Here is a 114,724-nt window from a genome sequence, read left to right on the forward strand (position 1 = left end):
ATCAGATCCATCCCTGATCCCTGGGGAACTTCTGCAGGTCTCAGACCCAGCCAATGTGGGTCTGTTCCCAGCTTCTGGGTTGGACTCCATCTTAGGAGGTATTTTCCAACCTTAATGATTCTATGATTCTCTGTTTCTTCCTGAGCCAGTGTCTGTGGGGAATGCTGTTTCCCTCCTGTCTGCATGTGAAGGAAAGCTTTGACATCAGGTCATTGGCCACAGCGATGTGGCTTTGGAGGTGGCATTAATGCCCCAGATCTTCCTTGGAGCCTGACACAGGCACTGGTGCGCCTTCTGAGCCCACAGCCATGCAGTGAAAGGACTCAAGGAAGCTTTTCCCTTTTCTCTCTCCTCTCATACATTTTATATAAACTAAATACTAGCATTTCCTTCCAGCTTTCTGACAGCCTGAGAGAAAGACCCCACAGAGCGAGATGGAACCTGAGCTCATGAGCAACACAAAAGGGACTTCCTGGTGAGGAGCCACATGCACATGCCCATTAATCCTGAAAGGTGGGCCAAGATCCTTGCACTGGGCAGGAGCATCCCCAGGCTGCTGGACTGGTCAGGCTTGAATTTTAGGCTTCTTAAGGGTTTAATAAGAGGCTGAACTAAAATTCTAGCTTTGAATGGAGAGCTGAATTCTTCAAGGTCAGAAGGTGGAGAGGCTTGGGGTTGGGGTCAGTCCCATGCCATGGGGAGGTGTGGTGCTCCCAGCACTGCTAGGAACAGAATTTTTTCCTGGTGAGCAGGTGAGGGATGCCTGTGGCACTGCTCCTTCTGCCTCAGGGCACCTGTGATGGTTCTGTGCAGTGGGGCACAGCCAGGGGCACTCCGAGGGGCTCACAGGATCATGTCTGGAGGTTTGGGCAGGAGCTACACGAGAGTGGTTAGGGAGTTGGGCTGGTCTGTTCAGTGTCCATCTCACCCCACCACATTGGAAAACTGACCCAGAGTGTCCCCCAGGATCTCCTGTGCAGGAAAACCCTTGCACACCAGGCCCACGTGTCCCAAGGAGGCTGGCAGACACTCCTTGCACAGCCCTGGCTCTCAGTGCCTCAGAGCACTTGCATGCTGCATGTTTTAAGTGCCTGATGCCTTCCCAGGGCATCACCAGGGCTTCACCAGGAGGGAAAGCCAATAAAGCACTTTTGAGCCAAGGCTTCAGCAATGCACTGTGCTGGCTAGAGCAGCAATGAATCCTCTGCTTTCTCTCCCAGCTATGTTTGCATCCCAGCTCTTCTGAACAATCAGCTCCAGGTCTCCCAAGACATTCCAACACTCCCGAGTCACTTCAGCACTCCCACACTTACAAAATCCCCTAACTTTAGGAAAAAAAAGGAGCCATACAAACCCTGTCTTTATTAAACCTTCATCCTCCAAAACCCTTGTGTCAGTATGGCAAGAACATTCCACTTCCTACAGGTTGCTCAAAGAATGGCAGATGAGCCATGGGTCAGGGGTGGCTGCCACAGCCAGGGATGATCTTGTGGACATGCTGGCTGCTTCAGAGGGCAGCAGGGCTAGCATCTCCCATCTACAGAAAATGGTCTCCACAAGAATATACACAAACATTATGGGCTTTTGATTGGATTTTTTTTTTCACATACACTTAGGAAAAGTACAACAAAAAACCCAGCAGGTATTTTCTTGGTCAGCAAAGCCTAGTCCAGACTCCTCTCTCTCCCTCCCACATATCTTCTTGTGAAATTACCCAAATAACTGGAGATTTACATCTGTTCCTGTTGCAGGAACATTTCAGAGATAAACCAAGCCCAAACCACTGGGGGAGGAGCCCAGTTCTCCATCCTGCAGTGGTCTCTACCCATGGCTTGGCTGCTGGTGCAGAGCATGGAATTAGGGGAAGCAGAGCTGAGCTCACATCCTATGCTGTTTCTCTCGCTGTGAGTTTTCCTCCCTGCAACAACCAAACACTCAACGTGCACAGGCTTTGGGGGGTGCAGATGTCCAACATCTGCCTGTTTAATCTCCTTCCCCAGCCTTGCCATGCCTAGTCCCAACACAGGCCTGCAGCAGTGAACCCGCTGCCAGCCTCAGCCACCCTGCAGTGAGCCCGTTAGATGGCACCATGGGGCAGCACTGGCTGCACATTCCTGCCTCTCTTCCTCCCTTCCTTCTTTTCACCCAGACATGTCTTGACACTTCTACAGCCCTGAGAAGTGTAGGGCAGAAAGCTCTAAGCCCTGCTACAGTCGCTTGGCTGAGCCCACAGAGCAAGGAGCAGGGACAAGGCTCACTATGCCATGTTTGTCCCTCTTCCCTGCAATCACAGTCCTCAGCAAGGCGGGATGTTTCCATGATCAGCCTTTTCTTTATTTAAGGATTTTGTATAGGCAAATGTTACATTTTTTGGACACACAAATGTTAAAATGATTGATCCTATGCATACTCACCTGCTCCCACCCACAGCCTGTGCTGGCTGTCTTAGGGAATTCATTCATACACCTGTATACTGTGGCCTGGTGGAAAGCGTATTCTGAGGTTTGAAAGACTCTAAAAAGGCTCCAAAAGGGCGACATTGATAAAAGCCTTTAAATTGTCTGCTTTGTCTGCTTATGTTTGTGCAGTTCAGATTCAGGAGTTTTGTGTCTGCCTAATGCAGTTGGCAGACTATGTATCACATTTTCCTAGGTTGAATTTTGTTCTGACTCCTCTTACTTTGCTCTCTCATCCATAAAGGCAGAATTGTTACTGAAAACAAGCAATAAATTGCTGTGTATGCTCAGGTGTAAAGGCTTTTCAAAAGCAAGACAGCTGGCAGCACACTGCTGACTTGGCTTGGATTTTTTGTGATAGACAATATATTGATTGAAACTTAAATAGGGACGAGGGTGTTTGCTGACCTTGTTCTGGTGACAGAAATGTCATTTCAGGGTGAGACTGTGCCTTGAGCTTTTACAGGGACCTGTTGTCCTGGGCATAGGATCAAGGGAGTTTGTCCTTCAGTAAGGATTGCAATATAGGTAGTAGCTGTAATTTTAAAATGAGGTTTTTAAAAGGAAAAAAAAGGAAAATTGCAATTAAAAGAAGAAAACTCATGCATAGGTTGGTTAAATGTGCACAATTGTAAGCAGAGACAATAATTTACAGACTTTTCTCTTGAAATATTAGTGCTGCTGTAAGAAGACAAGCATGTTACAACGACAAATCAGACTGAAACTGAGACAGATTAAATTGACATTATATATTTCTTAGCTGTGTAGCCAAACAAATGCTATGAATTCTGTCATTTATGATGGAAGCTAGATAAAAATTTTGTAATTAAGTGAGTCACCTAAATAGCACTCCTATATGGAGAAACTGATTTCAAGGCAAGATTAATGGCCTTTTGCTGCTGGTTTACATGCCTGCCAAAGACCAAACTATGTTGTTGCTAAGCATCATTAATGGATTAAAATAGGGGTTCCACATAATTCCTACAGGGTATCTTCAAACAGTGTGTTTAGTTTGCCACTAGCCTAGCACTTATTAGCCCTACTAAAGGATCAGGGCAGCTCACACATGTGAGGGAGGTTAATGCAATCCCAGGAACTCTTTCAAAAGCTCACAGGTTTTCTTGTGGATGACTTCGCGGAGCTTGCGCACGCGCCGGATGCTGGAGGTGCCCACAAAGCTGTCTGGCTGTAGGATGGCCATGCCATTGTGGACATCCCCCATGATGATGAGCTGGCCATCCACTGTGGTCATGTTGGGACATGGGCAGCTCCAGTCCATGTTCAAAAGTGTGATTTCTAGTGGTTCCTTCCCCAGGAATTTTAATCCCATTTTGTCATCCTTGAGAATCTCCTCCACTGTCACCAGGGCGTGTCCTGAGTCTTGGTCTTCAGTCAGCTCTGTGATGCGGCCCAGGATGACAAAGTCGCTTTTGCAGAAGCTGGTCACCAGCTTCTGGCGGGGCTTGCAGGCCTTGCAGTGAGTGTTCTTCGGAAAGGGGCACATCTCCTCGCAGGCCTCCCGGCTCTCAAAGTTATTCTCATTGCCTCCACACCCGCCATAGATAAAGGACTGGCACTGCTTTGTCAAGCTGTTGTAGGCCCACCTAGGCTCGTAGGCCTTGCAGTGGCCTTGAAGGGCGGGCAGGTTGCAGATGTTGATGGGGCCGTTCATGCACGTTAGCATGCAACTCTCGTAGGTCTCAAAGTGGTTGAGGTTGCTGTTGCAGTTCCCATAGATGAAAGTAAAGCAGTTGTTTTTCTTGGCATCATAGTACCACCTGGTCTGCTCTTCCCCACAGTCTTCACTGTCCGGCTGCTTCAGGCACTCATCGGTTGGAAAATGTGTTTTGTTCTGGGAAGTTTCCTTGGATGTGGGCTCTCCTCTGATGACTGACAAAGGGAAATCTGCCCGGAGGAGGCCACCAGTGTTCTGGGCAGTGCAGGTGTAGATTCCTGCATCCTGCAGCTGCGTATTGTAGATGACCAGCTGGGCGATGTTGGTGACCACGACATTCCCTCTGACGTGGTTTGGCTTCATGATGACTTTGTCCTTCCCATCGACCTGCTTCTCCCATGTGATTTCTGGCTTGGGTCTCCCTGAAACGTCGCAGAGGAAGCTGACAGTCTCTCCCACGTAGACAGACTGATGGACGGGGTTGTTCACCAGTGCAGGTGGCAGGATATCAATGACTGTTGTCTCAGAATAGGCAGTGGTAGGGCGAGCTGTTGTTTCTGGGGGGATAGGGCTGGTGTTTGGCCAGGTGAGATGGTACCTACAGGTGACCACGTTGAGTGTAATGCCTTTGATGCAGGCCTCTGCATCCATGTAGCACTTGTTGTAGTAGGTGAGTCCATCAGAGGCACAGGTAAAGCTTGGTTCTTTCTCACATCTGTCCTTGCACTTGCAGACGGGCTGCCCGTCCCAGATGTCGCACTCTGAGCCTTGCTGGATGCACATGAAGCGGTCACAGGTTGCCTCTTTGGGCATCCCCACAGGCCCCTTTTTCCCCTTGATGTCCATGTACCGAGCAGCCACACAGCTCTTGGTTCCACAGACATTGGGGCAGCACTTCTCAAAGGTCTCGCACTCCTGTGGGGAAGGAAAATAACCTGATAATTACTGGGAACAGAGTAAAGGCCTTTTTGGAGACTCAGCAAGCAGAGAGCTCAGAAACTCAGCTCTGCCACAGATATCCATGGTCTGAAACTCATTGCCCCAGCTGTCACTGAGTAGAAGCATCCCCTCAGCATTTCTCAGGGGGTTCTGAAGTGCTGAAGGAGAACACTCTTGAGAAGGAAAATGTATTTCTGTTTCTTAAGCACACACCTCCTCATAAGTCTTTACACCAGAGTCACATGGATTGTTTGACTATGAACCAACCTCCCCCTTCCATGCTTTCTGAAATGCCTGAGGACAAGCCCTGAGAAACACGAGCAGATGGAAAGTCTTATCATATGGCTGTAGGCAGTAATCCTTCTTATTTTCCACAGAAGTATGTAAAGTATTATTTGAATTCCCTGAGACTAACAGCCAGCTCTTGGAGGTGAAACTGCCAAGGATTTGCAATTGTTCTCATTGTAGAGGAAATAATAGAATATCTCAAAAGTAAGGTAATATTTGCTCCAAAAATAGTTTTTCTATGGTATTTAAAAAAAGAAACCCCAAACAGCTCATTATGGCTTCTCTGTCCTATTTTAGTCTTATTTTCAAATGCAGCATCGCTCTTCTAGTGATTTATTACATCCCGCCTTGGCTACAGCCAGCTCTTAAATTGTGGTTAATTTTAGCAGAATTTTCATCTTCTGTGCAGAAAAGGTATTTGATACATGTGACCAGGGTTGCTGGGTGGTTATAGATTACTTCAAGGGACCAGGAAAACTGCTCCCATGTGCCCAACAGGGCACACTACCACCATGTGTTAAACCTGTACAAGCCCCCTAAAATCCATTAGCTTTCTCCATAAGTGAGAACAAAATGGTTTTTAAGCTACCAAGCTAAAGAGCTTCTCTTGAGTCCAGTATCCTTTCCTTACTGGGAAAAAGATGATCTAATATCAAAAGTCTTTCCCATTTCCAGCTGCACATTACTAGGTTTCAAAAGCAAAGCTAGAAACCAGGATTGCGGAGGTTTTCAGCTGGGGTTAAGGAGTGTGGCTTGGCAGAGTCCTTGGTTGCCTGCAGTACACTCACTCTATCCAAAGTCCCAGGACTCTGTGCTGCCACTAAGCAAAATGAATATTTGTAACCAGTGGCTTCTGCTTTCAGGTTTTGACCAGTAAATTATTAAAACATCATCATCTGCTACTGCTGCTGCTGCTGCTGGGGTTTTGAAAGTGTTTCACTGTTCATTGCTGCACCTGGTAGTTGGAACAGAGGCAGCTTATTTGGGAATGGCAAAAGTAAAAAGGGCACCTTCATTCCTAACACATGGGATCCATCTGAGTAAATGTCTTTGTTTACTTATAGCCAGAATTTTTGTCAGTTTCCCCCCACTTTTTAACATTGCAGAAACAACCTGGCTACAGAGCACAAACCCAAGCACTTTTTTTCAGCACAGTAAATGTTCTGTCAGCCAGGTTTGGGCTGCAGAAGCTTTGTCATGGGGCATGATGTAAGAATTAAGACTAGCAGGTATTTTCAGATGCCAGCTTGAGCTGGCAGTGCTGACAGGTTGAAAAATGAATTTTAGGGTGGTAAGCTAAACAAATTTTGAGCTGGGAGCATCCCACAGAACATCTGCCTGGTCATTTTAGCCATGCCCTGTTCTGCACCCCAAGTAAGCTTTGCACTTCAAATGTAGCAAAGGCTGATAACTTAAATGTTAAATCAAACTATTTTATACAGGATTCCTCCCAGGAATATAAAACATTGATGATGGCCACCAACAACAAAGAGCATAATTACACTGTTAAAATACTACAATTGGCCCCAGGGCATGCTGAGTTCTGGAGTATCAAATTCAGATATTTTTTTTGACATGAAAACAAGGAAAAGGATCAAAGAGAGTGAATGCTATACCCACACCAGCAAAAGTGACAGCTGGCACACACCTCCCCTCTTAATTGATAACTCATCAAACCTTTTCTATGTTATATAGGTCACAGGTCAATTCAATACATGCACTGTCTGCACTGGGTGCTGCCCAGTGCCCTTGCAGCTGGGACAGAAGGCTCCCACCAAACACCCCGACAGCCCCAGCAGCAGCCGTGACGCAGAGACACAGAAATGTGCATCACTCACCAGGTCAGCGTCGCACTCCCTCTTGCAAGTGCTCTGTGCGTCGACCCACAGGTTGGGGTTCATGTCATTGGGGCATATTCCAGCGTGGGAGTACCGGACTGGAGGTAGGGCTCTCCCTTTCAGAGAGACCTCCAGAAGCAGAAGGACACTGCTCTTCCCTAGCAAGATCCACATCCACCGAGTGAACAGCACCAACAACATCTCAGAATTTCTCCAGGGCAGTGTCTAAGTTGGAAGTAGCTCTTTTTTGCTCGGGGTTGCCTTTTTTTTTTTTTTTTTGTAAGCCTTAAGTTTTTGAGGAACTCAGATGCACCTGACTTTGGTAGAAACTTCAGCAAGCTCCTCTGCTGCCTCTGTCGACAGTGCAGTTTGGTCTGGACCTCATTGGATTAAAGGTCCTAGAAAGTCACCCCCTTATTTTAAGAGAAATGCTACTTGTGTGAGCAGAGTTAGCTCTATTTATACCCTGCCTCTGTTAACAACTCAGAAAAAGTAAACTTGATTTCTTTGACAGGCACACGCTTCCTATGTCCTGGTGGCAGTCAGACAGATTTGTTGCAAGAAAAAAAAGCTGGAAAGAGTTCAAAAGGCTGGAACTGGCATGGTGGGACCCCTGCATGTTTCTGAATGCAGGGAGGCCTTCTTAACCCCTTTAGACCTAAAGTACTTCCCTATGCTAAGAATGGCATTTACTTCTGAAAGGGGACTTGTCTAAGTAACAGGGACCGCAGTCAGGGGATTTCCCCACGGCAAGGGGCTACACAATCACTTGCTAAAAGAAACAAATAATAGGATTGAAGCAATTAAAGCCAGAATATCATATTTTAACAAAGGAAGTAGGGAAGAAATAACTTATTTAAACTTAGGATCAACAAAGCAGAACGTCTTCGTAACTTCTCCTGGGGCTCCTCCGGGCTTTTTCTTCTCTTTGGTTGGGAGATTTCCATGATGGTAAGTTTAATGCTGCCTTCCAGTCCCACCAGGAAGATGTTAAAAGTGTCCCTGAATTCCTCCACATTTTCTGACAGTCAGATCCCATTGTACAGTGCATTGCTGACCCCTTTAACAGCAACAACAAAAAATAGAAGTTCAACTCTATGGAAACCTGCATAAAGGAATGTACAGCATTTTTGCATTGGGGGGTGGGAAGGAAACTCAGTCAAGCTGAGTTCCTCATTCCCTGACTGTTACAGCAAGGGGCTGATCCTGCTCGTGCTGAACATGTGCCAAAATCCTGAGATAAGTGGCAGAAGTCTGAGCTGCTCAGCACCTTCCAGGATTAGGGCCTCTTGGCTGAGTTTTGGGCTAGCTTGGGTGGATCCTGCATGTTGCTAAGAGCCTCCTGGGACAATAAAGTAAGTTTGCATCCCATGTGGAGGTTCTGCAGGGCTGGACCAGCAGCACTGTCCCTGGGTAGGAGGAAAGGTTGTGCATCCACTCCATGTCCAGTGCTGAGAGCTGCAAAGCCAGTCAGAGTCAGCCCTTACTTTTTTCCATTGGGCTTATAAATTCAGGGCTGTTTTTCATGGCTGAGTTTAGACTTTATTCTCCCCTGAGCAATGATGGCTGCCAACCAGCACAACCAGCAGTGAAGTGGGTCACCATGGGGCTCCTGCTCTTCCCCTGGGGCCAGACAGCAGAGCACAGTGACCTGCTGGTGTTTCCTGGGATCACCTGCGGGAGAAAGGGAAATACAACAAGGGAGGGCAGCCTGGAGCCAACCTGCCCCGGGCTGTGGCATTTCTACAGCAGCCCAGGCTCACAAAAGGGACTGTTGTAGCTCTGATTTGTGTTCCTGCATTAACCATATGCACAGTATTTGAATTTCATGGGACGTGCAGAGCGAAGTTGTCCAAATTAGCTACTTATAAGGAGCAAAGTCAATGGCCAGGCAGCAGTTTGCAGTTGATTTATTCACTCTGAAACTTTAGAAACCTGTATGACACTTGTACAAAGTGTGGCTGTGCACTAAATGTTTTATTCAGTACTTGTTTACAAACTCAGCACCCTGTGATGCCTAAAAAATCCAACCAAAAATGACACATTCCCAAGAGATACTTAAAATTCTTGCAGCTCTAGTAACAACAAAGTCACATGTATTAGTGGTTCTGTTGACTAAACAAAGACACTTTATATTGTAAAACTGACTACAGATAAGCTTTGAAACCAGCTGTACGTGGGTCTTGAGGAGTGCAGGTGTCCAGGGTGCTGGGGAAGCTGCCTTGTTGATCTCAACAGCCACTGCACATGCAGGGAGTTTTTCCTCAATCCATTGCATTGCCACAGAGTAGCCATGGATGGGATTTTTCCCTGCAAGCTTTAATCTTTTATGGCTGTTTTACACCTTACCTGCTGGGCCACAGGTGGATCTTACAGTCTCCATCTCCTCTCCTAGTGCCAGACAGCCATGTCCTTGCTAGCTTTGGTGAGTGAGACACACTAATATGGGCCACCATAGGTAGAACTCTGCTCCAAACAGAAAAAAACAGCACTATCTTATTTTTAACTGTCCCTGACCAGGGATCCCTTGCCCAGTAGCACATTTCAGCTGTGGGGAAGCAGAGTGGGGCTCTGAAAAATCAGATACTCATTTGCATCAGACAGGCAGAGCAGTCTTCTGCTTTGCTATGTCCTTCTCCACCCATAGGGATATTCTCCAGTGACAGGTAAGTCCCATTGCAGTTTTCTGCTTTCAGCTCTGAGGGATTGTGTTCCTGGATCAGTCCCTTGGCCACTTGAGCTCAGCCAGGAGAGAGGAAAACATTGCCATAAATCTCCCTGTGAATGTAGGCAGACAGCTCCAGAAGGCAAGAGAAGCAGTGAGGGGCCCAAACAACCCCTGACACCTGCCCTGTTCCTGCTAGGACATCCCAGAGATGCTGTTACCCAGCCTGAGGAGCACATCCAGGAGGGAAAGCACTGTACAGGCTGCCCCAGATTGGCTCAGGGACACCAGGGACCCTGATTGCCCCAGCATGGACAGCCAAGCTCTGACTAATGCACTCACTGTCTCCTAGGTTTCATGGACAGCTGTTTACTTGCCTGTTTAAGTTAATTTAACTACAGTGACCTCAGTGGATCTGACTGGACACTCCAAAACACCACCAGTTAATGCCAGTTGCGCAGTGAGGTCTCTGTCATGGTCCCCAGCCCAGTTTTTCTGTTCCTCCCTGTGTATAAAGCACTGTGCATTTTTTCTTTAATATAAGCGATAAAGTAATCCCCATTCTCCATTTCTATGAACAAATCCATTATGAAAGCTGATTTTATGACTTATCTCAGCCATGTCAGATACTGATGTGATAAAGGTCTTCCCAAAAGAGATCAAACCTTAGAAGCAACCCTATTAACTACCCCAAAATCCCCCTTTCTGATCAAGATGCTGAAATGAATGAGTCTGACGGATGGGGAACCTGGATGAACTTCTCTGGATCTTAGATGGACAAACCTGAGCCCCAGTGGCACAAAGCAACATCCGGGGTCTGCTCCCAGCAGTGGAGACATTGGTATGTGACCAGCCTCAGTCCTGAAAAGCCCTCCTAGGAGGGCTTGCCTATTTGTCCTGCCCTCAACCACAACAAATACCCAAGGTCCTGGTTAGGGTTATTAATCTTGAACTGGCTTAACTGTTGTTGGGTTTTTTGTAAATTATAGTTTCTTTGTCCTTTTTTCGGCCCTCCTCTTCTGTGCCAAGTGTTGACCGAGTGTGTGCTGTGACACCTTTTAATTGAGGATGGAAACAGGATTCTCTGGTGCACAGAAAAGTTTCATTTTATTTGGGTATTTTTCCTTATGCCACACTAAAGGAGTAGCAAACTGTTGATCAGATTTACTAGGCCAGCAGTCCTCATCTGGAGTTACTCAGTGGAGGGTGGATTAATTTGCTGGTTTTATTGTGAAAGCTCTTGGCAGGAACCGTCTCCCTGAGATGTTAAAGCTCCAACTCCTATTGATCTCTTCCTCAGCACAGGGGCCCTTCCAGCCCCAGCCTCTCGTGCTCCCTGGGCCCACTGCCATTGGCAGCTGGATTTGCCAACACAAACACGAGCTACCCCCTCTCCAGACAGTCTGTGACTCATCACTGCTGGTGGCACTTGCTGCCTACCCAGGGGCTCCTGGCTGGAGTGGCAGTGCCATGGATGTCCCCAGCACATGTTGCAGATTAAGGCCAGAGGTGAAGTTTGGATGCTGGACCTGCTCTGCCTCTGAGAGTAGTGTAAAAAAAGGACTCTGTCTGGTCCTTGAGGCTGCCTTCCTCCTCATCTCACAGGACAGCTGGTGACAGCAGGGTCTGGTGCCAGCTCCCTGCACTCACTGTCCACAGCATCAGTGAGCCCCTTCCTCCAAATGGAACACCCAAATATGCCTTGCCCACAGGGACCCTGGTCATGCAGGCTGCTCCAAGGCCATGCTCTTCAGCATGCACCTTCTGTAGGTGGCTCCTTGTCCATGCACAGCTGAAAATTAAGATGCCTGTACTCTAAAACAAACCTGTTTCATTTAGCCAGTAACAATGTTCCAGGCTGTATGCAAAGCTTATTGCACTTAAAGCTGATAGCCAGACATTTAAAAGCGAACGTCACTGCCAGATCCCTTTTGGTGTGCAGCTGCCAACTGCTTGTCTCAAGCAGAAACATTGCTTCCACAGAGAAATACAGATAATGCCCTGGGACTTCAGCTTTATCTTGCTTTGGACTGCAAGGAGTCAAACCTTTCCCTTTGAGTGATATCCTGAACCCAGGCAGGACCTGCAAAGTGGATGGCCAGGGATCCCATCTTGGATGCTTATCACAGCCCTCAGAAGACCACACATCTCCTGCTGGCTGGATGGTTGGCTGAACAAGGAGGATTTTTGGCAGCATGAGATGCACCTCCGAACATCAAAGTGCAGGCAAAGGCTGATGTGCTGGCCACATGCACACACACCAGGCAGATTTGGGCTGAAGGCGTACAATGGGAACAGCCTGTCTGGGTCCTTTTTTGGCTCTCTTCATATGCACAATTAGCAGCAGAGGCATATTTCAGTTTTCCCCAAGTTAAGATAGAAATCTCCCTGTAAGCATCCAGAACTAACAAGTGCTGGTTTTGACTTCTAAAATAACATATCTGAGTAGATCCCAGAGAGCAGGGAAAGCTCAGTGGGCATATTTCGTATGGTGATTGCTCACTGAAAGGAGCTGCTGTTGTTGATGTACACACTGCCTCATGTGCAGCTGCTTGGTAAGCAGGAGTTAATGTGGTTAGACAAAAGGGCTCAGTTTGGCGGGGGGAAATCAATAATGTCAGGGAGTTTATTACAGGGTTATGGGCCACCTGCTAGAACTGAGCATTAGGCCTGTGTTGCATTGTGTTTTGGGAAGAGCTGATGGCTAGTGCCAGAATTATTATTTTATGCCTCAGCAGATGGCTTCTGCTCAGGGGTTTTATCTTTGAGTGCAGACATAAGACTAATCATCATTTGCTTTCTCTTTCTCTGCTAACGTAAGCTGGGCAGGAAGCAATTGCCACTTTGATGATGGTTCATTATTGTTTGGTTTATTCTGTCTGAAACAGCACAGCAAGAGGCACCAAGGATACAAAGGAAGATAATCAATGAGATATCTGTTATCAGAGAGATAAGGGGAAAAGCTGAGCTCAGAAGCTAGTCTTTCACCAGCTCATGTCTTTCTGTCTCTGTTTCAGAAACAAAGCCTAAGATACCCCATAGATAATTTGGAGAGGTCATGTTGGTATCTTTGGATTGTCAAGATTGCAAAGATGAAATGTTGGGAATGGGTTCATCCTGCCTTAGAGCAGGATGATCTAAATCACTTCCTAAAGATCCTTCCAGCTCTGTTGTCTGTCACTGTCAATGCTGAGAGAGACCTGCTCCATCAATTAAGCTTTGAGTTAGGGAAATCTGAGGTCTGTAATGCAGCCTGGAATACCAAGCAATAGAAATCATAGTCACAGTGCTACCAGTGCAGGACCAGCACTTTCTGTATTAGGCCCTCTCAGCTACCTGATGTACAGGCTGGACCAGGCCCTGTCACCTGCTGAGCATGGCAAATACAGACACCATGGAGACACGGCTGCAGCATGGAGGCTTGAGCACCTTGTTTTGTTACAGGTTTTAGGAGTTCATAGTAAGTTTTATGGCAAGCTTGAATAACAGCACTTTAGGGAACTGGCACCAAACCCGTGGTGTGCAAATGGAGATGTTCCCATGGCTTGCAGCACTGCTGTGTGGCTGTGTGGGCCATAGCATAAAATCTTTGGGATTGAACTGGTATATTTGTTGTTGTTCTTCATGACTTTCAGTTGTTCTGCTTGGTTCCAGCTCGATTTGAAGCAAAGTTCAGAATAAAAGTGGGGTGCAGGCCTGGTACATGCTCAGGCTGAATGTTAAGCACATCTTTCACCAGACCCAGTGGTGTTTCTCCAGGAACCTAAGTTAATTTAGTTTCCCATGTAAAGCTAATGAATATAGCTGAAATAGCTGAACTCATTGCACAGATTCACTTCAGTCTACAAATGACCCTAATTTAACCTCCCTTATATTTACTTTTAGGAATCTAAAGCTGGGAGGAAATCACTTGCTGAATATCACACAGCAACAGCCACAAAAGCTTAGAGTCCCAAGACCCTGCTGCCAGCCTCATGGGCACCATTTCCTTCTCAAAATGCAGGTTCAATATATTAAGTCACATTGCTTTTGTTTGTGATGTGATTCAATTTATATAAACAGTAAAATTTTAACGTGCTGTACTAATTTAATTTAACCCCAAGCCTTAATTCCCTGTGACTTCAGCATGAAGGAACCATCTCTTTGTCACTTGGGGCTGATCTTTTTTTAGAAAGATTATGAACCTTTCAGTGGAGGAGAGTTTGTGAGGTGGGATTAAACTGCTGCAGATTTGCATGATTTTGTGTTCCATTTTGAGACTTTACCAAATCCCTTAATCTGTGGAAGTTTGGAACCCTCCTTCTGGCTGGGAGCCTCTCCAGGAGATGCAGAGCAGTGACTGGGCTTTTCATCAGGCAATGAGTGTTGGCTTCTACAGACAACGTGGAAGTTCCAGAGCTCCTCTGTGGGTTTGGTATCCAAAACTTCACTATAAACAAGCTAATTTTCACAAAATGGAACTATTTCCATTCCTGCAGATACCATGAAATCCCTTTAGCAACAATTCTGTCTTCTTGGAATTAAATCTAAATTAGGACAAAATTCCTTTTTAACTGAAGAGTTATTGCCCTGATTTGGCTTTGCTGGCCATTAGCAGTCCTGGCTGTTACACAGCACATCCTCTGCCCATGCCCAGAGGGTGACCTCTGCCAGGAGCAGTCCCTGCCTTCTAAGCTGGGCACATTAAGAGTCTTTCCAAGAGGTGAACTATTTTGTTTTAGTTTGCCCTGTGTGCCACCAGATGCAAGGCATCACACAGTCTGCATCGGTTGGACCCAGACAGCAGCAAACAGAAAGGAGACAGAGCAGCTCTTTGGGGCTACTGATGCCCTTATTGGAAGTGTCCAAAGGCGCCAGAGTGCAGGTCTGGTTTTTAAAGGTGCTCTTCTCCTGGCATTTATTCAACAGCACATCTGAACAATAGGCTGGAGGTGTGAGTGATGTCTGCAAACCAGTGATGACCCACTTCCATTGATCTTTTGAGCAGCTAGCTCATACTTCCTGCCCTGACAATGGGATGTTTATCTGCATTTAATAGCTTTTTTTTCCACCGTTGCTCTTTCTGATTATAGCTAATTCAACACACATTCTTATTTTGATCTTTTTTTTTTTTTCAGAGTCCACCTGCAGCCCACAGCATCACAGGGTCTGCTGAGATGCAGTACGTTCTTTCCATGGCAGTTTTGGAGATAATGGGTCCTGTCTGACACAATGGTGGCTGGCAGAGTGATCCTAGGTTGAACAGATTCACGTGGTTTAATCTTTACAACTTCCCTGTGCCTTTAGGGCCAGCACGTTAGGCTCAGTGCTCTGTATCACCAGTTGCTGGGATTGTGTTTAATGACAGACACAGCAGACGGTCTTTGAGGTGGGCGGTTAAAAAAGAACCAGAGCATCATTAGTGGTGAGGGTTTCACATGCTCTGTAATGGCCTGATTTTTCTCCAGTTGAAGTCGATGTAAATATTCTGCTGACTTCAAAGGGGTGAGGTTACAGCCAAGTACTCTTGGAAATCACATCCAGTGCCTGATTTTTCCTGACCTGAATGGCAGTTCAGTCAGCTCTGCTTTCACAAAGGAGCTTTCAGGAGCCCTGGAAAAGCCGCAGGAGTGTTTTTAGCCCTGGGTTCACATAGTAGCAGCATGTGAATTGTGGCAAATTTAGAGGCTGATTCAGTCCTCCCAAGTTTTGACTCCACTTCTGCAGATGTCTGGCTGGCATCATTCTTGCTGTCTCCTCGCTGACTGTGGGGGAGTTCAGGGCAATGGGATTCCCATGGAGGTACTTCAGTTTGGTGGGGCCAACTCCTGCACTGGGGCAGCAGAATGTGGGGTACCCTCACAAGACCTTTGGCTTTGCTGTGCATCAGCCAGGAGAACAAGCCGGTCAAAATGCCTGGAAAATCTTTACAATGTAGCATGAGCTGTGGTTCTGTCTCTTCCCAGCCCAGAGAAAATGGTCTTGAATTATTTTCCTCCTTTTTCTCTTTTTTTTTTTCTGGGAAGGGGTATTTTTTCTTTCATAATTTTGCACATTTTCTTTTGTGTAACATCATACTTAAAAAGCTCTATGAGAGTGGAAAATCAAACTTTTCTAAACATTTCCAAACATTTCCATTAACTAATTTTCTTTTGAAGTCAACCAGATTTGTCAGTTTGGAATTGTTATCTCCACAGGAACTTTTTCTGTCTTTGCCACTGACTTTTGTGAGCCCAGAGCGGTTGCTCTATGCAGTATAGCTTCTACCTCCCTGAAGGGGACTAAAAAGGTCTCAAGTGGGTCAAGTGACATCAATTTAACTTTGAAACCCCAACTTCTTGCCACTCCCTCAGAGCTATGTGTGAGTGTGAGATGTGATTTGCTGCAACTGAAAAAACATTGGGGGAAAATGGTGAATGCAAAAATTGTATCTCTAGCCATTTGCTCACGTCTCTCAAACTGAAGTTCAAGCACAGCCCTTTCTAATTCATACACACACATACACACACGCACACACACACACACACACACTTTGTTTTTTAAACTTTGCCATGGTCAGAAACCCAATAGTGTAATTGTTTCAGGACAATATTTTCAGCTTTCTCAGCTCCTTTTTGATTTTTCTGAGGAATCCGGTGTACCCATGGCCATAAAAACCAGGTTAGTGCACAGTAGAGGCTTTCATGGCCACTAATCTTGATGACAAAATTATTCAAACAAACACTTCTTGTGTCACCGATATATATTATGTAAAACCTTGTGACTTTGATTATGTGTCTATAATACAGATTAGTCTGTTTGGGTGTTCGGTGCTGACCTTCAATAAGCTGCTAAAGTATTAGCAAGAATTTGCAAGTGACAGGCAGGCAGAGGTGCTGTTCTGCCTAATCCCATTCTCAAAACTCTGGCTATATATGTCTGAACAGTTTCTGCTGCTTTCCTTGAGGCACCAACCAGGTTCTTTCTTTTTCAGCCCCCTCCCAGCCACCTTTATCCCTCTTTCCACTGCTGTAATGTGTCACAAATGTTGGAAGATTTTACTAACCTTATGAATTAGAGCCAGGGAAACAGCAAGAACAAATTTAGAATAGGAGGCAGAGAATGTACCAGCTGGGAGGTGATGCTGTCAATCTCCATGGAGACCTCTTTAGTTACAGCGTTGCTAATTACTCGCACGAATTGTATAGTGCCTGGTTGAAAGCCTGGCCAAGTCAACGGGGAGCTCCAAACTGACTGGCTGTGTCCTGTGCTCATGAGGGATGCACAGGGCACAGCCCCTTGGGGTAACCAGTTATGATTTGCACTGAGGTCTTTCTCCTTGATGACCAAAACACATCCTAAGGAGAATCCAAACACCTTCACCTGATCTTCTCCATGAGGCCAGCTTTTTCTAAAGAAAAGAGCTCTGGAGCTCTTGGTTAGCAGAACAATTTTTTTTTTTTTTCTCAGGCATGCAAGTGAAACATCTCTGTCATCTTGTGAACTTTCCACAGGAGTCTGCTCCTGCAGGAGATGAAGTGGGATAAGATTCCCAGAAGCCTTTTGATTCCAAATGCCTAGACAGGATATGCCTCTATGCAGGATTCAGGCAACTAGTTATATTTGCCCCTTATCTCCAGGATGAACGTGTTTCATGCATTAGGAGAGCAAAGGGAGGGACTGCAGACATGGGCAGAGAAGAATGCAGCCAAAAATTTGGAGAAAAAGCAAAGGCAGTCCCTTTTCTGCAGAGTTTTCCAGGTTAGGATGTCTCTGAGGTCAGAAGGGATTGGGCTGACACCTGGGGACACTGCCACTACCCCAACACAAGCAACAGCCATCCTCAGGGGGAGCAATTTGGCTCCACGACACTGCAGCTCAGGCTTGTCATTACTGGAAGCCAAACTGGCTTTAGGTACTAGTCCACTGAACAATTTCCTCTTGTTATCAAAATCTATTGGACTTCTTAACCACAAGTCCCTGAGCTGATGTACCACACCCCTCAGGTTCCCGGTCCCTGATTTGTTTCTTCAGAAATTATTTATTTGTTCTACAAACAGAAATAAGATTAAATTAACAACTGGGAAAAAAAAATCAGCCACACACCATGCCTGATTTCTAAAGGCATTTGGCTGCCTGAGCAGATCTTTCCCTTGCAGATCACCATTCCCCCAAATATAAATGCCATTGTCCAAACTTCCTGTCAAATTTCACTCCATGCTGCAGACGTGTGCAGCTGTGTGCATGAGTGTGTGCTCACACCTGCTTAAATGTCCCTCTTTAGACACTCAGATCCCTTTGAACCCCTGCAGGATGCTCAGCAGTGCTGAAAATCCATGAGATGGCTGGTTGCAGTGAAATTCAGGGGTGCTCCAGGGTGCTAAAACCTGTCCTGAATCCCAGTCCTCTGTACCATTATCAGCATAGCAATTCCTTCCAGGTGACTTAGTGAAAAAGCTGTCATTTATGGTCAAAAGAAAGATGATGGGTGTGTTCCCTGCAATTCTGGAATTCACTGGAAGGATTTTTTATCTCATCAAAAATAGAGGAACTACTCTTGAGTAGAGCCCTATGCACCCTGCCTCAGGTGCTCATCTTGCCTGGCAGTAGGCAGCTGGAAATGTTTTGCTTCAAAGCTCATTCTCTTTGGATCCTTTGGCAGGAGCAAAGGGGCACAAGGGGCATCTTCAGAGGATGATTTGGCTGTGCTATTTCAGACCCTTGCCCTGGGAGGAGATGCATCTGCCTCTGTGCTGCATGTTTCCCCCCATCAACATGGAGTGTTGGGTGACACAGGCTCAGACTTGATAACATGGGGGTTTGAATTTAACCTAATTCACCTACAGACACTCAGAGGGGGCTTCGATGGAGTGAGCACAAAAACTGGTATAGCATAAACTGCTTCTCCCATGTGACTTCCTCCTTTGAAACTGTCTCCTCTTCCTTCAAAAAGGAAGGTCCAGTGTGAGCCGTACAGTTAGGTTAAATCTAAGTGAATATTTGGCTTGACTTTTAATTCCATCTTTATTCTCCACCAGTCCTTCCATTTCTCTGAGCCTTAATCAGGTAATACCTTTAAATGTGTATGTGCATTAAGTATCATATCTAAAGTTTTTGAACCTAAATCATATTTCTCACACAACTGCAGTTGTGTCCACAATGGCAGTGTTGGTTTAAATTGCCAGAAATGTTATTTTTGTGGGGTGGGGACCGAGTGTTTCAAATATGATTGTACAGCTGTCAGTATTACTGTGTTACTGGGAATTAAGCCTTTAAAAATATGTTTAATCATAACTTTCAGTGACTGAGAAGTTGGTTCAATGGGGAGGAATGGAGTTAGGAGGGGAATGAAACCTGAAATGCAAAGGGAATAAAAAACTTCATAAGCCTTAAGAAACCCAGGAGCAAATAGCAAACAGACAGACCATGGTTTCTCAAAAAAACCAGAAAATAACAAATCCAGAGGATCAGGCACAGTTAGAAGCTTGCATAAAGACATATATTAACACGAAACCAACAAAATCTGGAAAACTTGCTGTGGGAACAAAGACTGGTCCAAGCATCCCTGTGGTTGGTGCAAGGCTGTGATAGCGAGGTGCTGGCTCTGCTGGGTAAAGCCACGGGCTCAGGGCTGTGCCCAAGGCTGGTGAACAGGGAGCACTGAGCACCTGTAAATCACAAAGAAAACAAAACATCACGGATCTGGGCTCCAGGCACAGACTCAGGGCTCAGCACGTTCCCACTGAAGGCCAAGGTCATTTAACATTTGGGAGGCAAAGCGGCTGCTCCAGCCATGAGCATCATGTGCAATTCCCAGCAGTTTCCAAAGGTGCCGATCAGCACGCAGCTGGCACCTGCCCCACACCTGCAGATCCTGCAGGCCCTGCTGCTCTTGGCAGGCAGGTGTGTGTGCATGTATGCCTTGCATAGGTACATGCACAAACCCAGATATCACATGGGAAAGGAGCAGGAAAAGGACAAGTTCTTGGCTCTGTTGAGAGCTGGTAAGTGTGACACCAGTGCCAATAAATGGAGAGGGGACACACGAGTACAAGGGGGTCTGAGGCTCCATGTGTAGGGCATGAGCAGGAGGTTCATGGTGGCGGTGGGGAGCTTTGAGTCAAGTGAACTCGCTGCTAATCCTCTTGCAAACAGCCTTCCTTGAGAGAGGAGATCTCATGACTCCAGGGAGAAGTACATTGTGTAACTAAGCAATGGTGAACCCAAGCTCCATTTAACAAGGCTTGGCACAGGTGCAACAGAGTAGGATACTCACCCCAAGAGAGCGTGAGAGAGAGCATCTCAGTGCATCACCCGCCGGCTTAGAGTCCTTAAAAGCCCTGTGTGGCTTTGGGAGAGGAGCTCAAGTAGAGGGGGAAAAAAGAAAAGGAAAAGAAAAACAAAAAAGCCCGTAACTCCCCAGAAAGCAGCTCCCTGCACTGGGTATCCCTGCACTTGTGTGGAAATGTTGCATAATGTCCCTTTGCACCACAGAGAGCTTTGAAATCTGCAGGATCAAAGCTGTATGGAGACACTATGGATGTGCCAAGACAAATTTAAAGGCATTTCACAATTACCGCAAGAAGCACAAAGCCACACTCCAGGATCCTCTTGCTGTATCACTGTGACATCTAGTGGCAGTGGCATTGGAGAACAGAACAGGAATGGTGTTCCTTGTTTTAGGCCTGTCCCTGCACTCCCCTCCTGAGTAGCTTTTCCCCATCCATCTGAGAGTTGTCTTGTATTATTTTGGAAAAAGCTCCTTTGCCACTAATCTTATGGGATTTTTACAGACGTAAAACAATCGGGATTTAAAGCTTTCACAGTGTGCTTCCTAGAATGTATCAATAGGTCTCCACTTGTGTGTGCCTTGTCTTTGTTTTACAGCTTTATGGGACAGACACTGAAAAATTACAAAAGAGATCATGGGTTAACGAGTGATCATTTAAGATGCCTTCACTGAAAAAGCAAATGAGTTAAAATGCAAATATTCAGGTCACAGCAGTGTCCAGTTAAGGGTTGATCTTCCAGGTCTCTAAGATTTGAATTTGCATTTGTCATCAGGTAAATCTTGTTTGCAAACCATTCTCCAAATCCAGTGTTTTTCATACAGTTTGTTGAGTCTTTTGGTAGCAGCTGGGCAAAATTTTTGTTCAACCTCTTGCATGGGATCAAAAGCATGTGATCTGGTGTGAAAAACTTGCCTCTGAGCCACCGTGTAACCTTTGCCACAGCAGTTAAAAATGTCACTGCTTACTTTTTGCTCCTGCTTTCACGAGGGTAGTTTGCAGGTAGTTTGCTGCATTGCTCTTAGAGAAACATTTGGCCTGTGGGCCTCTGCCTCTCCTGACTGATTAAAAGGAAGATGAGTATTTGTGCTTTGAAGCTTCATTTATATGGAGAGATATTCGGGAACTGTTTGGATGGTGATGCTGCAGGTGTCATCTTCACCTAATGGTCATAACTACCAGAGAAGGAACAGCAGAGCAAAGCAACAGCAACCCAAGCCCTAAATTAAATGGTAGGTTAAAATAATGTCATTAATAAGAAAAGTAAGCAATAAAAGAGAGGCAATGGAAAAAAATCTTAGTGAAAATTGCTCTTTGGTGGCAGACACTGATGCCAAAACAGAAAGCCTGGAGTTAAATGAGCTCCCCAACACATGCCACAGTGATTTAATAAAGAGTGTGAGCAACACACTGGAGAGGGAAGGGCTGGGAACTGGAGGTCCCACAGCTGGAAGTGTATGGGGAAAGCCATGGATTTGAACCCATGCTTGTGGTCCTTTCCCAGCCCATGGCAGCCTCACACCTCGAAGGCAGGAGCCAGGCTGCTGGCTAAAAAACACCCCAAGAAGGGCAAGGCCACCGTTGAATTTGCAGGCAGCCCCAACATGGGAAGAGATGACGATCTTGACTCCTCTTTTCAGAAGGCTGATTTATTATTTTATGATATATATTAAAAGAAAATTATATATTAGAATATACTAAAAGAAGAAAGGATTTCATCAGAAGGCTAACAAGGAATAGAAAGCAAGGAAATTATAATAAAATCTTGTGACTGACCAGAGTCCAAGACAGCTGGACTGTGACTGGCCATTAATTAAAAACAACCACATGAATCCAATCAAAGATGCCCTGTTGCATTCCACAGCAGCAGTTAATTATTGTTTACATTTCATTCCTGAGGCCTCTCATCTTGTCAGGAGAAAAATCCTAGCAAAAGGATTTTTCATAAAATATGTCCATGACAGGCCACAGTGATAGATGATGGGTTGGACTTAAAGACCTTGGAGGTCTTTTCCAACCTAAATAATACTATAAGGTGCTTTTGCCTGCAGGCAGTTTTTACCTGCAGCTTTTTCCCTCTTCTAAAGTGCTCTCTCCCCTCAAGCCCCCCCACATGGCTCAGGATGTCACGGGAGGTAGGATGAACCCATCAGAGGAAACACTCCAGTCTTGGATTTTCACCCTGTCCAGGTCCCCATCTCAGTGCCTGAGGTGGGAGGGCCCATAGAATCACAGAATCATTGGGGTTGGAAAGGACCTCTGGAGATCATCCAGTCCAACACCCTGCTACAGCAGGTTCGTCTGGAGGAGGTGACACACGAATGAGTCCAGGTGGGTTTGGAATGTCTCCAGAGAAGGAGACTACACAGGCTCCCTGGGCAGCTGTTCCGAGCTCTATCACCCCTAATGTACAGGAGTTCTTCCTAGTGTTGAGCTGGACACCAATGAAAAGAGTCTGACAGCATCCTCTGACACTCCTTGGATATATCTGAATGCATTGATGAGATCCCCTCTCAGTCTTCTCCAGACCAAACAGGCCCAGCTCTCGCAATGTCTGTGCATCAGAGAGATGCTCCAGACCCCTCATCACCTTTGTGGCCTTTGCTGGACCCTCTCCAGCGAAGAGAGGGTCCAGGGAAGGCCACAAAAACGGCCTGTATTGAGGAGCCCAGAACCAGACAGAGAACAACAAAACTGGGCCGTTCTTTCCTGTGCTGAGGAGCCCAGAACCGGACAGAGAATACCAGAACAGGGCCGTTCTTTCCTGTGCTGAGATGCCCAGAACCGCACAGAGAATACCAGAACAGGGCCGTTCCCTGCCCGGGGAAACCCCAGCGCTCGCCGCCCGCCCCGGTCTCAAGATGGCGGCAGCCGTGAAGGCCGGAACGGGGCCCCGGGGCGGGAAGGGCCCCGCTCCGCCGCGCTGAGGCCGCCCGGCCCCTCCCGACGGGTTCCAGAGCGGCGGGGAGGGGCCGCAGCCGGACCCGGCCATGAGCGGAGCGGCGGAGGCGCGGGAGCTGGAAGAGCGGCTGCGAGAGGCGGCGGCCCTGGGGGACGTGGCGGAGGTGCGGCGGCTGCTGGGCGCGGGGGCGGACATCGACTCCCGCAACGAGATCAATGGCTGGTGAGGGGCGGCGGCGTCGCGCGGGGTCCGGCGCTGCGGGGGACGAGGGGCAGGCCGGGGTCGCTGCGGGGCCCGGCTCGTCCCCCGCTGCCCTTCTCAGTGGCGGTGTTCGGGGTTCTTGGGCTTGCGGCTCCCCCCCCACCCATCCATCAGGCGCGGGAGGAGGGAGCTGCTTTGGGAACGCAGCTGCTGTGTTTCTTAGTTTTCCCATTTGTAAATACAGAAAAGCTAATCTCGGGAGGCTCGGAGATTTACGGCTAAAGAGGATTCCGATAAAAGCAGGTCGCCCTCCCTCCACCTGTCACTGCGTGTTTGCTCAAGGTCCCCGTCCAGTCGCTTGTGTAGGGGGTCACTCTGCAAGGCAAAAGAGGGCCCTGCCCTGCGTAACTCACAGATTCAGAACTTTAGAAAGTGCCGCAATGAAGGAAACTTTTTTCCCAGTTATCACTTTATGCATAACTTGGATGAGGTAGGACAGGGTTGGTGAGGCAGAGCCAGGCCGATGAATCCCAACCCTTCTGCTTCCTTCCTGCAGGACCTGCCTGCACTGGGCCTGTAAGCGGAACCATGCCCAAGTGGTGTCCTGCCTGCTGGAGGCTGGCGCAGACAAGCACATCCTCACTGCTAAGGGAGAGCTGGCGGCACAGCTAACCTCGAAACCAGACATCCGCAAGATTTTGGGAGGTACAGTTCCCATTTTAAAAATCATCTAGAATTCTTGGTGTAAACAGTAAAACGTTTTTAGTGCTTTTATCTGAAGGAGTAATTGGCAAAAACCTTGGCTAGGACCATTGTATCTCATTAGATAGCTCTGATTTATAACTGGAATTCATATTTGGGCAAATAGATGTGGAGATTTCAGGTAGGAATGCCTTGTGTTCTGGGCTGTGTCACCAAGAAGTGGAAGAGCTGTATGCTTTGGGAAGTGTGCTGCTGCCCTCCTGTTTGCTGTTATTAAGCTAAAGCTGGCATACAAGCTGCCAATAGGGGGTTTCACAATTGTACAGTTTGCTGTGGTCTGACCATGATCAATACTACAAATCTCCTCAAAACGGTTTTATCACTCAGGAAGTTATGCCTTCTGAGCTATTTGTTATAGTGTGACTTGCTGGTATGGTTAATTTTTGCTCTGTAATTCTGCCATCTTACACTTTTCATATGCACAGCAAACCCAGTTAGATGTGTGTGACACTCCTGAACAGCATCCAGGTACTGTGCTCCAGATAAAAATTCTAAAGTGCTTTACCTTTGGAAATGTGCTGTCCTCTGCAATTGAACTTAAATTGCTCTCTGCAGTGATCTGCTCTTACAACAACAGGGCAGGGTTATCCTTCACAAGGTTGCAGCTAAATCATGACTCAGGTTCCAAAAGTTAAGCCTGAAGGAATGGCATGTTCGTATGTGATGCTTTTGCTTTATTTTGGGTGCAGTGTGGGCTTAGTTTGTGGCAAACGACTCACCAGTTTTAACATCTAAACTGTCAAGCACACGTAGATGAACTCTGTTCTTAGTTGTTTTATTTTTCTGTCTGTGAAGCTTTCATGTGTTTCCTGGGGAATAAACACATATCACTTACCTTTTCTCCTAGTTTTTATTCTGGGAGTGAGATATCATTTAGCAGATCTTTCTGAACTGCTTTGACATCACTATTTATGTTCTGTAATCCTTAGGCAGGAATGTCACTTACTGCAGTGCTTTTATCCAAGAGTTGAGTTTGTTTGGGTATTACAGCAAGTAGTCACTTCCTTGAAGAAATACTGGGTAAAATTGCTGGCCTAGGTCATAATAAACTATTTACAGCAGGGTTATTAAGAGCATTTTAAAATTAGATTCAATAAAGGAGTACTGGTCATCCAATTCATTTGAAAGCGCTGGAACAACACTGCTAGAAATGATGTGTCTTTCAAAGGTTACTCCCCCCGCCACTTTGTTATCAAAAAACATAATATACTGAAGACATTTATAGGTTTTTTTTTACTTTACAGCTACTGGCCTCCAAGTGTTACATGCTTCTGGAACATTAGTGTCATTCTTTGATGACCGTGGAATGTGATATAGTTTCAAGACATAGGAAAACTAACTGTATTCAAAATGAGAAATATCTATCCAGTAACATGATGGATTTTTTTCTCTCTCCATCCCCTACCCCTCATTTTTGAACTTCATCAATAGAGGAACAAACTGAATGTCAAGGAGTGAAGGATTTAAATTTATCCATTGTTGCGAACTACTTGGCCAACCCATTCCCTAACATTTACACCGAAGAAAGCATTCCAGGCAGCTTGGCAGAATCCCAGAGTGAAAGTGCTTCCATCTCTTCTGCTTCCCAGAGTGAAACTAGCCCTTGTCCATCGACAGCTCAGGCTGAGAGGATCTGCATACCCACGTCATGCAGCAGCGGCGAGATTTCCCCAGCAGCGGATGCAGCAGCCCGGCCACCCCCTGTGCCCACCGTCCCTGCAGCCGCAGCGTGTGCCAGCCCAGGGGTGCCCCATGGCCCCGGCTGCCCCCTGGCCACGACCCCCAGCCTGGGGCTCTGCTCCCCAGGAGTATCCGGCCAGGCCTTGCCTCTGCAGCCTCACACCTCCCCCAGCAGCCCCACGCCCACCTTCCAGCCCTTTTTCTTCACTGGAACATTCCCATATAACATGCAAGGTAAAGAGGTGCTGGGTCTCATAGTTCTGTTACAGTTACTGGGTGAAAAATGAAGTTAAGTAATCATTTCACTTCAGACTCTAGTAGAATAGAGGCAGAGATGTCGAATTCTGTGGCCAAAAGTGCTCTGAACTTTCTTCTGCTCAGTTATGTAAAATGTCTGTTATACTGTATTTTAACCATGGTAATACTTTGCAAAACAATGGAAAGATCAGTCCATGTAACATGAGCATGTAAATTTTGCACTACATTTGCATCAAATGCAGCTCTGGTAGTTTGGTAACAACTCAACTTAGTGACTGAATGGATCAGTTTCAACAGTGTTAACATGGTTATCCTGTGTATTTTTGCTGGAAGCTTCTGTTAACTGCATAGTATTTCTCAGATCATAGGGATTTTATTAAAAAGCATGAATTCAGAAGATCATAGTAAATACTGCAAATGTTAGTTTTGAGTTTGTTGTCTTTTCTGTTGTTAACCTTTTAATTGTTTCTCTGTCAGAACTTGTACTTAAGGTCAGAGTCCAGAACCTGAGAGACAATGACTTCATTGAGATTGAACTGGACAGACAAGAATTGACCTACCAAGATCTGCTCAGAGTGAGCTGCTGTGAACTGGGTGTTAATCCAGAGGAAGTAGAGAAGATCAGAAAACTACCCAATACACTTCTAAGAAAGGTAAGAATAGAAATGAGAGATTAACTTGACTCTTTACTTTGCAGACCTCAGAGAATGTATTGTTGCACAAAGATTGGCAAAATGTCACTTTTGTTGAATAAAAACTGACAGATTCAAAGGGATGCTGGACCTATCTTAAAACTTCATCATAACTTGTTTAAAAATAGTCTCGTCAAAATAGGCAGAGTATTTTAGCTCCTAAAGCATATGGAACTATTACAGCTTGACTTTTAAAAAATGTATCAGAAACAGTGCATTTAGGGTGCTTTAAAAGGACGTAATTGCCAAGTACTACTTCACTGTCTGCTTGCTTAAAAAGAATTAACAGTAGGGGGAAAAACTCCACAAATTGGCATATGAAGAACTTAAAGATAATGCTGTTAACAAATGAAACTGCTCTTCTGTTCCAAAAATGTATATTTCAGAGGTCTGTAGATGAAAGTGGTCACAAGTCTTGGTTAAGTGACATGCACAAATACAGCCAAATCATAATGAAATTAAAGGAGAAGAAAAAGTTTGAGGAGAAAAACCAAACAAACCTGCTACACTTCTAATGAGTATATGTTGGTAGGATTTTTTTTTTTTTATTCTTTATTGCTATTATTTGGGATGATATCCCTGGAATTCTTAGTTTTTAATTATATATTGCTGTTACTGGGAACGATGTCCCTGGGAATTATAGTTATTTTATAAATAACAACCAGCTAGTAATAATAGGAGTAATAATGTTGTTCTCTCTGTTCCTTACAAGGACAAGGATGTTGCCAGACTCCAGGACTTCCAAGAGCTGGAGCTGGTCCTGACGAGAAGTGACAGCTCTCCTTTCCGGAACGCTGCGGCTGCGCTGATGGAGCAGCCGTGCTTCAACAGCAGAGCATCCAAGCTGACCTACTGACCCTGGCAGCTGCATCTGCAGTGGCAACACCTGCCAGTGACAAGTGCTGCCCTTTGGAAGGCAGTGACTTAAGTGTGTGTAAAACCTTAAATTATTATTAGGGTTACTATTTTAACTAATATTTTATATTTAATATCCTGTTTGCTTTTATTTTTTTTTACTTGATACTGTATTCAGGCAAGAGATACCTCATTTGTACAGTAAAATCACAGGTTTCCAGTGTATTTGAAGTTTATTGGTTGTATCTGGCAGTGCAGGGCATGAAAGATGTAAATTATTGATATGAAAATTTTGTTAAGTACACCCACTCTGACCAAGTAAGACTCATAGAAGGATTCACCACATTGTATGTCTGTGTGTGCTTCCGCATTAAATTAGATGAAAGAGACACATAATGGATAGCTGCTCTCTAAAAATGTGAATGTGCAAGTCCTTAATCTCTTGCCCCTCACAAACACTCACCAAGATGGTTTGTCTAGAGATACTTAATGTTCAGAAGTGGCAGGAGAAATCCTTTTACTGGGCTGAAAATAACTGGAATAAGCATGTCTGTATTTAAATGTTTATTTCCCCTGTGAGAATATTGTACCTCCACCAAAAAATATGAAAGCCTCTCTTAAACGTTCATATTGAGTGCCCTTTCAAGAGAAAGCCTTTGTTTCAGATGGGGAGGGACCCCCAATCTGTGTCCGTGGTTTTATTTACTTTCTTACCGATGTGAGCCTGTGCATTACTCACACCAGGTGTCAGTATTGTCAAGACAGGAAAGCTCTCTGTGGCCCTCCCTTGTACACCAGTTCCAAGGGAGATGGTTGTTTCTGCCGTGTGAAAAGCACAGCAGGGTCCTAATGAGAGATCACAGGTGGAAGGAACATAGAATGCTTTTGTGAGCCACTAGATGGGAAAACCACCACCAGTAAGTAACTAACTTGTAACTTTACATCCTGCACAGTCTACTGTCACTGTTACATTGCCTTGCTTTAGCCAGGTGAGTACTGAAAGGGCTGAATGTCTCCAGGTGCTTTCAACCTTTCCCCCCCCCCCCTCTTCTTTGTGGAGAGTGAAAAAAAAAACATAACTCTGGTTAAGCTACAGACTGTTTAACTTGCATTTAAGCAAGTCAGTAATGGAAAAATTCACCTGTGGGTTAAAATACTAAGTCACAGCATTCCTGGAGTATTAAACAGCCTGAAGCTTTCCTATATTAACATGGCAGCCTGGAAAGTAACCCTTTTGGAGGCTGTTTTCTTTTTTACCAAAAAATACAATGCGGACCTTTGCACCAAAACCCTTAAATGGGTCCTGAGGCGGGTGGAGGGCTCAGGGATTTGCTTTTTCTGCATGAGCTGCTTTTTCTCCCCTCTGCTCCCCCCCACCCCAAACTATTGATTTTCCTTCCATTTCTGCTTTATGAAGCTTCAGGCAGAGTTTCTGCACAGCTGATGGATGCTGTGTTTGTTGTTGATCTGGACTGCAATGTTGACAGTCAAACTATAAATAGTACAGCACCATGTTCTAGTAGAAGCAGCATGGCTGTCACCCTCCCCATGTCTTGCTTTAGCCTGGAAGACTCTCTCAAGCTGCTGCACACCGAGAGAAGACAGAAATTCCTTCTTCCAGCAGAGATACTTGACTCTGGGCTCAGGATTTCACCAAGTTACTTAAGCTTAAAATTCTTGCTTATTTCAGTCAAAAAAATTATTGTCCTTTCCTCCGTGTTCCACACCCATCACCTCAACTCTGCTAACCTCCCATTCTCAATCCTGGTTTTTCTCCAGCCAGGAGCTGAGAGAACTAGTTATGTTTAACGCCAGATTCAACTCCTGGGAAGCTCAAGACTCTGACACAGTATGAAGTAAAACTTCTTAACTAAGGTTCCTGCTTTGTTTTTCTTGTAAGACAGGAAAGAAGGTTCTGTTTTAACAATTGTGTATTTATCTCTCCAGCATAGCTTGGAGGCTAGCTTAGATTATGTGCAATAACAGTGTGAAAAACAGTAGTGGTTAAATGGTTCAAAATTAGTAAGAGTATCTAATTTTTTTCCAGTTCCTTTATTTAGGAAGTCAGTGTAAGGACTGTCTCCACTAATTACTGAGCATTTTGCTAGAGGGCAGCTGGTTTAAAAAGCTTTATTTGTCTAGTTTCCACCAAGAATAACAGTTATGTGTTAAGAGCTAAACTCATAAATCTAACTGTAATAACACTATATCTATGCATTAACAGAAGTATTTTTGTATGTTTTATGCAGTTTGATAAACTCTAGGGCACACTAGTTATGTTAGCTGGTTTTTGCTGGGCTTTTTCTTTAAACAACGAACCGTTGGAATGATAACTGAGATTAAATTTACAAAACTGTTTATCCAAGGATGCCTTTTGTTTGCACTACAAACGTGTACTGAACTGACATTGCTACTCTTCACTTAAAATAAAGTATAAGTAATTTTAAGTACTTTGATCTCTTCCTTTTTCAGGGTAGGGAGTAGACGGATGTGAGGAGGATAACTCTAAAGTGGACAGGATGCTTAAAATTTTAATGCAACTTTGAAAAATCATAGGCCAGTACACTTTTAACACCTAATAAAGACTGTCAGGCTGTCAAAACCAGTATAGAGAAAGCATGTCAGAGGTGCTTACTGAAATCAGCTACTTTTGCCTAGCATTCCTAAAAAATCTGGGATAATATTTATCCTGGGCTTAAGCTCTGAAGATACTTCTCACAAAGATGAATCTCTGTGGAGATGTCTGAACAGTCAAATCTGGAGGAAGAAAGGCGCTGTTTCCTATGTTCTGCAAAACAGAATTTTCCTTCATCTTCAAAGCATTAAAGACTCCCCATGAGACATGTGAGAATCTGAATCCCAGGCTAATCTATGAGAGATTTTATAATTTTTATCATTTTTAGGTTCCTCATTTTATCATTTTTACTTTTGCAAAGTAAGGGGAAATGCAAATCCTGTAACAAGTAAGTGCAGTGGAAGGTACAAGACAAACATTTTCACTGCTGAAAGAGGCTGAGTCCTGTCTCCCAAGTTTCAAAAGGAGGAGGTGTTCATCTAATGTCTCCAGTTAGAATTTAGTTATAATTTCACTTGCTCCCACCTTATTTTTTCCCAAAACCACCACACCCAATCTCCATCCCCTGTGCCCATGTCTGGTTTAGAACAATAAAAGTCAAAAAAGGAACATGGCTGTCTACATGTGGTATCAAAACTAGCACTAGTGACCAGAGTAGATGCAGATTCCTCCCAAGTGCACTTCCACACACAGGCCAAATAAATCAGCATAAGTTACAATGGTGTTCTGTCCATGTCTGACTTTGGTTACATATACAGTCAAGGCCTGAATACTAATGGAAAAGATAATGCTCTTATTAAAGAATGTAAATTCATTGCCTTACAGCCAGAGCACTGACTAGTACACAATGCAGTTCTTTTCCAAAAAGAACCACTCTTGCTTGCACTACAGCTTCACAGGGAAGCAGGAAGCACATTTCCCTGCCTGTGTGTCTGTTCTGACCAACTGCACAGGGCTGTTAATCAATACCCCAAACCAATATTGCAATGCAAATGTGAAGCAGTCTGAATGCCAGTCTCAGCACTGGCATTTCTCTAAACATGCTGTCAAAGTTGACCTGTTTTATAAAGAATTAATACTGCCATTTTTATTGCAAGATTTCTGTAATTTCTTAACCTACTGCAGCAAAAGGCACTTTCTGGAGAAGACAGTGAACCCAACAGCAGCTAACTGCTGCAAAAGTAAGCCTGAAATTAAATCCTGATAGAACCAAAAAAAACCCAAACCAACAAACAGCACAGAATAACTAAGCATCCAAATTAATGAACTAAGCTTGAAGACACGAGAAATTTATTAGGAAAGAAGCTTATTTAATATTAAATGTTCAATGACAGAGACAATCAAATTTGTAACAGAAATTCAAAGATACTTTATTTCCATTTCTCATATATCAAGAAGCTAGGAATTGCTTAGTTGTAAAAATGGGATTCATTTTAGTTCAATTCACACAAATACTAAACATTTATTCTTGTGTTTTAAAGTCCAAGAATGAAAACTTGCAATTAAACACTGAGCAAGCCATGTGTTCAGGTTATGTTGGTTTCTTATCTTAAAAAGTCTTAAAGAAAAAGAAGGATACAGGACTTATATTCTCAGTAGCATATGTGCTATTATCAACACATCTTTTTGAACTCTGGGAGGAAACACCAGTCCTGAATTAAATTTTATTAAAAAAAAATCTAACTCAACTTTATATTTTTCTATGCCACTACAGCTTTCTTTCACCTCATTTAAAAGCAGATCTTCAGTTTAAGCTGTCTTCCACTATCTTCGCAGACTCTTCACATAGTAGTCCTATAATGCAAAATTTTGGGAGAACAGACGATTAGACAGCATTAGGAGCATTTTGTTTACCATTCCTATACACTCGCCCAGTTGTTAGCTGTCATCTTAACTCTACAAAAACATCACCATTGAACATGACTGGCATTAGAAGCAATGATGTAGCATTAATGGTTTAATATCAACATTAAATGTTTAAGAGTTCCTAGCATACATAATGCAACTACAGTAACAAATTATATTGCAAGAAGCTCATTTATCAGCTGTCACCTCCACTGTTAGTTCCTTATTTCAGGAATACAACTAAAGACCTTCTGTAAGAAAGCTATGTCGAGAGTGGGGAAAAAACTTCAAGTTACCCTTTCAATACATAATTGCCTATTGCTTAGCTGCTTAATTTCCCACAAATAGTTTCCAGCATACATTCCTGCCATCAACACTGCCATCATTTGGTGGCAGCTGTTTCTGCACTTATATCTGCCTTACAAGCCTGTTACCAGCCATTCCACTCTTCTGTGCTATGGCTGACTGCAAAGTCTCCTACACAGTAGGAAATATTAAGCACATACCTCTTAAGGACTTGAATTGCATTGAAAGTAACAAGGCGAATATTATGTAGTGTTTATTGCATTTTAAACTCTTTAAAGATATCTAATTCTGGGCAGCACTGCATCCCTACACACAGTTGAAAGAAAATTCCATTCTGTTAACATCAGATTTACAGTATTCACACAATACACAAAAAGTCCTTTTCACTAGCTTCAAAATCAAAAACACAACAGTAAGCTTAAAGATTACAGGCAACAGCATTCAAACATGGATGTGGGTAGAGAAAGGAGTACCTGGCATGAGTACCTGCTTAGTTTGACTGAATCCTTGATTTTTAATTTGGCTTTTCATGGGCCGCTCACAACACCAACGCTGTGTGAGGTATGGTAGTCAGCTGCAATAATTCATAAACCCTACACTTCCATCAATCCAATGCTACTGGCTCTCGAGTTACAGAACAAACTGCATTAGAATGCAAGGCAATAAAGCAAAAAAACTAGAAACATCCTTGACAAAGAAATACTAGCAGTTTATATGAAAACAAAGTAGTCCAACATGTGCCTCAAATATTAAGTATTTAAGCAAAAGTTTCTGCTGATGTACCAACACAATATGGACTTAAATACAAAACCAGTTCAATTAAAAAAAAAAAGATAACAAAATCCCTAAAAATAAAAAAGGATAATTAATTTTTCTATGGTGACTATATTACAAATATGTCCCAAAGAGGCACACTAATGGGGGCATGAGTCTGCTACAAAATAGCTGAGACAAAACAATGTACCTCAAAACGTTTTGCAGGACTACACTGTCATTTCCTTCAGAAGGTGCTTTAGTTTGTCTTCTTACTTGACTTAGTTCCATCTTCATCTGTGCATACTTACGCTGCACTGTTAAACAGTAACAAAAAGCCCTAATCAAAGTTTGAAATAATGCACTTACCTCTGTCTGATCTGAGGTCATATCAGATCAGTTTTAATTGGACTGAGTGTCACCTTCAGATTTAATGTCTTCATTGGTCCCATTGACCTCATTCTTAGTCTCACTCTCCTTCGAGTCTGTATTTGTGTCTTCACTCTGTTTTTCTCGACTACTGGACTTCATACTACTTTTTTTATCATCAGATCCCCTCTTTTCTGCCATGAAAGAAGACATTGACCATGGATTTCAAAGTAAAAACAAACATTGCACACGTGAGATATATACTGCATACAACATGGGACAATTACATTCTATAGCAATAAGAGTAATACTCAAAAAGTTACAGAAATAGGCTTCAGACTACCATGCTGGAATGGAGAGGGGACAAAATAAAGGTAGAAGGAGACAGTATAGGGTGGGGGAAGAGGAGAAAGGTCAGACCTCCTAACAGAGGCAGCTACTCAGCTCTCTGTCAAAACGAACAAATTGGAGGTAAAGAGGTTAGGCAGATGTGTAATTATGGTGCATGGCTTCCTTACTTATTATGGGACTCTTCTGGTCCCCACATTTTGATTTCTGATTGTGTATGGCTTGCTTTGGTTTATAATTTTTGTTAGTTATGGTTCTTGAAAAGGAATCAGAAAGGAGTGGTGGACAATTATGCTTGACTGCATAATCAAAGAAATTTATACTTGCCAATTAAAAACCAGCAATCTCAAACTATCAAATACTTTGGGAAATGATATTAAGCACTGACAGCTTTGAAGGTGGAGATCAGTGATGACCAAAATTAAATTTGAAGTTGCACATTTGTCAGCATTGTTAATTCTCAATTTTATAAAAACAGCAGTCATTTATAAACAACTCATTAAAAGGCCTTGGGGAGATAGCTTGGAAGATATATAAAAAGCAATTTTTTTTCAAAGGCAAAGAAACAGCAAGCTGTGGGGGAAGGAGCCCACAATTTGATAATGAATTGGGAAACTTACTGAAGCATTTGCTACACTAAAAACTCAATCTTCAAAGAAGGAAGGAAGCCAGAAGTAAAAATATTTCCATGGGAAGAAAAACATTCAGTATTAGAGCTGCGTGCCTCATCTGTAAATTCAGTATTTGCAAATTTAATAAAAATACCAATTCCTGCTGTATTATTTCACACCATAATATTCAACTCTTGCTCAGTAAAGACACTCTGGAGAGAAAAAAGAAATCCAAAAAACCAACCTCTCAGATGTCATCACACAGAACAACATTCATGCTCTTTTTTCTGATTATTCCCTGCTATCTGGGCAATCAAAATAAATAATATAAATAGATAGATATATCCCTGACACAGGAGCACACAGATGGAACACTCTGAAAAAGCTATTTAAAACAACATTATCACCTAGACTGGCATAACACACTTTTATATTCCAGGATACAAAACAAGAAATTAAGCTTTAAGAGAGCAGCAACATTCCAACTTCTTTGTTTTATAAGACTACCAAAGGATAAGGTAAAGTCCTCACAGAGAAATGAGGGCAACTGCCTAATGACCACCAGTAGTGAGGATTCACCTGCAGCAGCACATCCAGTGCAGGGTGCCTGGAGCAAGCACACGGCAACATTACCCAGCTCACTGAAGGACTAAGTCAGTTTGGGTCTGTCTGCCCTCAATTTGGCAACTCGGCAGGTAGATTGCACTCTAACTAACCTTGTTAAAAAGTCTTCTTTTTGTGTCTTAAAGGTATCTCCGGTGCACACGTGGATCCACTGAGGAATAGTAGTCTTGTTTCCCCGCAGAGGACTAGTAGTCAGTCCAATAATCTTATCTTCTGTCCTATGTAGATATGGTAGATCTTAATAGCCCTATGGATGTGCAGTGTGCAGGGTTTTGTTCTGTCTTGTTTGTGTCTTGAATATGGTCAAGAGGATAATTTTGTTCAAGGTTAAAAAAAACTGTGGTATGAAAGATCAAATTCTTCTAAAAATTTTAGTATTAAAATAGGTATACCATACCAAACCTCCAGTTTGCCAAGCAGAACTGAAAAAGTGTATTCAACAAATAGCCCAATAACTTTCCAACCCCTAGAGTATCTGCAAGAAGTTAAGTTCCCCCACTGTATTTTTAATCAGTAAGAGAAAAAGCATATAAAATTAGTTTGCTGTTGGAACTGGATGTATTATTTCAGCTGTAATCTATTAGGTATAATCACATTCATACTGACTTTGCTTCCTGATTAAACACATGCACATTTTTCTGACTGAGTTTATGTGGGCAACTGAGATGTGTTTTATGAGAATTCTTATCATGACAAAGTGAATCGCTTTACTGTTCAGAAAATCAAACATAATATCCAGTATTACTGAAGTGTTCTGGTAGTATTTGCTGAGGTTTAATCACTAACATTAAAACATGATCATAATTATTTTTATATAAGTATCAGAATCCAGATTAGGGAAGACAGACAGCCAAGCCAAAGTGGTCTAGAGGCCCATTCCAGTATTAACTCTTCATAAAATGAAGGTACTTGGAAAATAATTTTTGTTTTATTAAAACCCCCTATTTATTCCATCTGCTCTGAAGTTTGTTTACTTGAACAGTAGGTGCACTCTACTGGTTTATATTAAGCTAAGGCTCAGCTGGTGTTTACGGCTGGTGGCTCCTTTCTTTAGCAAAGATATCTCTGACACTGAAATCTGTGTCACAAAGCAAGTGCCCCATTTTTTGCTTTTTCTTTTTTTTTTATAACCTTGGTTGCCGTCTTCTATGGTATCTTAGTGAACAAGAAACCAGGACTTCTGAATTTTCAGTGTGGGACTAATTTAATGTGCAATTGTACACAAGTCTTGGTAAACTGCTCCTTGGGGTTTTTTTTGTGTTAATATTCATGTTTATAAAGCAGTCTGAGATATCCAGGTGAAAGGCACTACCATGAGTAGTTACAGCCTTTGCTGCTTACTTTTACAACTGCAGATCAGTGGTGGCTAATAAAGACAAGTAGATTCTGAAGACAAGATTCCCAATGTAGTAAGTTAAGATTTAAATTTGAAGTTACTATTGTGCAAAAGCTAGACACTTCAAATACATGAATCTCTAAAAGCTTTATTCTTAACTACCTATCTACAGCGCCACATTGCAAATATGACAATGCAATGGTGCTTACAGCTTCAGTACAGAAATTCAATGTTGCCTTAGTAATTACTATTGGGTTTGGTTTTTTCCCTCCTTCCTTCCCTCCTCTTTTGTATTTTTTTCTGTTAGAAGACTTTCCCAACAAAGGGAAAAAATCACAAACTTCTTCAACAGTACAGTCCTGTTCTAAGGCTTATTTGTGCTTTTACAAATGTTAGGATGGCACAGTCAAAAAAAAGTAATTGATTTTCCCAGGTGGGATTTTTCATCACAGCTCATAGCACCACCTCACTGTTCTCATTTCTGGCGGAAGAAAGCAGCAAGAAGAAAACAAAACAGCCAGCAAGGAAATTAGTCAAGTTAAAATTAAAAATACTTGAGACGTTGAAGAGAGTTCACTAGCTCCTCTATTTATGGGAAGATTAATGAAAGAACTGAAAAGCTCAAAACCAGACCAAATTTAAAGAAATAAGAAAACAGTTATTTATATGCATAGATAACAAACATTCAGGAGAATAGGACATTCTTCACCAAGTACCAGAAATCTGTTCATAAAGCAGGCAAAAAAATCAGGTAAGAATAGTAACAAATGGACACATACAGGCTACAACGCTGAATCTGAGTTTAAAGCCTGCACATCATTTCCACTGCCAATGAGCAAGCAACAAAACCCACTCTCTTACACGGCAAAGGAAAATAAGAGAAGAATCATTACTGAAGGTGTCCCATAATATAAGCCAGAATAATTGAAACAGTTCAAGGAAGTCAGGGAAGAGAAATACATGAAGCATCACCAACATTTTGGCAACTAATCCACTGGATAAATACAGAGAAGGGTCAAGCAGACAGGCCTATGCAACCCAGACACATGCACAGAGCACCTTTCATTCCAGAGAACCTCAAAAGTACCTTAGAAACACAATTGTTTCATCCATTACTGATGATCAGCCCATGAAGTGGGGTGGCTGTTTTGGACTGGCCATTAGTCAGCTCCCCACCAGAGCCAGAAGTATTACGTTCCTATAGAAGTTCCAAAAGACTTTTAAAGGGGGAAATTTAGCAGTGAATTAGTATCTTCTTCTCACAGAATGTGAATCTACAGTGTTCTCACTGTAGCTCTTTGTAATCCTACCTAAAGTTTCTGAGCTTCAGCCTCTGGTCACCGTGAATGCTGTGATACATGGCGCCTACAGCTACAAAACTGTTTCAAAAACTAACACAGCTTTCTGTTCAGACTCACCTGAATACTGACAAAGCAAGACTCACTTTGCTTAAACAAAAAACAAAAAAAAAACAAAAGGAGAAAGGTGCGGGGGGAAGAGCAGGAGACTGGGGAGAAGGCATGAATTGTCATTTAGAGCATCACAGGGATTCTGCAGTATTTATCTTGAACTGCATTTATAGATTGGGGAAAAAAACTTAAAAGCACTGTTAAAAGAATAAAGGAAACATGATAGTGTTGGGAATTAATAGGTCATACAGGTGAGAAGCAAGGTACCAGCCCCCCACAAAACATGTACCTGCAAAGGGTAATTGCAAATATCCACTACAAGTAGGAATATAAGACATTCACTCTTAGAAAATTATGTTTACAGGCTTATGCTTTTCTAAAGGTAAACAGGTCTTAAAATATATAAAAATCCTTGCACACTTCATCTGCAGGCAAACTGCAACAGGTAAGAGAAGGACACTGGGGTGTAGGTATGCACACACATGTAGTGACAGTAACTGGGAAGAACAAAATCCTTCAAATTGCTAACAGCAACACACACACCTCTCAGAATGAGGTCTGATTTGGTACTAAGAACTTTCAGGCACTCACTGAAAAGCTAACAGCTTTTGAGACTCTAAGAAAAGATTCATTTCAGAACTTGCTAAGAACTCAGTCCTTACACAAACATACCTTTTTCTTTTGACTTCCTGTCTTGTTCTCTCTCTCTGCTTTTGCTTCTGTGCTTGTAGGATTTTCGATCCCGGCTTTTTGACCGTCTCCTGTCCCTACTACGAGACCTGTGTTTCCTTTCTGATCTATCATGGCTTCTGCTTCTCTTCCGATCACGACTCCTTAACATTCAGACAGAATTTCAAAACGTAAATCTCAGCTGCTATTCTCTATCTCAGAATATACAACAGTAAAACAGCAGCACTTTAAAATACAGTGATTGCCTGCAGAAACCAAATCTTAATATATTGTATAGAAATGTTTCCCAGTACATAAGAAATATGCCTCTTTATTTACTGAAACACTTAACTACATAGTTTAAAAGTATCTACAACCATGAAATAAAGACTAGCTGAAGGAAGAAACAAGAAACCGTATTTTTGGGGAGCATTCTTTGTTTGCTGAAAGCTCCCTCATAAAGCCGCTTCCACCACTATGGGTTCATCTTCCAAAAATGGAGAGAAGACAGTGACACTCAGCAAAAACCTGCTTATCCTTAGAACCAATAAGGTATGTCTTCACTTGAGAAGAAACACCTAAGTGAAGCTAACAAATCATTGATGTTACTCAGGCTGACAGTAAGTCCCCTTTTACCTTTTGGAAATTTACCTGAAAATACTTAAGAGACACACAGACACACACAGAGGTACCTGCTTCGTCTTCTGTCTCTGCTTCTTGACCTTTTGTGGTCTCGTGAGCGGCTGCACCTCCTGTCAGATGTCCTGCTGGAATGCCTGCTCCGTGAGCGGCTCCTTTTACGTCTCTCTCTATCACGAGCCCTCTCTTTCTCCTTTTCCTCCTCTTCACGTCGTCTCTTCCTTTCCCGCTCTTCTCTTTCCCGCTCCCTCTCCTTCTCCCTCTCTTCTCGTTCTAGCTTCTCTTTTTTCAACCTTTCATCACGGTCAGGCTCTTCTGTTCTTTTTCGTAACTTTTCCTTAAAAAAAGAAGTTCACAGGAAGAAATGAAGACTACTCAAGACACTTAAGCTTACAGATTCTGAGGATGTAAAAGCCTAAACTTTTAAAACAGGTCTGTTTTATCTTCCAAACAAAGGACAGTACTTCCTAAAATCCCTGAAATGCAAATCCTTTGTCTTGCAGAACCTTTTTTTGCTTGTCACTCTCACAACAGAGGCCACACTACATTTTCTTAAAAAGACCATAAAACTTCCAACCTAAACCAACATCGTTGCTTGTGTCTATGTCACAACAAATTACATCAGTGAAAGCACAGTGCAGGATTCCATTTCTTGGGAGTATTTCACCTTCTTGAGAAAATTCACTGGACAGCCTTTTATGTACATCAGGAAACCTCCAAGCACTTTTCATTTCAATAACTAGAGGAAATACTTACTTTTAGATCTTCTACAGTAGCTTTTATTTTGGCATAACCCATGTGCTGCTTTCCCATTAAGTGGTCATCTACCCTCGACTGTGCATCTCCTACAATTAAAAAGGCTCCACAAACTTCACAAACTTCCATTTGTTTTTCCTGGGCTGCAAAGCTCTCAATTGTCTGAAAAAGAAGAATATTTGATACAGCAAAAGAGAAGTTTTAGTCAGTGAAGAGGTTTATAAGTCTTTGTTACTGTTGTCAAATCCCAAGCTCTACTGAAAGTTGAAATCACATCTGCCTGCTTTATCTTTGGTGCACTGCACCCCATCACAGTAAAGAGGGAGAGAAGAGGCCACCCTATGCCCATTCCCACATGGAAGGAGCCCGTGAAAAAACACAGAACCATTACTCACTGCATTAACATGCACACAGTTGTATCTGCAGCTTCCTTGCAGTATCAGAAAAATTAAAGTTTTAAGTTTTTCTTGTAAAGCTGTTTTAAGATATCTTTGGCATCAACTGAAATGTCAGGAGCTGCAGAACTACCATGGAATACAACTCAAGGAATCAAAAGGCTAGAATACTACCTCAAGAAAAACAAAAAGAAAAAAAATACTGGCTTCTATTTAAAAGTATGGTGGTCAAATTAAACCACTTGTTTCAACAGACATATGAGAAGTACACTGAAATTTCAACATAAGCCCAGGTTCATGAATCATACAGCATGGACATAAACATGCTGTGTGCAACATTTAAGAATTCTTAAAAAAAAAAAAAGTAATTATGCCTATCAACATTTTTTCAAGTTTTTACTTCATTAAGTATACCCCAAAAAGTTAAAACTAACAATAGTCCCACATATATATCTCAAAAAGTAACCACATTTAAAAAAAATTAAGGTATTCATCACATCTTTAATATGCTTCATTCTCCCACAAATCAAACACTTGTTAAGAGAACACATCAAACATTAAAATGCATTCTTAACTAACAAAAGAAAATAATAAAAACCACACCACAAATAAAGTCAAACAAAGCTTTATATGTTCTTAATTTCTTAAACAGCTGTTACAAAACCCAATCCACCAATTTTTAAGCATGTTTCAAATAACACACACGCAAAACTATCCCTATTAAATATATCCCTATTTTAATAAAAAACCTTAAAGCAAAACAAATTAAGTCCTTTCCCAATTAGTCACTTAAAGCAAAAAGTATGCTTCAATCTCTTCAAGTAAAAAAACTGAGTCCCAATGAAAAACATCAAACCATATCACACCCAAGAACATGTTAACAAGACAAAGTTCAAATTAACCTCCTCAAAACTATTACACCTTTAAAAAAACTTTTGCTATGAAAGCATTTCTACTAGAATTATCAGTTTTTTTAACAAAAACAAGATCTCTTAATTATAAACAAAACCAACAACAAAATTTTCAAACTTTTAATCCTTCCAGCCATTGTTTCAATAAATTGTAATGAAGAACTCTTCAGTGTTATATAGAGCAACAAGAGCTCTTAAAATATGGTACAGACATAACTGAACTTAAGAATTCCAATTGAATTCTTAAAACAAGAATCTCAATTTGAGATTTAATTAAATGCCAAAATAAAATCTTTAAACTTAAGCTTCTTTTTTATTAACAAGAACTTGATACTTAACACATTCCCTCTGGTTTATGTAGCTCTGAGAGTCAGCCAGATGCTGTCACAGCCCTGACTCAAGCACTTTCTGTAACAGCTTCTCTAACAGTATAATTCTAGTGTAGAGGTCACAGGGCAAAGTTTAACTGAGACCTCAACTAGAGGAAGGTGAAAGCTCTCCTCCAGGACTGCTGGGTGAGTAATTTCATAATTTGTGTGCAGGAAGCCCACCCCCAAGATAGAATGCCTAATCAATACACTGGATTAACACAGCCAAACGTCCTGTTACTATGCAATGAATTCTACACAGACCTTGCATGCCTTCAGTGGAAGGACATGGTTATTTAGAATGTACTGTGCACCAAACTTTGATATGTCTCACAGAACTACGAACACATGACTTACTGAAGTCGTAGACCTCAGCAGCTCTCTCTCTTCCTTTAACTGTTCAACAAGTTTCATCATTCCTTGTGCTTCTTCCACCTTTCCTTCTGAACCTAGTTCTTCAATCTAAAAGGCAATAAAAACATTAAAAGTTTATTTTTTGATCAAGTAACAAAAGCAAGTGATCTCTCTCATGGGGATTAAAAACCTCTCACCTGTTGAAGCAGTACATCAATTTTGTCAGTTAACACCTGAATCTTCTCTTCGTTTTTACCGGTAGGTCCAGCTCCCTGTAAAAAGTGCAAGAGTGACTTGGGGCTTTTTTTCTTTCCTTGTTGTTTTTTTTTTTCTTTTTCTTTTGTTAAAATAGCTTAAACACACAAATGTATGTCTTCTCATATTCCAGAGACACTTTGGGAATAACTTCCCCAGGCCTCTTCTCCCATGAGAAGCTCCTAATAATAGTCTAGTCTACTATAAAACACTCCACGACACAACTTACTCCACCCCTGTTAAGTCTAGTCACACTAATTCCTCCCAGTTCAACAAAAATGTTCAAGATCCTGGCCCATAAAAAGCAAGAAAACTGTATTCAAAGTCCTAACTTTAAACTCTGACACTCCCATGCAGCTGTTACATATCTTTGCAGACATTTGATTATGACTCAGAGGTTCTGTACACTTTACATTTCAAACTCTGAGTAAAATGCAAAAGGAATCTCACTTCAAAGATGTACTTGTTAGCAGTGTCCTCTCTGCAGGCTGCTAGAACAGACTTTTCGCTGCACTCCCACCTCTGCTCCACAAGTGGCATCTCTCAACTTGACACTGTCCACAGCTCCTTCTGAAGCAACTGGACTTTGTACAGAACAGTGAGGTGGGGCAGCAGAAAGAGCAAGGCTGTCCTGGCAGTCACAAAACTCAGAGAGCACAGGCCACAGACACTGCTCCAAATCCATCATGGGGAGAGACACAGCTTGCTAGTGCAGGGAGGGAGGAATGTGCAACTAGAGGAGAGAACATAAACTGAGGTTGTCAGGGTAAAGGCAACAACTGACAGGTAGAGAACAGATACTCATTCTGAGGAAACAAGAGACGGTGAGAACAGAGAGGGCTCTTGGTGACTCTGGAGTCACCTGCCTTGTCTATTAATGCCAGATGCAATCTGCTGGCTAACAGGCAAAAAATCTTAATTCATCAGGAATCTTCTGGATAACACTAAGTTTCATCTGAATAGGTAAGACCCTGAAGATCCTATCTACAGGAAAAGCTGCCTCACTGACTCCTGCAGACTCACCCCAGAAGACTGTTGGTTCTGTGAGAGAGCCAAACGAGCGTGGCCCCTCCGGATCCTGCGCTCCACCTCTGCAAGCAAGCTCTGCAAATAGCGCAGGAAATCCCTCTCATAGCCCACCTTCATGAATCGAGAGCTCTTCTCATACCTGAGAAAAGGTTTTAAAAATGAGAGCTCACATAAATCTGTAATAGATGAAAACTAAGTAACAAGACACACAGTATTATAAATTCTTGCTCACAGTAAGAGAATATGATATATTTAAATAAGTAAATTTTTATTTAAATAAAAATTTAAACAAACTTTTGCAAATAAAAAGAGCAAGTAATTCGTAATGTTTGGGCTGCTATTAACAAATTGCAAAGATACCAGAAACTCCATTTACTTTAACATATCAAACAACAAACTTACTGTTTGCGTAGATTTTCATCATGAATTTTTTCACAAGGACCTAAGAAGACAACACAAAAAGCTTAAGTTTGCATTCCTAAATGTTGTACTCATATTCCACCAACATTTGTTTGTGCATCATGACAGAACAGAACTATAAACATTTCACAAAGACTTTTATGCTTCTGCCATCCTGCTTCCTTTGCTTGGAGCTTGAAAGACACACTGAAGAAAAAGAATGTCAACATCATTAGGTAGTTATAAAAAAGAGACTCGACATATGCAGTCATGATAAAAAATAAAATTTCCAGATCGAGTTTCACATCAGTAAATACAAACAATGTAATATCCTAAATACCTGGGGCTTAAAAAAAAAAAAAAAAAAAAAAAAGAAAAATTACATATGAAGGGAAATTTCATCAGGCACTTTCTAATTTCCAGGGTTCTCTGCAACACACTGGCTACTTAAAACAGATCTTCAGAGTAAATTAGGAGGTATGTACCCTGAGCTCATGAAGGTGGCCATGTTAAAATTCCTCACCTTCCCCAGACTCTCAAACTCTTTAACAGACTTAGAAACTAACACTAAGACAAAAGTCTGGTTTTGCTAAGTTAACTTCTCCAAAATATATACTATATGTAGCCATCAACTACCAGCAATTGAGAGCTGGCCTTTAGAAATAACTATTACAGTAAGTGAGTCTTTTACTTTAGGTAAAGCAGCTCAACAGTATGTCACACAAAACTGCCACTTGAACAGGAGAAAAACACCCCACACCCAGCAACTTAGCTTACATAGTAAGAAAAAATTTTTAAGAAGCCTTTCAACTTAGACAAAGTAAGATCTGGGATAAATATTACTTTTACCACACTGTATCACTGGCAACCCTTGAAATGAAAAAAAAAAAAAAAAAAAAAAATCCAAGTGTTTTGACAAAGCAATTAACAATAAAAACATAGTTTGCAAACAAAAGCTCAACCGTAATTACTTTTCCGTGAATAAAAATGTCATGACTTATAAACTTACCTAAATCAGAACGGGTGTTTGTAAATAACTCAGCTGGGCAAAAGCCACAAAGATAGTATTTGCAAACCTGACAGAAGAAAGAAACAGGCATCATTTTTTGTCTCTCGAATTGAAAATTTTATGCAATTGCTTTTTATACTAAAACGCAAAGTTTCAGTGTCAAAGTTTCCTTTGAACATAGTAAAATTTCTAGAAATTTTACACACCCTTTATCTTTATATTTCTTGGCAGCAGTAAGTGCTACAAGATGCACTTTGATGACAAAACACTAAAAATCTTACTTTTCCTTGTAACAGTTCTTAATTCTACCACTAAATCGAAATATTTAAGATTAAAGTGTCATCAATTTATAAATATTAAATATTTAATATTTCCAAATGAAAGGAATGAGATCAGAATGGACTATTTAGTAAGTTTCAGTGAAATTCTTAACTGTGAAAAGCAACAAGAGGTGAGAAAAACCGGCATGGAAGCATGGAACATGGGACTACTCTGTGTTCAGCCTTCACTTCCTCAGAGCTACTGGCCTGGAGAACCAGAGCTACCTGCACTAAAACATTTGGTACTATCCCAAGGACTTTGATGGCAATTAAAAGACAGAATTATCCAGAAGCTTTCCCACACCACTGTTCTTACAATTCCCTATTTTAAGAATGATAGCCAAGACATTATATAGCTCTTCAGGCAGAAAAGGCATTCATTTTAATCTGGTTTCCTGCCAACTAGAAAGAGTTTGGTTTGCTTCTCCACAGCCTGGTTTTACATTATTGAGTCAGGATCTCTTTCTGATAACAAAAAAAGACCACCAGAAATTTCAAAAACCCCAAACCCCACAAACCTGTTATTCTAGTCAATAAATACCTAACATATTATGGGCAAAACCAGCTTTTGTTAAAAAGATTATTCACCCTCACCCATGAGCATGAGCTTAGCTAGTCAAGGTGGTCAGTTCCTGAAGTTCATGACACAGAAATATCTCCTGTCTATCAATCAGAACGCAAGGGTAGAATCAGACATACTTTCATCCCAAACTTAATAAATAATCATAAATAATTAACTTTTCACTAGACCCTCCCCACAGATGTGACTGCCATTAATTAAGGTGTAAATCCAAAACTAGCCTGGACGTTCTTCCAACACCTCCTTCACATGACATCAATTTAAATTTTTGCAATCTAATAACTCTGAACGCATTACAGCCTAGTTCTAATCCTCTCACATACCCTGTGAACAAAGACTTGGACTATCTTATCTCCCAAGATACAGACTGAAGTATCTGAAGAAATGAGGGTAAGGACTGAAGCCCCAAACACCACCACCTCACTAAAAAGCCTGTGATACCCATTGATCAAATTAGACCAGCCTGATTTATTTTTCCAAGCTAACTGCCAGACTGCTAATCAGCCTACGGAAGTTCAAACTCTCCTGACTGCTTTGCAGATTCCTCAGAGAAACCATCAGGCTTTCTATTAACAAACCATGGAAAAGAAACACCAACAAACAAATCTCTTATTATGTCATTTGAATACTTCTCCCTTGATCCAGGTTTGGACACTGGTACCTATCTGAAGCAATTTAACAAGAATAGTTAAGAAAACATGTGAAGTGACTTTTTTTTTTTTCTTCTCAGAAGGAAGGACAAAGTTATTGGACCAAATCTGATTTCAGAATCTGCTCTTCTTGGAAAGCTGCAATATCCCTTGTTTTACTACAGTTACTTCAAAGGAGCAGTTTCTGGGATGGATTTTTCTGTTCAGTTTTTCTGACGGATTTTTCCACAGAACTGTAATTTGTCTATACATTCTCTTCTTCTTCCATTTTCTCACACTCACATCCAGGTATAAGGATCAGTGGAAAGACATTTCCCAAAAAAATTCAGAGAAGGATTAAACAATTTCTTAAGACACAGTACAGTAATGACAGTCTAACCACACCAAGTAATTAAAGGAGTTGTAGAATATCTTCTATCAACCAAAAAATTAAAAACTGGCCCGTAACAGCTTAGAAACTAGTAGTAACAAAAGAAGCAAAGGAAAAATTAGAAGTATGATGAACAAAGCAAGACATCCATCCTCAATAAAACCAGAAAGAATTACAATTATTACGAAACAGCACTACTAGGAAAAGCCTCTTTTTATGAACTGATTACAGCTAAAAGTTGGAATAACCAATTCTAAAATATGAGGTTAAAAAATGCCCTACACTGTATTAATTATTTATATATTAAAAACCCAAAACAAACACAAGCTATATCAAACAAACAAAAAAACCTCAAACCCAAAATAATGACAAAAACCACACACACAGAGCAAAAAGCTGCCATAATTTTCTTCTACAAGCTCTAGATGCTGCCATTCTAGCACTATGATGGTACTCAGTGTATTACTTGACATTCTCTCCTAGGAAGCAGCCTGCAGAGAAATACTTCAGAGTGGTTCAGACTACCGTGGCTGAAGCAATTTTCTTCCCCTCTCATACCCATTTCATTATGCTCTTCAATTTCATATGCTTCAACAGGAAAATACAACCTGCTGGAATTCTGCAGAATCTTGCAGGTATCACTCCAGCTCAGCTTCATACAGTGCAACATCTGCCTTCCCAGGCTGAACATTGTTGTGGTGTGCTGTATTGTCCCATTTTGGCCTTCCAGGTCACTTCCCCAGGTGTGCCTATACTCTCTCCCTTCCCCCTTGCCCCCTTGCTGAGTGAGTCCTGTCAATCAGGCTTAACATTCCAGCAAGGTGTGGTGTTGTTGGTCAAGTTCAAAGGATGCCACTCAGGCCTGGGGGTCATTGGCCTGTCTGGGTGTCATCTTCCCCTGAGACCCTGCCCCTCTCACCTGGTTGGTGGCTCACCTGTACCTCCCCTCCCCCTGTCCCTGAGCTTCAAAAGGTGATCAGACCATGCGGCCGTGGTTCTGTTGGAGCAGGTCCTCACATTCAGACCTCTGTAACCATGGAATAAACCTCTGGACATTAAACCTTCCAGCAGAATCCTCTCCTTTTTCTCTTCACCATTGCCTGAAGCTATTCCTCTTGAGGTAACGGGGTTCCAACAAGCCTGGATTTGTTCAGTGCCCAGCTGCAATCTCCAGCTAGCCAAGGTATCTCTGGGGTGACACGCCGCAGTTGCTGCCTTTGGCCCAGCAGCGAGGGTCAGACTGGCCCAGGCACAATCCAACTGGAAATATTGGGAGCTTTTTTTTTCAAATAGAACATCAACTGCACTTTCCAGCAATCCCAAGTAATCAATGGTGAGTGGGAACAGTAAGGGCCAAGGAATGGTTTAAGCATCATGGAACCATTGAATGACTGAAACAGATGTGAGTGATGAGCTTCAGCTGGCATCACTCATCCACGGTTTATCAGTATCGCTGCACTGATCACAAGCAATATGAAAACACATTCCACAACAGGCAGTTTGGTGGGAGTAACCACCAATGCAGGTAACCAGCATTTACTCCTTTTGCAGAGTTATTCTCTGCTAGCGAGCAGGTGCGACAGACACGTGTCAGTGTCAAAGTGCTGCTGCAGGATAAGCCTTTGAGACAGCCTGGGTCTCAAAGCCCCTGAGTGCTCAAACTTTGGTAAGATGCTACAACAGGGATGCTGGAACTTTCCATTTCTTCATCGCAAATTCACTAATCCCTGAAATCTCTAGCAGGTGGGAAAGCAGCATCCTTTACATCCAAATGCACAAAGTTAACAGCAAGAACTGCAAGCTCAACCGGAGTTCGGGAAGCAGTTCAAAGCTCTCCCATGTAAAGAAGCTATTAACAGCTCTATATTGTTAGTGCTTCTACATTAACATGTTTCTCTTCTGCAAGAAATTTATTAACTTGTAGAGAAGTATCTCTCTAACAGTAATAAACAATTACAAAAGCAAATTCCTTTAGAAAGACAATTCCTAGTAAAAGGCTGAGAATAAAATTCAGCAGGCTGAGGCTTACACATTAAAAACTAGTAAATTCCTTCTCATAGTTGAGTTCTTTGAATCCATTAAAGCTCACGGGCAGTAGATATTTTAAGAGCAATGTCCACCCACCCAAATCCAAACAAACATCAGCCCTTCTCTAGAATCCACTCTTGAAGATAAATGTTATTTGTTGTAGGAAGAGTATTAGTAATGAAAGGTTAAGTCCTCTCCCTCCATCCCCTGGAGGATTAAGTCCTTAAATTCTACCTAGATACAAAGCAATTTAGGTTGCTGGCATTATAAAAGCACAACACATAAATAGCTAAAATCATGCCATCATACTCTGAATGCAAAGCAACATTTTGAGAAACTGCATCATCAGAGGTGATTGCTCACAGCTGTTTGTCCCTAACAGCTCTTCATCCCTTTCCACTTTCTGAAAACCCTGAGTTTGCCTTGAAGAAGCATTAAAATTTCAAACCTTACAGGAGCAGGGGCAGCCCATGCTGTACTCTTGTACTACAGAACAGCCTCAGAATTCTTATGCAACTGCTATTTCTGTAAGAACTTTTTCCTTGCCTTGTGCAAGCAAGCAGCATATTAAAGCAGGAAGGTGTGAATCAATAAAGAAATACATTTTGTCTACAGATATGATAGTAAGCAGAAAGACTAAAATACATGATACTAATAATTTCTTCCTGCACACAAAGCCTTTTTGCCAAAACCAGGACTGATCACCTAAAGACATGCCATCATACTGAAATATACCACAAGTGGAATTCCAATTTTTAAAGATTAAAGGCTTTAATTATGTCAAAGTTTTATAGTAAGAACTTGAGCTCTAGAAAAACTTTTATAATATATGATCTACATGTTTCATTGGCACTGCAAATAAATCACACAATGAGCTATCACACCCTCTGCTTCCACACTTTCCACTTCCATCTTGTATTTCACTGCACCTTCCAGTTTCTGAGAGCCACATGGACACCATCTCCAAAGAATAAGCAAAATACAGATGAGCTTCTTGGTAACCTTCCACATTCAAAACTGATGAAATGTGGCACAAAATCCTACACTATGGGATCAATACAACATGCTGGCATTGAGCAGGTTGCATGCTGATCAATGTCTAATCTCAAAAGAAATTACATTAGCAGATGTATTTCACCTGAAAAGCAGGACAGCAGGCAGAGGAATTAATGTTACCATTTGAACCTTATCTGCATTTCCTGTCTTTTAAAACATGTCAGCATTGCAAATTTAATCTTTAGGTGACAAAGAAAGTCAAAGTGAGACACGTGTTTAACAGCAGTAATTGTTAGGGTTTATGACCTCAGTGGACTAGAGGAATCTAGGAAAACATTCCTTGCAGAAAGGTTGTATTTAATAATAAATCAAAGCAGAGCAAACAGCCACAGATCCTGCAGGACTGAAGGCTCAACCCTAAGCCTGTAACTTTCCCACTGCTCTCAGACACAGGACAGTGCTCCTTTTCTGAACTGTCACAGGACTGGGAAGGAGAAACAAGGCCCTGGTTTTGTATCAACAAAACTGAACAGCTTAGAGACTGAGTCATTTGGTTATAGTCAAACTCCACAGCCTAAAGCCGTAAGCGAAAAGAAAAACTGAAAATACTCTGTGATTTGTTCAATTGAAGATGAAGGTAATCTGAACTTACTAAACGCGAATGATGGGGAAAACAAAAACCAACAAAGAAGTCTTTCTCATCTTAACGAATAAACCAAAGCAATCACCTTATCTGTTCTACCTGGGCCAACATGGCTCAAGCCATTCACCTTGTATTCCATGTATTTCATCTAACTCCTCCTTATTTTAAATTCACAGTCAAAGGAAAGTATCTAACCGAACACTCAAGCGAATTATTTTCTTAATAAAGTAAGTCTAGAAACACATAAACAAGGCCATGAAAACTTCCTGAAATTATGATTTCTTCCTGATGTGCACTTCTTATCTACAGAGCAGCATTTTTCTAGGGAAAGAATGGTTCCTCACACTTGAAAACTCTAAGGTAAGATAGGTATTGGGCCTTAGATCACACAAACTCAACCATTCCAAACAAATTCAAACAAGTATTATCCTCCTTTATAATGACCTAAATCCCATATAAAAACATGAAAACATGTCTTAGATTAACATGATTTAATGCAAGCATTTCTCCTTCCCCCAAATAAACAACAACACAGGGGAAGGAGCTAAATGCTCTGTGCAGCTTTAACCACAGAAATCCCTATCATTCAAGACATAAATTATTGTGACACTTTCTTTTAACATACATCATTACGGAAAAAAAGGTATCGTGAACGGGAGAAAATAAAATTTAAAAATTCCTGTGTTCATCTCTCCCAAAGCTATAGGAACTCTGTAGGTACCAGTGAGTTTTCCTGAAAAAACTTACAATGCAACTATAATAGCCAAAACTAACTCATCATTCATTAAAGCTCAACCAACTGGAGAAACCCCAATTAATAAATAATAATAATAATAATAACAATAATGTTGTCCTGTTTGGGCTACTTATTGCAGAAAATGAACAAACACCATATTAACAAAAGTACGTTAAGTACTCCTAAACAACAGGCTTGTTTAGGATAGTGTCCGTCCCCCCCTCCCAAGCAGATTCTTCTGAGTTAGGAAATACAGAAAGAATCAACCTTTTCTTAATCAAAAGTCTTATGATTTTTCCTTGTAGTACAAGCTCCAGACATTAAAGTCGGTCGCGCGTGCCTTTCTTTTTCCTCCCCCAACACCATCCTCAGGAAGAGATCCAGATACATTATCTCCCAAACTCGAACATCTGTCTCAACCCCCTTCGTGCAAGTCAGCGGCTTCCACTCTGAAGTGTTGAATTCCTTCAGCCGCCCCGGGAGACCCCTGCCACCAGCAGCTCTCTGGAAACCCCCGTTCCCGTTAACGGCGGCGCCGGCGGGCACAGCCTTCCCCCGCAGACACCCAAACAGCGGGGCTGTCCCTCCTGCAGCCCAACAACAGCCCGGCTGTGTCGGGATCTTCCTCCTCGGTGAGACTCGGCGCCGTCCCGCGCACGGCCAGGGCCGGCCCGCCCCAGGCCGCCATGCAGGGCCCAGCACGGAGGGCCCCAACCCGCACCCCGACAACCCACGCGGAACCCCAGCTCTGGCCGGCACGTCACGCCTTCCCTCTTCCCCCCTTCTCCCTCCTTCCCGCAGTTGTCCCTGGCCAAGAGAAGCCGCCCATGTCGCTCCGACAAACCCCCGGCTCCGCGCAGTGCGCGAGAGCAGCGGAGGGAGGAGAGAGGCGGCCCCGCTACACTCACACTCTCGTGGTCCCACCGCACGTTGCTGCGCTTTTCATCCGGGGCCAGGTTCCTGTCCCTGCCCATGAGCTCATCGAGGAGCTGGGCGGCCGATATCATCGTGAGATGCAGGCCGAATCCCCCTCGCCAGACACCAGCTCGCCGCCCACCTCGCCCCGACAACCCGCGCCGCGCCTGACGGAGACAAAATGGCGGCGGTGGCTGGCCCTGCCCACAATGCACCGCGCGGGCCGAGCCCGCCGTGCTCCGCTCCCTCACGGCGCCTCCGCGCTGCCCAGCCCGAGCAGCCGTGTGGCGCGCAGGAAGAGCGGGGAGTCCCCACAAATACCGGAACGCGGAACCACCACAGTCGCGTGTGGCTCCGCGTACGCGGCAGCAGGTGCCACACAGACGGTGTCCTGCCCAGTGAGGTGTCATGACAAATGCTGCCCAGCTCCGTGTGGTATCACTGCAGATGGTAACTTGTCACGACAGAGAGTGTCCAGCCCAGTGCGGTGTCCGAATGCAGGGACACAGCACAGAGACAACATGCTAGTGGCCTAGCTGGTCATGGCTGGAGGCTAAGGACACGGGCCTGAGCACAGCTGAAGCAGTGTCATTGTCCCCTCTCCATCCTGGCAGGAGAAAGTCACCCAAACTGTTCCTGATGCGCTCCTTCCGAGTCCCTGTTCTGAGTGCTGCCAGCTGCGCATGTTCACATAAGAATTCGGGGAATTGTAGGATCGTTATGGTTGGAAAAGGCCTCTAAGATCATCCAGTCCCGCCATCACCACACTCACTAATAAACCATGTCCTCATGTGCCATATTCACACATTTTTCGAATGCTTCGAGGGATGATACCACCACTTCTCTGGAAAGCCTGTCCCATGCTTCACAGGTTGAGGGAGAATAGAAGTCCTGCAGATGTAACAAAAATCTTAGTCTTTGACCTTGGAAGCAGCCCACTTTGTTTTCTTTTCTAGATGTTACTTTGTACTCAATATATACTGAATTTCACATAGCAATTGTCAACTATTTTACAATTGCTCAACATAATTTTGAATGTCCTAAGTACATACAACTAGTTAAAATTTTAATTATATCATATTTTTTGAAACACTTGAAGCCAATGTTCATGCTGATCCTGTAAAACCGGCTTAGACTGACAGCAACTTGTTCAGCATCACTGAGGGCTTCATGCAAGCACCAGTTGTTATCTGAGGAGTTTCCTTTTGGAAATGTCTCCCTGATGCAGCACTGTGAGGCACCTTGAACTTGTTTCAAGCTTTCCAGCTTGAAATGATTTAAGAACCCAACAGAACGGTTGAAACAGTGTGATTGAAATCAATGTAGCACAAGATATGGTGTGAATTTTCAGTCAATATCCTGCAGTCTCGGTTTGGGGATGGGAGGGAAGGTGGGGTGCTAATGCTGGGAACTGGGGCAGAACTTGGGCTGTTTCAGTTTCTTTGTAATGTTCTGATGGCATCGAGGAAGCAAACAGGTACTCTGGAGACCAACTACCCAGAATTCCCTGGCATTCTGCCACAGCTGCACAGAGCAACCTGGAATACAAAAGTCTGAGTGAAGTTTGAAATTATTATTTTGACTTTTCATAGTGGTAAAATTTTTACTGACTACTCTGTAACTTGGATTAGGACAAGTCCATGACGACAAAAAACAGCTTTTCAAACCAAACCATGAAAAGGCAGGAATTACTTACAATCTTTCCAGTTGCTTTGCAGACAGATAGTGATCTTTATTTTATTTATGTTTTTTTATGGATTCTTTGACTGCTGAGAATGCACAAAGATGATAAGAGTTTCCTCTGCAGGACAAGAGGGTGCCCCATCTCTGGAAGTGTTCGAGGCCAGGCTGGGTAGGGTTTGGAGCAACCTGGTCTAGTGGAAGTTGTCCCTGCCCATGGCAGGAGGTTGGAACGGAATAAGTGTTATGTTCCTTCCCAACCCAAATCATCATAATCTTAAAAATCTCTTCAGTACGTCCTCATGGAGCTACCAGGCAAATCCAGTTTTTCTGAATCCCTCTATTTAGCCTCTTTAGCAGAAGGTTTTTGCACAACAGTGGTTATAATAAAGTTCTTCTTTCCTTGAGTAAAACCACTGTATAAAATTAATCTTAATTAAATTACCACAGACACTCAGTGAGCTAGAAATGTGGCCCACCCCTAGAAGTGTCCAATACCAGGCTGGACGGGGCCTCTAAATAACCCGGTGTAGTGAAAAGTGTCCCTGCCCGTGGAGAGCGGCTGGGAGGGGTGGAACGAGATGATCTTAAGGTCCCTCCCAACACTTAACAGTCGATGATTCCATAATTCACTCTATGATAAATCGAGAGCCCGCAAAAACAATCAGCAGAGCAAGAGACAGCACATAACGATGCCTCTGTATGTCATTTCAACAACGTTTACCCAGGACTGCCCGGTCTGGCCCGTCCCCGGGCAGCGGCCGCGCCCCGGAACCGGCTGTCGGGGCCGGGTTGTCACCGGCAATAGTGTCCCCCGCGCCGGAGGCGCGGCGCGGCCGCGGGAGCGCGGAAGGCGATGCGGGAGGCGGGCGGCGGCTGCGGGGAGATGGCGGAGCGGGAGCGGCAGGAGCGGCTGAGGGAGGCGGCGGCGCTCGGCGACGCGGAGGAGGTGCAGCGGCTCGTGGAGCTGGGGGTCGGCCTCAACTCCCAGAACGAAGTCAACGGATGGTAAGGGCGCCCCCCGAACCCAGTCTCCCGGGGAGCTCGGCCCGGGCCGTCCCGTGCCGAGGCTGCTGTCGATTCGCTCCGCACGTGAAAGGCGAGGCGGGGTGAATTGAGGAGAAAGGAAAAGGTCGATCCGCCTCCGAATACTCCGCTATGGAGCTGTCTCTATTCCAGAGAGGATAACCAGGGTCACAAACACGCGTCCTCGCTCCACCTCCTGCCCTGGCTGCCCCTTCTCTAGGTCATTGTGGACTTAATTTGTAATGTTGGTTTTGATTTTTTTTTTCCCCAGCCTGAGACGGTGTGGTCTGTCAGAACACAAACCTCAGCTTTACATGATCTTGCCTAAGCAGAAATATTTATTATTAACTCAAGTCTGAAAATTACTTTCTCTTTCAAGCAGGGAACTTGTTCTAGCGATGTATACAAACACTTGGGGATTTGGCATCTCGTTTAGGTCCACCTGAGGACATTAAAGAGAAGGCTGTTCTGTAATACACACTTGTACAAGTAACACTATAGACATAAACACACACATAATTTTATTTGAAGGAAGATTTTCGAGGGAATGCTAAGACATTTTTGGAGACTGTTTTCTGCAGGCTCAGTTCAGCCTGTATTTACTGTGCTATTTCATGCTTGAAAATATATCAAAAAGGGGAAACAACTTTTTACACGGACAGATAGTTATAAGACAAGGGGGAACAGTTTTAAATTAAAAGAGGAGAGACTTAGATTAGATGTAAGGAAGAAATTCTTCCCTGTGAGTGTGGGGAAGCCCTGGCACAGGTTGCCCAGAGAAACTGGCTGCTCCTGTCCTGGAAATGTTCAAGGCTGGGTTGGACAGGGCTTGGAGCAACCTGGGAGAGCGGAAAGTGTCCCTGTCTCTGCAGGGGATGGAATGAGATGAACTTTAGGGTCCCTTACAACTCAAACCATTCTAGGATTCTATGACATTACAATTAAAAACAGGAAAAACAAAATTAGGAAAGGAGCAAGACATTTGAAGATGAAAGTTCAATCAGCAGTTTTGAGAAGGATGGAACACTTAACAACTTGAGCTTTAAACTGTCATTAAAATTAAAGCTTGTAAAAATACAACTGATTCAAAGGGTGCTGAATTATCTTAGTGAGTGAGATGAAAACCAGCCTGTCATCGGAATGAGTTTGTGTCTAAAACTGGAATTGATGAAATAAGTCTTGTAATAAAATTAATTATTTTTAAAAATAATGATCTGGTAGTATTGGAATAAGGTTCCAATATTACCGGATGGAACATGCCTGGGCTCATCTGGCTCTTGCTGCTCGACCAGAGGCAGCAAATGAGGTGGTTTCACCTCAGAGACACCTTTGGCCAGCTGTATGTGGCAGCTGGCACTTGGAACAAGCCCAGGCAAGCAGGAACTCAGGTTTTACCTATGATGGAAAGGCTTTAGGCAAGGTGAAGAGGAAAAGGAGATGGATTCTGCCAGAGGGTTAAATCCAGAGTTTTATTTCAGGGTCACAGACATCTGAATCTTGGTAACAGCTCCAACAGAATCCCGACCGCATGGTCCCGTCTCTTTGTAAGCCTGGGGAAAGGGGGAGGGAAGGGGTAGGTGTGCCACCAACCAGGTGGGAGGGGGGGAAGTCTCAGGGGACAATGACACCCGGACGGGCCAGTGACCCCAAGGCTGAGGAGCATCTTTTGAACTTCACCAACCAGACTACGCCCTTGCTGGAATGTTAAGATTGAAGGGCAGCACTTAGCAAGGGGGCAAGGGAGAGGGGAAGGGAGAGGTTGGCACACCTGGGAAACTGGGATAGCTAAAACAGGATATTGCTTCACCCTGCAACATGGTAGTTTTTAACCATGGCAATAAATGGATCCTCATTGTTGTTTAAGTTTGTACAATTAAAATTTTTGCAGTGAGCTTCTTAGTATGTGTGATTCTTAGAGGTGCAGAGTACTTACATTTTGGTGAGTATCAAGTCTGTGGGTAGATGGTTCCTCTCTGCACAGGCCATATGGAATGGCTAGCATGAATCCCAAACTGAGGCTGTACTGTTGATCTTTACATATCTTCTCTAAAAACTAAACCAGCAAATTTTGTTCTCAATGCAAATACCCCGTCTGACTTTGCAGTCTCTTTCTGTAAAAAAACCCTACCAAACCAAACCACCCAAAGTTGAAAAAGCTTTTTGAAAACTTTCAACTGAAAGTTTTTTCCCTTCTAAGTTTATTTATCTCTGCTTTATTTTATGTAATTCTTAAAAAAAAATAAACAAACTTGGAGAAGGGTTGAGCATGTTCATTTTCCTGAAGAATTTCCTTCAGCTGGAGCTAGAGAATTAAAATATAAAAGCTAGAGAAGGGTCAAATATCACTAGAACATGGGTAGGAAAGAATGGTACAACTCTATAGCAAGTTAATGTGTGAGTCTTTAAGTACTTAATATATACACTAAATAAGATCTGAACCCTAAGCAGCTTTTATGTTTCCTTAATATGTTTCTCTAGTCAGAAACTGCAAATAATAATTTGAAAATGCAGAAAAGGGATTAGTTCTGTGCATCACTTACAGATTGCAGAAAATTAGTTGTCCGCAGATCTAAGCCAAGTAATTGCTGATACAGCAAATGGCAACTGGGCAAAGAACTCTTCTTAGAAATGATGCTTACTATATTTTAAATTAAATTTACTTGCCAGAAAGTGCAAGTAGTCGTGCTGGCAGCATTAATTAAAGAGTACATATCCTAGGGGGATACCAGTAATAGATCACATATACACAAACACAAGTATTCTAAGTACAGCTGATTCTTTCAAAGATTAAAATATCATACACAAACCTTACTTTCATACTTATTTTTCCAGTAGCCTAAAGACTGTACCCTAAGAAATGATAAATTGAAAAGATCCTGAACTTTGAAAATACTATTGCAGTAAAGAGCATTGGAGCAAAGAGAAAATGGCATCAGCAGGTGCCAGTGCAGACTCCCAGTCCAGGGCAAATTTCCAATGAAGTTAGCAACTCAATCCTATTTTACATGTACGTAGAGTGTTGTTATAGGCAGCAAGAATGAGTGGAAACAAATCTGCCATAACTGAGGATTTGACACAGTGTTTTCCATGTGCAGGACCTGTTTGCACTGGGCCTGCAAGCGGAACCATGCGGCAGTCGTGGCTTATCTGCTGCATGCTGGGGCTGACAAGGACATCCTGACAAAGAAAGGGGAGAGGCCAGCCCAGTTAACATCCAAGAGAGAGATCAGGAAGATGTTGGGAGGTAACCTACAGTGACTGTGCCATATGATCATCAAAGATTGGTAAAAGGGCATGTGTGCTCCAATCTTTGTTTTGCATGTGAAGATAGTGTGTTTGGATTTTAGTATTCGGACTTGTTTTCTAGAGTGTTTACATGATAAGAAAACAAAGTTTTAAGTAAAGAGGATTACCAATAAATTCCATACCCAGATAGCCAAACTTTTTTCAAAACACTGGAAATCTAGAAAAACTATATTTTCAGGAATGCTGTGTGCCAGGTAGATGCAGTTTCCAGTTTTCAGAAGGACAGCAGGAGAAAAATATCTGTAGGAAGGTCTTCTATGAGCAACACCTGATTTTCCTTATGTTCTATGTCGGATAAATCAAAAATCAGCAGCCTAGATAAATGGCTCATTAAAAGACATCAGTAGAACATCTCTATCATGCTTTGTAACTTCTGGAATAGAGCAGGCTTTGCTGCTGGAGGTGATATGTAATTTGAAATGCAGCTGATTAACAACATCTTGTCTCTCCTGTGCACTCCTGTGTCTGGTTTTGTTTTCACTGGTGTCTCTCCCAGCTATTGAATGGGTAATCCAGCAGCTCTCCCAGTACTGCATGTTCCCTTTATACTCTACCTTAATATCAAACAACATATGACCCTTTGTTTTTCATTGCCTGCAACATTATGAAGATGACAGCATTATTCCACCAGAGACCATGTTACAATATTCTGTACAGATTAAAACAAGCCAAAACAGAAGTACTGCAGTGTTTACAAGGAATTAGCACCCCCGGAATTATTAGAATCAGACTCAGCTTTTATGTCTGTATGGCAACACCTGAGCATTCTGCTTATTGTACGAAAAAAAGACACGGTGCTTCCTGATGCATCTTTTAACCTGTGATGCTTTTAACACCGCATTCCCAAAAAAAAAGAAACCCAAAATCAGTCTTGGAGAATGTTGTTTGGTTTGTTTTACAGTGGAAGATGAACTCCCAGACTTAAAGCAAGATTCAGATCTGCCAATCATCCCCAATTACCTGGCTAACCCACCTTTCCCATATGTTTACAACACCTTGAGTACCAGCATTCCAGATCCTCCCCTGAATGGGAATCTCTCACACTTGGAACCACAAGACACCAACCCTCCGTCTGTACCTGACTCGGACACCTGTGGACGAGCACGAGCGCTGTTGCAGCCGGGGAACGCTGCTCCTGAGGCTCCTCCCAACAGGGACATCCCACCCCTGCCTCAAGGGTCTGCTGGGCCATCACACCCAAATCCTGTCCTCCAGAGAGCTCCTGTTTACCAGGGCTCAGTGTCTTGGGGCAGAAGTCCCTCTTTGCCAGCAGGATCCAACCAGTCCCTACCCCAGCAAGGGAACAGCTCCTGCATGGGACCTGTGCCAGCCTTTCAGCCTGTTTTCTTCACAGGAGCTTTTCCACTCAACATGCAAGGTAATACCAAAAGTCTCTTCTGGCTTTGTGTTGATCTTCTGACACCTTGGGCAGTGCAGACTAATCATGGGTTTCCGGAGACTTTCAGATTGCCATGCTTAGCCATTTAGGAAACATTTGAAGGGAATGAAGTAGGCAGATATGCTGTTTCTGCTAGAACTGTTATTAAAATATTCATGTAAAATTTGCTGTCTCAATTGCTACAAAAGCACACAGACACCAGGGTAATCTAATTCTCTAAATAGCATAGTCCAAGCTGCAAATACAGATCATGAGCAAGAAGCTAGTGAGCTCAAGAGAACCTCACATGGCTCAGTTTGCACTGAGCTGTTCTAGGATCTGCCTGTTATGCAGGGAAACTTTGCCTACCCAGAGAGGGAAACCTGGAATTCCAGTTACCATTAACAATTTTGTTCTTCAAGTAAAAGGCATTCTGATACCATGGGGGAGCAATGCAAAGTGAACTGAGAGCAAGAAATACCAATAAAAGCAATCTTGGATTGCTCAGGAAATTGATAACCAGTACAAGCTGCTGTTAAATCAGCTTAAATCAATTAAAGAGTATTCATGCAATGGTTCAGACATGCACACATATATTGCATTAGATTTGCTATGATTTTTTCATATAGTTTGATGAAAATCAATCTAATTAAATCTGTGGTCATACAATTCCAGGTTTTGGTTTCTGAGTATTCATGTATTCTTACCAGTGACACAAATGACAATAGAACATAGAAATACCTGGAAGTTGTTATAGAGACATTGTTTCCAATTTCTTTATACCTCTACCTATTAATGTGACTTTTTATTTCTAATAGAGCTGGTGCTTAAAGTGAGAATACAAACCCCTAATCTTAGAGAAAATGACTTCATTGAAATTGAACTGGACAGACAAGAACTGACATACAAGGAGCTGCTCCGAGTGAGTTGCCATGAGCTGGGTGTGAACCCTGAGCATGTGCAGAAGATCAGAAAATTACCAAATACGATGTTAAGAAAGGTAAGAGCTCTACCTTTTGAAGTGCAGCAACTTAGAAAAGAGATTTTTAGGTTACTGGTACAAAGGAATAATTTGTTGGTCACCTGCATAGGCCCATGTTGGAAAAAAAAAAAATCAACCAAAAATGAAAAATCTCTGCTCAACTTGCAACACTCAGCACTTGTTTGGGATTTCTTCAGTAAAACGGTTCTCAAATTTCTTGAGCACCTGCTTTCATCACCATTTGGTGCTGGACCCAGTTAATACCTGATTCTATGCCTCTGTTGTAAAATTCAGTACAACACAACGCCGCTGTGAGCTGCCAACAGCATTTAAAAGGCCTGCAGAGCTCAACCAAGCTCTGTGAATTCAGTAAGGCCTGGCTGCAGTCCTTGCACACAGGTGTTTTGTAGGGTTGCTCTGAACATAACTGTCCTTCCTTTAGTAGCATTTAGCCTGTAGCCAACAGAGAAGGGACCTGTTGGCCTGTTTTACCAACTCATCACGGACCTTTCTTTCACTCTCAAATCCTTACAGAGTATTGCTGGCATCACTCTTGGGGCAAATCTGATTAGGAATAGATCCACAGACTTCACTCTGCTGCATCTTCACTGACTATAGGATGTCTTCCTCTGTGTTAGTCAAAAAGTGGAGGAAAAAAAAAGACATAAGCAATTCTGTCACTTTCCAACTTTAGTTGTTGTTGAAAGAACTTTTTATTTTCATCTCTGATCACTTCAGGCTCTCTGGTAGGACTTCAGGACCCCTGTTGTTCCTGCAGTGACACAAACCTGACTCTGTGTACTGCTGTTGGCAGCAGAGAACTGCTGCAGGGGCTCAGAGCTGGCCTTGCTGGGTAGCCCTGAAGAAAGCCATGCAGGCCATGAAGGTCTATGTGCAGGACCTCCTTGGGTAGATGCAAGCATCAATTCATCAGCTTGCTAATTCATGCTAAGAATTAGCAAGGGGAAAAAGAAAAGGATTTGGGTGCCATGCAAATCTTGCAAGTGTAATCCTACTCATCACTTGCACTCACTGTCAGTGTTGCATTCCTTCTAAAAATAGACTTAAGGGAATAGTTGAATAAGACCCCAGAGTAAATACAAGATGCAACAGGATATTTGCTTTCCAGTTCACTGTAAGGAACTCTCATAGTTAAAAATAAATACATACCTTGTGTTAGTATGAGCTTATTATTTTAACTTACCTCTGCAAAATTAAAGGACACTAACACTATCACCTAACTCCTTATTGTATTTGTTTAAAGGACAAGGATGTTGCAAGGCTACAGGATTTCCAAGAACTGGAGCTTGTTCTAACAGTAAACGACAAAAACTCACTTTTCAGAGTCCCAACACTTTCTGAACAGAGTGGGTATAACAAGAAGGCATCAGAACTTACGTACTAATTAAGGAATAAAACAAAGTATTTTTATCTTTCATTTTACAATTATGTTTGAAAAACAGTACCTATAAGGGCTAATGATGTGAAAAAAAATCTATTTTGTTAACTGTGAAATAAACTGAAGTGGTTATGCACATTTAAAGCTTCTAGTTAATCTACAAACAGCGAGTCTGGTATAAAAGTAGCTCATTGCACAGGAGTATTGGTAGAACTATCTGTTAATGCAATACTTCCTTACAAAAAGATAATTAAATACTGCAGAGTTAGAAGCTCTCAGGGAAAGGCTTACCTTAAGCTGTTCTAATAATTTGTTTGCTATAAAATAGCAGAGGTACTCAAGCTAAAGAACCTGCCATGAAGCTGATTTAATATTTCTACTGAGTCCATTACCATCAATATTCTCTTTTTAGATCATGTTTATTAAGTCCTATCTTACTTAGAGGGGAAAACAACCAGAAGGGTTTACATCTGTGGAAGCACAAAACTATGTCAAGTTTAAATTCTATCAAGTGACTTATAGTGATTTCTTAATCCCTGTTTACACTTTTCCCTATTTCTCAGGTTGAAAATAAAAGTGACAGTAATTGTCCAAATAATAAATATGCTCTCAACCAAAATCCCTTTTAGAGAATTTTTTCCCTGTTGTCTGTTAATATATACATGAGCAATTGACATGTAATGACATGTGCAATTAAATATACTATTTTTGTTACTGTATTGACATTTCTTCAATGCTGATTTTATTTCCCCTTTTAAAAGCACATAAAATGTAATTTTATTTTTCTTTGACCTCTACATTCCTGAGAAAAATTGCATCTTGAACCTATAAAGATACCTGTGTAAAAGAAACTAGTGAAGTACCCAGGATTTTCTGGGGCTGATAGCCAAACTTGATGTTCCTATGCAATGTATTTTCTTTTTTTCACTGTGACTTGTGTTTACCCATGCAGTTTACTGAAAAGAAAATCACAGTTACTTAAAATTCAGAGTTTGACTACTTTGCTGTGAAATTCTTGAAATAAAGAAAAGTATATAAGAGCTGAATTTTATCTGATTTTTTTAGGATTTTAGTATTTAGTCACTTGAATTTGAGGAAGAGTTCTACTCTGCTAGGCCACATGAAAAGCAGGTGCTATGGATTAGGTGAATAAACTAAAGCATGAGATATAACAGGCAAATAGAATGCACCAAACTGGTCCATTCACCTTTCCCCCCAGTTTCTTTGGAAACTGCAGCTGCCAAAGGAATTTATCTGTTGTCTTCTCTCGGAGTTCAGAGTCTGAGAAGGCTGTGCAGTGGCTGTGCAGCTGCTGAGGCAGTCGTGGGCTGGGGACCAAGCCCAGCCTCCCCCTGTGCTGGGGCTGCGGCAGGAGCGGGTCAGAGCTGCCCGTGTCACCCCAATGCGGGCCAGAGCCGCCTGTGTCACCCCAATGCGGGCCAGAGCCGCCTGTGTCACCCCAGTGCGGGTCAGAGCTGCGTGTGTCACCCCAGTGCGGGCCAGAGTTGCGTGTGTCACCCCAGTGCGGGCCAGAGCTGCCCGTGTCACCCCAGTGCGGGCCAGAGCTGCGTGTGTCACCCCAGTGCGGGCCAGAGCTGCGTGTGTCACCCCAATGCGGGTCAGAGCCGCCCGTGTCACCCCAATGCGGGTCAGAGCCGCCCGTGTCACCCCAGTGCGGGTCAGAGCTGCGTGTGTCACCCCAGTGCGGGCCAGAGTTGCGTGTGTCACCCCAATGCGGGTCAGAGCCGCCCGTGTCACCCCAATGTGGGCCAGAGCCGCCCGTGTCACCCCAATGCGGTGGGAGCTGTCCCCAAAGCGCCGCCCAGGCTCGCTGCTCTCCCCCTGTGCTGGGGGCTGCGGCAGGAGCGGGCCAGAGCTGCCCGTGTCACCGCCAGTGCGGGCCAGAGCCGCCCGTGTCACCCCAATGTGGGCCAGAGCCGCCCGTGTCACCCCAATGCGGTGGGAGCTGTCCCCAGGGCGCCCCCAGGCTCGCTGCTCTCAGCGCTTGAACTCAGGCACTGAGCACACCAGAGGGAGCTCCCTACCCGCCTCAGGCCGGGCCGGGGCTCTGCCAGCACAGATCCCTGCCATCACCTGAATCCTCTTTGTGCCCAGTCACCACACTGAAGCTCCGTCTCCCCAGGTGAATACAGAAGGTTTTGTCACACTGAGAAAGCCTCTTCTGCAAAGTGCCAGAGGTCAAACATAGTTCATTGACAATATCTGTTTTTAGACCAGATTGTTGGTGGAATGTTAAGTTCTCTGTAATGGAATAATAAAATTGTCATTCCTCATGTCACCCTGGCTGCTGCCTTCTCCTCAGCACAGGATGGTTCAGGCATTGGCTGAATCCAGGAGGACTCAGGGTTAACCAGTAAGACCCCCCTAAAGAAAAGCTCATCTCTTGGACAGCAAACTTGCACATGTGCTGATTCCTATATATGCATTCCCAGGAATATTTTTATACCTTGTGCCGTTTATACCAGGAAGATACTATTATCACTCCCCAATCTCATCAGTGTATAACCATCACATTCTGTGTGTGATAAATAATTCATTACTTTGTGCTCTGAAATAGGAAATGTTAATGTCTAATAAATGCTTGGCGGCAGATTTGGGTTTCTATTTCAGAAGTATAATTTGTAAGAATTAACAAATTATTATTTTTGTCTTCTCAAAAATTTTCTGCACTTTCCTTCTGGTAAAACATAGGAACTTTTTCTTGCTGGGTGGTTTTCTGGAGTGCTTACTGTAAGACACAAACAACTAAAGCAAAAGAGGTTCTAACAGATTCTAGCAGCAAATGCTGTTTTAACACAGGCCTCCTTTTATCTGAAGAGGCCTGGTTATCAATAATAAAATAGGTAATTATTTCTGCAAAACAAATCACCCATTATTTCAGATGATTAAGTGTTGAACAAGATAAACTAAATACACACCTGTCTCAGCATGCACGTTCAGCTTAAGTGAAGACTTACTCTTAGTGGCTTCTTACCAAAGACATACAGCAAACTTCTCATACCTTTGGTCCAATCGTGTCCCTGTGAGCTTGTGTGGGGTCTACTGAATTGGAAAAAATCCGTGTAGTTAATGTTTTATATGAAGCCATTTGTAGGTTTAGCTTTAAATACATGTTGCTCCTTAGGCTGAAGAGGAATTTTATAACGACAAAGTTGCCCTGGACACAGATCCTAAAGGTCCCAAGGACTCCCTTGTCCTGGGGGAAATACTGAAAGGAAGAAGTTGGAACTTCTCAGAGGTTACACAGCATTTCACTGTTACTCCGCTGAGTCAGCTTAACTAGGCCTGTCTTTTCACTTCAAATCCTATGAATCCTTATGCAGAAAACACACAACTCAGGTGTAATTCGTACCATTAATATAATTTACTAATTACAAACCTTAATGCAGTACATAATTGTGCTGTGGTACATGCATTTTCTTGGTGGAATATTTGTCATTCTTCGGGAAAAAAAACATGTAATAAAATACTTTATGTATATAGAAAATATTTTAAAATGTAAAATTCACTTCCTGGTCCTTATAATTGTAAAATTCTTTGTTCACATATCACAAGTTGAGTCGACTACAAAAACTGTTTTGTAAATTACAGTACATTCACAAGTCACTTTTGTGACAAGACAGTAATATCAAAAAACACCAAACCAAAACCCAAGGGGTCTTCTCTTCATGCCAGTCCAGCATCTTTGGCCATACTGTAGAAGATACCTTTTGCTGCTATAAGGTTTGCAGGTGTGTCAAATTCAGCTATGGTCCCATTGTCTAGAACAAGAACCCTGTACAAAACAAAAGATGGTGTGGGGGGAAAGATGTATCAGAAAATTCCTCACAAGGAATGCAGTACCTGTTTGTGTCACAAAGCAAACTTCTCTAATCTTTGCCTTGCTTTTGTTTTCCTCAATTATTTTCACATGTTAAAACACAATAGCTGATAAACATTCTCCCTGAGCTGCTGCTTGACAAAAACAGTTACAGGACAGTCACTGTCTCCCAGGGGCAAGAAGAGGGAAAAAAAGCATCTGGAACTGAGACTATAGTTCCAGAAAGCCAAGGAGATAAAAGCTCATGAAGAATACTAATATATTTTCAAGTAATTAAAATGGCATGCTGTTAGGGAAGAAGTTACAGCAGCTGCTGGTTTAACAAGGTTCCATAAGCTTCCAGACAGTCTCAGGAGTGTCCCTGGGCAGTGTCCCCTACACAGTTCTGGTTTATGAATATAGAACCTGTTTCCTATGCCAACAGAGGCAAAGTCAGGGCTGAAAATTCTGGGATGATACAGCACACCATTGCTTACACATTGCCCGACAAGAGAACCAGTGTTCATCTCTAGAGACAAACCAGAGCCCTTGAAGTGCTGCTTCACATCCCCAGCAAACCCACGAGCCCACCACGCGCTACTCAGAGACCTCACCTGGTGTAATCCATGATTGTGTTCAGCCTGTGTGCAATGGTCAGCACTGTGCAGTCCACAAACTGTGTCCGAATGGTCATCTGGATGAGGTCGTCTGTCTCCAGGTCGATGGCGGCCGTGGCTTCATCCAGGATCAGGATCCTGGTTTTGCGCAGGAGAGCTCTGGCCAGGCACACGAGCTGCCTCTGGCCAACGCTGCAAGCACAGGCAGCCTCTCAGTGAGCCCAGCTCCCCACTGCTCACAGCCACTTGTGCTCAGCAGGTCACTCACAGTGTTACCAAAAAAACCCTGAAATATTTTGCAAGCTGTCTGTTCTGTCAGCCCCATAGCTCACACATGCAGGCTGCAGCATACCTACCCTAACTGTGATAGGATCACTTACTGCCTGGCCCTATGCTGGCAGAGCCACCAAATGTACCTTTTATCACTGTGACAAAAGCCAGGGCAGCTAATGACAACATTTCTGCCCAAGCTTTAAGAAACACTCATAGTTCTGATAACACTGAGCATATGCAAACTTAGGAAAAAGAAAATAAAAAGGAAAAGAAAATGTTATGAGGCTGCAAGTCCTTTCTACCATAAAAAATAAAATATATACATGTATCTGAACAACCCAGACTTCCTCCCTTGCCACAAACATAGCCCAGACTCAGTCTCTGAGTGTGTGCACTCAAACATTCATCACAGGCAATCTGGTGACACCACAGCCTCAGAAGCCAATGAAGCATATCAGAACATGGCATTTTATCATCCCCAGTCATGTCTTCATGGGCCTTTCAAATAGTAATGGAAAATAAACATTGCTGAAGTGTCAGGCAGAGAACTCTTACTCAGCACAGCAGTTATGTTATCATGGCACTTCCCTTCCTACCAGAATGTGTTTAAGGGGCTGCCTGTCCCTAATATCCTGCAATCCTAAAACTTCTTTCTGACAAGATGGGATTTGGGTTTGGGAGAGGAATCAGATAATTTGTGGCAGAGGCAGAAGAGGAGGCAAACATTTGAACATTGGTGGCTTTCTTGGAACAGAACCAGGTGCCTGAATCATTTCAGATATGACAGACCAATGTTAGCCTGTGCTCAGGTGTCACCCACTGTCACAGCTGAATGACAGCTCAGTGTATGTTCCAGTCAAGGCATTCCTTACCTAAGATTCTCTCCACCCTCTGAGCACTCATAGTCCAGCATGGATGGCTGACTGCTGACAAACCTCTTCAAATGAGACAGTTCAAGTGCTTTCCATATTTCTTCATCTGAATACTTATTAAATGGATCCAGGTTCATCCTCAGTGTTCCAGAAAAGAGGACAGGATCCTGGGTATAAAACCAATTTTCATTAGACAAATGCTTTAGCTGTTTTAAGTACAGATACTGTACTGGGCTGCTGCTTTGAGGTGTCCATTGCATCGCAGGTAGGCTACCTCCCAATCCCATCCTCTCTGAAAATACTTTACATCATACAGTTCAAACCCAACTTTCAGCTTAGAATAAGATAATAATAAGAATTTAGAATAAGATGGCTTATTCTAAATCCTTTTTTATCACCCAGCTTATAAGGTGGCAGGATGGGACCAGTGAAAGTATAAACAGTTTGATTTTCTGAAACAATTTTCTGAGTGCAACAAAACATTTTCCTCTTTGGATAAACAATTATTTATGGTTTGTTAAGCTTCTAGAAAACAGTCCTTCATTGTGACACACAGAAACAGTACCTGAGGAATAATTGTTAGCCTTGATCGAAGGTCATGGAGACCAATTTCTGAAATTTTCACGCCATCAATTTTAATTTCCCCTTTTACAGCTTCCAGGATCCTAAAGAGGCAGAGTGTCATGGAGGATTTCCCTGCACCAGTTCTGCCAACAATTCCAACCTACAACAAATTTCAGGTTTAACAACAAAGCACATAGTTAAGAAGAAAACAACACCCAACAAAAAACTCCCCAACAACCCCCCAAGATTGTTCTAAGAGGTTTGACTGAAGATCTGAATCTAAGAAAGAATGTTCCATCCTTCCCCACAAACCCTGGGTACACTGTGATGTACTTATTGCCATTCCTGTAACTGGAATGATATTCCATATAAATATCACATGTCATGAATACAATGAATAACACAGGCCGAGAGCCATCCTACATAACTTTGGGTGATTTGGGAGACCCATGGTAGGTCCAGGCACTCAAGGACAAGAAATAAAGGCTCTCTAAGGCAATTCCTACTTCATGGTAAGCACAAGTATTTCCATGCCAGAAGGATGCTGTCATCCTGTCTGCTTAGAATAAGGGCAATTCTATTTTTTAGCAACAGCTTGTTCAGGAAAGGACTTTCCCATGCTAATTATTCTGTCTCCAGCAGGCAAACCTCAGAACTTTCCATCAAAGCATGAAGAAATGAATCTCCCAGAATAAAGGCAATTTCCTGATTAAGGAAGCAAAGAATGTCATTTCCTTCCATGCCAAAATTTCACAGGGGAAGTCAAAGACAAGAAAAAGCTGGAATTCCTTTTCCCATCTGTACACTTCAGAAAAGCATTCTTGTCACTGAATTTTTGTCACTTGCATTGGTGCCTCCTACATGGCATATGGGAGCCCGTTGCCAAGTGAACTGGAAAGTCCAGAAAGTGCAATGCAATTTACTCTACTGCTTTCCAGCCAGGAGGATGCTGGCACATGGACAGCACAGGTGTCACTGCTGGCTCCTGCACTGGCATCAGTGCTCCTCTGGACCCTCTCCTCTACTCCACAGCTGTCACCAGAGGCCCAGAGCAAAGTTCTAGCAGACATTCAGCTGGTAACTCACCTTTTCCCCACCATGCACTTGGAGGTTTAGATCCTTCAGCACCAGATCTAGGCCCTTCCTGTACCTCACTGAATAATTCACAAACTCCAGGTCTCCCTTGGATGGCCAGTTTTCTGGAGGACTCTTGCCCTCAATGATCCAGGGAGCCTGAGGAAAACAGAAGTCAGAAATGCCTCACATAGGCTTGAGAAAAAAATAATTCAAACTCAGATAAAAGCATTTTATCTGATAAATGAAATCTCCATGATCAAATAAATTTATAATAATGGGGAAAAAACATGGGGTCCTAAGTATCCACCCCAAGTCTTTGCTGTGAAGTTAACAGGAAAAAACTCTGAGCACAGAGGGATGAATCCTCAATGGATATTAATATTTTCCCATCAGCTTTAACAGAACACTGTCAGTTTTCTGCCAGCTCAAGCTATGGTTTATAACACCTATCACACATCTTGTCTAGCTACCTTTTTTGTTCCAGGTTAAATATTTGATCTGCAGAACTGTTTACTGCAGGTCTCCTCCATTTCTTAATTCTTAGTGTGCACATAGGACTAACAAACCAGTGTGTCCAGAGAGCAGCTTTCCTGGCACAGCTCCATCTGCCAGCTTCAGAAGTCTTTGGCAGCAAAGGTAGGCAATTGGATGATTAGCAGTTCAGTGAACCTAGAGATGTTTTCTCATGGGAGGTGAGGACTGATTAAGTTGATTAAATAGAAGTACTATTGAAAACGTGTGTAAGACCTGATAATTGTACTGCAGCTCTGCTCATGTGTAAGACTTGATAATTGTACTGCAGCTCTGCTCATGAGCAGGACCATGGCACCAGCCACACAGGGGAGACAGGGCATCAAACTCTTCAAACACAAAGGGACCAATATTCTGATGTGAAACTCATCTCCTGTGCTATAGCCACTCACAGCAGCTGAAAATGACATGCTAAGCACAGGCTGCATGACAGCAATAATAATTTGGAGCTGTGATAGAATAAATTACAGTTCAGAGCATGACATTTGTTCAGGTTAAATGATAACTCTCAGAGCAGGAACCATCTCAAGAGCCTCAAGAAGGACCATGTACATGCATGCATTAAAATTTTCATCTTGTTGCTGAGCATGCTGGACTCGTGGTAGCTGACCTCTGTTTCAGTTTCTGAATACTCTTTTATTCTTTCCACAGCCACAATATTGGTCTCAAGTTCAGAAGTCATTCGGACCATCCAATTCAGAGACACGGTCACCTTGGGGAAGACAAGGAACAAAATATCACCCACAGAGGAACAACACATATAATAAAAAACCACAAAACCAAAACAAACAAAACAAAACAGAGCTTCAAAACAAACAACCCCCCTCAACAAAACCAAAACAACTCCCCCCAAAACAAACCTCTCAAAAGAAACAAAACCCCAGCACGAACAAAACACCAAAAACCCCCCAAAAAAGCCACAGAAAAAGCTAACCCCAAAAACCTCCAACAACAGCAGACACTGCTATTAAGACATGGATTCACATTAATGCTACAAATGAGATAATTACCTTTGCATTAAAGTTAATACAGTTATTGGGACAAGAAATATACAGATTATCAAATGCTTAGATGAAGAAGATTATGATGATGCTTCTTGCTGATTTAACACTTGCCCCTCTCAAAAAAAGCTGGAAGGAAGTCATTCCCCAAATCATGCCTTTCACTGGAAAACTGCTAACAGCAACTTTGCACACTCAGGGTATCTAAAACGCTTCTGGCAAGAGTGATGCCATTAAATCTGCTACATTCTCCACAGCCTGGGTCACTACAGTTTGCCTTGTCTAATTATAAGTCCCACTGATCTGCCTGTAATTACCTGGACACACCAATGTGCTGCACAGCAGGATTGATGCACAACACATTAAGCCACACTGCTCAAATGGTCTGTTCTTGATGTTCTGGCACTTACTCATGTTCTGGGGCTCCCATGCACCACGCTTGAGGGTGCTGGGGTGCAGCACAGCCTTGATGCTCCCAAAGTGCCCTGAGATCCTCCTTCATGTGAGCTTGCTGATGATTTCAGCATCCAGTGTGAATCTCTGTTTTCCAAACATCCCACTACTCATTTCAATTATTTCCTTATTAACTCCAGCTTTAGCAAGTACTTAGATTACTGGAAATATATCCATATCATATACAAAAATGTACACTCCCCCAGTAAAGCTGTAACATGTACCTGTAACGCATAGGACACTGACAGTCCCACCAGGCCAGCATTCAGGCTGTTCCTACCAATCACAGCAAAAAGGGCAGCAAAAAGGACAATGCAGTTCCCCACAAACTCAACTCGGATGCCCAGCCACCTGGGAAGAATGCAGAGGTAAGCAGTGTGGGAAAAGGTTGCCTCGGACCAGTTGTGCAAACAGGGTTATCTAAGTGGAAACAAGAAATTATATTTTACCTGTTTGACACTACGCCAGGATAATAACTCTTCTGATTTTCATCTACCCTCAGATCACTGATGTCCACGAAGGCCTTCACTCTCCTGTAGGCTCTGATAACACTGGCCCCTGACACAGTCTCTGAGAAGTGGGAGTAGATGGGGGATCTGCTCACAGACTCCAGGCGCTTCAGCTGGCGGGAGGTTGCCACATAGAATCGCTGCCATTTTTCACAGGAAATTGAAAGGTTCATGAAATACTTTCACTTTTTAAATTAACAGTGAAGAATTTCTTAGGTTAAGGATTTAAAGGAGGTTGCTACTAATGCACTCCAACCCTCTAAAATATTGTCCAAAATTAGGAAAAGTATCAAGAAAGTTACCTTTACATCATTCCACAAGAGTATTGAGTAACTGCAATTTCTATAGACTGAAAGTTGAATTTATCTATGTCCCTCTATATTTAATTAATATAATCAAGCAGAATGAATCCATTTGTAGGAGCCTCATTTTCCAAGAAAACAAATTGTGCATTTGCACCTCCATTATCAGGTCTGTATTTACAGTCTGTAAAATAAGTTTGACTATGGCTCAGAAATCAATAAAATTGATGCTTTCTATTTTCAACATTTTAATTCCTAACTACTTTGAAAACTTTTCAGTATGTCAAATATATCCACATTTAATATATTGGCATGCACTGCAGTGCTGGCTCCAGCAGTAAGGTTACTTTTTATTACTTAAAAGCTAAAAAAGTTTATGCCTATCTGTTTTATGGCCACATCTTGCAGGACATTTCTTTTTCTGAAAAAAAAGTAAGTAATGTTTTGTTTATATAAACACATAGCTACTTCAGGTATTTCCATTTCACCCACAAATCAGTGTTGTTTTCCCTAAAAAGAAAAGGAATGGAATAATTGCAATAGTTGTCACACATTTTTCCAGTTACCTGAACAAAGAAGTAGAGAATTGCCAGTGGGACTATAACCACAGCAAAGAGTGGAGTGCTCGCTATGATAACGATCATGGTGGACAAGGAGGTGAAGAATGTCCCCAGGAACATTATGATGGTGTGTGGGATGACCTCATCAATGATGTAGATGTCCTTGGAGAAGCGGTTGATGATGCGCCCGGTTGGGGTGGTGTCATAGAATGACTGTGGGGTGTGGAATTTGTTCTCCAGCAGTGCAGCATGGAGGGTCCGGGCAGCACTGATGCCCCCCATAGCCAGCGTGAAGGTGCTGATCAGCACTATGAGCCCTGACAGGTGAGGAGCAGATGTGTTATCCCATGATGTCCATGATTCACAGCTTCCCTGACCCTTGGCAGTTCCTGTTGTGGTCCAAGCTTGTTTTACTTCACTTTATTTCCTGCCCACCCTCTCTTCCTGTGCACATCAGCATTGCATCCACTGCTGCCTAAGGCACAGGAACATCCACAGGATTCACCATCCTCTCTATGGGAAACAGACACATAACCATCTTCCTGCTGTTTTCCACAATCCTCCATGATGTCCTAATGTTACAACTTCACCCCAACCCTTCATCCCCTTCTGCACTGAAATGTGCATGTTTTCTTTCCATCTTGCTTCTCTCAAGCTTCCACATCACCTGTTCAGCCCCTTCAAGGGCTTCACAACAAAATTAAAAGTGTTGGGCTGAGCTCAGACTGTGTAGCTCCAGGTTACATGAGCTTTCTTGCTTAGGATAGGAGCTGCGGGGCAATTTTCATAGAATCATAGAATGGTTTGGGTTGGAAGAGGCCTATAAGATCACCCAGTTCCAACCCCACCACCACTACCCCAGGCTGCTCAGAAATCCATCCAACCTGGCCTTGGGATGGGGCAGCCACAGCTTCTCTGGGCATCCTGTGCCAGGGTCTCACCTCCAGCACAATAAATAATTTCTTCCTAATATGTAATCTAAACTTATCATCCTTTTGGACCACTAGCAACTGGTGCCACGGCTTTCTGACCTAATACCTCATTCCAAAACGTTGGGGTATGATGACTTTACCTGTCCTCACCTTGCAAGAGGCCCAGGGCAGCGTAGACCCCAATTCTCATGGCTGTGTTGTGTTGAGTCCCATTTACCACCGGTTCATTGGTCCAGTCACTGAGCCACACGTTGGCCCCGATGGCAGCAGCATTTTGACAGCAATACAGGAAACAGATCACCAAAGAAATGACAGGGCTGACAGCCTTCATGTACTGCCAGAACACTGCTAGCTTTACCTGCAAAATCACACAGTAAAGCTGATTTGCACAACCCACACAAGGAGTTTAAAGAGAATCACAATATAGAAACATTCTTTGTGAGAGGAACTGCTGACAAAACTTTAACACACTCTGACACCAGCCTAACTCAAAACTGCCTGAACTCCTAAACACCACAGAGAAAGGTTCATCTGCCTGAGCTCCATGTCAGGATGATGGCTTTCAAAACAAGTCAGAAACCTCTCTGAAACACTCTTCTCCTCCATGTTAAGGATTGGTATTTCATTACTTTTGTGGGGTTTTAGTTTTTAAGACTATGCCAGAGGGGGAAGAAAAAACAAAAAAGGAAAGAAAGAAGCCAGATCAAATAGGAGCAAAAGATGGGTAATAAGAATAGGAGCCAAGATTTTCAGGAAGTAGAAGCAACTTGGCAGGAGTATCGTACTCAAGACAACTTTAAATGGCCTATTCAAGCAAAAGTGTTGAACATGCCTCCACTCTGTGTCTTCACAGCAACTTAAATGAGGTACCAAATGCTAATGCAATCCAACAAGAACATAAACAGCAAGAAGTAAAGGTGCTGTCTCTAAGGTCATGCAAAAAGGCAGAGAAGCAAAAAGAGACAGAGACTCAGGACAAAACTCAGTGCTTAGTAAAAAGTATAAGGAGGAATAATTAAAAGAACAAGTGCTGTTGGTTAGTGACTTGGAAGGCTAAAATAATCCACAGAAAAAGCAGGTCTGTGCCATGGATCATGTACATCAGACTAAACAGGACACACTGAGCCTTCTGAAGTGGAAGGAAGGGGCTTTTTCTTTATCAAACCTCCTTGCTCCTCTTCCATCTGCTGCTCCTCTCTGTTCCTTTCTTTGACTTTTGTGGTACCATCCTCTCTTTTTTCTTGTTCCTATTTCTCTCCCTGGCCCTACTCAGGAGGAATACAGCCTCTTTGTACCTACAAGCACAAAGTGCTCTGTACTTAGGTTGGCAAGTATTTAGGCAGAACAGCCTCACTGGCACCCAGAGGCAGCTGGTTCGTGTAACCCAGTGCTGCAGCTGGACTCAGCAGCAGCCAAACAGTTTAAAAACCAACAGTGCTGAAAGCTCTGCGAGACAAAGGCAGGGCTGATGGAATGCAGGGCTCTGCAGTATTGGGTGACTGTGGAGGGAACTGGAAGAGATTATTTTTTCCTTTTTTTTTGTTCTCCTAAGTATATAGGGCTACCTAGGTGCCAAAATCTCTGCCAAAATCCCTAATCTGAATGATCAGTGGTCACCAGATTAATGCCTAAAGCCTGCAGTTGTGATTTGTGCACATATTTAACAGAACTGGATCTAATGTTAAAATAAAGTGGATTTTTTTTTCAAAAAAAAAAAAAAAAGGCAGAAAAAGGGAGGGGGGAATCAAACCATACCGTGCCTGTTTCAGTGGTTTCAGCCTGAATAAGTTTCTCATTAGCACTTTTTCTTGGAAGAGGAGGCTCTGCTGGCTTCTTCTCACAGACTCTTCGTTTCGTTGACATTTTGTTGGGACATTCTCCTCCCTCAGAAGACACTACACTAAGTTGCCTAGTTAAAACACAAGAGTCATTAGGAGAAAAAGGGCATACTGTGGCAGTGCTAAGGCAAGGCTGGGATGTAGTGAATTGGATTTATTCCCAGCTCTTCCACTAAGTTCCCATACCAGCCTCACTCATAGCTGTGGATGCTTCTTCCACCTCTCTGCATGTTCAGGGATGCCAGAAATACAGGATCTAAGAAAGGCTGTGGCAGAGCCTAAGCTCTTTAGGAAAGGCCTTTAGAGGCTTCATGACAAGGCAGACATTTCAAACTAAACCCTGAGCTTTTCTGTTTTCCTATCAGCAGTAGCTGGACAGCATCTATGGGTATGATTATAAAAACCTTCAAAGATTTCCAAGGCTCCCAACGGAAAGGTGCAATGCAAGGAGTTTATTTTTCACACATCTGGCAGCCGTTCACCATTGTGTGGGTAAATACACACAGTGGTGTTATCTGAGAACCAGAGAGCTGCTTTTAGAAATTAGTTCAGTTCAGACTGAAAAAAATACAGAAGGAATAGATGTTTGATCTTGAGTGTTCACATTTATTTTTAAAAGGATACTAAACCAATTTATTTATGAGAGGAAATTGAGGAAACTGAAGCCCAGATGGAGAAGCAGAATGTGACTGACATCTGAAAGATGTTTTTTACCCCAGACACAAAGTAGAATAGCAAGGACCTCATGTTTACCTAAGAAACTGTTTGCGGACCTCGTTTGTCACGGGCTCGTTATCAACCAGGTCTGTGTGGATGCTCAGGGTGTCTTCAGCCAGCAGCACTTCTTCCTCCTCCAGCACTGCAAGACAAGATCACACCTCAATTTTCTGTCATAGGAAAGCACAGAGAAAGGTGGCTATAAAAAGGAAGAGCCATGAAAACAAACCCACCCCCGCTCCCCCAGGAAAATTATCATGCATAAGCTCCCCCCTAGCTTTGTTTATATCCCTTCTGTGCATCACTTCTAACGAAATTGCAAAGATCTTGTGACGTAGGTTGACTGCCAAATGCACTTGTATCACATCCCTTTAACCAATCAGAATGCCAGGCTATTGCCTGTGTTAAGAGTTGGCTCTAGCTAAATTCACTAATTTGGCACATTCTAGACATGAGCCTGGGCTGGGGGAGTCACATCAGGAGCCCTGTAAGCCTCTGCTGTGGCTGGAAGGTGCCATGCATGCTCCTCTGCCAGGCTGGAGAGCAGCAGTGCAGAGGCATGGGAAGACTATCACACAGGGGAAACATCCACCAGAATGCTTTTATCTTGCATCATTTTGTCAGAATCAAACCAAGCTGAAAAGCAACCCAAGATTAAAATTTCATTTGGACTTCGCTACATGAAAAATACCACAATCACATATAAAGGAAAAACACACCAGGCTCTGGGTAGCCCCTTTCATACCCAGTTTATTCTTGGCTATTTTGTCTTCTTGCTGAGCTTGACCTTTCTAATTGTAAAATAAATTCCCAAGTTTAAAATAATTTCTCAGACAAGATTGCTTTCTTCTAGGACAAACCACACAAAATTTTGAAACAAATTAGTGAAAAGATTTCTCAGTTGTACAGACCTGGCCACAGACAATAATTTTCACAGTAGTGCAGAAAGGCAAATGCCATGAAGAACCAGGGGACACTACACAGAGAAAGTATCTGTAATCTTGTTGACAGAAGACATGTTTTAAGAAAAAATAATACTGTACTTGTTGGTTCATCCTCTTCAATGTCTTCATCCAGCGCATAATTCCGGAGGAATTCTGCAAAGGCCTTGTTTTGTTTCAGAAGCTCTTGGTAAGATCCCATTTCAGAGATTTTGCCATCTACCAGGACAAATATATGGTCTACCTGAGGTAGGAAGCTAATGCCGTGGGTTACCAGGATTCGGGTCTGGATAGGGAAAAGGAAAAAAAACCACATATCCTTCATTTGCACTGTGGGGACTGACAGTACTCAGCAAGCCAAATACATTTTTGGGACAGGGAATGAATTATTGTGTCAAGGTGAAATGCAAGTGAAATAACACTGTCCACATTAGGCAAATTAGCTTGACCTGATGTAAATGAAGTCTCTTTGCTCCTACTGCTGACAAAAACAGAGAGGAAAGTAAACACACTGAATTATCATTCCCTCCCTCCCTTATGATGATTTTCTTTGCAGCCCTTCCCTTTTGAGCTTCAAGATGACGTGAGAAGATGGCAGCAGGAGTGGAAGGTGCAGCAAAACCACTGCAGTTTGGGTTGTTGTTGCCAAAATCCTCAGTAACATCCATATTTGGTGCAGCTTCCTGGCTGCGCTGCCCCAAGAAACAACAATTAACACTACTAGCCTGTGCATGTTCCAGCACATGCCTTGCTTTTTGGAGATCTCATAGAGAAAGGATTTTAAAAGGCAGGGCAGGTTTCTGCCTGTACACATTCTGACCAGAGCACAGTGTTCTGGACGTGTGTGAGCAGCGCTCCGCCACAGCCCGGCTGTGAGGAGAGGTACAGGCCTGGCCAGCTACACACAGAGTCTCAGGAAGGAGCTGTCACTCAGGCCTGCGTGGTGAAACAGCTTCTGTGCTCCTGAGTTTGTGTGTGCTTTCAAGAGGATCTTAAGCCCAGTTTACCTTTCCCTTCAGGATCCCATCCGGGCCAATGACTTTGTCGAAGATGTGCTTGGCCACGTGCGAGTCCACGGCAGACAGGGGATCGTCCAGCAGGAAAATGTCCGAGCTGCTGTACACGGCACGGGCCAGGCTCACTCGCTGCCGCTGCCCCCCCGACAGGTTGATGCCCTGGAGGGAGACAGGAGAGAACAAATCTGTCACACAAAAGCTCTGACTGCTCATGGTTCTCACTCAGCCCAGCACTTGGGTGCTAAATTGAAACATGAAAACTGAAGAAAACAACCCACCCAGAGATGGGTACAGAATGCCTCTAGACCTGCCTGCTAATTGCCAAACTTTCCACTCACCCAGCAAACTGGAGATGCAGTAAGTCTTTTTTTAATAAGCTCCTAAAGGGAGCTGTTAAAACACAAAACAATAAAAAGCGAAACTGTCAACCAGGATGTAAAATGCAAATTTCAAAGCAGGGCTGTGGCACCTGGAACATCTTCCACATATTTCCTTTTATACACAAATCCCCATCTCCACACCATTTCATGTACTCTAGCTCAGACTCAGTAGCCTATGAAAAAATAATATCTTTGTTGGTAAACACAGATGTAAGTGTTTCTCATTAAAATGTGTTAAGGGATGATCAAATTTTTTTTTCACTTGAAGCAAAACCATCTGTTCCCTCCCTTTCAATCCCTACAGGAATAGGAAGGCCTTCAGTGATTCTGGACAGATGCACCTTTACAATACGAGACAAACAGAGGGCACTCCGCTCTTCCAGGACTGGATGTGTAATTCTGCACCACAATACACACACAAGCCTGAAATTAAGACAACATTCAAGTCAAGTGCTTTCCGGACAACTGCCCTGCATGTTTTTGGTGCTGATTGTAGCAGGGATGCCATCGTGAAGATCAAATCAAACGAAGTGCTGATTTTACAGTGTTATCTCCTTAGCTAGAGCAGGAATCACCAGGCAGGTCTGACTTGAAAAAAAAAATCTACCTAAAAAAAATTTACCTTCTCTCCTATCTCAGTTTGATCTCCTCCTGGCAGCACTTCTAGATCAGTTTTTAAAGCACAGGCCTCCAGGGCATCTTGGTATTTTTCCTCATTAGGAGCTTGGCCAAACAAAATGTTATCTTTCAGCGTGGCATTCTGGATCCAGGCTTGTTGAGGCACATAAGCAACAGAACCCTAGAAAAAGGAGAGAGAAAATCTCTGACTCATAACAAGCATGAATTCATACTCTGAGTAAGATCTTCAGCATGTCTATGGTTTCTATACATTCACATTATATGTATATGTGTGCTAACTGCTCATGTATCATTGATCAAATCAGGAAACTAACTTCATATAAAACTGGGCAAAACTCAAACATGCAGACAAGCTGCCAGAGGAGCAACTAGAATTCCCTCTGGAGCCTGAGGTGCGTTCTAGGCAAGGGCAGGCATAAGCAGCACATTTCCCTACCATCATTAAATGGTTTCATAAAAAACCACCAACCTTCACAGCCACTTCTCCTTCCAGCTTTTCCATCTCACCCAGGAGAGCAGACACCAGAGAAGACTTCCCACAGCCAACATGGCCAACAATGGCAACCAAAGAACCACTGGGGATCAACATATTTATACTGTGGAGGAAATAAGCTTGAAATGAATTGAACATTAGCTTACTAAAGACATCAGCGGTCTTTAAACCAGGGCTGAAATACACAGTCACAGCCTGACTGGATATAATAAGCAAAGTTTGGTCACTGGTTTTCTCCTCCCTTTCTTGCATACAATCAACTGTAACCATAACTTGAGGAGCAAATGAAAACCCAGCATAACATATTTTGCTGGTTGCTAAAGCAGTAGGTTTGTTAACAAGCCTTCTAAGACTCTTTGCTGTGTTGTATCAATTCATCAGCAAGTCAAATTAAGTTAATAAGCATTTTGAAAACAGACAATCTTCCAGAAGTATTTTGGGGTTTGATTTTAAAACCGAAAGCAAATGTAAAAAAGTAGTGAGTGAATATGTCCCATCTAAAAATGTTCAGACCACTTCAGAACTGTATTTCCTGTGCTGGTAAATAGGATTCACAATGACACAAGAAAAACAGGACTTTCCCAATTAAAATCCTTTACTGTTTTCCCCACTGTGTTCTCAAAGGTACTACTTTAAGCCCTGAAGGTGAACTGATATAAAAATGACTGACAAAGAGACACAGTCTCTTTGCAGCCAAAGTGCTTTTCACTAGTGAAATCCAGTCAAACTTCTATTTACATATATCCTGATGCATAACAGAAGGTATATATGCTTCCAGGCAAATTTTGTTTCTGTTCATACAAGGAGGCAAATGTGCAAAACAGTCGCCCCCACAGTCTAAAGATGGCCTTTCCACTGCCACAGAGATGAATCTGCCACAAGCCTCTTCAAGTAATAGACCACTGCTGGGACACCCAGGTCCCAACACAGGCATCCTAACTGCCCTCAAAATCCATCAGATCAATCTAATTTATACAATGCTTCAGTTAAAAAATGCCTATTTAAGGAATTTATGGAGCCTGTCTTTCAATGGGTAACTATTTTATGCTGGTTCCTGTGAAGTTAAAGCCTTAAAGCCCTGTTCTGTAAAGCTTAAAGACCATGAGGCACGAGCTCCATGTTTTGAAGGCAAAGAAATGCTGACATGTGATGCATAGTTTTTAGCAGACACCTTTCAAACACGCCTCCCAAGAGCCAGAGACCAGGTAGATATTGTATTGCTACTGCACAAAGAAATCTTACTTTTTCAGCGTTGGCTTAAGCTCCTTTCCCCAGCTGAATGTCGCATTTCTTACACTGATGGCATTGCCTGTGTGGCAAAAACACAACAACAAGAGAGGCAGGAGATGTGTTACTCACAACAGCACAACTGAGAACAGGCTGACAGAGGGATCTTTATTTACACACACTGCACTTCCCTTTTCTGCTGGCATGGGAAGCACAGGTCATGAACATGGGAAGCACAGGCTTCTTCAGAGTGAAAATAACTGACTGTCACTTCAGCTCTAGACTGTGACCTGGCAGATCTAGGGAGCTGAAAAGATGCCCTGCTTCACCCTGCCCTGGTGGGGCTGCTCCCTACATGTGCTGCTCAGCATCACCACAACTTTACTTCAGAAACTCTTTTCAAATCAGTAGGAGATCACTGCATGCTGTTTACTTTGATTTATCAGATTAACTTTGACAGTCTACAGCTTTTTGCCTGCCACACCTGGCTTGCTCAACTGTTTAGGGCTACTTCTGTTTTGAACAGAAGTAATCAAAAGTGTTCACAAAGTTCTTGAGCATTTGTGCAGTGTGAAAGGTCTGAACAAGTCTTGCTGTCCATAGTCAGAAGATGAGTCAGCAGATGCATTCCAAATTCAGTGCTGTAAGCATCCGGTACATTGCAGATGCAAACTCATGCCCAACCAGCTCAGAAATATGGCCAGGAACTTTTCTGATTTCCACACAGCCTGAACACCAAGCACTTTCAGAGCAGCAGCTTCTTCCCTTTTTTTAAACTCAAGATTAACATTGTTATTTTCTTTTTGGCTTTTTTCCTAGCTCAACCAGTCCAAGAGAGATAAGTCTGCTGCATTTGCATAGTTAAGAAAAATATCAACATCTTTACCTGGTGCAATCACTTTTTTTTCCACACAATTTGGATTAAGTTCATCATGACTCAGGAACTGCTGAATTCTCTTCAGGGAAACACTTGTCTAGGAAAAGAATGTGGCATTATTTCATCATTCTTTTAATGAGGACTTAACGCTCTTACTACTGAAAAAGAATGCATGCACAGTGCCTTGAGCTTCCCCCCATGGCCTTCCTGAACAGTGAGTCATTCCTCCCCTGCAATGAGTCTTATGCTGAGATTCAAGCTTTTAACTGTGAAATTTCTCACACCAAGCTGAGTTTATCTGAGCAAAGCAAAATTCACACAGGCTCACTCAGATGATGTCAGGCTTTCCAATGCAGGAGAGCGGGAAAGGATATTAAAAGGAAAAGCAGCTAAAACAGGCAGATGCAAGGGATCTCTGCATTCCAGAAATCAAGGATATGTTCTTTCAGTTCAAATTTTTCAGAACAACCTGTGCTCCAGGCCCTCCTTACCTGTGCAATGTTGCTAATGACTTGTGGAAGCATACTGAGGGGAAACTTCAAGATATTGAATAAGGACAGAGAGACAAAAGCCTTTTCTGCATCCAGGATGTTGTTCTCATCCACAGAGACATACACAGCAAATGTTGTCAGTGCTACCTGAAAGCCAGAAAGGCAGTTTACTGCAAGATGCCTGGTATATTCTGACATTTTAAAAGTACTCAATCCTGACAGGCATCTTGGAAATAAAAGTACCAACCACAAAACTGGGAAAATTCTGTGTTTCTGACCTTTTCAACGTGCTTTAAAAATGTTAAGTTCTATGGACAAGTAGGTACAGAAAAAGGGCACACAAAATAAAAGACCTGTCAGGTTTCTAGTGGCTACATTCAGTTGAAGTAAGAGTTTCAAGAGGTGAACTACAGGACTCGGGTAAATAAAAAGGAAAAGTTTCTATCAGGTTGTGGTTTCTTCCAGCTCCACCCAAGCAAATTTCCCCATTGTAAACTGCAGCCTAAGCAAATGAGATTCACTAATCAGTAGAAAAGGAAGTGAAATCCAAGTTATTAGCTGGCTTGCTGTATAACAGGGGCCGTCCACTGTGGAAGGATCATCCTGTGCAGCAAAGTCACAATGAGCAGGAAGAGGAATGTGCACTGGAGGAAGTGCAATGACTTTAAGGAACTACAAAAGGGGCAGAATCTCCAGGCTGATCAGATCATTCCTGCAGGGCTGGGCCTTAGATCTCGAGAAAAATTGGCTGGGAATAGTTTTGACCACGGACTTATCTGAATGGTTTTATTCACCAAAACCCTTTCTGCAAAAGAGATCACAGTCCACTGAAGTAGAAAATAGAGGAAAAGACGAAATTGAGGAAAATGCATTTCAGAGTTGGTAACATTATCATTTGGGCTTCAGTTTTCACATTAAATCTTTTTTGAGCTGTAGAATAATTTAACAACTCCCTCTCTCACTAAAACAAGCAGAGCACTGCAAGATGAAGGTAGAAATGAGAGCTAAAGACAGACGTTGTCCTGACTGACTCAATTAAAGTTTCTTTTATTTTGCTATTCACGGATCTCTCTGAGGTTTCAAATTCCAATTTTAATTTGTTATGGGAAATACTTTGAAGTGGTTGGAAATTCTCCTGTGACAGCTATTCCCAGCTTTCACTGGCAGGCTTTATCACAAAATATTTTAATACTGATTAACAAAAGAGCTTTTGAGAACAGGGAACTCTGTATCAAAGCATGTGAATAATTTCTTCAAAAACTTTACATTTTATTTCTATGTACATTAGCAAGTAGAAAGCCTCAGGCTTATCCTTCAAGGGTATACTTGTACAGCTTAGAGAGCCATGAAAATTTAATTTACCAGGAAGGGTGCGCTGATCCAGGCAAAGGTGGACAAAGAGTTGAGATAGGCAGATTTTTTCAAAACTTTCAGCTCATTCTTCCGTATCTCCAGGACCTTTTCTGAAAAGGATGGCTCCCAAGCATAGAGCTTCAGCACCTTGATGCCACCCAGGATCTCGTTCATTAATTTAATGCGGGAGTCTTTGTACCGCATTTGTTCCACCTGGGTTATTGGTAAACACAGGAGACAGAGTCACAGTCAGGACTACAGGAGAGTTTTCAACATATGTCTCACAGCTGTTACAGCCCTCAGGCTACTTCTGAAGAGGATGCAAAAGGTAATTACAGAAAGCCAGACTGTTATGAGCTTATTGTGCAAGTTAGTCTAACTCCAGAGAAATCAAAGGAAATGCCTGGAAAGCAGAGTACAAAAGCCTTCCACTCATTTTAACTCTTAAGAGCTACATTTTTAAACCATCCTAAAGAAAGATTCAGCCACTTCACAAAAATACTACCTTATCATTTCCTTTGATTTCTTCAGATTTTTTTCTTCCTTGTTTGCACATTTTATTTCTTATCTCTTGAAAACTGTGGCTACTTCTAGGGGTTTCTTTTCCTATCTATTAAAATACAGTCTTTCATTCAGTTATTAAAATAAAAACATCCCTGCTCAAATTTATAGACAAAATTCACACACATAAGCACAGCAAGTTATGCATCTTATAATGGGCAAGGGAGAAAAGGAATGTTACTACTAACATGCCAGCATCCAAGAGATGCCTGTATGTCTTTTTAAGGCATATAATAATATCACTGTTACTAAGGCTGTGCTTAAAAGTCCTAATTTATATCCAACTCTTACCCTTTTTACACCAACAGATTGACTTTTAATTTCTATTTTAATCTTCCAAACAGTCTGATAGGTTGCATAGGAAAAGACAATTGTTGGATTTTTTTCTAGCACAAAGCCAAAGGGCACTGTTATATTGGTATTTTTTCAGCTTTCCATGACTAGAGAGAACTAGACTACAAAGAAAGGAATAAAGGATTGTTTTCCCTTAAGATAATAAATGAAATCTGGCCCAGCTAAGTAGCAGTGAACATCAACACTGGTTTTTAGCATAAAACTCAAACTGTCAGGTTTTAGCTGCCACCTCTGAAAACATTCATTTGCAGCTTAAAGAACAGCATTTATTTGCCTTTCTCTAGATAGTCCTAGAGGAACATACCAGGTGAAGGGATATGGAGGCAGACAAACCTCTTGCTAATCCCAAAAGCTGCTTGCTCCAGAGGTATGAAGAAGCGACTGGCTCAATGACAGAAAGCTTTTTTTCCCTTAAATTGCATTCAATTCACTATGGAAAAATTATCTAAGATGATACAGTTATTAATATATCAGTACATTCTTACTCATAAGTAAATTGTTGCAAATGGCATCTTATTAACAACCCCAGATGTCTTCATTTCTCATAGCACAGCTGCCAGCTCATGTAACATTACCTCCTCTGCTGCTACCTTACCTGGAATGCTCTGGTTTTTATTGCTATTGCTGAGTTAAATGGGATAAGTAAGACCATCACAGCAACTCCAGCCAGCACAGAAGGCCCTAAAGCCTTGATTTAAAAAGAAAGAGTAAGTTGTTGTACCCAAGTGTTCCCTACAGTCAGGACTAAAACAACAATAAGTGATAGAAACAGAAATCAATGTTGACAAGTTGAACTTATCCCAGTGAAGTGCTGAGATCCCACAGAGTAACTGTGAATAGGAGACAGAAAAATAAGGGACCACTTTGAATAATAATAACAATAAAAATAACAATAATAACTGTTATTATTGTTGTTATTGTATCGGTGATAGGAACTTTTCTCTGGATTTTTCTCTGACCAAGGGAACTGTAATTAAGGAATTAACCCAGTACCTCAGTGTGACTACAAGCATACAAACTGCTGGTAACCAGAGCTCAGCTTCCAGCAGAGCAGTAATTCAGAGCTGCTGCAATTTAATGGCTTTTGAGTTGAAATCAATATGGTTAAGTTGGTGCTACTGTTTTATGCAGTAAAAGACATCAATTGCACAGAAACAAGTCTGAAAGCCAGTGCTCAAACTGAACCTGGAATAAACCTGAAACAATGTCACAATGTAGCAAATGAAAAATTATGGTTTTTCCAGGTGAGATTTGTCTCACATTGACTTGCACAAAACTTCTTTATGTAGCAGGATATAATCTCTTCACACAATATTTCCTACGTCCAGGTTTTTGTTTGGTTTGGTCTCTAAACCACTACCCTCAAGCTCTCATTTGTATCAACTACTGGGAACAAGAGTCCAAGACTGAGCCCATCAAACTCGAGTAAAGAAGGGGGAAGACAAAGGAAACATTCTGTTTCAAATGCCCATCTGGCCTGTCAGCAGAACAAAATAATTAAGACATTAAATGAGGCTGTGCAGCACCCTTTTACTACAGGACAGAACACTTTAAGTTGGTAAAAAACAGAGTGGCAGGTCAAAGTGACAAAAAAAAAAAAAAAGGAAAAAGAAAAAGCCTGCACATTAATTAGATTAATTGTGACAATGTCTGTACCTGCCAGAGGAAATACAAAGCTAGAAATATCTGGAGTGGTGCAGACCACAACATGTTCAGGAAAGTCATCAGGTCCATGAAACGTTGGGCATCCACTGACATTAGGTTGACAATTTCTCCAACAGTAGATGAGCGCTTTGCTGAGTTTGTGATCACTAAGGACTGACAAGGGAGAGAGTGTCAATGCATTCACAATCTGGATACACATGGAGAACAAATCCTCAATTATTAGCAAAATGACACTGTCCAAGAATAATGTGCTTCTCCCAAAAGAATAAAATAATTCACCTATATCCATTCCTGATCTCCAAGGAACAAGAGCTCATGAAATGGTTTTGCTTATGGGCATCTCCAGCTCAAGCAGTGCATAGCAATCTGAAGAAAATCTCATTGGGTCTGATCGACTCATAGCACAAACATGTTCTCCTAGATCCCTCTTCCAAACTGTGGAATGGTTTGGGTGGAAAGGAAATTTAAAGTTCCAACCCCTCTTCAATGGGCAGGACCAACTTCCACCATCCCAGGTTGCTCCAAGCCCCATCCAACCTGGCCTTAGACACTTACAGGAATAGGGTAGCCACAGCTTCTCTGGGCACCCTGTGCCAGATCCTCCCCACCCTCACATGGAAGAATTTTTTCCTTACATCTAATCTAAGTCTCTCCTCTTCCTGCATTTAAAGTGAACTGGTATTGGTATGTCTAATAACCTACCAGAACACCCATATGACACTACTGCTCACTGGAAAATTCTGTAAAGTATTAAAGAGGTACTCCTAAAAGCTCACCAAACTGCCAATCTTTTATATTCCAGGAGGCTACTCCTCTCCAACATGCCTAACCTTCCCTAAATATGTGAGAATTGAGCACACTTGCCTGGCTAGTATTCTAGCCCACAGAATGCTTCCAGCCTTACCTTTCGGTATATCACCCCAATGATGCCAGTCCTCAGCCTCATCCCAGTAACAATGCAGTACTGGAAGTGCTGGTGAAGGACGAGTGTCTGCAGCACAGCGCAGATAAACATCAGAGCTGCAATCAAAAATCCCCACCAGGCTGGGGCATCTTTGTTCTTAATGAAGCCGATTAATACACTGTTTGTCAGCAGCATAGGGAAGGAAAAGGAAAAAGAAACAAAAATTTAAAAACCATGCATCAAATTTAATGGGACATAACACAGCTTCTCCCAACTACAGCATCCTGCCACATCCTCTCCCTAACCACAAAAAGCAAACAGCTCTCCAGGACATAGGCTGAGTTATGATTTCAGTCAAACAACATTGCAAAGATCCAACAGCAAAACCTGCAGCTCTGCCAGTGACAAAGTCCATTTGTAAATGAGCCTGAAAATGAAATATGAAGAGAAACTCTTGGTTTCCCCTGAGATTCAGGGTTTAAACACACAGTGCACTGTCTGAGCTCTGTTAGGGAGGCCCCCAGGGCAAGAGGTGAATGATAGGACAGAATAAGGCAGTGCAGCAGGGCAGGCAAAACCAGCTTCTTACCCAAATCTTCTTCAAGCAGCCTGAGTGCTTCTGCCTGGGGTGTTTTCCCACCAAAAAAAAAAGTGCTAAATTAAAAGACATCCTCCTGGATGGATGCATAAAGAGTCCTTCACTCCTACATTTTTTTTTGTAAAATGGTACCATTAAGATGGCTATAGCAGCTTTTATTGGTAAGTCCTTTTTTACTCCTTCCAGCTCTCACTGCCAGAGCTGCACACTGACACACAGCAAACAAGCAGAGTGACACATGGCAATGTCCAGTGCTCTCAAAAATCATGTTTGTGATTTCAGTCTACTGATCAGAATACCAAACTGTCAAAATATAGGAGAAAAAGAGGTTTTGCTCCATGGTTCAAACAATCAGCAGGAGAAAAATGAACCTGGAAACTAAAAATCAGGCAACCAAAGCTTTGCAGTAGAAGCATGAGGTTGCTACATATTTCTTTTTTCAGTCCAGAGAAATCTTATTTCTGCACTGCTCCATTCATTCATTCTCCAAAAGGGAATAGCTTCAGGGAAAACTTCTTATGGGTAGTCCCAGGGATTCACCAATCTTTTTACAAACATGAAACTATCTTACATGCAGTCTGCCAGACAGCCATGGCTTTTTCATCTTCCCTTACTATCAGAAGGGCATTTTCCCAGACTGCAGGAATTTAGACTTGAGAAGGAATTCACCATAATATGCCTTGAGATATCACTGAAACGTATTCAGGAATTCATGCAAATTTGAGAAATTCCCAGAATACGTTACACCTAATGTGCTCTCAGGAGGAGCCAGCAGCCTCCTCTTCAGCAGGAGAAGACAGACTGTCAGCTATTAAATGTCACCATACTTGTCAGACCCTCTTTTTAGCAAATTTCTGGGTATATCACAAACCACCCACAGAACAACACGATCTCAGAACATGGGTTATTTTTAAAAGATACTCAAATAGGAGCAGAGCCTTCTCCTCTCCCTCTCCCTACATCCACCTGTGACCTCCACCCAAGTTCCATTCCTCCCTCATGCATTAATAGGACTTTGTGCTTTTCTATTAATAATTGTTAGGTAGAAATGCTGGTAATTCCACTATTGCTTTTCTTCTAGCTAATGATTTTCTGCTGAATTCCTCACTTTAAGAAAAATACTAATAAAGAAAAAAATGCAGGGATTGTGCAAATTCCTTTATGGATCAGGCTGAGCAACTGGCCCTCCCTGAAGATGGTGTTCCTCATACAAAGAGAATTTTAAAACAGACCACTTCTCTCATAACCTCTTCCTCTGTTTGGTTTTTTTTTTTTAATATAACTATAATTTTCTTTCACATGGAAATTCACTGCAACTGTGCCTCTCACATTCTCATTGCTGAACACAACTAAGAGCATATGAACTCATCTAAACGACCCAAAACCTTTCCCAGGTGACAGCAGTCTGGCCAGAGCACCACATACTGGAGCATCAGACAACATCTGCACATAAAGTCACATCACAGCTGCAACCACCATCCACATATGAGGATATCAGATATTCAGAGACCACTGGATCCAGCCAGCAGTGCTTCACTTTGATTTCACAGCTAATCCTTTAGAAATGGGGAGAAATTGCTTTGGACTGAATCAGAGAGCAACATGTAATTTGTAAGTCAAAGCAGCCCACAGCGATGGGACATTTACAGATGGAACATTTCAGTGAACTTGTCCAGTTGAGTTTCCACAGCAAAGAATTCATGTCTCATGGCATTGCAGGGGGAAGGTGAGGGAGCATACACATGTGGCACTGTGAGGGAAACTAACTCTTTATTTCAAAAACAATTGCCTTGTGCCAAAGCCAAGCAACCACAGGGATCATATATAGAAACTACTCACAGAGTAAACCGACCTTAATAGCTGAGGGTTGACAAAAGAGAGTAGGTCTTGTATCAACTTGAAGAAGGAGCCAATTAAGAAGTATGGCCCGAAGGTCCGCAACAAAGCCTTGAGAAAGGAAGGTTTCCTATTGTGCCTTTTGTCTCTGATCAGGACTTCTGCTTCCTCTGGGCTGCCACCAGCATGATTCTGTACATGGGTTGATTTCCCCACGTAGGACACATCCTCTTTCCTAGGGAAACAAAACAAATTACAGGAGACAACTGACAATGAGAATGGCATTGTCCTGTGTGAACAGCACTGTGGGAACTCCCCAGATTCTGCACCCTCCTCTGCTCTGCTACTGTCCAACAGCAACACTTCCAACACCATCAAGGTGTGCTCAGCATCAGCTACTCTTGTGCAATTGAGTCTTGTTTTATTTTCTTTTTTTTCTGCAGTACTTAGGGGGTGCAATCCATAGGCCACAAAATCAATCACCATGACATGAGAACAAGGCCCAAAGGAGGAGGAGAGAAGGCTGGACTTCCTTAGAGGCCAGAATTGACTTTGGATCTCAAATTTCATGTATTGGAATCCTCAAAGAAGTGCTATGGACCTCCCACACAAGGCACCCTCACCTACTCCTTCTGGGCCTGTGTTCTTGTTCAATCAGTAGTTGTGCTAAGCCTGTACCCTTATCGATCACACAGCTGCTTCCAGAGAAGCAGAATTAATCCCCCTGGGGCGACAGCCCTTGCAGCAGGCACAGTACTCTCAAAATACAAAGTTTTGCATTTCTGGAAACTTGAAATTGAGTAGAAACCATAGCACATTCAAAACTGGGCCATCCCCAAGATCTGGACCACAGCTGTTCAGATTCTTCCAGGAGAGAAACACTGGGTTCAAGTACCTAAATTTTACTCAGTTGACAATTGAGGCATTTAAACCCTGTTTATCTGCAACCATTTTGTTAACCATTGGAGTCAATAATTGTCGGGGTTTTTCCCAACCTTAATGATTCCAGGATTCTAGGATTCCTTTTGTACTTTTTGCCGCTCTCCCACTGCCAAATAAGCTAATAAAAGTGATTCTTCCACAAGTACTCTTTTAGACTGACTGATGAAAAATGGGCCCAACATGCCCAAACTTCTCTTGAGGGCTCCAGGCAGGTTTTGTAGAAGCCCCTTTGGCGTTTAGGTGCCTGACTTCTGTTGCCCATCAACAAAGGGTATGCTCTGGGAAATTATTTCCTCCATGAATTGCTCTCAAACATCAGCCTGGCAACTCTTCTACCAGAAAATATCAAATTGATGTTGTTTCCTGGGGGCTATGGGACTAGTGAAAAATTTCCTGAATGTCAGACAGGAAAGTTAAGTCCAGGTGGAACAGGGAGAATGAAATTAATCTGGGGCACATAAGCTCTACAAGAAAAAAACAGATGGAAAAGATACCCTAGAAACAGTGAATATTTACCACAAGGCATTTGAAAAATAACTTGTAAGTACTACCAAGTGAGGTTGAATTTATGATTTTTTTTATAAAGACTGTGCAGATTTTTTGGAGCTGGTGAGCTGCAGAGTCCAATAATTCCAACAGCCTGTGAGCATTCACTGTGATCACTGAGGCTAACAGTCCACATGTATAAACTTGTCCACATCCTTTCAGAAAAAGCCATTTGCAAATCCCAACATCTTTGCAATAAAGCTAGAGGGCAGGGGGAGACCCTAAACCAGTCAATTTATTTTTTTTCCCCCCAGACAAGAACAAACAGTGTTGTCTTTGTCTTCCAGATCAAACCTGGAGAGTTTATGAGAAAAGCCTTGTTTTTCTGGCAGCCAGACTGTTAAACTCATTGAAAGACTTGAAGAAACAAGACTACTTGCCCCGACTTTGTGCTATTAAAAATGTTTATTACACTGAGCTATAGCAAAGCAATGGTTCTCTTCCAGCTAAGAGTCCCAAAGGGAGAAAATGCACTTTTAGTGTTTACTACCTGTAGTTAGGTGAGGTCAGGTTTTCAGCAGTGTGTGGGACTGCTCACACCCAGCTTTTAATCAAAGCAAAGAACATGTGTCTTGTTGCCATTATTTATAGCAGGGCAGATAATAGGTGCTGATTTATCTCATGGGAAAACACACATATGTTTTGGTGCTGATACGGCCCTGCATCTTCAATATATCTTCATAAGGACAGTCTCTAAAATCAGAAGCTAACTAAAAATGAGGGAAAATGCATTCCAGCTCTCTCTTCTCCATCCAGCATAGCTCTAACTTTCTCAGAAGAAACTGCACTTATCAGTAAAGTGAGTGAGTAGAAACTTCAGCCCTACAAGCAAAGAGAGCAAAAGAAAGGAAAAATACTCTTTGTGTGCTTTATTATCTATAGTAACATTTTAAATCCATGCTGGTTTCTCCTGTAACTCACAAGAAACAAAAGAATTCTTAGCAATTATTTAACAGTAACTCACAAGACAGCAGTGATACAAAAAAGGTTTGGGAACAACAGAAATGTGACAATCATTACCACAAAAGTTTAAAGCATTAGCTATGTAAGAGCTGCAACTGATTAAGTTTTTAAAAATAAATTACTACTATGTACACCACAAATACTTTTCATCACACTTTCAATGTGTACAAATTGACACAGCATTTTAATGCCATAAAAGCTTGCTCAGAGCAGATTTAATGAAAGTTGAAAGGAAAAAAAAGTATTTACAATGTCTCTCAAGCAACTACCACTAATGTTATTTGACAGGAAGTAATAGAGAATATCTACTTATAACTGAAGCATAAGTAGAGCTTTCAGAGTTCCATAGAGCACAGCAATTTGGAGCGCAGTAATTTGCTTTGTTTTTGCTCTTTTCCCCATCTTAGAATCATTAATACAGTTGCCACAAAGTTTTACCTGAGCTAAATATGACTCATAATTTATAGCTAAATTCACTGCCAATTGGCCCCAGTTTATATGAATAGTTTCCAAAATGCAATGAACCCCATGAGAAAACTCCAGGCATAGTCTCTGTTTTCCTAGTAAAAGTTTTCCTGGACTGCATGCACTCCTGCATGATGGCTGTGCTCTTACCATAAAACAGCCTGAGGGAATAAGATTTATGTCTGCGCAAAAAGACCAGAACCCAGACCATGCACATTATTTGACACCATAAAAATAGAGACATTCAGACAATGAAAAAAACCCCTGAAGCAGAACTATAACACATCCACACTGAGCATTAGTGGACAGCTGCGGGTGAACTGCTGGAAATATTTCAAATTTTAGCTGCAAAATGGAACTCTCCACATCATATTTATCCTTGCCAAGAAAATGACAATTCTCTCCTAATATTAGCAAATAATAGTGTCTTTACAATTTGGCAAGGACATGCACAAAAGAGAACAGAAGAAAGCTTCCACGTGGAGAAGAAATCTCCACAATGAAAGGAAATGGAAGCACAGGCCCCCTCCTTATTGACATTTTTCATTTGAAACACACTATTATCACATCTCTTTGCTTGGAAACATTTTGGACACCAAACAGTGAGAGAAGAAAATAGAGTTGCATAATGGATAATTTTTAAAGATTGGATTAGGACAGAACATGCAATAAAAGGAAATCCTCTCAAGCAGGGGTATAACTGTGCAAGTTCTGACCCTCATCCCATTTCCATCAGATACTAGGACAATTTTGCTGCTAGTTTTCTAGGCAACAGCAGCAGGGTCTCAGCAATAAAGTGGGATGTTTCTTCCCCTCCTGCCTTTCACATGTTCTGAGTTTCTTATCTTTACTACTGGGAAGTGAAGACTTGCTCACTGCTGAGAGCTTTAAGGCTAAAAGTACTGCCAGGCCAAAAAAGTCATGATGAAGATGATGAGAAATTCTCTTTGGTTTATGTGTCCAGAAGCTGTGCTCCAACACACCTGGGAGGGATGCAATTATGCAGTTAGACAACTACTAGCTCAGTGGTGAAAAATTGTTCATTTTCTACAACCTAACCAACTCAACAGCTTCTTCTCACACATCTTCAGCCCTTCTCCACATGGGAAGTTGCATCACCTGCCCATGGAGATTTTAAGCACCTAAAAAGTGCGTTGGTGGCACACAAGCCCCACAGGGCTCCTGTTTGCCTCTGCCTAGACATATTAAAAAAAGAAAGTTAAACTATTAATGACTGAAGAATAGGAAGGCTGAAGTGGCGGGTGCATTTTTAGTTGGCTCATTTTCATGGATGAGCAACTTATGAGTGTTGAAAGGACTCAGACCAAGCTCTCAACTTTGCAGACTTTTTCATCTACTTACTGTTTGCACTCTGCTTTTTCTCTGTCCCACTCTTTACTCAGCTGTTGCACGATATTTTTTGAAGTGTCATCTTCGTTCAGCGACCACAAATCTTTCTCTTCCAGAGGCCTTTTGTACCCATGAATTGCCATGCTGCACATATGGAGAAAAACAGTGCAATTAAGTTTGGAAAATGGAATTTTCAGTTTTAAAGCATTGCCAGTAGCTCTAGGACTATTCAGGTAACAAAAGCAAGAAGACACTCCACAGAAAGGGAGATTGGAGAATAATTATCACCCTTTGTTCCTTTTATTGATGTTTGCACTCAAGGAAAGGACACAATGTATTTCTAATTACATGTATTTTATTGAAAACACTACTTCAGAAAAAAAACACTACTGCAGAAAAAAAAACAACTAACAGAAGCATTTAGATGAAATTGTGCTATTAAATGGAAACAGTGAAGCTTTAGAAGTGAAAACAAAGTTGATGTGGAATAACTGTCAGAAGTGAACAAAATGCAAAAGTGGAGCTCACTGGAGTAAAAAGAAAATCAGATTTTTCTGAAAACTGCAGTTCCTCAACTGTAAAGGGAATTTTGTCAAGGGATACAAACATCCTATTTGCCAAGAATCTCCCTGGGAAAGCTGAACATTCTGGAAGTTTAGAAAGTTCTCATCCTCTCACTAAAAAGAACTTTACAGGGCTTTACCAGGACAATAAAATTGGAAGAATGAAGATCTCAACCGCTGTGGAAAAATAGGGTCTTAACACGACCTTTGACAGCTGTTCCACTTCTTTATCATGGAGTAGCAGGTCCAATCTCAAATTTGCATCTTTGATACTGCGACCTCAGTTGGCAGCAATAATTTATATACATAACCCAGTTAACCCTCCCTTTTGCACAGCAATGTCCTTACAAAAAAGCATTCACCCATGAACCTCAACAGAAAAAAATATGCACCCTCAGCTGGGGGAAAGGCTGCCACAATTTATCTTGTGGAGCAGAGACCTACATCTTGGTTTAGGTTGTATTCCTGCATGTGTTGAGCACAGCCAGGCTGCACATCCTATTCGTCATGATACTGTTGCTGCCATACCTTGCAGAGAAAAAGTTTGGGCTCTGTGTTTCTAAAAAGGCAAATGCTCAAAGTGCTGGCACTACTGTGGATAAAAGAGCATCCAACATCAACTACTCACAGAAGCAAAATCTCTGTACTGCTCACTGCAATACAGATCACAAGCAGGTTTTGGGTTTGTCAGCTGTCCAACAGCTTGAAGAAAAAACTCACCTGGTAAACCACCAAAATGTCAATCGTGACAGGAAGCCTGAATTTAACTCGGGACATGGATTCTATAATGAATTTATGGGGGGAAAAATGAAAATAAATAAAGCAAGACATTTACCATTACTTTAACATGACAACAGTCTATTTTGATAATTTTTGGCACATTGTGTGGTATATTACATGTACGTACCTATGTCCTAATGAGACATAAAATTGATTTCTTTCATTTCCCATTTCCCACACTGAACTCCTTTTATACCTAAAAATTGCTTCATACACTGCCTTTAAATCACACCTATAAAGTGAAATGTCATTCTACAGTTTCAGAGATGTTTGTTTTAGGACATGAGCTCAACTTCTCTCTCAGCTTGGTTCAAACATAAATCCAATTATAGGGACTATTTTTGAATTGGAGAAGAAATTCAACCTGTGACACTACTAATATCTTTTGATATTAATGTTTTTCCATATCTGTTCTCAACACATATAGAACTCATTTATTAAGACAAACCTCATAGACTTTTGCTAATTTGAGATGAATGTTAAACAAGTAGTGCACCATATCCTCAAAATCCCTCTTGAAATAATTATTATTACACTTCAGTGCTCACAAATATAATTTACACTGCTGTGAAGCAGCAAGCAGGAGAGCTGCTTTCACTACACAGCTTCAAGCCATTTCTGATGACACAGATAATGGAAAAAGACTCCAAACCACAATACTACTCTTCACACCCAGTGTTTTTAAGAGGTTCACTGAATACTGCCATCTCTATAACAATCCAAAGCTGCTTTCAGTGACAAGTACTCTCAGTGGAATTCTCAAAACACCATACAGTCTGTAAAATCCAAATAAAGCAAAGTGAAAAAATACTTACAGCATCTATATTAACAGGAGAAAAAAATGGAGGCTTCTCTTTAAAACATGAAAGTATCAACTCAATGATTATCAAAGCAAAGTAGATGTAAAATGTGGTAAACCTGAACCTTTCATTTACATGGCCCTAGAGGAAAAAGAAACACTGTAAATGATTGTTTTGTTGCACTTCCAAGTTCCCCATACTCTCTCTCTCCCCACTTTTTCACTGCTTCTTTTGGCAATTCCTTTCTTCCTTTACAGTTGAATACTGCAAAGCAGCTCCCAGCAGGAATTATCTCACAAAAGTATGCTTGTACTCTGACAAGTGCCCAAGAACATGCTTATCTCCAAGCTTTTCATTAAATCATGTCAAGTTCAAAGTGCTTATACATCTTCACTGCATGCAGACACCCTCTGGAATCAGGTCTACATAATATCCTTTTAAATTACCTCTGGGGGTTCTCGCATGATCATGTCTTAAGCATAGGAATTGTCAACCCAGATCAGAGAACATCCTTTTACTTTAGTATCTTGTCATTGACAAAGCAGTGAGTGCCAAATACTTTCAGAAGAAGCTGCAGAAAAACCACTGCATTGCATAATAAGAGCTCCATCTGCTCTAGAGAGATTTCCTTTCTTAATCATGTCTGCAGTTTACCTAAATCTTCCTGCTGTGAGGATATGTCCTTTATACAGCTCTTTCATGCCCTAATGCCGTTCTCAACAGTCCCATTGCTCACTTAAGATGTTTAAACCTAAGTGCAAAAGAAGGAATATTTGGTTCTGGGCAGTCAGAGCAGGAGAAATGTTACCCAGACTTGTTCTAAGGCTCTGCACCCAAAATTTCAAGATGATTATGGATTCAACATTGATCGTCCAATATTTTCACTTAATAAAGCTGCCTCTAAGTGGTGTTTGAAACGGTCTCACCAGACTGCAGCTATTATCTGACAAAGTTCTACCCAGGCTCTCAGTTAAGGTTTAATTCAATCTCTGATGGAATATTTACAACAGCCTGCTAAAAGAAAATCCTTGCTAACAGGATAATGTTGCTAATATTACAAAGAAGCAAGAATAAAAACAAGAAATTACCAAACAGATTCAACACTGATTTCACTGAGGAGAAGTGATCATCTTAATGTTTTCCAAGCACTCTTTTTCTCTCCCAGGCTTTGACAATTTAATCACTGGAGCAACCTGCCTTGCCCTGCTTAGTGAAATATGTTTCTGTGAAAAACTCAACAAGTTTCTTACTTTGGGAGAACCTGCTATGTTTTCAAACAGGAATCTTAACAGCCCAGATTTCTTTCCCTCCAACTTTCCCTCTGTTTCCAGCCCCAGTGGAGTCAAAATTTTGTCCTCAGCACATCAGGCACTGACACAAGGAAGCCCATGGAGCTGTCTAATATGGCCAAGCTGCCTAAATAAAAAAGGAACTTAACATATTAAAATGTGTCCTCTCTGATTACTACCCATCTCCATTTAAGCAAAAGGCTGCAAAAGGGAAAGAGACAAAAAAAGACAGGAGTCTGTTCACATATACACAGCGTTGGCATTGCTCTCTTATGTCTATCAGGTTACCAGCATAGCCCTGGGCTAAGCAAAATCTGCCTTGCCTGAGACATCCAGTTCCCTTCTAGTTACACAAGTCTGAGTCAAAACAACAGAACCAAACTCCTCTCCCCCTCTCCCTGGCAAAACCTGGGCTCAGATCTGCCTCCAAACTCAGGTGACTCATGCTTTTCACATAGATGTGGATGCTACATTTCCTATTCTCCAAGTGCTAACAAGGATAGCTTGTTACCTGTGCTGCTGTAGTCATGATCTTTGACCGTAAGGGCCCCACGGCACAAAGCACAGACAAAAACCAGAAGATAATGAGCACTCCAGAGGACCGGATTCCTCTCAGCCTTTCATACTGGATAAGCAGTGTGGCTAAAAGCTGTAAAAGTAAATACAGGAACACATGAACACAACCCCACCCCAGTGCTACCCTTCTTTGCACTCTCAGTTGGCAGTTCTTAGAGCCACCATTGACTAGGAGGACAGCAGAACCTCTCTGAAATGAGCTCCATCATGACTTCACAGAAGTCAATGGCAAAACCTCCATCATGTGAGGAGAGGAGCAAATAACACTGAAATAATTTGTTTTGGTGTTTTCAGAGCCTCACCTTCAGAAATCAATTTTTAAACCTTTGCACATAGGGCTGGGAACGATTAAATATTAGCTACAAACATTTTAAACAAATTTAAGAGCTGCCATTTTTCCAATCCAGACAGACCATCCTGACTTGTCTAGAAAATGGTGTTTTTAAAAAAAATTAACCAAGGGAATTAAACTTAATGGGCAAATCTTACTGCTTTATTTTTCATACAACAGCCACAAGCCTGTTTGTCATCCTAGCCAAAGCCAACTTGTTTTGCTTAAGGGAGGAACAACCACCAGATAACAGACACAGCTTTACAAAGTCCAATACTATACTAAACAATGCACAAACCATGCTCTATTGTATCTCTTTATTTAGGCAAAGTCCTACTCAAATTCTCTCCAGTCCTGGATCACGAGCCCGGATAAACAGGTGAAAGCAGGCTGGAAGGCAGAACAATCTCTCCATTACAAATATTTTAATTTACAAAGCTGAATCTACTTGAGAGAGAGAGATTTGTGACTCCAGCCTTTTCAGAAGCAAAATTTGATTCAGTGATACAAATACTAATAATGCAGTTAAAAGAGGTCCAGATAAGGTAATGAAGGCAAAGGGGCTCTTCATCCTTCATCTGTCTAAGAAAAAGTTATTCATACTAGTCATAGTGAACAGAAACAGCTACAAACCACAGTGATGCCAACAACTAGTGGAGTTACAAAATAGACTGGTGGAGGAGTTCTGTTTTGCAGGAGCTCATGGAAGGAGTAGAAGAGATCTGCCCAGCTCACACACCACAGCAGGACACCAAACAGCTGAGAGGAGGCAAACAGAAATGACATTTGGTAAACTCCTCTACAGGAGCAGTCAGAGAGCTAAACCCCCCATTCTGAATCACAGACTCCCAGCAAAACAAACCTGTGTAAACACAATCAGAGCACTGAGCAGCTACAATTTGATGAACTGTCCCACTCAACAGTTCATCTCAACTGTTTTCTGAGGGATTTCCAATCACAACCAGCAGAAAGATTATTGTATTTACCTGGATTTCTCCCCCTATTTAGTTTTGATTGGAAACACAGGCAGCATCCAGAGTAAAGGCAGACATGCCCTGAAGCAGAAGCCTGGTGTTTTTCTCCAACAATAACCCGAGTTATTTAATGGCCTATGGAAAGCAACTTTCTTGCTTTTATTAGATCCAACCACTCACAGACTGAGGAGCTGCCGACACCAGAAAACCTTTAAGCACAAGGTGCAGACAAAATCACATTGCTATTTTGTGGGGAGAGTGGCTTGAAAAAACCCTTCTCATGAAAGTAATTGCACAAAGAGAAACAATGCCCACTAGACCTACCTTAACATCTTTGCTCTGCAGCTTTCAGTGGTTTAAACATTACTTAAGGGTGAAGTAGCACAGTTTTGGCTCACAAAGGGGGACTGCTCAAGGTAGAGCAATCAGTTCTTCCCTCTACTGAGAAAGGTGGACTCCTAGGACGGATTTCCTTCCTCAGAGATCTGTATGCAAACTGTTTGTTCCTATGAGCAAACTCTTCAATATGATAAATCAGAAGGAAATTAGTTTAAACCCCTACTGCAGCACTTCTTTGGATGCTGAACTAATAAAAATGGAGTCTACGTGATATGTGGGGCACAGCAAAGAGCTCTCACCGTCTTGAACCTGCTCAGCACGGACAGCACGATGTACCCCCGTTGGTTGTGCTTCAGGTAGAGAAGGTAAAAAGGTAAAGCAGTCCACAGGTAAATGCTGGGGATCCAAGCCAGGATGGTGTTCTGGAAACATGGTGTTAGGTCTGGGTTATCCGTGTGTATTGTAAGGTTGGAATCCTGGAAGAAGGATGAGACACATTTCTTAGCAGAGAGGCAGAAGTGCTGCCAATTGGAATATCTGCTTGAATGAAGTTGTATTCAGATCCTGATGGAGCTAGCACATGGCCTAAGAGCTTTCCCGAGATACTTACCCCAAGCACTTTTGGTTAATCTCCTCCAGTGAAAGGACCAAGTATTTACAGCTATAAAGAGGGCAAAAGAGAAAGATTTCTGCCCTACTGTATTTCAGAGCTGGACATACATTTTGTAGTAGACAATCCCCTTTTGCTTCTGTCTTTGCTGAGGCTTGGTTACAGGTGCTGACAACACCATGTTCCTCAGGCATTCCTAGCCTGGAGTGCCTCTGCCACATAAAGCTCTTGAGGAAAAATTCTCCATATTTGAGAAGAATGACTTGTCAAGGACTGGACAAAATGATCAGATTTAGACCAATCCTATGCTGTCCTGGGAAAATCCCCTCAATTTATGATTAACACTTTGTCCTTCTTACTCATATGCTTCCAACTTTAATTACCTCCCTATTCTAAACAAAGGCAAAAGGAATGTACTGAACATGCAGGTAGGAATCAGGTTTTCTTGGAAACATTTCAAGTAATGCTTTGCAGCTGTGATCCTGGACACCACAAGCCACATATGCACTTGAACCTAAAGATTTGAATGCACTGCATGCAAACACTGTTACACAAGTTCAGACTAAAACAGAGCTTTCAGTATGGTGAAGGGGAATTTGGTTTTAATCAAACCTCCTGGAAATTCACAACTTGGATTTTGGCACCTGATGTGACATCTTACACGTGGTAGATAAATACCTACTTGCAGGGAAAGTAAAATTACTTTGTTGTACTGCCATTAACAAGATGATAAAACTAAGATATCCCTGGTTCAGATATACCTTATCTCTGCACTACAACAATTTACTTAATCATTTTTGGGTGTGACCTCTCCCAAGTGTTTCAGCTACATGGAGCCAATTCTCATGCCTTGCGACAGACTGCTCTGAAAATCAATTTCTCAAAGTATTTCCAGTCCTACTTTTCTTTACCAACACAAAAGAGATTGAACGCTGAATGCAGTGGTTGATTTTAGGAGAACTGAAGAGAATCTGCAGAGAATCTTTCCATTTCATTGATGATCTGAACGTGCCTACAACATGAACAAGCTTGTTAAGTGTAATGAGACTACAAAGCCTTGGCTGGGCGCAGGACAGTTTGGCTGACTGTGACACATTTGTCATTCAGTGCTTCAGCTCTGGCAGTGAAGGCTGGCACAAATCCACCAGCTCCACATCTGAACTGCACCTTTTGCACAGCTGGTGCTTCTTCAGCCAAGAAATGGCTTTTTTTGGAGGCAGTCAGACATCCAGCACGGGTCAGCAGAATAAAAACAGCCCAAATTTCCTCAACAGGTTTGTCCAGACCTCAGGCAACTTTCAGCCACAAATCAGCAACACAGGGCCAATTACACAGCAATTCAAACACAAGATCAAAACAAAACAGAAGTCCAGCCCCACATTCAAACTATTTTTGTGTTTACCTCCAGCAAACAGGTCTCTGGCACCAGAACAGATGAAAACATTTAAAGAGTACCCATCTTTTGGCTCATAATCAAAACATTTCAGCATCTCTAATGCAAAAAGCTCCTCTAGCAGCTACCCTGCCTGGGGCCCTGTAGAAGCTTGGAGCTCTTTAGTTCCCAAGTAGGAGCTTATGTACTCTCATTTATTCAACAAAATACTAATTTCCTCTTTAAATTGCATGTTTAACAATGTCTTGAGCATGTTTGCAACTATGTTCCTTTTGCTTATTGGACAAAGTCCTAGAAAAGGAAAGCAGACGAAGAATAGCAATAACTGAAGCTCAGACTAAAACAAAAACTCTGTTTAATGGAAAAGATATTCACAGAACCCTCCCCCCGCTTTTTAATTTAAACCTTTCCTATAGGACCAAAATGTCACAAATAGCTTTCTGTCTGGCAGCAACTTCGAAACTGCCCCAGATGTCCATTAACTTCTGAACTGAACACAAGCTGCCTATTGTAACCAAGACACAGACTGCAAGGCTGCCAAGCCATTGGAAGGTTTTCATTTACTCTTATTTAAACAAGGCAAAGGGTTTGCACTTCTGAATCTAAAAATGCGGCTGGCCGGAAAACAAAAATTCTGTCAAAAAACCAACAAAAAAACCCCCCAAAAAACCAAACCAAACAAAAAAACAAATCTCAAAATCTAACTATCCCTGAGAATAAAAGCTGAACCTTTCCAAAATTATGTGACACTACAGGAAGCAGCATCCACGTGATGGCCGACAAGAACCTAAGAACCTACTACTGCACAGCACATGGGAACAGGGGTGTGGGCTGAAGGAAGGACCTGTGGCCAAGATAACAGCACTGACTACTGGCTTCTTGGTGATGCTTTTCCAGCTCCAATTCTGTCCTGGATCAGAAAAATAATCTTTTCTGGAAAAGATCTGTTTCTGTAAGGATCTTCTGCTCTGAGAGCAGACTGTTCCCATCCTGAATAGGAGAGGGGTCCCTATTAGAAGACATAGTGCCTAAAGCACTTAAGTAGTTGAATTCTAGACAAGTAACTTGCTCTCCCTGAGACCAGACTGGAGTGGACTAATGTTGCTATGTGTCCTGGGATAGAGTTCTTAAGGATTTAGTTTTTTCAATATACTTTTATTTATTGTCTCCCTGGTAGCTGACACATCGTTCGGTTTCTCTCTTTTTTTGGTTGTCTCTCTTTGCATTACAGTTTTGTTATTATTATTATATTTTATTTGAATTATTAAACTGTTCTTTTCTCAACCCATGGGATTTACTTTTTTCCTAAGTCTTCTCCCATCCCAGTAGGGAAGTGGAAGGGGTTAGTGAGCAGCTGCTGGCTGGGGTTAAACCAGCAGCATGTAACAGGGACTCCACAATGAATTATTATTATTATTACTTTTAAATCAAGGAGCCTTCAAGTTGTGTTTTTTATCAAACAGGATCTGTCTTCATAGAGCTGGAAGTTCCATTTAATGGCTTTACAAATCACCACACTGACAGTGTGTATTCCAACACTCACTCCAACCCTGAACAACTCTTTTTGAGTCAGAATATGACACAAAGGCTCAATACAATCTATCCTGAGCAAGCCAACTTTGTTACATATTCAATGCAGCAGTAAAGTTACTGAACTCCACCCTGGAGAACAAACACAAGAAGCAGCGGCTGAAGGGAGACACCAGTTCTTGGCCTCCTGTCCTTAAGGCTCCTGCTTTAATCTGCCTTTGTCTTTCTGAACTCCGTCCTGGGAAACAGATCAAGCTGTAATGTTCCTTGTGTCCTGTTCTGGTCGAGGGTGGAAATACTCACCTTGGACTGTCTGGGTGTGAGAGTTTTCCTTGGATTTGTTGCTGAAAGAGGTCTAACACACTGATATTGGAGAGCTCCGCTATTCCTTGTGTCGCAGACATTTTTTCACATAAATCCTTTCTTTGGGATTGTGCATCTTCTGGGAAGCAAGGGCCCGAGAAGAAGAATGTAAACAATGATTATCAGCTGCTGTGGAATGCAATAGGATGCACCTGTGATTGGTTCGTGTTCCACGTGTTTATAATTGGGGGCCAATCACAGGAGCAAGCTGGGGACAGAGCCCTTGGATACAGAACTTTGTTATAGATTCTTTCTATTCTATTCTTAGCTTAGCAAGCCTCTGCAACTTCTCTCTTTATTCTATTTAGTGTAGTTATAATGTATTATATATCATATATCAATAAATCCAGCCTTCTGATCAACAAACAAGATTCTCGTCCTTCTCTCACCATGGAGACCTCTTCAGGTCGCTGTAATATCCTTGGCTTATGGCTCTGAGCTCTCCTGAGGGCTGCTCACCTTTCCCTGCACATCACAGTTGTGCCCTTCAGTGACACCCTCTGAAAGGCAGCTCTGTGAGCCAGGGCTGTGCTGACCCAGCACAGGCACTTCCCCCTCACCAGGGGAAGTACTCAACAGCAAATGTTGGGAAACACAATTTTCTCCACAAAACTCATTCCAGGGAAACCACAAGAGCCAGCATATCCATCCCACTCAGGACTGCTGCCATCCCCCTGACCCACAAGCAAGTGCCGAGGACAGCAACCTATTACTAATCCAGACTCCCTGTGCTCTGTGGCTTCTCCTGACTGCCAAATGCAGCAGCATTCCCTTGGATGCAGGATGCTTGGATGCTGGAGGCTCTGCCAGTGAGATACAGTACTGCAGAAATCACCAGACCACTATACTGAACTCCGTGGGCACATGATTTATTTAATCCTCTAGTACTAAAATACAATGGGAAGACCCATGGGAAAAGATCAGAGATGCTTGTTCTTCAGCTTCACAGGAGAAAAGGGGTCTCTTGGAGTTTAAAACTTACAAATTAGTGGGGCTTTCTCCTGATCAATTAAGGATATCATTGACTGGGGCCCTTGCCACAGCTTTCACTCACATCCTTCACTCCAGTCTGTCTTTAGATAAACACAATTCTTGTACTAAGGGCAATCTGGGCAGTAGGACTTGCATTTAAATGACTAGTTTCAAATACATGATCTTTAATCACAGGAAGGTATTCAATAGGGGAGGCTCTGAGCAGCCCTAAATCTGCTCTAATACTTCATACTTTCTATTACGTTCTGCCCTCTGAAAAAGAACATTGCTATTGAAAAAGCCATTGTTGAAACTGATAATGCCTTTAAAGGAAATAAAAGTTCAGTGCCACATATCTTGGGCTTTGTGCACATCATCCATTACAGCATTTAAAGAACAAACAGAAAACCTAGAACTCAGCTACAAAACAGAGACAGGGAAATTCCTATCTGTCCCTTTCCCAAAATCCCCAGATGATGTTAAAGAAGCCTGCTGACAAAGACCAGCTGGAGTTCTGGTCTTGAGTTTAAGTCTAAATCAACTCCTACTCCATTACAGAAGCTTAAAATAAAGCTGCCTCACACTGGCTTTACCCAGCAGTAAAAGTAATTATTGATGATGCCATGGAGTGGCTACCTAGAACAGAGGCTGGATAAAGTTAAGAGAATAAAGTAGGTATTCATTAAAGGCCTTCAAAGGCTACACCTTGGATAGTGCAGGAGCCTTGCAGAGGCCACACTCAAGATAGACGAGGGTCATGAGTCCTTCAGACAATTAAAAGTTTGTTTAATCTGTGTATCAGGGGTTAATCTTCCAGTAACAGCTTCAGGTAATGAAGGCATATTCCCCCAGTTTGCTCTGCCCCCATGCCCCTTTTCCCCCCCATGCACTTTTGTTTATACTTTTCAGGGGCTGAGCCAGAGGCTGTCCTTGGATCTCAGGCCTGGAAGGATTGTTTTGTCTGATCAAAATGTGAAGAGAGCTTATTCACACCCTATACGGAGTTCAGAGTTACATACTAATGCAGTGCAGGATCTGAAAAATATAAAAGCTAAAATCTTGAAGCATCACTGATGCTGCAATAATGTTCCTCAAAGAGTAACAGAGAGCATCCAAACCCTAGGGAAGACTTACAGCATCTATGCAGTGCCAAGCAGTTCTCTCCCTTAAATGGATACATTAATACATGCTTCTCTCTAAATTCTACAGCTCCAAAAGAATGGTGAAAAGCACAGGAAACACAAACCCGAGCTCTATCTGCTGGAAGGTGAAGGCCATCGGGCTGAAGTCATTGACACCTTACCCAAGGCTAACAAAAATCCTACCAGTGATTCCGTGTGTCATCACTAGTTTGCATTTTATGGAAGATTAACAATGAAACTGGAAAGCTGGCCAGGAAGGTACACATCCATGTGGAAGATAGGGAAGGGAATAACTGAAAGTAACAATGCCTCCCTGTAGTACATTAACACGGGAATGGTTTCTGATGTAGAACAAATCGTTAGTGGGAATTAAAATGCAAAGCAGACTCTTCCTGCCCTTCTTCTGCCCTTAGGTCTGGTCAATACCCTGCCATGGACTTTCACTTGCACAGTCAGGGGAAAAAAATAAATAAAAGGAAAAAAAAATCAAAAGGAAAGGAAAGAAGTACAAAGGATGTCTTTCTCTTGGCTCTACCACACTGCCTCCTCCCAGGAATGAGAGTGGATCTGAACTACAACACTAAGAACTACCAGGGCTCAGTCTTAGGTACAGTAGAAGCTTCATCTCAGCCTCTCCATGTCTCACCTCCCACTTCTACCTGTAGTCCATCACCTCTGCTAGGTCCTTGTTAATAAACTCTTTGGGACCAACTCTAATAGTCATTGTAGAGCATAAATGCTAGCAGGCCTCCAGAAGAGTGCCAGTTTCAAATGAGCTTTTCAGAGCACCATCACCCATTCACATTTCCAAAGGAACAGCGTCACCCTTACACAAGGAGTTGGATGTTTCATTAATCCCGAGTGGCTGCTGCACCACTCAACTTTTTCTCATGATTACAGAACAACCTTTCCCCCACCTGGTAAGGGCAGGAGGTAACAACATTCTTCACTGCAGCAACACTGCTCAGAAAGAAGGTGGGGTTGAGGGACATAAGCACTTACAGCTCTGCATAAACCACACAGGTAACAAGCAGAAATGGTATCCTTCTGTTTTACAAAGCACGCTGCACCAGTTCTCTGCGTAAGTGAAGGACACTGGGCAGGAAGCTGAACTTTCTTTTCTAGCAATAAAAGGCTCTTTAGTGGCTTATTTTAAGGGATCAAACAGGCCTGGCAGAAGGCCAGAGCCTATAGGAGTTAGTTTATGATTGTGGAGCAACTTGTCACAGGTTTTTGCTCAAGCTGACGTTTCATAATTCAAATGCTACTAACCACACCACGTACTTGGGGATTAGACAGCAATACTAGACAGTACTTTCCTTTTTTACTCTCATTTCAGTTTTTGAGTTTTAGGATTAGAAGTTCAGAGCTTCTTTGCTGTCAGGTACAAAAATAAGACAGGATGAAAAAAGGCAGGTTCATATTCCCCACAGCCATGGGAGCCAAGTAATGTTGGGTTTTTTTTTTCAGAAAAGCACCTGTAGCCTCAGGGAGATAGTGAAGGAGAACACACTATATATATGGATCTAAGACAACATACACCTAAAGTAAAAGTAAAGTCCATCTATTTCAGGTGTTTCAGTAACACTCAGTCCTCTTGCTTGGACAGAGGGACATTTTTTACTTGTGGAGGGGAGGGCACGGTGCAATCATACAGGTAAAAATGCTCTAGAATCAAAAGCAGGATTGAGAAGATGAAACAGGATTGTTCCTACATAAGAAAGATTCCAACTGTCTTTTAAAACTGACCACAGCTATATACTGTTGGAGAGAAAACTTCCTGTTACTGGCATCACTGATGATTTTTCCTATGGCCTTGTGCAAGCACCAGTAAAGAACTGGGGTGTCCTGTTGCAGACCAGTGTGATAACAACTGGGAGGGAATAGCCTTGATTTCAGCCATCTCCTGTCAGTTAGAGGAATTAAATTAATTTAAGGATCATCATAAATGTAGCTCAAATGAAGAGATAGGAAAAGCACAAACAGCTATGAATGACACACAGCCCCATGTAATGCCATTTTAAGCTAGCCCATCCAGTTGGGCTGATGTATACTACTAATAAAAAGGATAGTCACAGAAAAAGTGCCATCAGTGCTGCTCTGAGAGCAGTTGAAAAATATTCTAGAATAGAAATCATTTAACTGGAGGGAAGAGGAGAGAATTTTTCTTTTAATTGTAAAAATGTCAAATGCATTCTCAGTTTCAGAGAGAGAAAAAAAAATTCTTTCTGAAACTGACTTTTGACTTTTGAAACAACTCCTATGAAACAGTTTCTCTTCTCCATCTCCTTAATTCTGTTCTAATTCAGGGCTTTATGACACTGGCACGTGACATTACTGTAAATTACCTCAATTTTATTGCACTGACTTCACCTCTCATGCTACCAAAAGATTAGCACAGGGACAAGATGCCAGCTCACACAGGCCCAGCATGGAATCAGGGCTGGGCACAAAAGCCTGGGCACACTCCCAGGAAGATCTCTGTCTCATGGCCACCCTGCTCTCCACAAGCCCAGCCAAGGAATTTGCAAGTGGATAATGGCCCGTCACAATCAACAGGGGATCAAGAGACAAATCAAGCATGACCTTACTGGGAAAAATCAAAGACCTCATTGAATATGTTTTTCAAAAGATTTTTTTTAATTAAAAAAATTAAATTTAAACACTAATAGTCTCCTTATTTTAATACATTACAAATTTGCACACATTGAAAGGAAAGGATTATCTCTGCCATGACACAGCAATTTGCCTACCAGGTAGGTGAGGGCCATCTCAAAATGCTTTATATTCCTAAGTACAGCAATTAAATTTTAGCTACATTTTAAGGGGCTCCTCAGGCAACTCGTATTTAGTTCCAGTATAATTTTTTTTCAGGAGGCAAACTGTATAGATTTCCAAAGTCCCAAACATCACAGCACCCACTCTCTCACATAAGCTAAAATGGCCCAGGGAGGAACAGTTGTGTTGAAAGCTGATGAGTTTCATTAATTGACATGTCACCAAAGGACTCACTTGATACTTTCAGTGGAATCAAGTTTTGCTCTCAGCTCTCAGATCCATACTTTGTCTTTCCCAGAGTGTCAAATCCAGGCTATTTGACTATACAGTCTTGCCATTTACACACAGATGAACGGTATCAGGTACTGGTTAATATTCCAAATCCAATACTAAATATTTATATTTATCCTGCTCCTGACATTGAGATTCTCTGGCCCAAATCAATTAGCAGCAGCTTCCATTCAACTTGTGTCAAAAATCTGAACATTTTGGAGAACTGGAGTTTGAGTACTTAACTGATATTAAATTCACGATGTTGCCAACCTAGCTAGCCTTTTGGGAGAGCATAAACTTTACAGATTTGATATCTGAAGGAACTATTAAAGTCAACTAGTTTGATCTCCCACCTCACATGAGAAAGAACACAGGTACCTCATGCAGTTATTTGTGAAGAGATTTATAGGAGTGGGATTCAGCTGAAGTTGGATGCAGTAAATGAAGATTACACAGAGATCTATATCACGTTTAAATATCTATAAACAAGGAACATTGTGTTCAGCACAGGGTGGCAGAAATGGGAAGCTAAAATAGAAACAATAACCAGTCTGGATCATACTGCCCAGCTGCAGGATCCTTTCTTGGCAGTGATCTCCTATCACCTTCTGCTTCGCTCATCCTCTGCTGGAACTGATTGAGCTCAAAATATAATGGAATTGTTAAAATTAAATGTTGTATTATTAATTTAGGGCCAAACCACATGAGTTGTGGGGGGCTTTAAACAGTACACATGCTACAAGTACACACATGTTCCTTGAAAGAAATATTTCTGCCTTACTACAGCTATCCTGAGTCATCTTCAACAGCAAATAAATTAAACATGATGCAGCAAAAGAGGAAGCTATGCAAAAGAGAAACTTGTGGCACACTTTGGAAATGCATTTTCCTGCTCTGCTGGTTCAGAGAGCAGCATGACTTTTAGCCCAAATCTACCAAAATTTGACAGAATGACTCAAGGTGAAGGAATACCCACAAACATAAAGGTTAAAGGGGTGCTTTGTATGGAGCTATCACAAAGCCAAGACTGAGGTATTGTTCACTCTTGAGAGTTGCTGCAATTTCCTGCTGGATTACTCAAGAGCCTCTGATGAAGAAGGAGCCAGCACTCCACATGGGCTGGACAAAAACAAGACATCTGTCAGGATTCCAAGACACAGGGAGAACAAGGGAACTGAGCTGTCAGCTGAGCAGTACCAAAAGGAACTGAGAAATTGTGGTCTTCCCTTTGAAATGTTCTATCACGTGTTCTTTCATTTCCCATTTATGCTGTTAGAAAGAACACCCCACCCAAAATACAAGCTGCTGGTTAAAGACTTTGCCTGTCTGCAGACCAAGACATTTACTTGCCCCTCATCCCAACATTCATCAATACCAGTGCCAAGCACTCAATGTTTTAATCTCACAGCAGCCACTGGTGCCATTTTGTAACCAGAGAGGCTGAGCTGAAGAAAGACAAGATTTCTCTCCACTGGAACAGAATTCCCGTTTTTCCAAGTTTTTCCAAGTGCTGTTTAATCACTAGGCTGAAACACCAGTAGCAAACACTCCCAAGGAGATCACTTTGCTCTCCACTCAAAGAAGCCACTCTCGTTTTACTACAGAGGAGGCCATGAGCAACAAAAAAGTGCCAATTCACCAGTATCTGCTTCTCAAAATGGGCATTGTGGGTCACATTAATTGGCACACCTATTTAGCACTCTTACTATCACACAGCAAATATGTGACACAATAAATAGGACGTAATTACGGTCACTGGTGAAGAACACACCTAAGGCCTGCCTTGTGTGGGTATGTGCTATCACATTCATCTCCTCCCCAAAGGCATTTAGCATGGGAACACTCCTAGGAGATATTAACAGCTGAAGTAGACATTATGATTCCAAGTGCTCAGATGAAGAGTGTGTTCATAATGCATTATAAAAACATAATATTCCAGTTGTTCCTCTTTTATATATAAATAACCTATATTTGTATTAGCAATTTGCTGATTCCATATTCAACAGGTAAAGCAGTAGCTGGAAGCCAAAAAGCTTTTAGAGATTTCTAATGTGATCTACAGCGTTCCCCTTCATTTCTTATTTCTGAAATGGGTAGGACGGGAAATTATTTTGCCTCTACAAAAAAAAGCAAAAAAAAAAAAAAAAAAACCACCAAAAAAAAAAAAAAACCAACAAAAACCACCCACAAAAAATGCAATCAGCAAGATTTCCAGCAAAATTCCCCACCCTGAATCAGGGTGAGGAGTTGAAACCTTAAAACTTCCAGCAAGCCAAAAAAATCCAACATAAATCAACAATCTGTTTAAGTTGATATATTTAAACATTTTCATGAGCTAATTCTGAACTATTTTGGTTTTATTCTCATCCCCTTTTAACAGAAAAGTATTGTAGTTGATTTAAACTCCAAAAGAAACAACTGCTTAAACTGGAGCAGCATGTTTTCTTTCACTCTAAACAGCTTTAAAACTGACACGAATACAACATTAAACTTCCAAAAATGTCTTGATTTTCTTTGCTAAAAAATAGAGAGTCTAAGTTCATCAGCTAATGCAAAAGTGAACATTAATACTGGTCCACATTTGATCAAGTTCTTGTTTTGAACTGCAAAGCTAGACACCATTCATTAGTTCAGTGCACAGAAACACCAGCTTTTGTGGGCAGATTTTAGATAGAAGCCTTTCCATCATTTTCTTATAGAACAACATATTTGCACAGCAAATAATTTCAAGGTGACTGTCATCTACCTGGTCATCACTTAAAGTATCCTATAAAACCAGTGCACTTTGTACACTCCTGCTAACAGAAAGCACTGCCATAAACAGGGTAACCACCGAGTTGAACCCGCTGGTCATGGAATCACAGTGTTAAATTTCTCAGAGTTGTTGAGTTGTTTAAAGCAATTAAACAGATGGAAAGTTGTTCTTACCCCAAGCACTGGTGGAAGAAAAAGGAAAACAGGTCCACAGAGAGCACAGACCCCAGAGAGGAGCACAGAGGGCACCGTGGCGGTGCTGGAGTGCAACACTACAGCATCAAGTACAGAATTATACACTTACTTCATACTTCAAACCAGGAAATCTCTCTGGCTATTTACATTAACATATCAATAAACTGCTACAAGAGCTGTTGCTCTACCAGCCTTCCTTGAGAAGCTGAGACCTGCTGCTGGAGGCAGCCAATAGATCAGTGAGCAGGGTCAATCTGTTTGTGCTTGTTCCTGTTCTAGAAGTGTTGATAGTAGAAATAATACACAAAAATACTTGTTTGAGCAAGCTTATCTGCCAGCCGTTATGGCAGAGAGCGTGCAGAGCACCTGGAAATGAAATACAAAGAAAGAAATGTAACCAAGGGGCTTAGGAGCCAAACTCCTCTTTTAAACAGTAATATTAGGACAGATATTGAAAGGTAATTAGTTATCTGAGGATAGAACTCAGCATAAAGTTCTCAGAGCCAACTGCTTTTGCTGTCCTGTAGTAGCTTTCCAGCAGTGATGCAACTTCAGACATTCCTTTTCATTCCGGTTCCTCATTAGAAAAAAAAAATCTCCCTTGAGCTAAAGTAGTGCAAGAAAAAGGGACACACAAAAACTCATTCACTGGGGGGCAGTTCCAGATTCAGCATACGTGCTCAAATCCCCATGGCCTCTCATGGTCTGAATGTCGGCCTCTCCTACAGGGGAGAGGCGAACACCACGCTGTACCTCGGGGAAACCTGGTAACAGGACTTACACACTCTCATCATCAGAGCGGATCACGGCAGCAATTACCAAACTTTTGTGCTTACAAACCCAGTACCCGCTGCAATCAGCCTCTCCAAGGGGCTAAAGGCTCCAAGTACTGACAGAAGTCACCATAATCCTCCGGGGCTGGTGACCACCGTGGGCAGCCACGAACCCATCCCTCTTCTAACAGTAACAAAGCACTGAACGGGGAGCGGTTTGCCAGTCATGGAAGTGACTCCGAAGAGCAGAATACGCGCTAAAACAGAAAGGAAGAGCCCCGGGTTCATCAGTGTGAGGTCCAGAGGCGGACTATGCTGGGAGAGCTGCATCCCCGGTGGGATGCTTTGCGATGAGGTCTTGACTCTGGTGTGCGGATGCTGAAGGACGAACAGAACGGAGCGGCCCTTGTGCCGCTCCTGCCCGAGCGGAGGCACCGCACCGCCGGCTCTGGGACGGCCCCACGACCGCGGGACGGCGCCGCGCAGCCCCTCGGCAGCGGCAGGACCGACCCGGCCCGGGGCACGCACGGGAAGCCCCGGGCGGAGCGGGCGCGGCGCTGTCGCGGCCCCTCGGCGAGGCGGGAAGGGGAGGGAGAAGCTTACCCAGAAGCGGGACCCGCAGAAAGCCTCCATGGCCGCGGCAGGGGCGCGGAGCTGCTGCCGGCGCTCACGGGCACCGGGCGGAGGCAGGAGCCGGTTCCTTCCCTGTGGGGCGGGCCGGGGGCGGGGGCGGTGGGGCCGGCGCGCCCATCCCACCCTCCCCGCGGGCGGCGGGAGGAGCCGGAGCGCGGCCAAGGTCTGCGCTGGGCGGTGGCGGGGCCGGCTGCGATGCGGGGCTGCCTGCGATGCGGGGCTGCCTCCGATGCGGGGCTGCCTCCGATGCGGGGCTGCCTGCGATGCGGGGCCGGCTGCGATGCGGGGCTGCCTCCGATGCGGGGCTGCCTCCGATGCGGGGCTGCCTCCGATGCGGGGCTGCCTCCGATGCGGGGCCGGCTGCGATGCGGGGCCGGCTGCGATGCGGGGCTGCCTCCGATGCGGGGCCGGCTGCGATGCGGGGCCGGCTGCGATGCGGGGCCGCCTCCGATGCGGGGCCGCCTGCGATGCGGGGCCGCCTGCGATGCGGGGCCGGCTGCGATGCGGGGCCGCCTCCGATGCGGGGCCGCCTGAGATGCGGGGCTGCCTGCGATGCGGGGCCGGCTGCGATGCGGGGCCGGCTGCGATGCGGGGCCGGCTGCGATGCGGGGCTGGCGATGCGGGGCTGGCGATGCGGGGCTGGCGCTGCTCTCCTCCTGAGCCCGGGCACCTCACACCATGGGTGACATCCCAGCGCCTCCAGCTCAGTGTGCTTTACTGGGGCAGCTACATCCCTGGTCATGGAGGGGGGCTTTGGTGGTACCCACGTGTCAAGAAGAAGCTGTGGAAACTCCCATGCCTGGAAATGTACGAGGCCAGATTGAACGGGGCCCTGAGCAACTTGATCTAGTGAGTGGGGTCTCTGCTCATGGCAGAGGGTTGGAACGACATGATTTTAAGGCCCTTTCCAACCCACATCATTCTACGATTCAAGCGAAGTGTGTGCTGAGGAGTGCAAAGCTGGGCCACTTGCTGACTTTGGGCTGACTATGTCCATCCATGCAGACTGCTCAGGCTAATGTTAACATCATGGAAAAGCTTCTCGTCTCCCCTTTGGAGTGTGATTTCCCCAGCAGGACTTAAGTGAGCATCGCATCACTTCTCCATCCATCTACAGCCTCTTTGTTCATGCTGATTGCTTCTGCTGTTGACATGTGATTAAATGGCATGAATCCATTTTCAAAAGCCTTTAGTCAATATATTTTCATGATTATATGTAACTAATAGGTTTTGTAGTGTAGCACCTTGGACACAATCTGGATTTCACCTCCCCGTGATGCAGAAGCACTGTTTGCTTTCCTCTTTATTAGGACTTCGACAGTATTATTGACCTTCCAACACTTGCTGTTTGTTTGCCCACTTGCTGCAGCATCTGGTTCAATTAATATCATCTCCCACAAAGTAACCCTGCTGCCACAAATCTATGTCAATATTTTAAGAACCTGAGTTTCTTTCCTTTCTGTAACATGCAGAACTCTCAGGTAGAAGGATGTGGTCAAAAATGTTCACCAGAACAAAAAGGAGTAGAATAGAATCATAAATCAGAGAACCAGAGAATCACAGAATGTTTGAGTTGGAAGGGAGTTTAAAGCTCATCTAGTTCCAACATCCTGCCATGGGCAGGGATGCCACCCACTTGATCAGGCTGCTCAGGGCCCCTGGTCTTGAACACTTCCAGGGATGGGGCATCCATCTTCTGCTTCTCCGGGCAACCTGTTCCAGTACCTCAGAGAAGGGCAGTGTTGCTGTGTCCCAAAAATATGTCACCCCTAAAGAAAAAATATTCTGCTAATCTTGTACGGAGATACTGGGACTGTTTCCCACCCAAAGTACTATCGGAGAAAGCCATGACCACTGCTAAAAATTTGCTTTAGACATTTACTATAACCCGGCTAAAGGTGTGCTGTTCTCATTAGTGTGGGAAGGTAAGCTCTTGCCAAGATAAGGTTCTCAGGTAATTGCCTACAAGATCTGAAATGTCAGACTGAGCCAGGCTAATCAACACAGCCACTATGCAACCCTCTGGAGGAAACACTAGAGAAGCCCTTGCCAGCTGGGTGAATGAGATTTTCTGAGGACGCAGTGGGTTGGCCTTGCAAGTCTTACTGCAAAACTTTTGTTCAGTGGAATTGCACTGCAATAAAAGTTGTGAGAAAACTCAGAAATAGCTGGGAGTTACTCCTTTATGGCTCTTTAAATCTCTCCTGCAACAATCTCTGAGAGAAGCTGTTCTGAGAGAAGTGCTGAGAGTTTCATGCCTCCTGACACATGGCCATGCTCCATTGGGTTTCTTGCACCAAGAAGCAGGGTTGGGTGCAGTTTGATAATGTGCTCAAAATTAAGACCACCTCTGATATTACAAGATGTCACAGGTACAGAGGCACCTCACAAACAGCTCCTGTAGCTCCTGTACAGGAAGGGAGAGGTTTACTCTATCCGTGAGCAGCACAGCCCAATTGACATGTGGATTAATTCCTGATTAAATCATTGACTTTGGTGGTCCTGTTGAACCTCATATTTTTTCCACCGTATCCATAGAGGAGGGTCCTGAATTAGGGTATT

At 42.7% G+C, this 114,724-nt stretch overlaps 5 protein-coding genes across 13 annotated transcripts; 2 read left to right on the forward strand and 3 right to left on the reverse strand.

Annotated features, from left to right (window-relative positions):
* Positions 1 to 3,534: 3,534 nt before the first annotated feature.
* On the reverse strand, positions 3,535 to 7,397 carry WFIKKN2 (WAP, follistatin/kazal, immunoglobulin, kunitz and netrin domain containing 2). Its single transcript, XM_058817453.1, has 2 exons — positions 7,197 to 7,397; positions 3,535 to 5,046 (listed from the first exon to the last, which is right to left on the reverse strand). The coding sequence occupies exons 1-2, from the start codon at positions 7,395 to 7,397 to the stop codon at positions 3,535 to 3,537; spliced, it is 1,713 nt and encodes a 570-aa protein (XP_058673436.1).
* A 15,586-nt stretch (positions 7,398 to 22,983) lies between these two features.
* Positions 22,984 to 29,870, forward strand: LOC131566062 (ankyrin repeat domain-containing protein 40-like). 2 transcript variants are annotated; one of them, XM_058817250.1, is made up of 6 exons: positions 22,984 to 23,232; positions 23,768 to 23,916; positions 25,405 to 25,887; positions 26,389 to 26,564; positions 26,990 to 27,131; positions 27,316 to 29,870. In XM_058817250.1, exons 1-5 carry the CDS (start codon positions 23,099 to 23,101, stop codon positions 27,116 to 27,118), a joined length of 1,071 nt encoding a protein of 356 aa, XP_058673233.1. In that variant the 5' UTR covers positions 22,984 to 23,098; the 3' UTR covers positions 27,119 to 27,131; positions 27,316 to 29,870. The 2 variants fall into 2 exon arrangements, with proteins under 2 accessions (XP_058673233.1, XP_058673232.1); XM_058817249.1 differs by lacking the exon at positions 26,990 to 27,131.
* A 1,473-nt stretch (positions 29,871 to 31,343) lies between these two features.
* Positions 31,344 to 51,838, reverse strand: LUC7L3 (LUC7 like 3 pre-mRNA splicing factor). Of its 8 annotated transcripts, XM_058817191.1 has the most exons (13): positions 51,650 to 51,838; positions 44,419 to 44,485; positions 43,413 to 43,452; positions 43,005 to 43,149; positions 41,924 to 41,998; positions 41,730 to 41,834; positions 39,699 to 39,860; positions 38,996 to 39,279; positions 38,307 to 38,467; positions 33,360 to 33,500; positions 33,149 to 33,254; positions 32,671 to 32,736; positions 31,344 to 31,827 (listed from the first exon to the last, which is right to left on the reverse strand). In XM_058817191.1, the coding sequence occupies exons 1-12, from the start codon at positions 51,746 to 51,748 to the stop codon at positions 32,712 to 32,714; spliced, it is 1,410 nt and encodes a 469-aa protein (XP_058673174.1). In that variant the 5' UTR covers positions 51,749 to 51,838; the 3' UTR covers positions 31,344 to 31,827; positions 32,671 to 32,711. The 8 variants fall into 8 exon arrangements, 5 of the variants coding, with proteins under 5 accessions (XP_058673174.1, XP_058673177.1, XP_058673175.1 ...); XR_009275513.1 differs by having other exon boundaries at positions 32,671 to 33,254; XM_058817194.1 differs by lacking the exon at positions 33,360 to 33,500.
* A 2,295-nt stretch (positions 51,839 to 54,133) lies between these two features.
* Positions 54,134 to 61,565, forward strand: ANKRD40 (ankyrin repeat domain 40). The gene is made up of 5 exons (XM_058817273.1): positions 54,134 to 54,344; positions 57,458 to 57,606; positions 58,570 to 59,046; positions 59,865 to 60,046; positions 61,293 to 61,565. Exons 1-5 carry the CDS (start codon positions 54,193 to 54,195, stop codon positions 61,431 to 61,433), a joined length of 1,101 nt encoding a protein of 366 aa, XP_058673256.1. The 5' UTR covers positions 54,134 to 54,192; the 3' UTR covers positions 61,434 to 61,565.
* A 3,274-nt stretch (positions 61,566 to 64,839) lies between these two features.
* Positions 64,840 to 112,239, reverse strand: ABCC3 (ATP binding cassette subfamily C member 3). Its single transcript, XM_058817476.1, has 31 exons — positions 112,133 to 112,239; positions 99,046 to 99,222; positions 98,067 to 98,192; positions 97,038 to 97,175; positions 95,253 to 95,378; positions 94,378 to 94,439; positions 93,107 to 93,238; positions 88,845 to 89,063; positions 86,395 to 86,572; positions 85,482 to 85,643; positions 84,421 to 84,513; positions 82,920 to 83,123; positions 81,558 to 81,704; positions 81,076 to 81,163; positions 80,205 to 80,271; positions 78,939 to 79,065; positions 78,453 to 78,629; positions 77,442 to 77,609; positions 76,537 to 76,720; positions 75,530 to 75,635; positions 74,694 to 74,847; positions 73,089 to 73,296; positions 72,013 to 72,323; positions 71,085 to 71,284; positions 70,860 to 70,986; positions 69,792 to 69,893; positions 68,660 to 68,806; positions 67,575 to 67,733; positions 67,010 to 67,176; positions 65,862 to 66,056; positions 64,840 to 65,223 (listed from the first exon to the last, which is right to left on the reverse strand). The coding sequence occupies exons 1-31, from the start codon at positions 112,160 to 112,162 to the stop codon at positions 65,115 to 65,117; spliced, it is 4,590 nt and encodes a 1,529-aa protein (XP_058673459.1). The 5' UTR covers positions 112,163 to 112,239; the 3' UTR covers positions 64,840 to 65,114.
* Between the last annotated feature and the right edge of the window lie 2,485 nt (positions 112,240 to 114,724).

The sequence above is a fragment of the Ammospiza caudacuta genome, chromosome 19 (assembly GCF_027887145.1).
Source record: "Ammospiza caudacuta isolate bAmmCau1 chromosome 19, bAmmCau1.pri, whole genome shotgun sequence".
NCBI lineage: Eukaryota > Metazoa > Chordata > Aves > Passeriformes > Passerellidae > Ammospiza > Ammospiza caudacuta.

What these genes read in the sequence shown, in the direction of transcription:
- ANKRD40 (XM_058817273.1), top strand. Translation starts at nt 54,193, where the DNA reads ATGCGGGAGGCGGGCGGCGGCTGCGGGGAGATGGCGGAGCGGGAGCGG. An exon ending in TTTTCCACTCAACATGCAAG is followed by an intron (nt 59,047 to 59,864) that starts GTAATACCAAAA and finishes TATTTCTAATAG; the next exon opens with AGCTGGTGCTTAAAGTGAGA. An exon ending in CAAATACGATGTTAAGAAAG is followed by an intron (nt 60,047 to 61,292) that starts GTAAGAGCTCTA and finishes ATTTGTTTAAAG; the next exon opens with GACAAGGATGTTGCAAGGCT.
- LUC7L3 (XM_058817191.1), bottom strand. Translation starts at nt 51,748, where the DNA reads ATGATATCGGCCGCCCAGCTCCTCGATGAGCTCATGGGCAGGGACAGG. An exon ending in TGCGGTGGGACCACGAGAGT is followed by an intron (nt 44,486 to 51,649) that starts GTGAGTGTAGCG and finishes TTCTTCTGTCAG; the next exon opens with GTTTGCAAATACTATCTTTG. An exon ending in AAACACCCGTTCTGATTTAG is followed by an intron (nt 43,453 to 44,418) that starts GTAAGTTTATAA and finishes TTGTCTTCTTAG; the next exon opens with GTCCTTGTGAAAAAATTCAT.
- ABCC3 (XM_058817476.1), bottom strand. Translation starts at nt 112,162, where the DNA reads ATGGAGGCTTTCTGCGGGTCCCGCTTCTGG. An exon ending in ACATTTTGGTGGTTTACCAG is followed by an intron (nt 93,239 to 94,377) that starts GTGAGTTTTTTC and finishes CCATATGTGCAG; the next exon opens with CATGGCAATTCATGGGTACA. An exon ending in ACAATCATGGATTACACCAG is followed by an intron (nt 65,224 to 65,861) that starts GTGAGGTCTCTG and finishes TGTTTTGTACAG; the next exon opens with GGTTCTTGTTCTAGACAATG.
- LOC131566062 (XM_058817249.1), top strand. Translation starts at nt 23,099, where the DNA reads ATGAGCGGAGCGGCGGAGGCGCGGGAGCTGGAAGAGCGGCTGCGAGAG. An exon ending in CGCAACGAGATCAATGGCTG is followed by an intron (nt 23,233 to 23,767) that starts GTGAGGGGCGGC and finishes TCCTTCCTGCAG; the next exon opens with GACCTGCCTGCACTGGGCCT. An exon ending in CCAATACACTTCTAAGAAAG is followed by an intron (nt 26,565 to 27,315) that starts GTAAGAATAGAA and finishes GTTCCTTACAAG; the next exon opens with GACAAGGATGTTGCCAGACT.
- WFIKKN2 (XM_058817453.1), bottom strand. Translation starts at nt 7,397, where the DNA reads ATGTTGTTGGTGCTGTTCACTCGGTGGATGTGGATCTTGCTAGGGAAG. An exon ending in GGGAGTGCGACGCTGACCTG is followed by an intron (nt 5,047 to 7,196) that starts GTGAGTGATGCA and finishes CCTTCCCCACAG; the next exon opens with GAGTGCGAGACCTTTGAGAA.